This window comes from Perognathus longimembris, chromosome 6 (genome assembly GCF_023159225.1).
Source record: "Perognathus longimembris pacificus isolate PPM17 chromosome 6, ASM2315922v1, whole genome shotgun sequence".
NCBI lineage: Eukaryota > Metazoa > Chordata > Mammalia > Rodentia > Heteromyidae > Perognathus > Perognathus longimembris.
In genome coordinates, this window is record NC_063166.1 from 53,131,242 (window position 1) to 53,272,987 (window position 141,746).

A 141,746-nucleotide genomic window follows, 5' to 3' on the forward strand; every position below is an offset into this window, starting at 1 on the left:
CAAATGTTGTACCAAGTCGCGAAACCTCCACCAAGAAGACCACCGAGACTCAGACATTCCGAAATGCAAAAGCAAGGCAAGGCTTTATTTAAGCGAGCTGCGACTCGGGCCTCGTCCTACCCACCAACACAGCGGAGGTTAGGAGGGACCCCGAGCTGTGATTACACAGGGCTTATAAAGGCCAAGAACAAGGTTACAACAATCAGCTGTTCAAACAAGCAAGATTAGGACACAGGTACAAATCTGATTGGCTCAGGGTTCGATTCTAAAATGGGGTTCATGTGGTAAAATGGGGCTCACGTGGTAAAATGGGGTTCACGTGGTAAAGTGGGGCCTGACTTCAAAGTCTGGCACTTCAGTGCCTTGACCAAAGATGTTCTATGGGCATGTTTATCTCAACAACCAACTTTATAATGAACCCCACTGAAGCCTATGTCCCTGAAAAATTTACATAAGTTGAACTTACCATTAAGAACATCACTAATCACCTACTATGTATCAGGTACTAACTATTTTGCTCCTCACAGTCACCATGATGAGTGACCCTAGTTATTTTGTTTTACTGATGAGGAAATGGAGAAGAAAGTAAATGGAATAAGCACAAGAATACTCTCATAGAAATGTGAGGTGGGGGGGGGGACACACAAAGCATTTCCTCCTACTCTCTCACACCATTCAAAACAACACTTCAGAGCAGAGCAGGGGGTGTTCTCACACACCAGTGCACTTACAAACAGGCACGAGCCGGGTGTCCTCAATTCAACTGACTGCCTGGAGATTGTGTCAGATCCCATAGGCGAGGGCGCAGGCCCAAAGACTGCCCTCACTTTGGATACCAGTTGAAAACAGGTTACCTATAGTTCTGATCCATGGGCTCAGATTGGAATTTGTGGTTCCCACCATTCATTCTAGGTTTGTAACAGCTGCCTCCCATGGCTCGAGGAAACACCTTTAGTTTACTCATTTTATTTATTTATTTATTTTGCCAGTCCTGGGCCTTGGACTCAGGGCCTGAGGACTCTCCCTGGCTTCTTTTTGCTCAAGGCTAGCACTCTGCCACTTGAGCCACAGGGCCACTTCTGGCCATTTTCTGTATATGTAGTGCTGAGGAATCAAACCCAGGGCTTCATGTATAGGAGGCAAGCACTCTTGCCACTAGGCCATATTCCCAGCCCTAGTTTACTCATTTATTAATAAAGGCTTTTACAAAGGAAACAGAAGAGCAGGCAGGTACATGGAGCAGGGCATGTGGGAAGGAGTACAAATTTTCCACACCTCCAGGGGCACTACCCTTCAGGCACCTGAACAAGTGAAGTTCAGCTGTTCAGATGCTTGCTCTTAAAACCTTTCCTTGGGTTTTTACAGGGGCTTCTTCACATAGGCATGATTGATTAAATCACTGTCCTATCACTCACCCTTCAGCTCCCTCTGTTCCCCAGAGATGGGGTGAGAAGGGAGCTGAAAGTCCCCACCAATCAGATGGTTGGTTGCCCTGGCAACCTACCCCCATCATGATGCTACCCAGGAGCCCACCAAGAATCAGCTCTCTAGAACAAAAGCTGCACCTACCACCCAGGAAATTCCGAGGTATTTAGGAGCTCTGGGCTGTTAGGTTTTTAAAGTAGGTAGCCGGTAAAGGAGAACACCATGCGGTATTCAGGCAGGAAAGAAAGTTTATTACTGAACTGCTGGCCTGTGGCCAAGATGATCCATGGCCCCAGAGAAAGGAGAGAGAGAGAGAGAAAGCGACCCGCACCCAGCCCTGCCTTATATCTAGGGCAGGGGCAAGGGGTGTAGCCAGGTGGATTAGGATGTGACCTCAGGGAAAGGGGAGGTAACTGCCTCCAGGTCTGCAGGTTACCCAGGTAACTGGGTGAAGACTTAATGAGGTGGGGGCAGCTACATGGAGCCCTCAGGGAGAGGACCTAACATTCCAGCTTTTTAATAGTTATGAAAAAGGGCGAAGACTCTCTCTGGCTGCTTCCTGCTGGCATGGGGCATCAGCATTAGGGTTAAAAGGCAGAAATGTGGCCCCTCCTGGAGAAGGCGAGCAGCAGGGTCCCTTGGTGGTAGATGCCAGTCCTTGAATGAAGCCTGGAAGAAGTCTCATGAGGCAGGGGCTGGGCAAAAAAAAATATTAAGGCAAAAGGAAGGGCTTAGGGCACAAAATTAAAAATTGGGTGACTTGGCTAGTTCTTATACTCAGGTATGGACATTAGATGGACAGGCTACTATCTCTTGATCCCCAGGCTCTGATTAATTTTGAAAGGGAGAGACAAAGTGACTCCATTTAGGATGTGACATAATTCTCCTCTTACTCCTCTCCAAGATCCTTGTTCCCTGAACTGGCTGAGTCCCAGGGGTCTAAGTGCTTGTTGCTGGGATGGCTTGCCCCCATTGGCATTCACGGGGTTTGAACTCAGGGCCTGGGCACTGTCCCTGAGCACTTCTGCTCGAGGCTAGCACTCTACCACTTGAGCCACAGCTCCACTTCCAGCATTTGGCTGGTAAGAGATCAGTCTCTTCAGCCATGCTTCCAGCCTGGCTCTTTGCTGGTTAGTTGGGAGATGGAGTTTGAGAGAGATTTTCTGCCCTGGCTGGCTTCGAACTGCAATCCAAGGAGTCTTTGCCACAAAAGCCCTTTTTTTTATTTCCAATTAAAACAACAAGGAGACCAAGGGGACTAGAGCTTACCTGTACCTTGTCAAGAACTGACCAAATACTTGCCAGAATTCTGCAATGACAAAACTCAGTAGATGTGATGAGTTTTAGCACAGATATATAGCTAGATGAACATATTAACAAATGACATTTACACAGACATACACACTGTGCACATAGGTTTTACAGCATGCAAAAATGAATTTCAGCAGTAGATTCTTTTGGAATTCCAATAGTAAATGACTTTTTTTTTCTCAATATTTTAGAACCACGTGGTCGGTTAGAAAAACAATTTTGCTAGCAAACAAAAAATTTCAGATTATAAAATGGAGAAACCATACTTTGATAAACTCCAGTGGGATGCCATGTAGAGGGAGTGGCAGGAGGACACAAACACACTAATAGAGAACACGTGGCATGGCATAATGGCACCTGAGCTGGTGCCTGTTAAACCCAATATCCACCACGTGGTCAATGCTAGAGAAAAGAACTTTTAGATATCTTTGCTGACAAAGCACATTGGTGGTCAAGCCTCAGTATCGGAGGTCTGTAAAAAGAGGCAGCTTTGTGAGCAAGGCACATTATCAGGATGGTACGACTTGGGAATTTTATAAAGTAAGCAAGTAAGCAGGAAGATGAGAGAGAGAGGGAGAAAAAGGAAGAGAAAGAGGAAAAGAGAAAGAGAGAGAGCCTGAGTATAAGTGACTTCTAACTATTTACCATTGCAGTGGCAAAAACTGTATCTGAGCGAGTATTTTGAGCAGGCCTCATTGCACTGTCAAGAGGCGTGCTAGTAGTTTCCCGGCTTGGATGTGACTGTGATGCAAAACCTAAAAAGCATGGGAGAGAGGCGCCTGGTGAGTGGATGAGCTTACCGGGCAGAAGCGGCAGGCAGAAGCGGCAGAAGCGGCCAACGGAGCGGCAGAGAACCGGAGCAGCAGCAGTTTTACTCACCAGGGTAGACAAGTGGTGTGGAGGTGGAGGTGGATGTGGAGGCCAGCAATGGTATTAGTGAAAAGTGCCGCATGGCGACTTGCAGCAGTTCGGTTCATGGAAAAAGGGCCGTCAGGACTGGGGATACTCCCAGAAAAAGAAGAAAAATAGATGGGAATTCCGCCTGTCCTGACTCTTACGCCCCATCTAAGTCACGGCACCATATATGTTAGGTTTTTAAAGTAGGTAGCTGGTAAAGGAGAACGCCACGCGGTATTCAGGCAGAAAAGTTTATTACCGAACTGCTGGCCTGTGGCTGAGATGATCCATGGCCTGAGAGAAGGGAGAGAGAGAGAGAGAGAGACCCCCCCACCCAGCCCTGCCTTATATCTAGGGCAGGGGCAAGGGCTGTGGCCAGGTGGATTAGGATGTGACCTCAGGGAAAGGGGAGGTAACTGCCTCCAGGTCTGCAGGTTCCCCAGGTAACTGGGTGGAGACTTAATGAGGTGGGGGCATCTGCATGTAGCCCTCAGGGAGAGGACCTTACAAGGGCCAGATGTTATCACTCAGGAAATTACCAAGGTCTTCAGAGCTAGGTGTCAGAAAGCCAGGGCAAATGCCACAGGTTAGAACAAAAGATTCTCCAATATCCTGTGTACAAAAGGTTTAGGAGCTTTTGGTCAGGACTGGGATGCGAATAGTAGTTATATCACACACTTCCTAACAAAAATGGATATGCTGTCTAGAGGAGGCCAAATCTTCCATATTGGTGCCCCAGGACAAAGCATTCTTCCAAGGAGCCTGAGTGACCCTGCTCAGCAAGAAGTCCTGGACACATACTACTAACTCCCTGTTATGATTCTTTTTCCTACCTTTTCCAGCCAAACTAACAACAAAAACAAAAAAACCCCACAAAACTTCAGACATTAGCCTAGGAAATCCACCCACAGCAGAAGAAACCTTTGCAAGTTAAAGAATATGTATGGGGAGGGGACCTAGATGGTAACTGGGACTGAGTGGGGATTCAAATGCAAGTCTTTACATATAAGGCTTCCATTTTAAACTGCATTGTGTTGTATCCCTGAAAGAAATTAAAGGTAAGAATGAAAATTTAGGGGCTGGGAATATGGGCAAGTGGCAAGAGTGTTTGCCTCCTATACATGAAGCCCTGGGTTCGATTCCTCAGCACCACATATATAGAAAATGGCCAGAAGTGGCGCTGTGGCTCAAGTGGCAGAGTGCTAGCCTTGAGCAAAAAGAAGCCAAGGACAGTGCTCAGGCCCTGAGTTCAAGGCCCAGGACTAGCAAAAAAAAGGAATGAAAACTTAAATTTGAAACTTAAAATTGAATAACCTGGGTATTTAATTTTAATTTGCCTTCAACTTTATCAAGATATAATCAATGATTTATATATGGTATGTACAACATGTTGTCTTCACAGATTTGTATATTGTGAAGTGATTAAATCAAACTAATGAATATATCCATCAACTCACATACTTATTTGTGTGTGGTGAGAATACTGAAGATCTATATTTCAATTTGAAAGTATAAAGCAGATTATTATTCATTATAGTCACTATGCTGTACAATAGATTTCCAGAATTTACTCATCCCAACTAAAGCTTCATACTCTTTGGCCAGTATCTTCCATCCTTCCCCATCCTGTTCATTGCCAGACAATACCATTCTACTCTTTGCTTCTGTGAATCTGGCTTTTTTACATTCCATGTGTGCATGAAATCAAGCAGCATTTGTCTTTATGAGCATAGTAAGCTTTATTTGGGTAGATATATTGCATTGTTATCTTACCTTTTATCTCTCATCATGCCCTCAAGAAAATGTTCTGCCCTATTAGTCCGGATATTGAAGGGAATCTATGGGATAGGTAATATAATTACCTTAATGTTTCTAATTAAGCCTTCTTATAGGCACTCAAAAGTACTAACATAACACAATGAAATCAGTTAACTCTTAATTAACAGCAAGCTAAGGACCAAACAAGTTAGAATTTATTAAGCTTTTTTGTACCTTCACACTAGTCATCTGTTTATTTTATTCAAATTTAGCAAGAATAAAGGAGTATGTAAATACCTGTCAGATGAATAGTCATATTGGAAATTACTCTGTGTATGCAAAGCATTAAGTGAAAAAATGAATAGGTATTATTTATGGTACAGGGAAGAAGAGTATACATAGGACAAAATAGTAGGAAACAGTAATACTGAAGAGTATGATAAGTATATTATATCTGCACTAGAAATAAAAGCGGAATTTTTTTTTATGTACTGACATTTGAATTCAGGGTCTTGCACTTGCTAGAGTAGCATGAAATTGCTGAACCATGAACCATGCCTCCAACCCCATTCTTCATAGATTATTTTTAGAACACGGTCCTAAGTTACCATCCACTTGTGCCGGGCTAACTCTATACCTCCTTCCATGTAGATCCCCGGCCTATTTGCCCCCTCCGTGTGTTCCCCTTTCGCTCTCACGCAAGCCTCTGGCCAGTAGGAAGTAATGTGGGAGCTCCGGCCACGGGCAAGCTCCGGACCGGGTGTGGCCGCGAGAATGCCCTCCCCCCCCATACTCGCCAAGGAGGCCAGGTATGTGTGGGCATCTCGGAGTAAGCTTCAGGAGCTTCTGAAGTTTTATTCAGGGGAGGGGTTTAGAAAATAGTAATGGTGGCAGGAAGAGGAGGGACTAACTGGGTATTAACAATTGGCTGATGAACTGTCCATCACGGTGATGTCACGGAACTTCCCGCAGAGGCAGAGATCACAGTCCCCCCAGGACCGGCCCCCTGGGCTCAGGCCGGCACCATTATGAGACACGTGCTCCAAGACGAGAGGCGGGGCTGGATAGGGCCGACTTTCCAGTTCCGGATTGGGGGGCGGGGGGAAGGTAGGAGTGACTAATAGCCATGCAGTCCCAGGTCTTAAAGGTATAGCCATTCCCGACACACTTGCTCTAGGCTTCCTATGTTTATTATCACAAGCATGTACCACCACATGATATTATTATTGGAAAGTGTACTTAGTTTTAATGTACTCAAAGGCAGAAACCAATGTGTTTTTAAAATAAAATTAGTATAATTAATATGAGAAAAAAATGAAAGAAAATGGAATAACATAAAATGCTCAATTAAAGGCAGAGTTAAGACAAAAAGAGAGAGAGAATAGGGCAATGAATAGAAAATGCTTGCAAATATGGCATGTATTAATCAAGTATGTCCATAATCATTTTAAGTATGACGACACTGCAAGAATTAAACAAAGAATGACAAATGAATTAAAAAAGTAATCCAACTACATGTTCCCTACAAGAAACAAATTAAATGCAAAGGCATATAAAAATTAAAAGTAATGGAGCTCAATGAGAGGTACCACATTAATGTGACCATAATACTATTTTTCATGGAAACCGATTGGTTTCATTTTCCTTTCAACAGTGCACAGGATTCAAATTTCCCTACATACTTATCAACACTTGTCATTTTTCTGGTTTTGATAGTGGGTATAAAAGGATATATCTTTGTAGTTTTCATCTGTATTTCCCAGATTATTGATGCTGAACATCTCTTCATGTGATTATACAATGTTTTTAAATTAGTTACTGACATGAGGAAATCTAGACATCTTCCAGTTGTAAATTCCTGACTGTTCCTGAAGACCTGAGAAGCTGATCTCTTGTCTTCATGAAAGGGACAAGTCTCCTCCTGTCCACCATAGATTGCCACCACTCCCTATTGCCTAAATGGGACACAAATTTGTGATTCCTAGCCAGCATTCAACATTTCATTTGATCTTGTCTGTGTCTACATCTTCAGGCCAATAAAGCACCCTAGACCAGCTCTGCACACTTCTCACACAACCCTGAGGCCTTGTAAAAACTGCCAGAATAAATTGTAAGGACCACATCTCAGTTCTCAACATACTTCTAGTATTCATATCTGCCAAAAAGTATTTGCCAAGCCAATAACAGAAAGGAGCCTTTCCTAATAAGCCTTAATAAATCAGCCAAAAATTTAGGCGTGACCAACAAGAGATGTCTTGAGTCTTCAATTCCAGGAGTGGCTGCCACAGGCCTTTCTGAATGAAAAGCAGCCTAAGTGGGGTGGACTTCATCTAAATTTCTGGCATGATGTTTTTACCCAAAATTGCTCTAGAGTAACATCCAGTGGCATGATGTGGCTTTCCAAGACACCAGAGTCAGGTTACTAAAGAAGTTGCCAGTGTACAACCACTCTGTTACCACATTACGTGAATTTGTGGAAGGCTTTTCTGGTGATACCCTGCCAATGCCCTCTGGAAGCAGCAGAAGGTGTTGCGCTCTCCCACGGTATGCAGCCAGGAACCAGGAGCCTTGGCTGAGCATCAAGACATAGAGAACAGACCTGGGACCTCAAGTGTCTACAAATATGGGCAGTACCACCTCCTTGTCTGAACCCAGGGGATCTCCGTTTTCCACTGTGAAGAACACTGCTGCACAGCATCTAGGGCAGGCTAGGGAACAGGGGAAGAATTCCCATGGGCCACCATCCTGGGCCCTCCCAACCTTACCAATCTTATGTAAAGATAATGTCATTGAAATGTGTCCCTCCCTCCACTTTGAAGCTATATGCCCATTTTTTCTCAGAGCTGGAAAATGGAGCTTTGTGTCACAGTGATACCCTGGGGTTAAACTAGAAAACCATGGAACAGGTAAATATCTATTTGGCTGTATTTGAAATTCCAAGTTCCCAACTAATGCAGTCAGGACCAATAAGGGTTTGGCCAGTAACTCATTATTACAAACATTTCAGCTCTTTGTGACAGTCTGACCATTTTGCAGCTGAATAACTGAGTTGATTGAACACCTGCATTAAGCTCTTGCTATATAGGCCAAGATCTCTTCTAAACCTTGCGCATATATTAACATTTTTGGTGCCTCGCAACTGTAATCCTAGCTTCTAGGGAAGCTGAGACCTGAGGATCAGGGTTCAGTGCCAGCTTGGGCAGGAAAGTCCTTAAGACTCGTTTCTTTTTGTCAGTCCTGGGACTTAAACTCATGGCCTAGGCACTGTCTCCAAGCTTATTTTGCTCAAGGCTAGCACTCTACCACTTATGCCATAGTACCACTTCCAGCTTTTTCTGTTCATGTGGTACTGAAGAAATAGAAGCCAAGGCTTCATGCATGCAAGGAAAGCACTTTGCCACTAAGCCACATTCCCAGCCCTCCTTGAGACTCTTGTCTTTAATAACTGCCCCAAAAGCCAGAAGTGAAGGTGTGGATCAAGTGGTACAGCACTAGCCTTGAGCAAAAACATTCAAGGACAGCACCCAGGCCCTAAATTCAAGCCCCAAGACTGGCACCAAACATCAACAAAAATGATATCAAAGCCTCAGGGTTTTGAGATCATGATGAATCCTGATATGAAGAAAAAGATGAAGTGCAGATAGCTCTTAGAGCCCAGATCTCACCACTAGTATATGTGTTTCTGATAGTCTGTAAATAATAGATCACAAACAAAGTTGCAATTCACAATAAGTAAATGACTTACTGTGAATAACATGTATAACTTTAGGTCACTGACAACCATTGTCAGAAAATTGACAGTGACTTTATCCTCTACTCCTTGCAACAAAACCTTAATATTTTATATTTAAATTTTTATAAAAATACATTACTATTTTAGATCTGGATTCTGTATTTTGAGCAATTTTAGTGGAATTTTCACCCAAATTATTATACTTTATTAAGTACACATTACAAGAAAGCATTATTACAGAGACTTCTGACAATACATGAAAATAGTTCACAGTTGAATGAACATATATTACCCAGGCCCAGCTACCATCAGTGCGGTCAGCCCTATTTCCCAGCACTGCACTAATTGACACCTTCTTATCTAATTCCCAAGAAAATCTCAGATATCATATAATTCCACATCTGATTACATAGGTATATACTAAAAGACAAGATTATTTTTAAACATAGTGCTATTAATACATGTAAAACTATTGATTTTTTGATACCTGGTTGTGCTAAAATTTTCTTTTGTATCACACATTTATACTTCTTTTTTTTTTTTTTTTTAACAGAATCTTCTTTTAAAAAAAAAATCATTCCAGGGGCTGGGAATATGGCCTAATGGCAAGAATGCTTGCCTCATATACATGAAGCCCTGGGTTTGATTTCTCAGCACCACATATATAGAAAACGGCCAGAAGTGGCACTGTGGCTCAAGTGGCAGAGCAAAAAGAAGCCAAGGACAGTGCTCAGGCCAAAAAAAAAAAAAAAAAGATCTTGGAAAAAAAAAATCATTCCAGTAAAAACCTCAGGGCTGATTTTTTTTTTTTTTAATGGCATAGCTCAAGTAGTAGAGCACTTGTCTGGCAAATACAGATTCCTGAGTTCAAACCCTAGTACTGTAAAAAGGAAACAAGGGGCTGGGAATTTGGCCTAGTGGTAAAGTACTCGCCTCGTATACTTCATGAAGCCCTGGGGTCAATTCCTCAGCACCACATATATAGAAAAAAACAGAAGTGGCACTATGGCTAAAGTGACAGTGCTAGCCTTGAGCAAAAAGAAGCCAGAGACAGTGCTCAGGCCCTGAGTTCAAGCCCCAAGACTGGCAAAAAACAAAACAATAAGAAAACAACAAACCCCAAAACTCTCACCCTGTAATTGTAATGTTTTTCCTGTGATACAATTTTCAAATGCCCTACAGATTTGTCTCTTTCATCTATTTTTTGGCCTTGTAATTTACATGTTATAAATTATGTGTGTGGACAGAAAGAAAAATGTATTGTTTTACTTTATAGACAGAATGCAAAGGAAGTTATTGGGCTTCTGCCTGTCTGGAATTAATTTGTAATACTTCAGTTCATGTTCTCTACTAGGATGGGAAACCTTCCACTACATGGTTTTACTGCCTAAAGTCTTATTACTCTTTTTCTGCTTGTTGTCTCTACCCTAGTGGCCTGTCACTTCTCATAGCTGGGGCATGCCTATCGTGGCTCAACAGCTCACCAGACTTGAGGACAGTGTATGAAGCTTTCTTTCCCCCAATATCAAACCATACTGGCTCTACCTGGCCTGTCTCAATTCTCTTGGGTGACATTAGTAACCAGGCTCTGGCTAGGAGAGGTCAGTTTAACAATTAAAACAGCCAATGTGTTTTAATATATTTTGCTCAGAATCTTATTTTGAAGTATTGTACTTCATTTTTTAAGGATATCAATGCAACAGCAGCTGATATTTCTTTTTTTTATTTTTAATTTATTTTATTATTATTATTATTTTTTTGGCCAGTCCTGGGACTTGGACTCTTGAGCACTGTCCCTGGCTTCTTTATGCTCAAGGCTAGCACTCTGCCACATGAGCGACAGCGCCACTTCTGGCCGTTTTCTATATATGTGGTGCTGGGGAATCGAACCCAGGGCTTCACGTATAGGAGGCAAGCACTCTTGCCACTAGGCCATATTCCCAGCCCCCAGCTGATATTTCTTTTTTTTTTCTTTCAAATTTTTATTATCAAACTGATGTACAGAGAGGTTACAGTTTCATACGTTAGGCATTGGATACATTACTTGTACTGTTTGTTACCTTGTCCCTCATACCCCCCCCTCCCAAATTATCTATAATCTAGATCTTTTTTTTTGGCCAGTCCTGGGGCTTGGACTCAGGGCCTGAGCACTGTCCCTGGCTTCTTCCCGCTCAAGGCTAGCACTCTGCCACTTGATTCACAGCGCCACTTTTGGCCATTTTCTGTATATGTGGTGCTGGGGAATCGAACCCAGGGCCTCATGTACTCTAGTGGCACTCTTGCCACTAGGCCATATCCCCAGCCCCCAGCTGATATTTCTTGAGCATTTATGATAGGCCTTATATTAAGCATTTTACATCCAGCCCAGCACAGAGGGTCAATAGGCAGAGAGAAAACATACTGATTGACACAATGATGATGGAGGAGTGTCTTCATACCTTTGTCCATACCAATAGAATGACATATCAAGAATGAACATAGACTATGGACTTAGTGTGTTTTTATTTTTGGTGTTTTTTTTGTGGGGGGGGAGGCAGTATTGGGGCTTAACCTCAGGGCCTCACGTTACCATATGGCTTTTTCACTTGGGGCTAGAGTTCTACTATACCTCCACATTTTGTTGTTAGTTGTGGAGCTTCAACTCAAGACCTGAGCACTGTCCCTGAGCCTCTTTGTGCAGTCTACCACTTGAGCACAGTGCCATTTCCGGTTTTTGAGTAGTTTATTGGAGATAAGAGTCTTACAGGGATTTTTCTGCCTGGGCTGGCTTTGAACCATGATCCTTATATCTCAATGTCCTGAGTAGCTAGGACTATAAGCATGAACTACCAGCAGAGAGCTGTTTTTTTTGTTTTTGTTTTTGCTAGTTAATTGGAGATAAGAGTCTCACAGACTTTCCTGCTCAGGTTGACTTCAAATCATTATGCTCAGATTTCAGTCTCCTCAGTAGCTAGAATTATAGGCATGAGCCACCAGCACCCAACCTATACTTATGGACTTGGGACAATCATAATGTGTTTATACAGACTTGTTAATTGTAAAATGTACCACTCTGGTAAAAGAAATTGATAATGTGCATGTTTGGGGGTAGGAAGGATACAGGAACTGTTCATACTGGACTCTTAGTTTGCTGTGAATATGAAAGTGCTCTAAAAGCTTAATGGTGGCTACAACTCTAATCCCAGTATTCAGGAGTTTGAAGCAGGACCATGAGTTCAAGGCCAGCCTAGATAACATAGTGAGACCCTATCTGAAGAAAGCCAAACAACCATCCCAACAAACAAAAAAATGAAAAATTCAACTGTGTTGCTCACTTACAATTGGTATACTTTTCTATGTGCTTATGTAACTGTAACAGGTCTTATTTAAGAAAGATTTTTTTTTGCCAGTCGTGGGCCTTGGACTCAGGGCCTGAGCACTGTCCCTGGCTTCTTTTTGCTCAAGGCTAGCACTCTGCCACTTGAGCTACAGCGCCACTTCCGGTTATTTTCTATACGTGGTGCTGGGGAATTGAACCCAGGGCTTCATGTAAACGAGGCAAGCACTCTTGCCACTAGGCCATATTCCCAGCCCCTTAAGAAAGATTTAAGGGTTCTATAATGATAAGATATATGAAATAAAAAAAAAATGGATGGGTTGAGAATATGGCTTAGTGGTAGAATGCTTGGCTAGCATGCATGAAGCCCTGGGTTCAATTCCTCAGCACCATGTAAACAGAAAAAGCCAGAAGTGGCGTTGTGGGGCTGGGAATATGGCCTAGTGGCAAGAGTGCTTGCCTCGTATTCATGAAGCCCTGGGTTTGAATGCCCAGCACCACATATACAGAAAATGGCCAGAAGTGGCGCTGTGGCTCAAGTGGCAGAGCGCTAGCCTTGAGCAAAAAGAAGCCAGGGACAGTGCTCAGGCCCTGAGTCCAAGGCCCAGGACTGGCCAAAAAAGGGGAAAAAAAAAGAAAAGAAAAGAAAACAGAATTGGCGTTATGGCTCAAGTGGTAGTGCTAGCCTTTAGCAAAAAGAAGCCATGGGTAGTGCTCAGGCCCTGAGTTCAAGCCCCAGGACTGATTAAAAAAAAAAGTTGAGGGCTGGGGATATAGCCTAGTGGCAAGAGTGCCTGTCTCGGATACACGAGGCCCTAGGTTCGATTCCCCAGCACCACATATACAGAAAACGGCCAGAAGCGGCGCTGTGGCTCAAGTGGCAGAGTGCTAGCCTTGAGTGGGAAGAAGCCAGGGACAGTGCTCAGGCCCTGAGTCCAAGGCCCAGGACTGGCCAAAAAAAAAAAAAAGTTGAATGACTACAAAAGGCCTGGTATATTGGGAAAGAAGCTGAAGAAATTAGGACTATAGCACAGGCACTTCACAATGAAAAAAGTAAAGCTCTCTGGCTAACTCTATAGCAACAGGAGAGGTAGAGACTCCCAAAATCATTTATTCTTGACCCCATACCAACTTCCCAATAAAACTTGTATCTCATTCCTGGAGACCCTGCTTCTGTAGCATTCCTTTTTTTTTTTTTTTTTTGGCCAGTCCTGGGGCTTGGACTCAGGGCCTGAGCACTGTCCCTGGCTTCTTTTTTGCTCAAGGCCAGCACTCTGCCACTTGAGCCACAGCGCCACTTCTGGCCGTTTTCTGTATATGTGGTGCTGGGGAATTGAACCCAGGGCCTCATGTACAAGAGGCAAGCACTCTTGCCACTAGGTCATATCCCCAGCCCTGTAGCATTCCTTAAATCACAAGGAACTAAAACTTTAGAGTTCTAGCTAACAAACATTTTATTTTTTCCAAAAAAGAAATGAAGGCAAGACTGGCTTCTAAATAGGAGGAAGTAATAGTTTTCTATCTGAATTTATCCAAACATTTGTGGGAATCTCAAATTTCAACTTTTTATTAGACAGCTGATTCTGAAGTTTGTATAGAAGGTAAAACACAAGAGAGCCAAGAAAATTCTATAGAAGAAATCTAATAAAATGTACCTCTTCCAAATAATAAATGGTATAAATTACATGTAATTATGGAAGTTTGGAACTGCATGTGAATACACAGCTAGATCAATGGCACATTATATCCATATATCCATATGGAAAAGTGGCATTTCAAAGTAATGAAAAAAAAGGGTGGATTATTCAATAAGTGGCTTTAGGACAGCTGACTACCAGCTGGAAACCATCCCTTACTCCTTAGACCAAAGTCATTTCCAGATGGTAAAGCACTTTAAGAAACATAAAAGGAACCAGAAGAAAACAAGTGTTTTAAAAAATCATCTCCAAATAAAGAACTTTTTATGTAAGACATAAAACCCAGAAGTTATAAAGGAAAAAACTGCTACGTTCTTGCACTTGAAGTTGACTTAGGTGACATACTTCTTTTTAAAGTTTTTACAAATGGAAAAGAAACATTTTCGGGGGCTGGGGATATAGCCTAGTGGCAAGAGTGCCTGCCTCGGATACACGAGGCCCTAGGTTCGATTCCCCAGCACCACATATTCAGAAAACGGCCAGAAGCGGCGCTGTGGCTCAAGTGGCGGAGTGCTAGCCTTGAGCGGGAAGAAGCCAGGGACAGTGCTCAGGCCCTGAGTCCAAGGCCCAGGACTGGCCAAAAAAAAAAAAAAAAAAAAAAAGAAACATTTTCCATTCCTGTGACAAAGATCCAATTTACCTTAATATATAAAGCACTATTATTAAAAATAAGAGGAGCTAGTAAATATTAATAATCCAGTCACCTAAAAGAAAAATGAACAAAAGGCCAGAATGGGTATTTTATACAGAAAAAGTTGCTCAACTGATCCTATAATGAAAGAAATAGAAATTCTAATAGCAAAAAAGATAAAAGTAGAAAAAGATCTAGAACCCAGGCTGTCAGCATGCAGCCTAGAGAAAGAGACATTGGTGACATTCTTCTCTCCTACAGCTATACCCGAGGCAAGACTGGATGAATAGTCAATGACATTTGAACAATTAGCTTATATTAAGTAAATTTATTAGTATCTGTTAAAATGAATGAATATTAGAGCTGGTGGGATGGCCCAAGTGATAGAGTACCTGCCTAGCAAGCTAAGGTCCTAAGTTCCATCCTTACTGACAAAAAGATGTACATTGCTGAAATATTCTAACTGTTTGAGAATAGCATGATGTGAAACAATTCTGGAGGCTTTTCAATAGGAGACTGGCATAGTGTGTTCTATTATATCTTAACTGGACAGATAATACGTATTTTAGGTTTTATGGGCCAAAAGGTAAGATGGAAAGTATTAGGTACTACTCAAAATGCTACAACTTTAAAAGTTAAACACCATTGTCAATGGAGCTAGGAAAAGAAACAATGGGATGGTTTTGATTTGTGAGCTGTAAGAATTCTGACCTCTCTTCTAGAAACTTCACACCATGAAATGCTATCCAGGCAATGATGAGGTATGCTTAAGTATTGACTGCCCCGAAAAATCCAAATCCATACATTTTCAAAAGCAAGGGATAGTGCAGGACTCAAACCCTACATGCAAAAATGAGTTTTTTTCTGTACACTAATGAGTATTTAAAAGAATAGTAGAAAAAAACTCATTTATAGTAACTTCAAAGTAAGTTAGGAACAAAGGAGATAAAAGACTTGTACAATGAGAACTACAACACAGGACTGGGAATATGGCCTAGTGGCAAGAGTGCTTGTATCATATACATGAAGCCCTGGGTTCAATTCCTCAGTACCACATACATAGAAAAGGCCAGAAGTAGCAGTGTGGCTCAAGTGGTAGAATGCTAGCCTTGAGCAAAAAGAAGCCAGGGACAGTGGCAAAAAAAGAGAAAACTATAACACATTGATGGAAAAAAAAAAATAAAGAGGAAGGGTTGGGAATATGGCCTAGTGGCAAGAGTGCTTGCCTTGTATACATGAAGCCCTAGGTTTGATTCCTGAGCACCACATATATATATAGAAAACGGCCAGAAGTGCCGCTGTGGCTCAAGTGGCAAAAAGAAGCCAGGGACGGTGCTCAGACCCTGAGTCCAAGCCCCAGGACTGGCCAAAAAAAAAAAGGAAATAAATAAATAGAAGACAGCCTGGATTCATGGAATCCAAAATTTAATATTGTTCAGATCTGGAATATTCTCCAAACATCCATGTGATAGAGGCTCAGTCAGTCCCTGCTTGTGATGATACTGGAAGCAGTGGAAGCATTATGTGGTGGGGCCTAGTTGGAAGTCTAAAATCACTAGGCAAGTATCCTCTCCAAGGAACAGTGGTCTTCCCCTAGCCATGAGGTGAACAGTTCAGTTCGCTCTACCATGTGTTCTCACAGTCCTAAAGCAAGAGACAACTAGTCAGGAACTGAAAACTCCAAAATTGTGAGCTGAAATAAACTTTTTCTCTTAGTTGTTAATCTCAGCCATTGTGTTATAGTACTGTAATGCTGAGTGACACAGCTGACTTTACCACCAAAGAGATGTACACACTCAATATAGTTCTAATGATTTTTTTTGGTAACTAGGGGAGGGAAAAAAACATATCCTTAGCTGTATATGGAAAAATCAAAAGACATTCACTAGCTAAAGCAATCTTAAAAAAGAACAAAGCTGAAAAACTTACTTCAAAGCTATTGTACTATAAACAATATGGTACTGAAATAAAGAAAGAAATATATAAAGCAAAGGAATAGAGAGAGCCCAGAAAGAATCCTTCCCATGCTTGGTCTGATGTTTTGTTTTTTGTTTTTTTTGTTTTTTTTTGGCCAGTCCTGGGCCTTGGACTCAGGGCCTGAGCACTGTCCCTGGCTTCTTCCCGCTCAAGGCTAGCACTCCGCCACTTGAGCCACAGCGCCGCTTCTGGCCGTTTTCTGTATATGTGGTGCTGGGGAATCGAACCTAGGGCCTCGTGTATCCGAGGCAGGCACTCTTGCCACTAGGCTATATCCCCAGCCCTTTTGTTTTGTTTTGGTGGGGGAGAGGGTCCTGTAGTTTGAATTCAGGACCTAGGTGTTGTCTCTAAGCTTTTGTGCTCAATGCTAGCACTCAACCACTTTACCCACAGCTCCACTTCCAGCTTTTTAGTGGTTAATTGGAGATAAGAATCTCACAGACTTTCTTGCTGAAGCTGGCTTCAAACTGCAATCCTCAGATCACAGGCTCCTGAGTAGCTCCAATTACAGGTGTAAGCCATCAGTGCCCACCTTGTCGTTTTTAAAAAAAATTTGTATAATATTCATTTTATTACTTACATAATATAAAAAATTTACCCTTCACTGTATGAAAGAAAATGTACTCATTACCTGACTCATAATTGTAATCCCTCTGTACATCACCTCTATAATAAAAAAAAAAATACCCTTATAACTGAAATTGGTCTTTGTCTCAGAAGGCCCTAAGAGTTGGGCTAGTATGGGAAAAAAATCTTTTCATTTTCAGCTCCAAGGATTTGGTCTTTCTGGACCTGGTCTGAGGATATTAACATACCAGTGTCAGGTCAGACGTTGTAGAATCAACATGACATCTGATTTCAGGGAAACTACTTTCTTTCTTAGTTTAATATTTAGGGGGAAAGGAGGCAATACTGAGGGGTTTTATTTAGAGAAAAACTTTGTTATTTTTAGAGTAAAGTGTTTAGAAGTCATAACCTCATGTGAAGAAGTGTAATAATTTTTAACAGTAAGATGTAAGTATCCTCCGGTACAAATCTAAAAGCTAAAATCAGCTGGTAATACAGTTAACAAGGAGAATCAGGAACAAAAGACTCATTCACCTTGACATTTGCTTTTATTATTGTTTGGTGCTGATGCTCAGGTTTTATCTTTTTTGAATACACTGAGTCTGTGATAAACAGATTCCATAAAGATAAATATATGCTTCATATACAGAGATCATTCTGGACCTTCCCAAGGCAACTGGGAAGTAAAGAAGGCAGGAATGAGCCACAGACAAGATAAACCCTTCCAAGATACGCTCCAGTGACCTATCTCCTCCAATTAGACCCCATCTCCTAACAGCCCTATTCAATAAGACTAATAAATAGAAGTTAGCAATCTTGGGCTGGAAACGTGGCTTAGTGGTAGAGTGCTTGCCTAGCATGCATGAAGCCCTGAAGATTTGATTCTTTAGTACCACATAAACAGAAAAAGAGCAAGTGGCACCATGGCTCATGTGGTAGAGTGCTAGCCTTGAGCAAAAGAAGCTCAAGGACAGTGCCCAGGCCCTGAGTTCAAGCCCCACGACTGGCAAAAAAAAAAGAAGTTTAGCAATCTCACCATCCATTCATCTCTCAATAGCACCACTGTGGGACCAACCCTTCAACGTAAGTCTTTCTGGGGGAATACTTCATATCCAAATTTTAGTAACACCCTCAGAATAACAGTGCAAATAAAATTATTGTCTAAGAAATCATTAACAGGGGCTGGGAATATGGCCTAGTGGCAAAAGTGCTTGCCTCATATACATGAAGCCCAGGGTTCAATTCCCCAGCACCACATATATAGAAAATTGCCAGAAGTGGCGCTGTGGCTCAAGTTGCAGAGCAAAAAAGAAGCCAGGGACAGTGCTCAGGCCCTGAGTCCAAGGCCCAGGAATGGCAAAAAAAAAAAAAAAAAAAAAGAATATGGGGGAAAAAAAAGACTATTCTTCATCCAATATATCAGAAGAAAAGTAAAGTACTGTTTATATTAAAAAAAAAAGAAATCTTTAACAAAAATGCAGTAACATATATATGAAAGAACCAAAATAATGTACCAGACCTCTCTATATTAGCAACATTTAGAAAGTCTAATTAGCTTACTTGGTTTTTATTTTACTTCTTTGTTCATTTAAGAAACAACTAGAAGAGTGCATGACACATAATAGATGCTCAAAAATATTTGTGCAACAAATAACTACTGTGTGACCAATATTATTTGAGTCTAGTAAATAGTTGAGGTCTAGTATAAATAACTTTCCTGAGAACACATGATCCAGGCTAACATTTTCCTTTCTTAGCCTAAGAAGTATTGTTCATGAGACTAAGTTTCAATTTCTTTTCTTCTTTTAGGATACTAGAAGAAATAGCTGGACCACTACTCTGCTCACCTAGTGTATGAGGCTCAGAGCAGCAATCAGTTCCAAACATAACTGCGGATCCCAGAATGGGAAAGGCTAGCAAAAGTCAGGGAAATAGTCAAAATATCACCTCTGGAGAACCACCAATCCTACTGCCCCAGCCAATGTGTTTCAACGGTGCATTCTCTATTTGGGGGCCATTTTGCTACTGCTTCCTTTGATCTACTTGACTGTTAAATCATGAGGAGAGTGAAACAAGGTGACAAAGCACACAAAGCCAGTTTTTTCTGAATAGTTCAACCCTAGGCAGCCAGCCAAGAAAAACATATGATTCAAGAAACATCACAGCAGTTTGCTTTTTTTGCAGGCAGGGGTGAGGAAGTGAGAGGTGGATGTGGACTCAGTCTGCAAAGGTCTAAGTTTGCAGCTCTGCCTGCCTTTCCTATCAGGGCACAAAAGCTACAGTGATGCCAGTGAGTGCTGAGCACCAACAAGCAAAGCAAAGAAGAAACAGACTGAGAGGCCCTTCCCATGAGTCAGTCTAAGCTGCAAGAGGGTGCAATGCCAAGCTAATGAAGGTGCCACCTGTGGATCCACTGAACAGAATCCCAACAGGAAGTTGCACAGCAAGAACAGGAATTCCTAAGTTCACCCACAAAACAGATATTGCTTTTACAGCCATTAAAAACTACTACAAGGCTGGGAATATGGCCTAGTGGTAGTTTGCCTTGCATGCATGAAGCCCTGGATTCAATTTCCTCAGCACCACATATATAGAAAAAGCCAGAAGTGGCACTGTGGCTCAAATGGTAGAGTGCTAGCCTTAGGCAAAATGAAGTCAGTGACAGTGCTCAGGCCCCAAGAATGGCAAAAAAATAAAAATAAAAAATAAAAAAATAAAAGCTACTGTGTTTCTTTTCTTTTCTTTTCTTTTTTTTTTTGCAAATATATCAGACAAGAGTTCTTACAGCCGCAGCCATTTTTAATTAAAGTGATTGAGTGATGAAGGAAACCCAGCAAGGCCTTGAGGGCAGGCAGAGACCTATTGACTAAGTGTGTATAAAAACAAAGACATCTCGGAAAGCAAAGCTGGGCACGTTTTCTATGGGAAAAGGTGCCACTGGCACACAGTTTTGTCTTTCCAAAGTGCAGCAGTAGTTCTGGAACAACTCAATCCCTAAAAGATGAAGTTCAAGTTCTTTGGTGGCCCAGATGTCAAGCCACTGAAATAGCAAGTAAGTCCTGATAGCTTAAGGATATTTCATGTCACTAGCCCAGAGCATATTAGCGGTAAGAAGAGCACAAGCAGTCAAGCATTCTTCACAGTGAAAAACCATACAATCAGCAAGTGTGTCAAGTGTCAGCCATGAATATGAAGTAGACAAGGCATATCGAAAGATAACTCAACACCTAAGTGCATTACAGTAACTTAACAGGGTCATCAATCTGCTTAATCCTTAAGAACATTTGTAAAGGACAAATAATAACATGAAGTGTCTTATTTAAAACAACAACAAAAAAGCAAGTATGTATGGATGTTGAAAGACAGGATGCTTATAGAATTCTACTGTGTTTCTTTATATCTCTATAATTTGTTGTCAACATTTCTGGGAAACTGGAAATTGAATAAAAAACACGAAACAGTGCTCGCTTCGGCAGCACATATACTAAAATTGGAACGATACAGAGAAGATTAGCATGGCCCCTGCGCAAGGATGACACGCAAATTCGTGAAGCGTTCCATATTTTTATATCACAGTTGTAACTATTTTCAACGTCCCATGTGTATCTGTAGCTTCTATTATTGATGATGTTCTTGTATCACCTTCCTGTGGTTGTACCTACACTAGCTCTGTAATCTTATCTGAGTATATTGGAAACCGTGTATACTAGTATTGGAACTAGGAAATTGAAAGGGAATACCAAAATTGAGAGACACAGGGTAAAAAAAGACAAACAACTACAAAAGCAATACTTGCAAAACTGTTTGGTGTAAGTGAACTGAACACCTCAGGGGGGGAAAGGGTAAGGGGGAGGGGGAAGGGGAGTATGAGGGACAAGGTAACAAACAGTACAAGAAATGTATCCAATGCGAACGTATGAAACTGTAACCTCTCTGTACATCAGTTTGATAATAAAAATTTGAAAAAAAAAAAAAAACACGAAACATTAAAATCACCAAAACTGCAGGCAGATGTTGTGGATTGAGTTGTCTCTTTCTAAAAGATATATTGGAATCCTATGGGGCACCAATGGCTCATGCCTATAATCCTTGCTACTCGGAAGGCTAAAATCCAGAGGGTATAGGTTTGAAGCCAGCCTAAGCAGAAAAGTGCATAAAATTCCACCTCAAAATAAACAATGCGGGGCTGGGGATATGGCTTAGTGGCAAGAGTGCTTGCCTCATATACATGAAGCCCTGGGTTCAAGTCCCCAGCACCCCATATACAGAAAACCGCCAGAAGGGGCGCTGTGGCTCAGGTGGCAGAGTGCTAGCCTTGAGCAAAAAAGAAGCCAGGGACAGTACTCAGGCCCTGAGTCCAAGGCCCAGGACTGGCAAAAAAAAAAAAAAAAAACAACAACAAAAAACAAAACAAAACAAAACAACAGTGCCTTATCTTGCCTTTGCCTTTTCATCCTTGCTTTGCTTGGCAAAGATGTTCTACCTTTTCTATGTTCCTAGCTCTATAATGTTTTTAGAATAAAAAATGCACTAGTGAACTCACAAGTATTAGGTAATTGTATAGTGACCAGAATTAATGACCAGAAAAATGAAGACAATATAACTTCCTCAGTTATTTAGAACTCATGCTGTTAGACAGTAAATTATCCGAGAAGCCACATTTTGAAGGATCAAACCTTGGAGTCTTTGTTGGAGTATTAGCAGTCTGCAGGCAGCCAATTGTTACAAAGGCCTGCAGCCTGCAAATACCCTTAACACTGTCAGGAAACAGGCCAGAAAGAAAACAAAAACAATATCAACAAACCAATTCAGCTCCAATAGAGAGCTGACTTTGGACGCCATGGTGAGTGACTGAGACCAGCCAAGAGACAGGACACAAGCCTCGAAGACAGAGACATGTGGCATGGCATAATGGCTCCTGAGCTGGCCTGACCATAATAGGGTCAGGTCAGGGAGCAGGGATACAGGAAGCTCCCTGTCTCAGGCACTTATCTGACAGGTTCAGTAACCTATAGGCCAAATGCCCACCTGTCTCTAGGGATTCAGGAACACCTATCACCTGGGAATGGGACTTTCTTTCCTCTAGGAATTCAGGCACACCCATCAAGAGAAGGTGCTAGATAGTACAACTCATCATGTGGCCAATGATGGCCCTGGCCAGACCTGACCTCCTTACTACAATGCCACTTGTGGCACAGAAAAAATAACCAAATTATACCCTGCCTCCTTATTTGAAATTTCAAAATAAATTATGATTTCAAATATATAAGAGCATGGTAATTTGAGAATGTTCTTCCAAATCTTTACCTCTTGCATTGTAGAGAATCACTTTAGAGGACTAGTTAAGAAACTAGTTAAGGACTAGTTATTAGAAACTGGACATGGTAGCTCATGCTTATAAACTTAGAACTTGGGAGGCTGAGGTAGAAGGATCACTTGAGTTCAAGGAGTTCAAGGTTAGTCTTCACAACCCTGTCTCAAAAAACAAAAGAAAAAAAATCTGGGTATGGTAGTGTACTCCTACAATCACTCAGAAGATTGAGTCCAGCTTAAGCTGACTCAAGCCAGCTGAGGCTACATGAGACAATCTCAAAAAAACACAAACAGGGGCTGGGGATATGGCCTAGTGGCAAGAGTGCTTGCCTTGTATACATGAGGCGCTGGGTTCGATTCCCCAGCACCACATATACAGAAAATGGCCAGAAGTGGCGCTGTGGCTCAGGTGGCAGAGTGCTAGCCTTGAGTGGGAAGAAGCCAGGGACAGTGCTCAGGCTCTGAGTCCAAGGCCCAGGACTGGCCAAAAAAAAACACAAAAAAAAACAAAACACAAACAGTTCACAAGCATATCTACTTGATGTACACACTTGTCTGCCTTCCAATTGGATGGGAACTTGCACCCTTGTTTTTCTGTCACCTATTTCTATAGTGACAGAAAAAAACAGATGCCCTTCCCAGCTACGGGCAAACACAGCTTCCTAGAACTAGGAGGCTACCTAACTTATACCCCTGCTGGTAGTCCTAAATCCTATCAAGAAAAGTCAGGAATAGGGAAAATTATTCCTGCTCTTGTCTGTGAAGATTTGTTGCTAGGACTTAGACACATAGTGAAGATCCATAAATCTACAGGGACCCCCTAGCTTCTATGGTTTTACAAAATAAAACAGTTTAGATATGGTCAAGCAGGGAAGGAGTGTGTGTGTGGGTGTGTGTGTGTGTGATGCTAAAGAAACATGGTTGTTTTTAACTATACTTTGTATTTTTTCTTTTTTGGGTATTGGGGGTTGAACCCAAGATGTTGCACATGCTAGGCAAGTGCTTTGCAAAATTGTTTTTAAATTAACAGATCAGGGCAAATCCAAGTTAAACATCCACAAATTTAGCCACAAGACCTCTCAACTTGAATAGCAAGCTACCCAAAGAAGGCTCCCATAAGGAGACATCTGGTACTGTTTTGACTGATACCTTTCCTGAGACATCTATCTGGTATAGTAATTTGAGTAACATTTAGTCACTGCTTTTTTAACCTGCTTATTAAGTTTGTTTCTTCTAGATTAGAGTCTATGAAGCTACAAAAGGCCATCAAAAAGGAGCCTGTAATTCTAGTTACTCAGGAGGCTAAGATCTGAGAATCACAGTTTAAAGCCATCCAGGCAGGACAGTCCATGAAACACATCTCCAATAAACTACTCAAAACAAAAGGCCAAAGTGGTGCTATGGCTCAAGTGGTAGGGCTCTTGTCTTGAGCAAACAGAAGCTAAGGGACAGTGCCCAGGCCCAAAGTTCAAGCCGCAGGACAAACCAAAAAAAGTAGACTCATTTGGGAAGGAAAAGAAAACAAACAAACAACAACAAAAGAGATATGAGAGTGTTAGCTTCAAATTATCACCCTAAGGAAAGGAAACCCAAACTGCTACCCTAGATGGCAGAACCACTTGGAGACTGGCTTACTGTAGGAGCTCAACATGATCCTGTGAATATGGGGACTTGCAATCTCCAAGAGTAGCCCCACAGCAGAGGATCTATATAGGGTTCCAAGGGCCTGATGCAAACTTGGGCAATTTTCTAGAGAATTCATTTCTCTTTAGATTCTCAAAGCTATCCATATTCCATAAAATTAAGAGCTACTATTCTCAATTAGGGAAAATTTGAAAGCAAACTGAATGGACTAAAGACTAGGGCTGCTACAAGGAAAGATTTATATTTGAGAATATCGGCTATTTTTTGAAATACTCTTGCTGGATCCAAAAAGTCCTGACTGATGGTCCACCTCCAACACCCGCAAGCAGCTATAGCCATGGCTGGTTTTGCTTGTACCACCCCATACTTCCCCTCCCATCATGCCACCATCATAGCATGCGATCTAAAAGCATTCAGCTCAATGACAAACCATCCACTCAGGCCAGGGGAGAAAGTGATCATTTATTACCAATCCAAGCTTCCTGAAGATCTATCAGGCAGAATAACTAAAGCAACATGTGGACACAGACATGGGGTTTATTTTTTTGGATTGTGACCAAAGTCAGTAACAGACAACTTCAGTGCCCCAGAAGCTCCCCTGAAGTAAATTTCACCCAGCTGGATTACAAAAGAAGTTATGTAATCATCTCATATCTCTCTCCCAGACAGTGCAGTGTGCTGCCTTGCACTGTGCAGACCTTCAGCAGCTCCTGTATCTTCTTGTCCTCTTAATTCAGACAGTCAGACTCTCTCTCACCAAGATTATCAATTTATTCTTTATTCTTACATACTGTCAGTTTTTAGTTAATGGTAGAAGCCACTTCAGAAAGAACAGGACAGTGGCTGTGCCCACTACTCATTCCACTGCCCACTGCTTTGCTCACCCAGCTGAGGGGATTGCAGGAACATTTAATCACAGCAATTAGAGCCCACAGAGTAACTGCCTACCCAATCCATGATGCTGTTCTCTGACAACCAATGGTTCTTTCTGAAAAGCTGAGTTCATGTCAGCGCCGGAGCCTCAGAAAGAAAGCATGTTTACACTCAGTACTGTCCAATGGGTAATACTTATCATAAAAATCTAAAACATACTCTTCAGTCTTGAATCCAAACTTCTGGTACAGCAGCATAGCAGGGTTGCTTGCTGAGACGTGAAGGGTCACATCCTTGCCCATGCAGGTCTGCCAAGAAAGTAGAAAAATATAAGGTAAAACGAAACGGCCTGAGGGAAATTGAGTAGGAGAAGAAACTTTTGTAAGTGCAGGGAATTAGTTATAGAAACAGAAATCAGGGACCAAGGCCGAGGCACTGCAGTAGCTAGCAACAGCTAGAAATCAAAAGGCATTTTCTGCTGATCTAAGCTCTCATAAGATTAAACAAACTGACGTAATGTCAGTGTTTTTTTTGTTTTTGTTTTTTTTTTTTACCCTGAAGCATAGGACCAATTGGGATACTTTACTGTAAGCTTTATTATTTTATTTACAATTAAATTACTTTTAAATAAAATTATAGATCAGTATCAACTTATGACAACCTTAAGTAGGAGAAAATGGTAAATTCTGCCTTTGCAAACGAGATACTTTATATTCACTCCTCCCATAGAAAAACGTATAAGAATTTATTTTCTAGACCCACTAGAAAAGGTGCTAAGTTATATACATATATACAGATATAAAATATTAACAATTATGAAGTCTGAATATCTTGTATAGACCTTCTGAACCTCCCATCCCTCCAAAAGTGACAGATTACTTTCTCTGAACTAACATTTCTGCATTTAACACTAGCCTAACACTAGGGGAAAAGTACTAATCATCCTGTGAATACAAGACAAAATTTTAGATTCTTTATCTAAATGAGGTGCCCCAGGGCTTGGAGCTATCTCAGTGGCAAAGTGCTTGCCTTGCACATGCAATGTCCTAGGTTCAATCCCCAATACCAAAAAAGAAAGGACAAAAAAAAAAAGTTAAAAAAAGATGAGGTACCTCAAAAGTCAAAAAAGCAAACTAGGAGCAAAAAAGCAAACCAGGAGCTTGCTTTTACTGGGAAAGGCACTGAAATGCTGAAGTTGACAGAATCCCTGAGATTTTTTTTTTTTTTTTTGGCCAGTCCTGGGGCTTGGACTCAGGGCCTGAGCACTGTCCCTGGCTTCTCTTTGCTCAAGGCTAGCACTCTGCCACTTGAGCCACAGCGCCACTTCTGGCCATTTTCTGTATATGTGGTGCTGGGGAATTGAACCCAGGGCCTCATGTATACGAGGCAAGCACTCTTGCCACTAGGCCATATTCCCAGCCCCCTCCCTGAGATTTTTATACTGTATGGTTTTCAGAGCCTGTATTAAGAATTCTGTAGGTCACCAGAAAGCTTCCTTCTTTCCTCTGCTTAACTGACAATGTGCATCAAATGCATTTTGGAGACAAGAGAAGAAGCACTACCACAATACCAAAAATAAGAGATTGTTATGGGCAAGCAGAGCAAATTCTACTTACTTGCCCAAATACTACTGGCCCAGCCTTGTGTTTGAGCCCTGGGGCTTATTGTGTGGTTGGGGTACAGGTGCCCAAATTCAAAGATGAGCCTAGCAAACATTCAGCAAAGTCTGTCTCCATGCCAGGACTTAAGTTAGATGCACCAGTAACAATCAAATTATCTTTGTCAGAAGTGGTGCTGTGGTTCAAGTGGGAGAGCGCTAGCTTTGAGCACAAAGAGGCTCAGGAACAGCGCCCAAACCTTGAGTTCAAGCCCCAAGACCAGCAAAAAGAAACAAAACTTGATGGGCGCTGGAGGTTCATGCCTGTAATCCTAGCTACTTAGGGAGGCTGAGATCTGAGGATTGCGGTTTGAAGCAGCACTAAGTTCAAGCCCCATGACCAATAACAACAACAAAAAAATCATCTTTGTCATTGCCATGCCCTTGGGACCTTGATGACAGAAAATCCCAGAAGTACTCTGCTACAACAAGATGACGGACACATAATCAATTCTGTGGATAAAGTGACAGAGAAAGGACACAGCAGAAATAACCCAGCTAGTCCCAGCTGAAACAACACAAGGTGGCACATCTCAACTGCCAGGGAATGATTTACATAGTCTCTGTTTAGAGGAAAGTGATTTCTAGGAAGAGGTTTTTCAAGCTTCTAGCCAAGATCTTGGAATCATTAAGCTAGTTTTATTAAATAACAAAAAAGCAATGGTTTTCTATCACCATCATCTCCTTCATGGTGGTACATCCCCAGAATCCTGCTACTCAGGAGAAAAGTAGAAGGATCACAAATTTGAGGCTAACCTGGGCTATATAGCAAGACTTGGTCACAAAACAAAACCAAAAAATGAATTTTGCCCACACTAAAATTCAAAACCCAGGACTGGGAATGTGGCTTAGTAGTAGAGTGCTTGCCTATCGTGCATGAAGCCCTGGATTTGATTCCTCAGTACCACAAACAGAAAAGGCCAGAGTGGTGCTGTGACTCAGTGGCAGAGCACTTGCCTTGAGCAAAAGCAACTTAGGAACAGTACTCAGATCCTGAGTTCAGGCTAGGACTGGCAAAAAAAAAAAAAATTCAAAATCCTCTATTAGGAAGATTTATTAGAAATCAAATGGTTCCTAAAAATTACCAGAGCCGGGCACTGGTGGCTCACACCTGCAATCCTAGCTACTCAGGAGGCTGCGATCTCATGATCATGGTTCAAAGCCAGCCTGGGCAGGAAAGTCCATGAGACTCTTATCTCCAATTAATCACCAGATAACTGGAAGTGGTGCTATGGCTCAAGTGTGTGGTAGAGCGCTAGCCCTGAGGTGAAGGGCTCAAGGACAGTACCCAGGCCCAGAGTTCAAGCCCCACAAATAAACAAACAAACAAAAAAGTTACTAAAAAAACTCTGTAGTGGAAAATAATCCTTGCTCAAAGGAAGGATTTTTTTTAAATGTTAGAAAACAAATAATGGTATATTTTTCTTGAAACATATATCAAAGGATGAGTTGAATATTAGAATCAAGGCTTAAAAAGATCTCATCAATTTACACAGTGACAGTCAAAAGTAGTCATCCATATCAACACAGTTTTGATAACTACTTAAAACAATATGCACAACTGGGCTGGGAATATGGTCTAGTGACAAGAGTGCTCGCCTTGTATATATGAAGCCCTGGGTTCGATTCCTCAGCACCACACATATAGGAAAAAGCTGGAAGTGGCACTGTGCTCAAGTTGTAGAATGCCAGCCTTGAGCAAAAAGAAGCCAGGGACAGCGCTCAGGCCTTGCGTTCAAGCCCCAAGACTGGCAAAAAAAAAACAAACCAAAACAAAACAAAACAAAAAAACAATATGTACAACTTTACTCCGACTTCTCAGAGTTATGAGGGTTTTCTTCTAGAGCAGGAACCGTTACCAACATGGACAGCACTCATGCTTCATAGTGTCACACTTGTACTTTGTTGCTTTACCTATGACACACCCACAAAGAAACTTGGTGTCAATAGCAATCTTATTTTAGGGGCCAGAGTTTTAATCTGCATGATTTCACAACCTCAGAAGTGGTGACACCTGGTTTCCTTTCACTTGGTCTCTAAGGCACTCTCTGTCATGCTGTACTGGGAGAGCCAGCTCAGCCTTGTGACTCCTTTGGTCTTTCAGAGAGCCTTGGGCAAATCAGATGGATTAGTGTTAATCACAAGCACAGATAACTTACTTGAATCAGGTGATAAATCATGAAAGTTGCAATCCCTGCTCTTCTCCATTCAGGATGGACCAACAGAAATGAAATGTAAGCTTCATTATATTTCACATCAGGAACCATGAAGCCAAAGGCAATAATGACTTTCTTATAAAGGACAACAACACTAAAATCTGGATACTGCAAGCACTCCGACAGGTCAATGCCTAAAGAAAAGAAACAACCAGACATTCAAATTGTGTGCCTTTCAGAATTAATGAATGCCAAGCTGTTTAGTCTGTACTTATACCTACACCTGCATGCTAAAAAAAATTCTAAAATTGAAGGCAAAGATATTACCATAGATACCACACATTCAGATCATAAAAATAAATTTTCGAAAATATCAGAATTAACATAGTCTTTTCTAAGTACATATGCTAAAAGAGTAGAAGCAAGACAGGTGGGGTACTAGAGTGATCAGGTTCATAAATGGACACATAGGGCTTTGACTCAGCCTCCTCTACCAAGTGTGTGACTGGCAAATCTCAAAATGTCTCAGTGTCTTGGTTCCTACAATGTGTGAGATGAGGCACACACCAAGACTGACAGAGCTGGGTAAAGATACCCTGAAAGCATCTATACCATATTCTTTTTTTTTGCCAGTCCTGGGCCTTGGACTCAGGGCCTGAGCACTGTCCCTGGCTTCTCTTTGCTCAAAGCTAGCACTCTGCCACTTGAGCCACAGCGCCACTTCTGGCCATTTTCTATATATGTGGTGCTGGGGAATCGAACGCAGGGCTTCATGTATACGAGTCAAGCACTCTTGCCACTAGGCTATATTCCCAGCCCTATACCATATTCTTTATCCCATTTATATTATGACTGTTAAGCTCTAATGAATGTTTTCTTTCACAATAAAAAAGTAAAATAAAAATGAATTCTGTGCATAACATATGGAAGATAAAGGCAGAAACAAGTGTCTCTAGAACGTTACCTGTGGCCAATACCACTCCCAAAAGATTGAGTACAACTCTGCCACCCACAAACTAGTACATGATTCTGAGACAATAATGGTGGCAAGCTTTAATCTGGATGAAATCTTCTCTGACATTTGGAAGACATGCACTAGTTCCTTTAGTTTTCAAAGCAGAGCAACAGGGCAATTAGAATGTGTCCCTCAAACTGTTTTGTTAAGATGGGCAAAATGAAAAACCATCCTGGATTTACTTTTATTTCCAAAATCTATGATTGGAGCATTTGGCTTAAAAAAAATCTTTTAGCTATACTTGCACACTCTAAGGAAGAGCTAAACAAACAATAAATAAAGAATGATTACTAAGTCAAAACAAGTGTCCAAACATGCTCAAGCTACCAGACTGTGTATCTTTGATAGACATTACCTGGTATCTAAACATAGGTAGAAGCAAAACAGGATGGATCTTTTTATTCTGGAAGCAGAGACAAACAGGGAAGAAAAACAAACAAAAATACTGTTTATTACTTTAATTTCTGGCTCCTTCTTGATCTTAGGAAAGTGAGAGATATTTTGTACTTTATTTATTTGTTAGTAGGCATAAACTCAATGAAATCATATGGGTAAGAGTTTAGGGTCATATGGCATGTACGAATTTTAAAAATTACGAGAGTAGCCAGGTACTGATGGCTCACACCTGTAATCCTAGTCACTCAGGAGATCAAGATCTAAGGATCACAGCTCAAAGCCAGCCTGGAAAGAGAAGTCTGTGAGACTCTTATCTCCAATTAGCCAGAAAAAAAGCCTAAAGTGGAGCTGTGGCTTCAGTGGTAGATCATCAGCCTTGGGAGAAAAACAAACAAACAAATGAGGCCTTGAGTTCAAACTCCAGTACTAGCACCAAAAATAAAGTAAAAATTAGCAGGGCAAACTACACTGAAAATTGATGTGCCTTGTTTGGGAAAGGGAACATACCAGGCCAGAAAAACTCTTGACACATGGAGTTGATTGTTGGGATGTGATTTGGTCGGACATAGCAGTAATCGAGAGGTGCTTCAGGCTCAGGTATCCAGTGAGGATCACTCTTGTGCAAGTGAGAACGAATCTGTGACAGGAGCTGTAGTTTGGGTGGCTTTGTCTCATAATCACGCCTCCAGCACCACAGAAAATAAATAAATTCAAGTCAAGAGAAACACTCAGTATTATTTCTAGCTATATGACTTAGACACACTTCTGATTTGCTTGAAATATAAAACTAAGTTGCAATGCTTTATATACTTGTTTATAGATGTTACAGCTTTTTGGTATGATTTAAAACTCACATTCATCAGGCCAGATTTCTCTATACCCAACAGGGATTGTACTAGGAGCTGATTCAGAGACAACCAGGGAACACAGTGCTGAAATAGAACCAGCATGCAGAGTCACTCCAGGAATCTGTGTGCTGACACAGGGATGTATTGCCTCTCCACATGTTTACCCAGGAACCTAATGCTGAGCAAAGAGGGTAAGGGGAATGACAAAGCTGCAGATCAAGTGTGGTACAGCTGACGACACTGTGCTCTCTTAGTCAGATGCCTCTAGAAAGCTCAACCTCCACTTCACTGCCTGGACAAGTGTCATTACAAACTGTCCCAACATCCAGTTCAGGTACTGGCTCAAAATGGAGACATCTTGCCATTTCTTTCCCCTTCATACACTATTAAATATATACAACTTTAATATTTAAAATAATTATTATGATAATCACCAAGAAACATGACAACTTATAACTTATCCTTGTTGTTTACATTACAAAAAAGGCTAACAGTGGATGTAGAACAACTGTCCTCACCAATAATTGCTTACAGTATTAGGTCTTTAGTCAGTCAACAGAATAGGGTGCAGAAACCAAAAATATCAGCTCACTACACGCTCGACATCACATCTCTTCTGTTTATACCTGATATAAGGCTTCAAGATCCGAGAAGTATAAGGGCTGATAATACTCTGGTCCAAAGCCATATCTTCTGATCCCACCAAACGATATAAAAATTTGGTTGTCTGGTGCCGAAATCCTTTCCTAGATGGTAAGGCAGTCTATGGAAAAGAAACAATGGTTATATAAAAACAAAATTACTCAGAGGATCTGTTCATTTCTATATGTTATGGTCCAGAGTGTCACTAGATAGTCAGGACTGGCCTTAAATCTGAAACCCTTCTGCCTTAGCACCCTCTCTCCCCAGTGCTGTAATTATAGGGGTGTTCTACCCTGCCTGGCTCTGGATTGAACCAGGGCCTAGGGCATGCTAAGTGCATTACTAGTTGGCTCTTCCTTTTGGGACTCAAACTTGGCATTTGACACTTATCACTCATTGGCAAGCATCCTACCTCCTAAGCCACACCTCCAATCCTGTATTACTTATTTGGAAAGTTCAAGTTTCAACATATACTTTGCAGGCATTTTTACCTAAAATTAGCATATAAAAAAACTAACACCATTAGAAGTGTGCCACAGCGAAGATACAAATAAGCAAACAAATACTGATGTTGCCAGCAAACTTGATAGTCTTTAGGGCCCAGCATTGGTTCTGCTCTTGCCACTGACCGGTGCCCAGATGCCTGAGGAATTGTACAACACCTACCAGAGCTAACAAAATGGGAACGTAGACGCATCTGCTTTCATTACGAAAACAACGAACTGTTGGGTACTCAGTATTTTCCTCATGTGAGTGCACACTGTTTGACGTTGGGATTTTATTTCTGTTCTAGCAAGCATTAAATAATTGATAACTTAAAAAAAAACTAACACCAGTTCAAAGTCACCCATTAGTCAAAAGTGACACAAGTTTCAAATTTTAAAAATCTAAATATAATTTTAAAAAATCTTCATATAAGTGAGTGAAATTCAGGGTTGAACACACTTCTCAGCTTCTCTAGGTTTTCTTCTGTCTATATTATGCTTTCAACTTACACATTAACCAGCATTAATATCTAGTAGATAACACACATATAAGCTATATTATATGACCATATTGTTATCCTAAGAGCCACAGGAGCCAAATGTTGCTGTCCTTGTGTATGGACTTTGTAAAACATGTCTCTTTTTCCATTACTAAAGGTTGTTGCCAGCCAGTGGCTTGGGGGGAGAAGTGGAGATGGAGCCTACGAAAGAGACCCAGGCAAGACAGACTCTGGAGACCAGACTCAGAGGTGCAGATCTAGTTTACTGCGCAGTTTCCAAAGCTTATATAAGTGAATCACCCATCTTCTGTTGTAACCAACAACCAATAGGTAACAGACAGCTTTACTTATGGACTCTTCGGGGTAGGGACTTTCCAGAAGGCCTGGGCTTAGGGTGGAGTCAACTCATGCCTTAATGCCCATTGGGTTTGCCCAAGAGCATGTGGTGACTCTACTGTTGGCAGCAGAGTCCTGGGCATATGTGACTCTACACTGATAGCCACTAGCTCCCCTGGGGCATTCCCCACAAAAGGGGGCAATAATGGGAGTGATGCAGCATCCCTAAAGCCTATCTCAACCCTACCAGAGATTTGAGGGCAAGGAGATTCTGGCCCTTCCTCAGAAGGATTTCCTAGAAGAGCTAGTGGAATCCATGTGTTTCTTTTAGAACCTCGACAGCAAAGCCAGGCACTGGTGGCTCACACCTGCAGTCCTCAGGAAACTGAGATCTAAGGATTGCAGTTTTTAGCCAGTCTGGGCAGGAGAGTCCATGAGACTCAACAAAAAAGCCAGAAGTGGAGCTGTTGCTCAAGTGGTAGAGTATTAGCCTTCAGCAAAATTTCAGGGATAGTGCCCAGGCCCTGAGTTCAAGTGCCAGGACAGGCAATAGATAGATAGATAAATAGATAGATAGATAAATCCAAGATAGATGCAATGAGGGATGCTGTTTTTCTTTTTTTGTTTTATTTTGTTTTTTGTTGCCAGTTCTGGGGCTTGGACTCAGGGCCTAAGCACTGTCCCTGGCTTCTTTTTGCTCAAGGCTAGCACCCTACCACTTGAGCCACAGCGCCACTTCTGGCTTTTTTCTATATATGTGGTGCTGAGGAGTCGAACCCAGGGGCTTCATGTATACGAGGCAAGCACTCTACCACTAGGCCATATTCCCAGCCCACGGGATGCTGTTTTTCAATGAAAGCTGCTCCAGGGCCTTCAGTCATGTAGTAACAGAATGTGTGCAATTAGGGTTTTATAGCAAAGAGCTGAGGTAGAAGATTAAAAGGCACATTTATAAAGTGGTGTGCCAAGGGCTAGATGAAGTTTAGAAACCTGAGTTGTTTTTGTACAATCAGTTTGCTCGTAGCCTAGAAAATAACTTTACTGAAAGAAGAGCAAGACTTCTTCCTTTGTAATTGGCTTTCATACTTTCCCAACCTGGACACTAACATTTTCAAAGGCCAACTTTGAAATTCTTCCAAGCTGAAAATAAGTTTCAAAGTAATATTCAAAGCTCAGAAGTTTTTAAACATAGTCACTAACAATTCCTCTCATCCTGAGGGTTTAAGTAGCTCTTCCTAATGAAAGGCAACTGATGCTACCCATGCCTTTAAGCTGGATGGGTCTTGTGAATGGCTTTGACCTATCAGAAAGTGACAGAGGTAACACTATGAGACTTTCAACCTTCAGACAACTGGCAGCTTTCCTTCTTCCCTTTTGGGAGTCTGCTAGCATGTTAATTCACCTAAATGACTGAATAACTACAGGCCACCTGGACACAAGCTCTGGGAGAAGAGAAGTATCCTGGTGATTCTAGTTCCAACACAGCTCCCTGGTGAATGCAATCACAGAAATGACCCCAGCCTTCAACACATGAAGAACCATCAACCTATTGAAGCAGTCAATCAACAAAATCAGACAAAATATTAAGTAATTATTATGCATTACATATGGTAGCTAAATGCCTATAATCTCAGTTACTCAGAAAGTAGAAAGCAGGAGGATCTCAGTTTGACTCTAGTCAGGGCAAAAATAAGTGAGAATTCACATCAGTCAGTACTAGGGATGATATCATATGCCTGGGTTTCCATCCACATCTAGGGCTTGCCCCAGCAAAAGCATGAGAACCTACCTGAAAAATAACTAAAGCAAAAAAGAGCTGTGAGTGTAGTTCAAGCATTAGTAAGGCCTGGAGTTGAATCCTCAGTACTATCAAAAATAAAAATATGACAAATCACTTATATTCTGGGGTAGCCTGAAACCTAACTGAAACAGCAGCTGTTGAACCAGTAGCCTCTCTCCTATTCCAGTAGTCTCAAGGAGAGTCCTAGGATCCTAATGGATTTTAGAGTTTCCTGACTTCTTTCCATCTGCCCTGCTTTCACTATATACCACCTTCCACTCAGCCTAGACCACTACCATAGGCTCCTATTGGTATTTCTGCTGCCACTCCATCCACATCAGCCATTCTCTACAAGAAGCAAATCTCGGGGCTGGGGATATAGCCTAGTGGCAAGAGTGCCTGCCTCGGATACACGAGGCCCTAGGTTCGATTCCCCAGCACCACATATACAGAAAACGGCCAGAAGCGGCGCTGTGGCTCAAGTGGCAGAGTGCTAGCCTTGAGCGGGAAGAAGCCAGGGACAGTGCTCAGGCCCTGAGTCCAAGGCCCAGGACTGGCCAAAAAAAAAAAAAAAGAAGCAAATCTTTTTTTTGTTTTTTTTTTTGCCATCCCTGGGGCTTGGACTCAGGGCCTGGGCACTGTCCCTGGCTTCCTTTTGCTCAAGGCTAGCACTCTACCACTTGAGCCACAGCGCCACTTCTGAACTTTTCTGTTTATGTGGTGCTGAGGAATCGAACCCAGGGCTTCATGCATGCGAGGCAAGCACTCTACCACTAAGCCACATTCTCAACCCCAAGCAAGTCTTTTTTTACAACATAAATTCATTTCCTCTTGTTCTCAAGTCCTATGTGGCTTCCCACTGTATGTTCAGAATCTAATCCAAGCTCCTCTTTTGTGACTTGCAGAATCCTGCAGAATTGGCCCCATTACCCCTATGGGTAATCTCCCACCCATCTGTTCCTCTACCATCATAAAGTTCCAGTCACAGCCACCAGCCTGGGCCTGGCCCTTCCATCCTGAGCCCTTTTCAGTCTGGCTCTTCCTTGTCAATCAGGACTCAAGTAGTTCAAGTATTACTTCCATAGACAGGCTGAACTTAACTTCAGAACAAAGCAGAGCAGTGCTGCTACCCTCCACCACTGCACTCACCTTGGATCAGGAGATCTCTGAGCCAGTCACTGTCATCTCCTTCCAGAGTCTTAACACAGTGAAGTATCCCTAGCTAGACTAGCGCTAGGCACATATTAATTATTCAACTTACATTTGTGAGATGACAGTGATGGAGATTTAAAAAAAACCATTCCAAAGTCAAATAACGGTGGGCAATGTCAAATGTGTTTCTTCAGGTGGCCTGCTGGGTCCCTTCTCAAACCCAGCTTGTCAGAGGCCACAGATGTGAGACAGAAGGCATAACACAGGGTACAGAAAGCCTGGGTAGCCCAAAGATAGACTGGAAACCAATGAGGCAGAAGGCAGGGGGTTGGGACTGATTGGTACATCACCACTCTCCTTAACACTGTTCTAGGTAGGTTACTGACAACCAATTTTACCAGCCAAGCATCTGCTGGAGGAAACTATTAGAGTAGGGCTGGTCTTCCTAGAGTAGAGGTGAGGCATCATTCTACACAGTGGGACTGTGAGGGTCTGGGAGGTAAAGCTGCCTGATTCTGGGAAAAGATGAGAAGCAGAAGTTAATCCAGAGCCTCTCTCTCATCTTACTGAGAGAATCATAAGCTAGGCATTAGGTGTACAATCTTCACACAGGTATGTATGATCAACAAAGAGAACTGTAAAGGTAGAAAGACTAAGAGAATATAAGCTCACATGGAAAATATGAAGACACACAAATGACTGCAAGATCACAGGAGAAGGATAACAAACTAAACAAACCACACTTGAAAAGAAAGAATTCATTTACCAGATAAGAACTTCTTTTTTGAGGAGTGCCAGTCCTAGGGCTTGAACTCAGGACCTACATGTTGTCCCTCAGCTTTTGTCCTCAAGACTACCACTCTACCTCTTGAGACATACCTCCACTTCCAACTTTAAGGTAGTTAACTGGAGATAACCATGGACAGAGTCATGGATTTTCTTACCTGGGCTGTCTTTGAACCATGATCCTCAAATCTCAGCTTCCTAAAGAAGCTAGGTTATAAGCATGAGCACCAGTGCCCAGATTAGACAAGAACTTTTCAGAAAGCACAGTAATCATCAGGGAAATGAAGATTAAAACTATAATGAAGAAAATTGTGTTGGAACATATTTATAGTCACAGCAATTGGGAAAGTGAGAAAAAGGATTATAACTTCAAAGACAGCCTTAGCTATGTAGTAAGTTTGAGTCCTGTCTGGCTGGATCTTGTCTCAAAAAGCAACTCAAAACAAGACAAGACAAAGCAATAAAAGAAACCACAATGAGATACCATTTCACACCCAGAGACAGCTATAATAAACAGGCAGGTAATTGCCAGGCGCTGATAGATCACACTAGCTGCTCAGGAGCCTAAGAGGTAAAGATCACAGTTCAAAGCCAGCCCAGGCAGGAAAGTCTGTGAGACTCTTTCTCCAATTAACCACCAAACTGGAAGCGGTGCTGTGGCTCAAAGTGGTAGAGCAGTATCCTTGAGCAAAAAAGCTCAGGGACAGTGCCCAGGCCTTGAGTTCAGGCCTCACAATGGACCAAAAAATTTAAAAGGCAGATAATAGAAACATGTGGAAAAATCAGTATCTACACATGTTGCTGGAACATACAAATTACACAACTTTGAAAAAGTCTGCCAGCTCTTCAAAAAGATAAACAGAAATAGTGCTGTGGCTCAAAGTGGTAGAGCAGCACCAGTCTTGAGCAAAAAGACTCAGGGACCCAGGCCCTGAGTTCAAGCCCACAACCAACCAAAAAAAAGGGCTGTGGGCTGGGAATATGGCCTAGTGGCAAGAGCGCTTGCCTCATATACATGAAGCCCTGGGTTCGATTCCCCAGCACCACATATATAGAAAATGGCCAGAAGTGGCGCTGTGGCTCAAGTGGCAGAGTGCCAGCCTTGAGCAAAAGGAAGCCAGGGACAGTGCACAGGCCCTGAGTTCAAGGCCCAGGACTGGCCACAAAAAAAAAAAAAAATGTATAGCTATGCTTGCGTGCTGGAAATATGGCCTAGTGTCAAGAGTGCTTGCCTCCTACACATGAAGCTCTTGGTTCAATTCCCCAGCACCACATATATGGAAAACGACCAGAAGAGGCTCTGTGGCTCAGGTGGCAGAGTGCTAGCCTTGAGCGGGAAGAAGCCAGGGACGGTGTTCAGGCCCTGAGTCCAAGGCCCAGGACTGGCCAAAAAAAAAAGGGCTGTGAATGTAGCTTAGTAGTAGGGTACTTGCCTAGCATGCACCAAGCCCTTGGTTCAATTCCTTAGCACCACATAAGCAGAAAAAGCCGGAAGTGGCGCTGTAGCTCAAGTGGTAGAGTGCTAGCCCTGAGCAAAAGAAAGCCAGGGACAGTGCTCAGGCCCTGAGTTCAAGCCCCAGGACTGCCAAAGAAAAAAGAAAAAAAAAGATAAACAGTTACAATTTGCCGCAGAATTACATTCTTAGTTGTAGTCTCAGAGAAATAAAAACATATCCACACAAAAACTTATACACATTCACAACAGTATTATTCACAGTATTAAAAAGGTAGAAAAGGAAGGACCAACGGCTGCGCGGGACACACACACAATCCAGGATCTGTGAGTCCCCCATTACCCCCCCTCCCCCAACGGGAGACCAGCTACCAGAAACCCAAACCCTACAAAGAAGCTAGATCTCCTTCCCTCCCCTTCCCCACCCCGAGGGAACAAAGAACCCCCAAATCAAGCGGGAAGCTCCCATCAGGCGCTGGGAAATCAGTTTAGCAGGGGAAGGACAGAGCAGCCCCAAGGCTGCACAGGATCCTGAACTGGCCGAATTGGCCCTACCCCCTTCCCAACAGGGGCCGGGGGACGGCCGGCAGTGCGAGCCCCATCCGAGGTGCCTGGATCTCGAGGACTTTTACAACTAAAATCACAGGTGCTGGTGGGCAATACCAGCACAGCAGGGACACCTGGACCTGATCACGCCCCCCCCCCCCCCCGGCCGCAGCGGAGGCGCAGTCTGAGGGCACTAACCCACACCCGGAGAGTTGATCCCACTGGGCCCCACACATACCGCCCCCCACAACGGACTTGCGGGAGGGCGCAAACACAACCCAACAACCGTGGGCTCACTCTGGGAGGAGTACCCCGCTAAAGTGGATGGGGCCACAGCGCCAATGCCTGTTGTAGCGGGCGCACAGCGCACAGGTGGGCGGGACCCCGGCGACAGCGCCCGCTCCGGTAGGTGTACCCCGCACAGGTGGGTGGGGCCACAGAGGCAGCACCTGCTCTGGTAGACGCGCCTACACAGGAGGGAGGGCAGAGCTATAAACCAAACCTGAGAAGCCATCCGCAGATCTCCAGATGCACAAATCACAAAGAAACATAACACAGTTCATCAAAGAGCAAGCCAACTGGCCAGCTCCAAAAAGCAGCATGACTGAAGAAGAGATGGAGAATAAAAAAGCAAATGAGGCCATGTTAACAGGAATGATGGAAAGCGTCAGAAATGAAATCAGAAAACAATTCCAGGAGTTTAGAGAGGAAATCTTGAAGGACACCCAGGAAGCCAAGAAAGAAAGGGAAGCAAAAATGGATACAATGCAAGCCTTCTTTAAAGAAATGGAAGCAAAAATGGATACAATGCAAGCCTCCTTTAAAGAAGACCTTAACATCCCAAGAATTGAAATGCATGAAAAAATAGATTTAAAATACAACTCTTTAAAGGAAGAAATTTCCACGATCAGAGCTGATCTGACAACCATAAATAGCTCTCTGACATCCATAAACTCTGCAATTGAATCCACAGCACAAAGAATTGACCATATGGAATCCAGAATCTCTCGCCTGGACGATGAAGCAGCCGACAACAACCAGAAAATGACCACACTCCAAGAAACGGTGAAGCTTCAGGACAGACTAATCCAGGAACTAATGGACAAAGACAAGAGATATAATCTGCGCACAATTGGAATAGAAGAAGGAGCCGAATACCAGAGCAGAGGGCTTAATCATGTTCTCAATAAAGTTATTGCAGAAAACTTCCCCAATCTCACAAGGGACCCCATCCAGGTAACCGAAGCCTATAGGACACCTGGCAGGCCAGACCCCAGAAAAGACACCCCAAGGCACATAATATTCAAGACTTCAGATCTCAAGATTAAAGAGCAAATTCTGAATTCAGCCAAAGTGAAGAAAGAAATTTTCTACAATGGGAAGAGGATCCGAATAACAGCAGACCTCTCCACACAAACTACCAAGCACGAAGTGAGTGGAAGAACACCATCCAAGTACTTCAGGCTAACAATATGCAACCTCGGATCAAATATCCAACGAAATTGGAGTTCACATTCGAAGGGAAAAGCAGATCTTTCCACACCAAAGAGGAGTTAAAGGAGTATGTGAATAAAAAACCAGCCCTACAGCGAATTCTAAGAGGGAAGCCCCACCCAACAGAGATCATACAAGACACACAGACAGAAACAGAAAGAAACTACAATAGCCAAAGCCCAACAGAAAGAATAGCTCACTAAAGACAAGAAAAAAAAAAAAAAGAGGAAAAAACAGCCCAACAAGAAAATGGAAGGAGAAAAAACAACCTTATCCTTGATCTCTTTAAATATAAATGGTTTAAACTCCCCTATAAAGAGGAGCAGACTGGCAGAATGGATTTGCAAACAAAAAGTTGACATCTGCTGTCTACAAGAGACCCACCGTACAGCAAGGGACAAAAACAGGCTTCGAATGAAAGGATGGAGCAAGATCTACCAAGCAAACGCACCTACCAAAACGGCAGGTGTAGCCATCCTGATCTCAGACAAGCTGGACTTCTCATTAAAATCAACTCAAAAAGACAAAGAAGGACACTACATTTTAATACAAGGAAAAATCCAGAATCAAGACATCACGGTGATAAATGTATACTCACCGAACAAAAGAGGCCCTACATATGTCAAGCAAATTCTCACAGAATTACAGAACAAGATAGACGCAAACACAATCATAGTGGGTGACTTTAATACCCCACTCTCTCCAAGAGACAGATCCAACACACAGAGGATCAGCAAGGGAGCTGAGGACTTAAGTAACACCATATCCCAAATAGATCTGACCTATACAGAATGTTCCACCCTACAGAGACCCAATACACCTTCTTCTCAGCACCCCATGGATGATACACCAAAATAGACCACATCATAGCCCACACAAAGAACCTCAGCAAATACAAAAGTATTGACGTCATCCCATGTATTATATCTGATCACAGTGGATTAAAGGTAACCCTCAATAACAAAGGATACCACCAAGGCTATACACACTCTTGGAGGCTAAACCCCATGCTGCTATCCAACACTTGGGCCACAGACCAAATTAAAGATAAAATCAACGAATTCATAAGCCACATGACAATGAAAACACATCACAAAGAAACCTATGGGACACAACTAAGGCAGTACTGAGGGGCAAGATCATTGCCCTCAGCACTCACATTAAAAGAATGGAAGCAGAGCAGGTGAATAACCTCACGATAAAACTAAAACAACTGGAGAAACAAGAAATGACAGAATCTAAAACCACCAGGAGGGGAGAGATCACAAGGATTAAAGAAGAGATAAATCTGATTGAAAATAGAAAGACCATTCAACAAATAAATAAGACTAAAAGCTGGTTCTTTGAGAAAATAAACAAAATTGACAGACCCCTTGCAAGACTTACAAAAAAAAGAAGAGACTCATATACGTAAAATCAAGGACTACACCGGAAAAATTACAAGTACACACGATATTCAAACAATCATAAGGAGCTATTTCCAAAACCTCTACTCAGCAAAAAACAATAATTTTACAGAAATGGATAAATTCTTAGAGAAGTATAAACTGCCCAAACTGAACCAAGAAGAAATAAATCAACTAAATAAACCAATACCTTACAGTGAGATACAGGAGGTAATCAAGAACCTCCCAACAAAGAAAAGCCCAGGCCCAGATGGATTCACCAACGCATTCTACAAAACCTTTAGTGAGGAGCTAATACCAATACTCCTCAAACTCTTCCGTGAAATAGAAACAGAGGGAGAAATCCCAAACTCATTCTACGAAGCTAATATCATACTCATTCCCAAACCAGGCAAAGACCCAACAAAAAAAGAGAACTACAGACCAATATCACTAATGAACACAGACGCAAAGCTCCTTAATAAAATATTAGCTAACAGGATCCAGAAACTGATCAAGAAAATCATACACCATGACCAAGTAGGCTGCATCCCACAGTCACAAGGATGGTTCAACATCCGTAAATCCATCAACATAACTCACCACATAAACAGATCTAAAATTAAGAATTACATTGTTATCTCAGTCGATGCCCAAAAAGCCTTTGACAAAATACAACATTCATACCTATTAAAAGCCTTGGAGAGAACAGGAATAGATGGAACATTCCTCAAAACAATAAAAGCCATATACAACAGACCAACTGCTAATATATTAAATGGAGAGAAACTTAAATCATTCCCCCTAAACTCAGGAACAAGACAAGGATGCCCACTCTCCCCACTTCTTTTCAACATAGTGCTGGAATCCCTAGCCATAACAATAAAGCAAGAGGAGGACATCAAAGGGATCCACATCGGCAAGGAAGAAATCAAGTTATCCCTATTCGCAGATGACATGATCTTATATCTGAAGGACCCAAAAAACTCAGTACCCAAACTCCTACACCTAATACACCAATTTGGCAAAGTAGCAGGATACAAAATCAATCCACAAAAGTCAGCAGCTTTTCTGTACACCAGCAATATACAAACAGAAAAGGAAATTATGGAAACAATTCCTTTTACAGTAGCCAAAAAAAGAATAAAGTACCTAGGGATCAACTTAACCAAGGACGTGACGGCCCTATTTAATGAAAACTATAAAAATCTAATAAGGGAAATCAAAGACACAAGGCGGGGCAGGGGATATGGCCTAGTGGCAAGAGTGCCTGCTTCATATACATGAGGCACTGGGTTCGATTCCCCAGCACCACATATACAGAAAATGGCCAGAAGTGGCGCTGTGGCTCAAGTGGCAGAGTGCTAGCCTTGAGCAAAAAGAAGCCAGGGACAGTGCTCAGGCCCTGAGTCCAAGCCCCAGGTTTGGCCAAAAAAAAAAAAAGAAGAAGACACAAGGAGATGGAAAGACCTCCCATGCTCATGGGTAGGCAGAATCAATATAGTGAAAATGGCCATATTGCCCAAACTGTTATACAAATTCAATGCAATACCTATCAAAATCCCAGCCACATTCTTCACTGAAATAGAGAAACCAATCCATAAATTCATATGGAACAGCAAAAAACCTTGAATAGCCAAAGCAATTCTAGGCAAAAAAAAGCAGTGCAGGAGGTATCACAATACCAGACTTCAAGCTCTACTACAGGGCCATCATAACAAAAACAGCCTGGTATTGGTATAAAAACAGATCAGAAGACCAATGGATTAGAATTGAAGACCCAGAAATAAAACCGCACTCTAACAGCCAACTGATATTCGACAAAGGAGCTAAAGACATACAATGGAATAAACATAGCCTCTTCAACTACTGCTGCTGGGAGAACTGGGCAGCCATATGCAGAAAACTCAAAGTAGACCCAAGCCTATCACCATGCACCAAGATCAACTCAAAATGGATCAAGGACCTCAATATCAGACCTGAATCCTTGAAACTACTGAAGGACAGAGTAGGAAAGTTGCTAGAACTTATAGGCACAGGAAGGAACTTCCTGAATAGAGTCCCAGGGGCACAACAAATAGGGGAGAGACTCGACAAATGGGACTACTACAAATTAAAAAGTTTCTGCACAGCTAAGGACATAGCCACCAAAATAGAAAGACAGCCAACCATATGGGAAAGGATATTTACCAGCACAGCAACAGACAAAGGCCTGATATCTGTCATCTACAGAGAACTCAAAAAACTAAGCACCTCCAAGCCCAATAAACCTATTAGGAAATGGGCAAAGGAGCTAAAGAGAGACTTCACAAGAGAAGATATAAAAATGGCAAAGAAACACATGAGGAAATGTTCAACATCCCTGCTAGTAAAGGAAATGCAAATAAAAACAACCCTGGGATACCACCTCACCCCAGTTAGAATGGCCTATACTCTGAACTCAGGAAACAACAAATGCTGGAGGGGGTGCAGGGAAAGAGGAACCCTTCTCCATTGTTGGTGGGAGTGCAAATTAGTACAACCACTTTGGAGAACAGTATGGAGGTTTCTCAAAAAGCTCAATATAGACCTACCCTATGACCCAGCCATACCACTCCTAGGCATCTATCCTAAACAGCAAAACCCAAGATATCAAAAAGACATTTGTACTTCCATGTTTATCACGGCACAATTCACAATAGCCAAAATATGGAAACAACCCAGATGCCCCTCCACAGACGAATGGATCCAAAAAATATGGTACTTATACACAATGGAATACTACATAGTGATTAGGAATGGTGAAATATTGTTATTCGCAGGGAAATGGTCAGAACTCGAACAAATAATGTTGAGCGAGACAAGCCTAGAACACAGAAAACAAAGGGGCATGATCTCCCTGATATATGACTGTTAACAAAGGGAGACGGAGAGACAGTAGAGACAAAGTCTGTGAAACAAAAACTGCTTGTCAAATAGTATTCCCCACAGGATTGGGGCAGTGACCCAACAGTATGTAACTAAAACCAAACAATTACTCAACATATAAAGGTCAAAAATTGACCTCTCAGGGGAATACAATAGCTCAAAAGCTATGTATGTACGTTCATATAAGACTACTATCGACATATGGTCTTATATTGACATTACATTTAAAGCCCTAGGCGAACTTTCTTGGGCGTGGCCACGTGGCTACTGTCTATGTTCTTGGTACATTGTGTATTGTATATATGTCTACCTGACCTAGAGAAGAGAAAGAAAAACAGGGCGTAAGATATCACAAGAAATGTACACACTGCCCTACTATGTAACTGTACCCTTTTTGCACAACACCTTGTCAAAAAATTTGCGTTCAATTAATAAACAAATAAATTAAAAAAAAAACAGATCAGAAGACCAATGGATTTGAATTGCAGATCCAGAAATAAAACCGCACTCTTACAGTTAGCTGATATTCGACAAAGGAGCTAAAGACATACAATGGAATAAACATAGCCTCTTCAACTACTGGTGCTGGGAGAACTGGGCAGCCATATGCAGAAAACTCAAAGTAGACCCAAGCCTATCACCATGCACCAAGATCAACTCAAAATGGACCAAGACCTCAGTATCAGACCTGAATCCTTGAAACTACTGAAGGACAGAGTAGGAAAGTTGCTAGAACTTATAGGCACATGAAGGAATTTCCTGAATAGAGTCCCAGGGGCACACAAATAGGGGAAAGACTTGACAAATGGGACTACTACAAATTAAAAAGTTTCTGCACAGCTAAGGACATAGCCACCAAAATAGAAAGACAGCCAACCATATGGGAAAGGATATTTACCAGCACAGCAACAGACAAAGGCCTAATATCTGTCATCTACAGAGAACTAAAAAAACTAAGCACCTCCAAGCCCAATAAACCTATTAGGAAATGGGCAAAGGAGCTAAAGAGAGACTTCACAAGAGAAGATATAAAAATGGCAAAGAAACACATGAGGAAATGTTCAACATCCCTGCTAGTAAAGGAAATGCAAATAAAAACAACCCTGGGATACCACCTCACCCCAGTTAGAATGGCCTATACTCTGAACTCAGGAAACAACAAATGCTGGAGGGGGTGCAGGGAAAGAGGAACCCTTCTCCATTGTTGGTGGGAGTGCAAATTAGTACAACCACTTTGGAGAGCAGTATGGAGGTTTCTCAAAAAGCTCAATATAGACCTACCCTATGACCCAGCCATACCACTCCTGGGGATCTATCCTAAACAGCAAACCCCAAGATATCAAAAAGACATTTGTACTTCCATGTTTATTGCGGCACAATTCACAATAGCCAAAATATGGAAACAACCCAGATGCCCCTCCACAGACGAATGGATCCAAAAAATATGGTACTTATACACAATGGAATACTACATAGTGATTAGGAATGGTGAAATATTGTTATTCGCAGGGAAATGGTCAGAACTTGAACAAATAATGTTGAGTGAGGCAAGCCTAGAACACAGAAAACAAAGGGGCATGATCTCCCTGATATATGACTGTTAACAAAGGGAGACAGAGAGACAGTAGAGACCAAGTCTGTGAAACCAAAAACTGCTTGTCAAATAGTATTCCCCACAGGATTGGGGCAGTGACCCAACAATATGTAACTAAAACCAAACAATTACTCAACATATAAAGGTCAAAAATTGACCTCTCAGGGGAATACAATAGCTCAAAAGCTATGTATGTACGTTCGTATAAGACTACTGTTGACATATGGTCTAATATCGACATTACATTTAAAGCCCTAGGCGAACTTTCTTGGGCATGGCCACATGGCTACTGTATATGTTCTTGATATATTGTATATTGTATATATGTCTACCTGACCTAGAGAAGGGATTGAAAAACAGGGCGTAAGATATCACAAGAAATGTACACACTGCCCTACTATGTAACTGTACCCTTTTTGCACAACACCTTGTCAAAAAAAATTGTGTTCAATTAATAAATAAATAATTTAGACATTAAGAACTAGAATAAACTAATCAGTACTCTATTAAATGAATCCACCAATTAAAAAAAAAAAAAAGGTAGAAAAGGCCAGGCACTAGTGGCTCGTGCCTATAATCCTAGCTACTCAGGAGGCTGAGATCTGAAGGCATGAATGAAAGTTAATCCAAGCAGAAAAGTCAGTTGAGACTTTTATCTCCAACTAATCACCAAAAAGCTGAAAGTAGAAGTATGTCTCAAGCGGTAAAGTGCCAACCTTGGGCAAAAAATGCCTAGTAAAAGCAAGAGGGCACTGAGTTCAAGCCCTAGTACCTACACATAAAAAAAGAAAAAGAAAAAAAGAAACAATGCCTTTATGCCTATCAACTAATGAATGGATAAGCAAAATGTGTTTATATACATAGAGGATTAAGCTATGAAAACAAAATCAATATATGCTATGACACAGGTGACTAAAAAAAAAAGCTTGTTTGGTTGTTTTTTGTTGTTGTTGTTTTTTGCTAGTCCCGAGGCTTGAACTCAGGGTCTTGTGTGCTGTCTCTGAGCCTCTCTGTGCTCAAGGCTAGCACACTGCCACTTGAGCCACAGCACTGCCTCTGTCTTTTTCATATTTGTGGTTCTGAGGAATTGAACTCAGGGCTTCATGCATACTAGGCAAGCACTCTACTACTAATCCACCTTCCCAGCATGCTAAGTAAAAGGAGGTCACAAAAGGCTACAATGATATATGATTTTATTTATATGAAATGTCCAGAATAGGTAAATCTATAGAGGCAGAAAGCAGAGTAATCAGGGAAAGGAAACAGTAAAAGCAAAAGGATTCAGGGTGTCTTTTGGAGGGTTATAAAGTGTTCTAAAACTGATTATGATTCAACTATGTGAATACACTAGAAAGTAATAAATTATATATTTTAAGTAGGTTAATTGTTTACAAATTATAGCTCATATGGTTAAAAAATAAATTTTAAGGAGGCTGAGATCTGAGGATCATGGTTTAAAGGCAACACCAGGCAAGAAAAGTCTGTGAAATTCTTTATCTTCAATTAATCATAAGAAGCTGGAAGTGGAACTGTGACTATAGTGGTAGAGCATTAGCCTTGAGCAAAAAAAAAAAGAAAAAAAAGAAAGAAAGAAACAACTCTAGGGTAGCACAGAGGTCCAGAGTTCAAGCCCCAGGACTGGCAAAAAATAAAAATGAATAAAAATAAACCTGAAAAACAAACATTTTAAATTCTAGCATACACAGCATGTAGTTAACTCAGAGAAACTCTCAGACAGTCCCAAGTTATTATTAGTTGTGTTTTGTTTAAATCATTGAGAGGATCTGCTACGTATTTTCTTTCCCTAAATGTGAAAACCTGCCTCCCAAAGATGCCATGGTTTTTTTTGTGACACTTTTTGTCCTTATCAGGGTCATTGTCATTATCACTTGTGCTAAGGGAAGCTACACTGTTGTCTAAGCCATCAACTGAAAACACAGTGAATCAAATTTTGACTGGTACTACCTTGACATGCTTTATTCAAATGCAGTGCCTTTGTATATAAACAAAACCAAAAGAGCAACTAAAAAATATCTGCCTCCCAAAAAGTAAATGGTGCCAAAAAGCAAGGTAAAAGTGAATTTAAGTAATAAAGTGAAAATTACAGATTTGTTGTTGAGAGGCATTACATATTTAAAGGAAGTTAGGTACCATTATGAGAAAAAGAATCAAGCATCCATAGTACAGCACTGGACTTTATGCATCCTGAGAATGCTTTAATTTCCTCAGTAGGGGTCTTCTTGGAACCACAGGTAGCAAGGGACTACTATAGCTGTGAAGCAACTCTTATTCACTACTAGATATTAAAACTATGACCACTGAATTAAAGCACTCAGTGCTTTAATAAAAAATTTTATCAGAAAGCCAAAGAAAAACATAAGTAAAAAAAGTAATGAGGTTGAAAAAATGCAGCAATGATACTCATTGGACACTATGTTGAAAATAAACTACAAAACTTGTAGGTGGGGATGTGAGGGAAAAACTGGGAGATAGTGGGCTGGGAATATGGCCTAGTGGTAGAGTGCTTGCCTCGTATACTTGAAGCCCTGGGTTCGATTCCTCAGTACCACGTTTATAGAAAAAGCCACAAGGGGGGCTGGGAATATGACCTAGTGGCAAGAGTGCTTACCTCATATACATGAAGCCCTTGGTTCGATTCCTCAGCAGCACTTACATAGAAAATGGCTAGAAGGGGCACTGTGGCTCAAGTGGCAGATGCTAGCCTTGAGCAAAAAGAAGCCAGGGAGAGTGCTTAGGCCCTGAGTTCAAGGCCCAGGACTGGCAAAAAAGAAAAGGCCACAAGGGGCGCTGTGGTTCAAGAAGTAGAGTGCTAGCTTTGAGCAAAAAGAAGCCAGGGACAGTGCTCAGGCCCTGACTTTGCCAGTCCTGGGATTGGCAAAAACAAACAAACAAACAAAAACACTGGGAGAGAGCAAGGGAAGGAGTAACATTGTCCACAAAAAAGTATACTCTTTACCTGACTTATATAACAGTAACTCCACTTTTACCAATAACCTTTACAATAACATTCCCCACCCCCACCCCCGGCCCCTGTCATAGAACTTGAACTCTGGTCCTGAGTACTGTCCCTGAGCTCTTCAGCTCAAGGCTAGCACTCTATCACTTGAGCCACAGTGCCACTTCCAGTTTTCTGGTGGTTAATTGGAGATAAAGAGTCTCACGGACTTTCCTACCCAGGCTGGCTTTGAACTGCCAACCTCAGAACTCAGCTGCTTGAGTAGGAATACAGGCATGAGCCACCAGTGCCTGGCTTATAATAACAAAAATTTTTAAAGAATGTAGACAAACAACAACAACAAGTAATGAAGCTGGAGCAGTGACTCAAGTGGTAGAAGGACTGCCTAGCAAGTGTGAAAACCTGAATTCAAATCCTAGTACGGGGGGGGGGGGGTGGGGGGGGCGGGGGGGGAGAAGAAAAGGGTAATGAAATCAACAAACATATTAAAAGTTTGAAAGAGGAGAAAAAAGTAAAGAAATATATTAAAATAAACAATAATGAGGAACTTCCCAGAGTAAAAGAAGCACATACAAGAATTTACAGGTTGTAGTGTAGCATGGTGGAAGTCATTACTAAGTAAAAAGGTAAACAAACTTGAAAAAACAACTCATGTGCCCTAACTACACAGATACAAGGCCTCAGCAAATCTGCCAATCAAAACCATGACATGAACTACCCTGAGACACAGAGCTAGAAGGAAAATTTCTAGGCTATGTCTTGAATATTCAAGGAAAAAGAAAACAGGTATATTCGAGGTATTTATATTAAACAATCTTGGAATCTAAAGCCCAGGAATTTTTGCATTTTTCCTAGAGCTTTTCTCCCCAAATTGCTTTTAAGTATGAATGTCACAGCATTGTGTGCCCACCGCCTGCCCCCATCCTCCCATCCTGTTCCCAGTGGTTACACAGCACACACTCCCATCACCTGGTAGCTCACATCACCTGATATCGGTCCAGGATCCTGAAGTCCTGACAGGTAGTCCTGTAAGTGGCTTGTCCAGATGGAAGCCTGGAAACTCCTCCTTCTCTGGCTCCATAAATCCCATCAACTAACAAAAGGGCAGCATTCACAACTTCATCCAGGTCAAAAAGTGGTAATCCCCTATCTCTTTTCGCTTGCCTGACAATCAGCTTCCGCTTCAGTCTCCGAGCTTCTGGTGTCATGGCCACTGCACTGGGACAAGCTTCCAGCCTCTTGAGAAGCAGCTTTTCCTCATAGATGCTCACAGGAGTATACTTGGGCCCTTTAGGCTTCGTGTCCTTCTCCAGAGGAGGTTTTCTCTTTTCTCGAGCCCTTGTATGCATAGAGGTGTTTGAATCTGTGTCTTCGCTGTCTGCATCCATCCTGTCTGGCTTTTCCTCCTCACTCTCTACCTCCTGCTTTATCTGTTCAGGGGCTCTGACCTTCTTTCTGCCTCCTGCTGGTCCAGAAGCTGCAGACCCAGCTGGGGGTGGGACATACTCAATCCCTGGGTCTATAACACCATCACCTTCCATTTCATCATCATCTGTGCAGATTGCAAAACACTGTCATCAAGACATAGGCAAAGAAATGCAGAGCTGGGCACCAGTGGCTCGTGCCTTTAATCCTAGCTACTCAGGAGGCTGAGGTCTGAGGATCCAGGTTCAAAGCCAGCCCAGGCAGAAAAGTCCCTGTGAGACTCTTATCTCTCAAAAACCAAAAGTCGGGGCTGGGAATATGGCCTAGTGGCAAGAGTGCTTGACTCATCTACATGAAGCCCTGGGTTCGATTTCTCAGCACCACAGGACTGCCCAAGACTGGCAAAAAAAAAAAAAAAAAAAAAAGTGGCTGGCACTGTGGCTCAAGTGGTAGAACACTAGCCTCAAGCACAGCAACAGCACTCAGGCGCTGAATTCAAGGCCCACAACTGACAAAAAGGAAGGAAGGAAAGAAGGAAGGAAGGGAGGGAGGGAGGGAGGGAGGGAGGGAGAGAGAGAGGAAGGGAAGAAGGGAGGAAGGGTAGGCAGAGCATGCAGCCCACAGTGTGAAAACTCACACATTTATATTAGCACCCCTACCCAAGAACAAAAAGTTCAGACATTTTAAGTCTTACCATGAAACAAGGCTTGAGGGGGCATCACATCTGGAATCAGATCTGCTTCTGATAGCAAACTAGGTGTGGCAGAATGAGAGGCTGGTGTCCCAGGGGCAGAGAAATCCAGTGATGGAGAAGGAGAAGGGCTGGTCAGGGGCGTTCGGTCAGAAGAACTCAAGGATGAAAAGTCAATCATTTCTCCTTTCTCAAGAATCACATCTGGTCTACGACCTCGGCTTATGAATTTTACAGGGGTGGAAGATGTGCTCCTGTCAAGAAAGCCTGCTGCTTCCTTCTGGGCTCTTCGAATGTCTTTTGCTTCCTGTGTTCGAGATCTTTTCTCTTTTAACTCCATGGCAGATTCCACAGGATTTCGACTTGCCCGTTTTCTGAGCCCCTCAACAGTAATGATGGGATCCAACATTGGTTTTGAGGCTGCCAGAAAAGGATACACATCAAACTTTTAGGGTAACTATCCAGTTTCAGTTTCTTTCATAATTTATTAATGGGAACCTAGTGCTATGCTTACCATAGATAAATGTCCAATGGATACCCTAAACCAAAAAAAACTTAGGTATCTCTTAAGAAAAAAGTTGTAAACCAAGCCTGGTGACTTGTAATTCCAGCTGCTAAGGCAGAAGGTTTGTTTGGACTTAGGAATTCCAGACCAGCCTACATAACATAGCAAGAATCCTAATGGGAGTCTTTCCCCCAATATCAACAAAAAAGCTGTGATGCAGACTGAAACAAGACTTCCACCTATAGGAATTGCAGAACAATGAAATTTCATAATGTTTAGAAGAGAATGGGGAAATGGGTATCTTCGTGACTTTTTGATAGTACATAAATTTTATTAAAATTTTGAGGATAACTTGACAATGAATAATAGTGGAATGACAATGAGTAATTGCCAAAATGATACTTTTGAATATAACTTATTATCCAGAAACAGTATTCCCAGACGCTTATCACAATTTGCATACATACTCAAATTTGAAAAAGTGTAGCACTATTTTAAAAAAATGGCTTAAAAAAAAAAGGTACCAACTAGGCACCAATGGCTCATACTTAGAAATCTAGCTATTCAGGAAGCCAAAATCTGAGGATTAGAGTTCAAAGCCAGCCTGAGAAGGAAAGTGTCTGATTCTTAGCTCCAATTAACTACTAAAAAGCTGGAAGTGGGGGCTGGGGATATGGCCTAATGGCAAGAGTGCTTGCCTCGTATACATGAGGCCCTGGGTTCGATTCCCCAGCACCACATATACAGAAAATGGCCAGAAGTGGCGCCGTGGCTCAAGTGGCAGAGTGCTAGCCTTGAGCAAGAAGAAGCCAGGGACAGTGCTCAGGCCCTGAGTCCAAGCCCCAGGACTGGCCAAAAAAAAAAAAAAAAGCTGGAAGTAGAGCTGTGTCTCAAGTGATAAAGCACTAGCCTTGAGAAAGCTCAGCGAAAGTACCCAGGCCTTGAATTCAAGACCCAGGACCAGGGGAAAAAACAAAAACAAAAACACGGGGGGAGGGGGGAGGAGCCAGAAACCAAAATGTCCAATAGAGAAATGTTTTTGCTAGATTATCATATAATAGAATCAATTAAATAAAATAGAGCAGATGTACATGTGCTATAATTGAAAGATGTATAAAGCATACTGGAGGAAAATGAAGAATATGGGGGCTGGGGATATGGCCTAGTGGCAAGAGTGCTTGCCTTGTATACATGAGACCCTGGGTTCAATTCCCCAGCACCACATATACAGAAAGCGGCCAGAAGTGGCGCTGTGGCTCGACTGGCAGAGTGCTAGCCTTGAGTGAAAAGAAGCCAAGGACAGTGCTCAGGCCCTGAGTCCAAGCCCCAGGACTGGCAAAAAAAAGAAAAAAAAAAAAAAAGAAAAGAAAATGAAGAATATGTTTTTTTTTTATCTAATAGAATAAAGCATCCAATAAATTTGAGGCCCTAGGTTCAAATCCCAGTACTGGAAAGGGGGAAAAAAGCACACTAAACCTTTAGAATAAAAAGCACTAAAATGTTTTTACATAGTATTTATTTACAGCATACAAAAGTGTCATCATAAAATTTTCGAGCAAAATAGCTGTAGAGACAGATGGCCCAAGACTCATAAAAGCAAACTGTCCCCTGGCTCATGCTTGCCTAGGCCTGGTCTGACTGGCTCCTTTTGTGCTCTTCCCACAACAGTACCTTTTACTTTCAAAGTGGAGGCAGACAACTTCTCTCCTTCAGGTTTCATTGTTGGAGGCTTGTTATGAACAAGTTTCCACCATCCGGGTTCTCCAAATTCCTGAGCACCCGAACGGAAATACATAGGACTTCCCACACTAAGGCAGCCTGCTACTGTGCTCCACCATGTCGAAGTCTTTTTCCTAAAGAGTCCAAGAATTTAAAAACCATTAGTACTTCAATCTCACCATTATATTGAAAATATAGTCCATGCAGACTCTGACTCCTAGCCAGTGACATGCCCCTTATTGGAACAGGTCCATATGCATCAAAAGAGAGGTTCTGGAGTCTGCCTGGCTTCAAATCCTGGCTCTGCAAACTTTTATCTGCCTCAGGTTCATCTGTAAAATTGAAATAATAGAATTACCTCACAAGGTTGCTATGAGGATTGAATGAAATAAAACATTTCTCATGGGCTGAGAATGTGGCTTAGTGGTAAAATGCTTGCCTAGGATGCATGAAGTTCTTGGTTCAATTCCTCACCTCAGTACTTCATAAACAGAAAAGGCCAGAGTGGGGCTGTGGCTCAAGTGGTAGAGTACAAGCCTTGAACACAGAGAGGCTCAGGGAAAGAGCCCAGGCCCTGAATTCAAGCCCCAGGACTGGCAAAAAAAAAAAATCCCAATTACTTCTCACAAGCCAGGCACTGGTGGCTCACATATGTCACCCCAGCTACTTAGGAGGTTGAGATTTGAGGATTATGGTTTGAAGCTAGTCCATGCAGAAAAGTCCATGGGACTCTTATCTCAAGTTAACCACCAGAAAGAAGTGGAGGTATGATACGCTCAAGTGGGAGAATGCTAGTTTTGAGAAGAAAAAAAAAAAAAGCTCAGGGACAGTGCCCCAGAATGGCACAGTTGAAAAACAAAAACTGGGGCTAAGAAAGTGGCATAGTTGGTAGAGTGCTTGCTTAGCATGCATGAAGCCTTGGGTTCGATTTCTCAGTATTACATAAACAGAAAAAGTCGGAAGTGGCAGTGTGGCTCAAGTTGTAGAGTGCTAGTCTTGAGATAGATGAATGCCTAGGCCCTGAGTTCAAGCCCCAGGACTGGCAACACACACACACACACACACCACAAACACTTCCCATATCAGTCATCATGATTCTGGAGTCCTACAAGACAGCTTTTATTAAGCTACTTTTTAATGTAAATTAAGCAGTGTTAAGATTAGGCATTTAGTAATGGCAAAGAAACACATGAAGAAATGCTCAACATCCCTGCTAGTAAAGGAAATGAAAATAAAAACAACCCTGAGATACCACCTCACCCCAGTTAGAATGGCCTATACTCTGAACTCAGGAAACAACAAATGCTGGAGGGGGTGTGGGGAAAGAGGAACCCTTCTCCATTGTTGGTGGGAGTGCAAATTAGTACAACCACTTTGGAGAACAGTATGGAGGTTTCTCAAAAAGCTCAATATAGACCTACCCTATGACCCAGCCATACCACTCCTAGACATTTATCCTAAACAGCAAACCCCAAGATATCAAAAAGACATTTGTACTTCCATGTTTATCGTGGCACAATTCACAATAGCCAAAATATGGAAACAACCCAGATGCCCCTCCACAGACGAAAAGATCAAAAAAATATGGTACTTATACACAATGGAATACTACATAGCGATTAGGAATGGTGAAATATTGTTATTCGCAGGGAAATGGTCAGAACTCGAACAAATAATGTTGAGCGAGACAAGCCTAGAACACAGAAAACAAAGGGGCATGATCTCCCTGATATATGACTGTTAACAAAGGGAGATGGAGAGACAGTAGAGACCAAGTCTGTGAATACTGTATATGTTCTTGATACATTGTATATTGTATATATGTCTACCTGACCTAGAGAAGGGATAGAAAAACAGGACGTAAGATATCACAAGAAATGTACACACTGCCCTACTATGTAACTGTACCCTTTTTGCACAACACCTTGTAAAAAATTTTGTGTTCAATTAAGAAACAAACAAAAAGAAAAACAAATAAAATTTAATTTAATTTAAAAAAGAAGATTAGGCATTTAGTGACCCAAATTAATCTAAACTGTAGTAAGTAATTTCATCCAAAGAGAGGACTGATGCATTTCTCAGACTATTCCAGTTTACCTTGATGCATTGGCATGGTAATATGATTACATGGCAATTCAGTACCAGTAGCTCATGCCTATAATCCTAGCTACTCAGAAGCTGAGATCTGAGAATCCCAGTTCAAAATACAAGTATCTCCTTCAGATCTTGCTTAAAATTCTAAAGTAATACCCAAAAGTAGGATTACCAGATGATTTGGTAATTCTACAATGAATTTGAGGAACTATTAGTGCTCCAAAATGATTGTGTGACTTTACATTCCCTTCAATGGTATACCAATGGTATACAAGGATTCTACTTTTTCCATATTCCCACCTATGATTGGTATTTTCCTTTTTTCCCCTAACTTAATTTGGATCTGGCTACATAGTCTAAGCTGGCCTTGAACTCATGATCCTTCTGTCTCAGCTTCCTGAGTACTGAAACTACAAGTGGGGGCCACCATGTCTGTATTTTTATGTTATCATAGTTGCTATCTCATTTAAGTGGTATCTCACTGCAACTGTAATTTGCATTTTCCTCTCATCAGAAGCGGAGTGATAATAGCACAAATTCCCAACATTTGGAAAGGAGTGTTTTTTTGGCTACCCTGGATCCTAGTGTGTGTAGGCTGCTCTAAAAACAGGCACACAGAGCTTCCTGTCTCAGGACTGGAGGTGGGGAATGAGTAGGTGCAACTGGCTAAGAGCTGAGAATGACCAAAATTAACCACAATTTACTCAAGCCTTCCCCTGGAAGTTGCAAGCCTTTATTAGACTCCCAAGTTCCAAAAAAATTACCTTAAACAGATTCTAAGTGCAATTATGGTCTAGGTGAGGAGACAGATTTCTGGTGCTACCTATTCCACCATCATCTTCCCAGGATCCTCCTTTTTGAAGTGTGATTACTATGAATGTGTTCTATCATATTCATCAAGTCTAACCTCTACTGATTTTAAAATCTATCACTTATGTACAAATAAGAGAGCTGACTACCAATCTGATTATGACCTACCATCAATTACACGATGTATCAAAATGTCAGAAATGTTAGAATGTAAAAAAAAAGTAAATGTGCTTCTTAAAAATTACAGAAATCTAGGGGCTGAGGATATGGCCTAGTGGCAAGAGTGCTTGCCTCGTATACATGAGGCCCTAGGTTCGATTCCCCAGCACCACATATACAGAAAATGGCCAGAAGTGGCACTTTGGCTCAAGTGGCAGAGTGCTAGCCTTGAGCAAAAGGAAGCCAGGGACAGTGCTCAGGCCCTGAGTCCAAGGCCCAGGACTGGCAAAAAAAAAAAAAAAAAAAAAATTACAGAAATCTAGTAATAAAAGAAAGTATTCAAACTATTTTCAGTAATCAAAAGTATACTTTCTCCAGTAATTCAAGGCCAAGATTGTAAAATCAGATAAAATGAGCATATCACAATGACAATTAATCTGTAGTAATTAAACTCTTGCCTATTTTATCTTGTTTCTATAATGGTATAAAATTATTTGGGTTACATCTAAATGAACCTTGATATATTTAAACTTTAATAACATGTTTAAGGGGGATGGGAATATGGCCAAGTGGCAAGAGTGCTTGCCTCGTATACATGAAGCCCTGAGTTTGATTCCCCAGCACCACATATTTAGAAAACAGTCAGAAGGGGCACTGTGGCTCAAGTGGCAGAGTGCTAGCCTTGAGCAAAAAAGAAGTCAGGGGCAGTGCTCAGGCCCTGAGTCCAAGGCCCAGGACTGGAAAATAATAATAACAACAACAACAACATGTTTAAAGCATAAAATAAAAACATCAGGGAGAAAACACAGCCAAATTTGGAGCTTCATTACAGTGTACAATTCTCTGGGACCCTGTGACAAATGATAAATGGTTATCATTTAAAATTTTTTAAAGTATGTCCTCTAGATAAAAGAATTTAGTCTTAAAAGAAAAAGAATTAAAGTCTTTAGTGTCTCTACGAAAGTTTAATTTTAAATATGGTGCTCTATATTGGCTGTTTATCTGGGGAGTTGTGGTCCTAGTAGTTCTTAAACAGTGAATCTACTCTTGGCAACCAGCTGGGATGTTTGACCTCTGGTACTTTTCCAATTACTGATATTTCTCAGAGTGAAAGAACACTATGACAGGAACCCATGGTGATTTCTAATTCTCTTCAACTCTTGTCTGAATCACAGAGAAAAGGTATTCTGACAATTGTGGCCTCCCTGTAGAACCCCAAAACCAGGCCCAGAATTGCATTTACATGCCATAGGACCAAGCAAAAATTTCATAGCATTGACTTATTTTTAGTGTACTGATTTTTATAGTAATATTCTATTTATGGCAAACAATATGGGTTTCCTACTTACTATGATAAGGTGAAGTTTCCTTTTAAAATGATTTCTTTTTTTTGCCTGTCCTGGTGCTTGAACTCAGGGCCCGAACACTGTCCCTGAGCTTCTTTTGCTCAAGGTTAGCATTCTACCACTTGAGCCACAGTGCCACTTCCAGCTTTTTCTGTTTATGTGGTGCTGAGGAATCGAACCCAGGGCTTCACGCATGCTAGGCAAGCACTATATCGCTAAACCACATTCCCAGCCCTAAAAAATCAGTGTATTTTTTAATTCACTTAGAAATATGAAATAAGTCAGGTGAAATAGCAATATAGCTAAAAACCCATTAATTTGACAATCAGATAGAAACTGGAGATGAATGAATACCTTTCACTGGAATGCTAAGAAAAAAAGTATAGCTCAGGGGCTGGGAATATGGCCTGGTGTAGAGTGCTTGCTTCATATACATGAAGTTCTGGGTTCGATTCCTCAGCACCACATATATATAGAAAAAGCCGGAAGGGGTTCTGTGGCTCAAGTGGTTGAGTGCTAGTCTTTAGCAAAACGAAGCCAGTAACAGTTAGGCCCTGAGTTCAAGCCCCAGGACTGGCAAAAACTAACCAAACAAAAAGCCTAGCTCATATCATGCTCTAAAAAACGAAGACAAGTGAACACAGTCTGTTAGAATCTAGCAATATCTTAAAAGCTGACAATTTAAGTCCAACTTTTTTTTCCTGACGATAATACACTAAATGGAATACTATTCAAAGATCATAAAAATAATTCCAAGATCTAATTTTACCAGTTTTTCCTTTTCTGTCACTTATAAATGGGGTATGCCAGATTCCCTAAATAGTGCTAAACCATTAAACTAAAGCAGGTTTTCTATTCTTGCCATAAAGAACCAGTCATAGTGTCAATTCTTTTCTCAGCAACTTAAAAATCTCAACAACTAAAATAGCTCCTTGCAAATTATAGTGACTTTATTCTATTCTTTCTCATGATGAGTCTTCAGAGGGTACCCTTCCTTTTCTGTCCTCTCAAGTAACATGAGCAAAGCTGTAGTCAGCATCTGAGGAAAGAGTCAAGCAAGCACAACTCTTCTCTGACCTATAGTCAATCAGTCTTTGGGGGCTGGGAATATGACCTAGTGGCAAAAGTGCTTGCCTTGTATACATGAAGCACCACATATATAGAAAATGGCCAGAAGTGGCCCTGTGGCTCAAGTGGCAGAGTGCTAGCCTTGAGCAAAAAGAAGCCTAGGGCAGTGCTCTGGCCCTAAGTCCAAGGCCCAGGACTGGCAAAAACAAAACAAAACAAAACAAAAAAAAAAACCTATAATCAGTCCTTGTCATGTCTATACAAACCTAGCAGGATTTGTGGGTCTCACACGAGACACCAGCAACAAACAATCAGAATCATAAACAAAATTCACCTGTGTTGTACAAACTCACTAGACCCTAACAACAAAATTTTTAGATTGGTATGAATTTTAACATATAGCTCAATGTCTGTGCATTCCTAAGTCTGATAGTTCATCTCTAAGTCCACCACCAGAGATGGTTCATCTCTAATACCACCAGAGAAGAGGGTAGAGCAGCAAAACTCAAAGCACAATTAGGAAATAATTAATTTAAAAACCTATGTATGTTAGTATGAATAGACTTGGCTAAGCACCATGACTACCAAAACTTATCTACTTTCCAGAATTGGTAAAGTAGTAATAATAACAGATGTTATTAAGAGCAATCTAAATGGACGCAGTCAATAACTACCTTACTTTTTCTCTTGGACCTGTATAAGTCACTGGCTTTTAAATAAACATAAGAATTCTGTTTCCAGGAGCTGGGAATATGGCCTAGTGGCAAGAGTGCTTGCCTTGTATACATGAAGCCCTGGGTTTGATTCCCCAGCACCACATATATAGAAAATGGCAAGAAGTGGTGCTGTGCCTCAAGTGGCAGAGTACTAGCCTTGAGCAAAAAGAACCGAGGGACAGTGCTTAGGCCCTGACTCCAAGGCCCAGGACTGGCAAAAAAAAACCAAAAACAGAATTCTATTTCCTCAAATTAAATACTCACCCAACCCTTATTTTTGTTTTGTGCTAGTCTTGGGGCTTGAACTCAGTAAAAATGATCAACTCTTTTCCTATGAGAGAATTGAAACCCACAATTTTACAGTATATACTTTTACTCCACATTTTCATAAGCAAGCTTTAACTTTCAAAAAAGTTTCTGGAATTAAAAAGTTCTTTGTACTCGCCATAAGTAAATACTCTAAATCTCACAGTCCAACAAAATGAATACCAGGGAGCTGGAACATGTGTTGGAGATTGTTGTCAAGGGGAAGGGGAACTGATAAATAGAGAGGAAGGTGGACAAAAACAGTCATAATATTCAATGTACATATGTGAAAAAGGAACCAGATAACTTGAAGGAATGGGGAGGACTGGGAGAGACAGGGGAGGACGAGGGGTAACATCAATTAGTTATACTCATAAACTGACATGTTGAGTTGAAACCCCTATTTAAAGATAATTTTTAAAATTCAAAAAATAAATATACAAATTAATAAATACTCCTGGAGAGACAAAGTGTGAACATACACATCGGTAGTACTCACTACATATGTGAAAAATGAACTATATAACTTGTGGGTGGGAACAGGATGCAGAAACAGGGAGAAAGTGAGGGAAGGAATAACATTGTCCAAAAAGAAATAAACACATTATTTGGCTTATGTAACTGTAATCACTCTGTATATCACCTTTATAATAATAAAAAAATTAAAAAGAAAGAACACTCAAATAAATAAACACAATAAACCACTAACAGGCCTACATGAGGCAATCTCAAATAATGTATATTTTGTACTTTACATTTATTTTCAAGTGTACAATTTAAAAATCATGTTACCTATTTCCCAGTAAAAAAGTCCAATGTTTCTCAATAAAAGCACAGATATCCTCTTTCCACCTGAAATAACCTTGACGTCCACTTCCTTCCAGAGACAAGTTGTACATTGCCAACATAACAACCTGAAACAGAAATGAAATGGATTGAGATCAATGTGATCAGTGATGTTTATCTTTTTTTTTTGGTGGGGGGGGGGAAGTGGGAAGATGTCAATCTTAAATCCTGAATAGGAACAGAGGAGACAGGGAAGAAATATTCTGGGTACAGATGTTAATGCTTTTAAAAAAATTATGAGGCATCACTAATCCAAATGGTTATATGCAGTGTTCTTGTTCTAAATATGTTGACAGGTGGCTGAAATGATGGCTACACAGACGACTAGTAACCAGGTATTGTCACAAGCATTCCCTCCACAGGGCAGCCCTAAATAAAGGGCTAAATATTACTGGAGAGACAAAGGGTGAACAAATGCAGCAGTAGTACTCACTAGATATGTGAAAAATAAACTATACAACTTGTGGGTGGGGACAGGATAGAAAAATAGGGAGGGAAGGAATAACATTGTCCAAAAAGAAATGTACCCATTACTTGACTTATATAACTGTAATCACTCTGCATATCACCTTCATAATTAAAAAAATTTAAAAAGAAAACTCAAAAAGAAATACATAAATCACTAATAGCCACTATTTTCTAACTGATGGTGCTATCCTTTATTAATTTTTTTTTTTTTTTTGCCAGTCCTGGGTCTTGGACTCAGGGCCTGAGCACTGTCCCTGGCTTCTTTTTGCGCAAGGCTAGCACTCTGCCACTTGAGCCACAGCGACACTTCTGGCCATTTTCTGTATATGTGGTGCTGGGGAATTGAACCCAGGGCCTCATGTATAAGAGGCAAGCACTCTTGCCACTAGGCCATATCCCCAGCCCCCTTTATTAATATTTTGAAAATCACTTTGGAATATAGTTTCTCAGCTCCTTATAGGATAGAAAAAAGAATTTCAGAGGTGTAAATAACGTTAACGTCCATCAATTTGTGGAATTTTTTTTCAAATGCTCAGCCCATTCACAGAGAAATCTAAGAAATTCCACACTTAGTGTGAGAACTCCTTATCTTTTTTTTTTTTTTGGCCAGTCCTGGGGCTTGAACTCAGGGCCTGACCACTGTTCTTGGCTTTTTGCTCAAGGCTACTCTACCACTTGAGTCACAGCACCACTTCTAGCTTTTTCTATATGTGTGGTGCTGAGGAATAAAACCCAGGGCTTCATGTGTACAAGGCAAGCACTCTACCACTAGGCTATATTCCCAGCCCCTCTTTATCTATTTTTATAGAAGAGGATTCATAGCTCCAATGGGAAGTATTTTCTGGAAACATGAATAACATAAGCTCCCTGTAAAACACTTTAATAACACAGAAGAGCAAAGAAAGGAAGTAAAAATTACTTGAAACCCACCATAAAGAAATAAGCCCTTTTGCCAGGTGCCAGTGGCTCACACTGTAATCCTACCCTCCTAGGAGGCTGAGATATGAGGATCATGGTTTAAAGCCAGGCAGGACATAAAAGTCCATGAGACTTTTATCTCCAATTAACCACCAGAAAACTAGAAGTGGTGCTGTGGCTCAAAGTAGAAGAGCACTATCCTTGAGTTGAAGAGCTCAGGGACAGCACCCACGCTGAGTTCAAACCCTACAAATGACAAAAAAAAAACAACAACAACAAACCTATCTTGCTGGGCCCCAGTGGTTCAGGCCTGTGATCATAGCTACTCAGGAGGCTAAGACCTAAGTAAGACCTAAGGATCATGGTTCAAAGCCAGCCCAGGCAGGAAAGTCTGTAAGACTCTCTCCAATAAACTACTCAAAAAAAGCCAGAAGTAGAGCTGTAGCTCTAATGGTACAGCTCTTGCCTTGAGCAAAAGAAGCTCAAGAACAGTGACCAAAAACTGGGTTCAGGTCCCAGGTCCAGTACAAAATAATAGTAATCATAATAAAGAAATAACCACTTTTAATATTTCTATTTTTTCAGACATTTCTTTGCATAAATCTTTCTGTAAATGTTTTATATATACAATTTTATATAAATGGATAAAACTACAGATTTTCAAAAATCATGTTTTGGGGGCTGGGAATGTGGCTTAGTGGTAGAGTGCTTACCTAGCATGCATGAAGCCCTGGGTTCATTCCTCAGCACCACATATATAAAAAAGGCCAGAAGTGGCGCTGTGGCTCAAGTGGTAGAGTGCTAGCCTTGAGCAAAAAGAAGTCAGGGACAGTGCTCAGGCCCTAAGTTCAAGCCCCAGGACTGGCAAAAAGCAAAACAAAACAAAAATCATGTTTTCCAGGTAATAAAAATCCTAATTTACTTTGGGACAAAGAAACAGAAAACAATAAGAATCTAGAAAATAATTCCAAAATAATCCTTCTTTCCACAAGGAGCTGTTAGGAGTCTGATAAAGTACATTTAATTAATGGCCCAACATCTATCTGTGTTCAGAGTAAATCCCCAGCAATCTTATAAGAAAAGCTATGTGTACTCCACTAAAACAGGCCCAGTAATTGTGATACCTCACTAACATAGTCTCAATTTCCCTCATCCTTCAACTTAAAACACTCTACTCTAATTCCATAAACATTTTTCAAACATCTTCCACTTAGTTTTGCATCTAGTCTAATCAATCAACATATACCTTCCTTTAAACAGGTAACATTCATAGGTATTGTTCAATTGATGTCAAGTTTAAGTTTGGGAAGGATGGTCATAGGGATTCCATGTGAATGTACATAATGCCACTGAAATATATACTGAAAAGTGACAAATGGAATGTATATCTCAACATAATTTAAAGAAAAAGTCATTGTTCGGGCCTGGGAATATGACCTAGTGGCAAGAGTGCTTGCCTCCTACACATGAAGCTCTCGGTTTGATTCCCCAGCACCACATATATGGAAAACGGCCAGAAGGGGCGCTGTGGCTCAGGTGGCAGAGTGCTAGCCTTGAGTGGAAAGAAGCCAGGGCAGGTGCTCAGGCCCTGAGTCCAAGGCCCACCCAGGACTGGCCAAAAAAAACAACAAACAGACTGTCTAAAGAAAAAGTCATTGTTCAATAAGTAGTTATGGGTGAACATTACCTACTAACAACAGAGAATTCAGAAACATGCATTTACTGCTCACTTCAGTAGTACAATATGGGTGTTGTTTATATCCAGTGCTTTTCAGTATATTTAAGATATTTCAAGACACATAAATTAAAATGCAATTACTTATCTACTGGGAAAATCATATCCTAGTACAGAAAAGGCCCAGAAAATTCCTTCTGGAATTTGTGATCTATAAGATGAATTCCAGTTTAATTTCCTGTTCTCTTTCTACCAAACCAGCTCATCAGCAAGAAAACCAGTCTTGTGGACCAATGAATCCCCAGGGGCCTACCTCAGGGCTGGTGCTGCAACAGCAGACTCTCAGAACTATCTGTTGAAAATCAACTAGAAAAATAATGAGCACATCTTTACCAGACTGAGGTTAGAAGCCAGCCAGTGCGGAAAAGTCTGAGATTCTTATCTCTAATTAACCACCAAAAATCCAGAAGTAGAGTTGTGGCTAAAGTAGTAAAGGACTAGCCTTGATTGAAAAAGGATTCAGGCTGGAAGCCAGCCTGGGCTGGAAAGTCTGTGATTCTTATCTCCAACTGACCACCAAAAAGCCAGAAATGGAGCTGCACCTCAAGAGGTAAAGGACTAGCCTTGACTGAAAAAGCTAAGAAGCCTAACCAATGGCTCACTCCAGTAATCCTAGTTACTGAGGAGGCTAATATCTGAAGATCACAGTTCAAAGCCAGCTGGAGCAGGAAAGCCCAAAGACTCTTATCTTCAATTAACCACAAAAAGGTGGAAGTACAGCTGTGGCTCAAGTGATAGAATGCTATCCTTGAACAGTAAAGCTCTGGGATAGGAACCAGGCATTGAGTTCAAGCCCCAGGACTAGCCAGGAAAAAAAAAAAAAAAAGCTAAGGAACAGAGCCCAGGCCTTGAGTTCAAGATGTGGTGCTGGCACCAAAAAAAAAAAAAAAAAAAAAAGTTCAATCATTGCTATCATTCCCAGATATTTAACCAAGTTTCTTCTGTGTATCAGAGTCTCCAAAGAGGAAGAGAGGAGGATATGATATGAACGTTTTGAAAGGAAAATAGAGGAAAAAGTGCTTCCAAACAAACCTCTTAACTATTGGGATTTTGTAATATAATCAAAATCCTGTTTATTACCAGCATTTCTCCTTGCTACTTCAATAAATCAACAAGTACAAAGGTTAAGATTTTTAAAAGACTGCCCAGATTCCAATATTCTAAGTATTTGGAAACAGCAATGAGCCAAAGACCAGCTGACTCTTTCAGGTCTTCTACCAAGAACCAGACCTAAGCTGGGTATGGTGATTGTGTATGCCTATACTATAATCTCAGCTCCCAGAAGGCACAGACAAGATCAAAAGTTTCAAACCCGTCGGGCTGGGAATATGGCCTAGTGGCAAGAGTGCTTGCCTCGTATACATGAGGCTCTGGGTTTGATTCCTCAGCACCACATATACAGAAAATGGCCAGAAGTGGCGCTGTGGCTCAAGTGGCAGAGTGCTAGCCTTGAGCAAAAAGAAGCCAGTGACAGTGCTCAGGCCCTGAGTTCATGGCCCAGGACTGGCCAAAAAAAAAAAAAAAGTTTCAAACCCGAGGGCATTGGTGGTTCACTCCTGTACTCCTAGTTACTCCAGAAGCTGAGATCTGAGGATTGTGGTTCAAAGCCAGACAAGAGAGGAAAGTCTGAGAACTCTTATCTCCAATTAACCACTAGAAACCCAGAAGTAGTACTGTGGTTTAAAGTGGAAATGTGCTAGTTAGTCTTGAGCAAAAGACTTCAGGAGCAGGGCTGGGAATATGACCTAGCGGTGGAGTGTTTGCCAAGCCTACATGAAGCCCTGGGTTTGATTCCTCAGTACAACAGAAAAAAAAAAAAAAAATCCGGACATAGAACTGTGGCTCAAGTGGTAGAGTGCTAGCCTTCAGCAAAAGAATCTCAGGGACAGTGCCCAGGCCCTGAGTGCAAGCCCTGGGACTGACAAAAAGAAAGAAAAAGATCAGGGCTGGGAATGTGGCTTAGAGTGCTTGCCTAGCATGCATGAAGCCCTGGGTTCGATTCCTCAGCACCACATAAACAGAAAAGGTCAGAAGTGGTGCTGTGGCTCAAGAGGTAGAGTGCTAGCCTTGAGCAAAATGAAGCCAGGAAAGGTGCCCAGGCTCTGAGTCAAAGCTCCAGGACTGGCAAGAAAGGAAGGAAGGAAGGAAGGAAGGAAGGGAGGGAGGGAGGGAGGGAGGGAGGGAGGGAGGGAAGGAACAAAAAAAATGTATGTGCAGAACTTAAAATATTAAAAAAAAAAGTTACATGTGTTCCCCTCAATAAACGAGATCTTGCGCTGAAAAAAAAATATTTTTCAAGTGACTAAATATGCAAACATTCTTCTTGGGTAATGGAACCAAAAGTTAGCCTTTCTTCTAAAAGCAACCTCCAGAGAAAATCACCATTCTTTAAAATGACAAATTACCTATACCTGGTTCTCCTATTTTATAAGCTTTTATGAGAAGCTACTTGCAGACCATATAAGATATATCTATCTATATATTTGCAAAACTGTTCATATTAATATGACCATGCCTGCACAGAATATTCCTTCTATACTGAGAAAAACACCTCAATCACAGTGTTCATGAGATTTTTATCTTCAATTCAAACTTCCCTTCATTCTTAACTTTTTTTCCTGGCAAGTCAAAAAAGGCTTCCTAAAATTCACCACTGACTTCATGAAATGTCCTAATAAAGCTTTGATAATTATGGTAACAATCACAGATTGCTACAGCAACTACAATTTACTAGAAATTCAGTTAGAAGTCTAAACATTATCATGTAGAATTCTTCTCATTACTGTTTATTTTCTTCAAAACAAAAAGTACTAAGGGTTACTAACTTGTTGATCTGTTTATGATGTAAATATATGTGGAATGTATGCTGCCTGGGGGTAAGCCCTTATCTGTCTCAAAACCTCTAACATTACAAAAGTGCCTGCTTTACCTCAGGACTCAGGATTTCTTAAATTTATAAAAGAGAAAACAAGAATACACTTCAAACTGAAGGGTTGGGGTTGTAGTTAAATGGCAGAGTGCTTGCTTAGCATTCATAAGGTCTGCGGTTTGAGCCCCAGAATCATAAACAAACAATAAATAAAGTAAAATTCTTGGGGGGGGAGGATGGGATGAGGGGGGATGAGGAAGGAGGTAACAAGTTGGATAAGAAAAATTGTATAGTGTTTTGTGTCCTGATACCTTTGTTACTTTAAGAGTTTCATATATCACTGTCTCCCCTAAATCAGAATTTTTGTTGATAATTATTAGTGTTGTAAGCCATGAGCAGTAGGTCAGATAACACATGTTAACTTGCACTTAATGTGAGCAGTATTACATGGACTCTGACATCCCTCCTAGAAAATCTGCGAATGTGTACAGATAAATGTGGCTAATCATTTAATTTTTAAATATGCCTTCTGATTTGGTATTTTATTTATTTGGAATTCTAAACTTGATTGTAGTACTTATAAGACTAAAAGATTTTGTAAAGGTATTGTCCTTAGAAATAGATGAAAATTAGCAATTAAAAAAAAAAAAGAAATGTACACACTGGGGCTGGGAATATGGCTTAGCAGTAGAGTGCTCACCTTGCATGCATGAAGCCCTGGGTTCGATTGCTGAGCACCCACATAAACAAAAAAGACCGGAAGTGGAGCTGTGGCGCAAATGACAGAGTGCTAGCCTTGAGCAAAAAGAAGCCAGGGACAGTGCTCAGGCCCTGAGTCCAAGCCCCAGTACTGGCAAAAAAAACCCAACAACAACAAAAATGTACGCACTGTCTTACGTATCAAACTGTAACCCCTCTGTACATCACTTTAACAATAAAGAAATGGAAGAAAAAAAGAGTAAAAAAAATAAAAAAGTAAAATTCTCTTTTTTGTTGTTTATACTCAGGCCTGGGCACTGTCCCTGAACTCTTTTGCTTAAGGCTAGCATTCTATCATTTTGAGCCACTGCACCACTTCCGGTTTTCTGGTGGTTAATTGGAAATGAGCCTCTCAGGACTTTTCAGCCCAGGCTGGCTTTGAACTAATATCCTCAGATCTCAGCCTCCTGAGTAGCTAAGGATTATAGGCGTGAGACATCAGCACCCTTATTTTTCTAAATGAATTTTAAAACTGTGAAGCTACTTGAAGGCTGACATCTGAGGATAGTGGTTGGAAGCCAGCGTGAGCAGGAAACTCATGAGACTCTTATCGCCAATAAACCACCAAAACCAGAGCTGTGGCTCATTTGGTAAAGTGCTAGCCTTGAGCAAAAGAAACTCAGGGAGTGCCTAAGCCCTGAGTTCAAGCTGGAGAACTCGCACCAAAAAAAAAAAAAACCCAAAAAACAAATGAAAACGCATATACCTTGATGCCTTATTATATATAAATACATGAATAAAAAGAAAAAAATACAATCCAGATATGGGTAAAAGCTATTATTGCTCAGGCCATAGTTTCCTTAGATTATGAGTATTGGTATTAGAAATAGCTAAAAGTAGACATTAAGAATTCATCAACAATTGTATAAATGCTTATCTGAAGTAGGGAAGGGAAACAAAAATGAGGGAGGGTGTAACAAACATGACTAGAAATCTACTCACTACTTTATGTAACTGTACTCCCTCTGTATATCACCTTGTCAATAAAATGTAATTAAAAAAAAAAAAAGAATTCATCAACAGGCTGGGCACTAGTGGATCATGCCTGTAATCCTAGCCATTAGGAGGCTGAGATCTAAGGATAACAGTTTAAAGCCAGCCAGGGCAGAAAGTCAGTGAGACTCTTATCTATAAAAGATTTTTTAAAATTTAATAAAAAAAGAGAATCTCAAACTTAAGACACATGGGGGGGAGGGAAAGGGGGAGGGGGAGGGGGAGGGGAGGGGGGAATGAGGGACAAGATAACAAACAGTACAAGAAATGTATCCAATGCCTAATGTATGAAACGGTAACCTCTCTGTAATTCAGTTTGATAATAAAAAAAATAAATTTTTAAAAAGACACATAGATAACAAGTGGGGGTTTTTTTGTTTTGTTTTGTATTTTAACCAAGACTCCTCTTTCTAGACATCTGGAAAGCACCCCTTAACTCAAAAGCCCACAAGTTCCTCACTACAGATAACCATTCCACCAAAATTTTCAGAGGACCAACCCAAAGAATTCTACAAGAGTATTTACTTACTTGCTGCCATGTTAGCTTCAGCCGCTCGTACTGCTCCTTGCCATCTGCTGAGCAATCGGAACAAGTAAACCTAAAAAAATTATCACCCTTAAGGTAACTGAGCTGTTCCCTCAGCTGACCTAGGAGGAAAACAAAAAAGTTACAACATAGGCTTATCTTAAAAGCAGCAAATCCACAGCTTTAACTTATCAACCAGATTTCCATTTTCCCATATGAGGGTTTTTCCCCTTTTCTCAATCAATTCACAACTGCAGGATGAGAGGAGAGAAAAAATATTTTCATTCTTCTATGGTAAAGTTCACACTCCCAGACTCTGCAGTTCCTTACTTTAGAGGAGAAAGGTACTGGAAAAGCAGGTATGATTGCTCCAACTGGATTTCCAACTATCACATTCCTGACTTCTTCATGCAGGTCTCTTCATACATTCTTTCTGAGTTACCGCCTACCAAGCACTGGACTAGGAATTGGGTATACAATGTCCAAGGCAGACATGGTACCTGTTCTCAACAGCTTACAAATCTATTGAGAGCTGCATAGCTCACAACTGCACAGTAGCTCTCCATTCTCAGGGTGCATCAGAACCACCCAGAGAACTGTTTTGTTTCCCTAACCATACCTACAGCTACCCCAGACGAAATGAACCAATCTGAGGTGGAACCTAGGCCTGTGCATCCAAGTTCCCAGATGATATTGATGCTCTTCCAACATAAAAGGCACAGGGGCAGAGTGAGAGCCAATTTATATTAGGGAGACAGGAAAGTTAGAAGAGGAATTTACTAGAAGGCCTGAAGAACTAGGAAATGTCGAGGTGAGAGAGGATGGGCTTGAAAAATAAGGAGGTACACATTCTAGAGAGAAACAAAAAATGTGCCAAGTGGATCAGAATTGTTTGTAGACAACAAAACCGTCCCCCTAACCACAAAGTTCTGTTTATATACAGGAACTGAGAGGCTTAAGTTAGCCCAACCTGCCTACAAAGGACACTTTAAATACACCATGAGCTTCCCTCCTATAATCCTAACTACTCAGAAGGCTGAGATCAGGGAGGAAAAGATCCTGAGATGCTTATCTCCAATTAACCACCACCCAAAAGCAGGAAGTGGAGCTGTGGCTCAACCTCGTAGAGCTTGAGCAAAAAAAGCTCAGGGACAATGGCCTGGGGCTCAGAGTTCAAGTCCCTTGATCAACAAAAAGACATAAAATAAAATATACCCTGTGAGGACCAAAAGAAAGCCTCAGATGTTTAGGTAGAACCCTGTGTCAATAAACTCAGTTTGGAAGCAAAAAACAGTTTTGAAGTCCCAGTTTCTAGGTTGGTTTACTATAAAGATGTAACAATATGCATCAAGCTGAACAGCTGAATCCATTTTAGAACTCCCCCCACCCCCTATTGGGCTGGGAATGTGGCTTAGTGGTGGAGTGCTTGCCTAGCATGCATGAAGCCTTGGGTTCGACTCCTCAGTACTACATAAACAGAAAAACCCAGAAGTGGCACTGTGGCTTAAGTGACATGAATGCTAGCCTTAAGCAAAAAGCTCAGGGACGACACCCAGACCCTGAGTTCATCAAGCCCCAGGACTGGCAAAAAAACAAAACAGAACAAATTTTGCACATGCCAGAAAATGACCCACTTCACAATAATTTATTTAAATATATGGGCATATATAAATTTCACTTGGCTTTAAACTCTCACACAAACCATTATTAAAGTACTTTTTTCTTCTAGCCTCCTATTTTGATACAAATTGTATGATAGCGGGCAAGACATTCAAAACTAGGAAATTCTTAAGGTATGTGCATATGACTCTTGCAGGCAGATAAAGGAAGTCCAAAAGTAGGAAATAATACTAGGAAAGGGCATCAACACCTTTTATCTTACTGTAGCAGTTTGTCCATGTGTTAAACCTAACAGTAATTTTTATGCACTTGAACTTCAAGTGGGATTCGAATTTGGTCCCCAACCCATAAAATCTTTTTTTTCTTTTGTGCCAATCTCGAACTCAGGGCCTAGGTGCTGTCCCTGAGCTAATTTTGTTCAAGGCTGGCACTCTCACTAGAGTCAGAACTCCACTTCTGGCTATTTGGTAGTTTATTGGAGATAAGATTCTAACTGATTTTCCTGTCCTGGCTGGCCTTGAACCCTGATCCTCAGATCTCAGCCTCCAGAATAGATAGGATTACAGGTGTGCACCACTGGTACCCAGCTCTTAATAATACAATCTTGGGGGCTGTGAATATGGCCTAGTGGCAAACATGCTTGCCTCATATACATGAAGCCCTAGGTTCGATTCCTCAGAAACACATTTGTAGAAAATGGCCAGAAGTGGCGCTGTGGCTCAAGTGGCAGAGTGCGAGCCTTGAGCAAAAGGAAGCCAGGGACAGTGCTCAGGCCCTGAGTTCAAGGCCCAGGACTGGCAAAAAATATATATAATAATACAATCTTATTAGGTAAACATGCTTAGTACTTTAAATAACTTGGGCTTTCAAAATTTCTAATTTTTTATTAGTTACCATTAAGAATATTAATTTAGGGCAGGCCTGAGTTCAAATCCCAATAAGGCAAAAAAAAGTTAATTTAACAATGGGATGGAAGTTGACAATTTTTATTAGTACAAATGTTTGTATGTTATATAAATTTGTATTTAATCAGCTAAATTAATAATAAATATAATAATTATCCTTTTATTTAGCTCTACTTTACATTCATTTTTCTGTGACAGTCTGGAAACACAAAACTTCACACAGGAACTGGTAAATTAAAGGAATTGAGAAGCTCCTTACTGGCTGGTATCCATTTCTGGCACTTGTCACAGAAGTAGGACAGCTGCTCCTCCATCCATGACACATCTCCTTCATCACTGTTGAGGGAATCCCCACTCTGGTCATGAGATAAGTCCACTGATGCCTGATCCTCTGATTCTACTATCAGGAGAGTCTCTCCTTCCACCTCTCCCTCCTCCAGCCCTTCTGAGGTAGATGTTCTTGTGGCCTCATCATCATGTCGACTTATCAAACTGCTCAGGTGAATATTATTATCCATCCTTTCCTTTTCACAAGTTCAGAAGTGCTTTTTATTAATAACCATAAGCTCAAGACACTGAGTGGGCCAAGGGCTGTTACCAGAATCCTACAGACAGAAAACTCTTCATAAAAGCATCTTCCCCAAATACTTCAAACCTAACAAGTCCTTAAAGAAGCAAATTAGAATATAGGATACACTGTCCTTTCTATCTGATAAGAATTTAGGACAGTGACCAAAAAACAGTTGTTAAAAAAAAAACAAAAACAAAAAAATAACACTAAGCTATTCTCTATAACACAACACACACAACTCAGCACTGTATGTCCTGGTATTTCACATTCATTTAAAGTCATGTTTTTTGAGATCCTTTTTCCAACATCTTCTCTCTTTCTGCTTCAAGTTGTTCAGTCAAAATAATCTGTTCTCCTAAAAGACGAATGTTTTCTTTTTTCCGATTTTGCCTCTCAATGTCTCTGATTACACCATCACGAAGCCTCTAAAAACATTAAGAAACAGATTTTAGTAATACTCTTTACAGGAGGCACTCATATGCTGTTCTTTCAACTCCAAACAACAGTGCTACCAAAATACACTTTAAAAAGTTCAGACTGTAAATATCCAATTACCATTTTAATTTTCTTTTTTTTTTTTTTTTGTGGGTCATAAGGCTTTGAACTCAGGATGTGGGCACTGTCCCTGAGTTTTTTTTTTTTCTTTTTTTTTTTTTTTGGCCAGTCCTGGGCCTTGGACTCAGGGCCTGAGCACTGTCCCTGGCTTCTTCTCGCTCAAGGCTAGCACTCTGCCACGTGAGCCACAGCGCCGCTTCTGGCCGTTTTTTCTGTATATGTGGTGCGGGGGAATCGAACCTAGGGCCTCGTGTATCCGAGGCAGGCACTCTTGCCACTAGGCTATATCCCCAGCCCTGTCCCTGAGTTTTTTTGCTCAAGGCTAGTGCTCTATCACTTTCAGCCACAGCTCCACTTCCAGCTTTCTGATGTTTAACTGGAGATAGAGTCTAACAAAGTTTCCTGCCTTGCTAGCTCGAAACTGCGATGCTTACATTTCAGCCTCCTGAGTAGCTAGGGTTACATGTGTGAGCCACCAGTGATGGGCTCTTTTCACATTTTAAGAAACTGCTGAATACAAAACAAAACAAAAAAACACCCTTAATGAGAAAGAAATAAATAAAAACTGGCATTATTAATTTGAAAGTTTAATTAATATTTGATTCTTCAAACACTTGATAAGGTCGGACGCCAGTGGCTCACACTTGTATCCTAGCTCACTGAGGCTGAGATCTGAGGATAACAGTCTGAAGCCAGCCAGCAGAAAAGCATGAGACTCTAATTTCTAATTAAACACTAAAATCTGGAAGTGGAACTGTGACTCAAGCATTCAAGCCCCAGGACCAACACACTAAAGAAAAAAAAGCTCACAAAATATTCTAGTAAGTTTTTTTCTGTCAGTTGTGGGGCTTGAACTTGGGACCTGGGCACTGTCTCAGAGTTCTTTTTGCTCAAGGTTAGTGCTCTACCACTTTGAGCCATAGCCCAACTTCCAGTTTTCTGGTGGTTAATTGTAGATAAGAGTGTCGTGGGGGCTGGGAATATGGCTTAGTGGCAAGAGTGCTTGCTTCGTATATATGAAGCCCTAGGTTGGATTCCTCAGCACCACATATATAGAAAAGGCCAGAAGTAGCACTGTGGCTCAAGTTGGCAGAGTGCTAGCCTTCAGCAAAAGAAGCCAAAGACCGTGCTCAGGCCCTGAGTTCAAGCCTCAGGACTGGCAAAAGGAAAAAAAAAAAAAAAGTCATGGACTTTCCTGCCTGGGCAGGCTTTGAGCCAGGATCCTCAGATCTCAGCCACCTGAATAGCTATGATTATAGTCATGGGCCACTAGCACCCAGCTATTATATCGATTTTTAAAAACCTCCCTATTATCTGCTAGACTTTTTCTAGGCCAACAGCTTTATTTGCTGTAGGGGAGTTGAACATTTCTGTGAGTCCTGAACTACTAACACAACTTGAAGCTAAACTCAACTTCCTTAAATCTTATAGCCTGGGCAAGATCGCCACTGAGACCCATGGGTCTTTGTGTCACCTTTATCCTTTTACCAGGACTTACCCACATATACATATCACCATAAACTGGGATCATTTCTTCCATACCTGTCCCGACCCTCCTTTCCTGTGTACAATCTCCAACCATCATTTGCTATCCTTTACCAGGTGATTGCTTCACACATCCTTCCAGTGGCTTCCACATACTACCTTACTAACCACCAAAGATGGTTGCCATTTCAACACCTACCTGCAACCTTGGCTTACTTGGGTATTCTTCTTACAAGAAGGCTATGCCCTGATAAGCCTATTGTAAGTTGAAAATACAAAAAGTCAAAAAATGCATTGAGAATTTTAATACTTCTGTTCTTGTTCCTGGCTTCAGGAAAATGAATTGTAAATGTATAAATGTACATCCTCTTCCTAACTTTGTGGGACCTCTAAGTTGTAATGCCATAGTTAGGGTATCTTGTCTAAATTATGAAAGAACTTGGCTTTAGGGTTATCTATTTTGAACTCAGTGCCTTAAAAGATTCTTTTTCTCTGTCAGATATACATTGCTATTTTTTACTTTGATTTCCCTCTACTTCAGCTTTACTATTGCATTATTAAAATGTTTGTGTCTGTTCAGTAATATTAGAAATCTGTGGCATATAAAATGACTTTATATTGATATAAAAGAATGGAAATTACTAGCTGCCTCTCCATTTGTTAGGGAGTGAATAAGTTGTTATTATTATTATTATTATTTTGCCAGTCCTGGGGCTTGAACTCAGGGCCTGAGCACTGTCCCTGGCTTCTTTATGCTCAAGACTAGCACTCTACTACTTGAGCCACAGCGCCACTTCTGGCTTTTTCTGTATGTGTGGTACTGAGGAATTGAAACCAGTGCTTCATGTATACGAGGCAAGCACTCAACCACTAGGCCATCTTCCCAGCCCCAATAGGCTGTTTTTATATGCACTTCTAGATGTATGTTAGTGTACATGTTTGGAAATACATATGGATTCCGCCCCCCCCAAAAAAAATGCATTGAATATACCTAACCAATCACACATTAAAACTCAGTAACAGAGTACTTGCCATTCAGCTATAGAATCAGACTGGCTGACTGGGACCTGCAGCTTGCTCCACTGCCCAGTGTCTCTAGAGAAGATAATCATAACATACCACTAGCCTGGGTGGTTACCAAGAGTCAGAGTTTGAGGTCGTTTCTACCAAATGCAAACCGTATTGCTCTTCCACCAGCATAAACTTGAAAACTTGCCAAATGAACCACTCATACTTGGTCTTTGCTGGGTTACAGTGAGGATTAAGGATGATATATACAGTGTGCCTTCCTGGTATGTGGCAGACACTCAGGAAACAAGCCACTCTAATTTCTTGCTTCCTTGACTCTTCCAACACATTCACCATGCCAATCTGATCCTACTCTTTCTTCCTGCTACAAAGTAGGTCTCTAATGAAGGTTTGGATATAAAATAAGCAGGTTACTTTAGTTGATCTTTTCTCATCACTAACTTCCACATAATGAAGTCTCTCTGTTCTTCCATTCCCCCGCCCCTTTTTTTTTGGCCAGTCCTAGGCCTTGGACTCAGGGCCTGAGCACTGTCCCTGGCTTCTTTTTGCTCAAGGCTAGCACTCTGCCACTTGAGCCACAGCGCCACTTCTGGCCATTTTCTATATATGTGGTGCTGAGGAATCGAACCCAGGGCTTCATGTATACAAGGCAAGCACTCTTGCCACTCGGCCATAATCCCAGCCCTCCATTGTCCTCTTCTTTAAAAGTAATTCTCAGGGGCTGGGGATATATATGGCCTAGTGGCTAGAGTGCCTGCCTTATATACATGAGGCCCTGGGTTCTATTACTCAGCATCACATATATAGAATAAGCCAGAGTGGCACTGTGGCTCAAGTGGCAGAGTGCTAGCCTTGAGCAAAAAGAAGTCAGGGACAGTGCTCAGACCCAGAGTTCAAGCCCTAGAACTGGCACAAAAATTAAAAAATAAAGTAATTCTCAACCCTGGTTATGTATTAAAGTCTTCTGGGTGACTTTTGGAACATACAGAAACTGAATCCCAGGGCTGGGGATATAGCCTAGTGGCAAGAGTGCCTGCCTCGGATACACGAGGCCCTAGGTTCGATTCCCCAGCACCACATATACAGAAAACGGCCAGAAGTGGCGCTGTGGCTCAAGTGGCAGAGTGCTAGCCTTGAGCGGGAAGAAGCCAGGGACAGTGCTCAGGCCCTGAGTCCAAGCCCCAGGACTGGCCAAAAAAAAAAAAAAAAAAAAAGAAAGAAACTGAATCCCTATACACAAAAGTTTAATTACTGTGGAATAAGGGGCTCAGCCCTAATTGTAAAAACTTCCCAGGAACATGTGATGTACATGTATGTGCAGCTAAGGCACCAGATAAATCTCTAACTATCTCTAATCCTTTTTCTTGGAAAATAACTGGCTTCACTGACCTCAGGACTACAGTGGCATCCAGTGTTCTCTACCATCACCATCATTTCCTGTTCTTCCAAGCAGGAAATCTCTTGCCTTTACTCCAAATGCTAACCTGGTGCAATTATACTTTAATTTCAAATATCTAACCTCTTCCTTTCCTTGTCATCATTGATCCTCTCAACCACCTCCAGATTCTTGTGCCATTCACGTGCTTCCAATCCTCTCATTTCCACAGATTGTGAACAGGAGGGACAAACCTCATCTGCCTTCATCTGTGTACACCAAATACATAGCTCAGTCAAAGGCTCTGATCAGGCAAATCAAGACTGTTTACTCTGACTACTTCTTTACATTCACTCTTGGCCGACTAGGCTCAACCCAAATGCCTGTCAAAGTACTGAAAGTTCACCAATGACCTGCTTATAACATTTTAGCACAGCTACAAACTGTTATTCTTTAATAGTCTATAGTGCCGTTGTTCCTTGATCCCTTACCTTTGTACTATATTCCCAAAGTGTCCAGTGCAGTGCCTGGCAGGCAGTGATGAGGTCACTAACTGCCAACTTGAATAAGAAAATGCTACAGAATGGACAGAGGTCAATCATTCATTAGTAAACCACAGATATTTTCTGAGACAAAGCACTAGAAAGAAAAGTGGGGAGGATGGTATCTTTACGGTTCCCAGAATCTAGTTTCCACAGTAATATGTTAACAAGCAAACATACATACACACACACCTCACTAAATTACCTTGGTCAAAGGCGGGGGCTGTGGGGGTGGAGAAAGAGGGTAGCCCAAGCAGGCAAAATTCTTTTGCCAGGCTGGAGATGGAACCCAAGGCCTCGTGCGTGCTAGGCACGCAGCCCACCACCGAGTTGCACCCCAACTCTTCAAATCTTTAGCACTTAAACCTCTCTGGGCTCTAGTGCTAACTCCGGGCCCGACCGAGCGGAGAAGGCTGGTATTTTGCAGAATGCACCCTCCCTACACCCGCCCCCCCAGAGAAATCCCTTCCCGCCTTCCACTTCCAGGCCGCCCGAGTGAGCAGCCCCGGACGCTGCGCGTCACTGAGCACGCGCGGAGCCGGAGTTCCAGGGACCCCCGGCCCGCGCCTCGGGTGTGGGTCAGGCAAACCTGCCGCTGGGGCCGCCAGGGGTGCCGCCGCGAGGCTGAGGCCAGGAGAGGTCAGGCGACGCGGGGAGACCCGACGAAGACTCCGAGAAGCACTCGAGAAGCCCACCGCCAAAAGGCCCGAGCTCCCCGCCGCCCCCCGGAAGGCGCGGTCACGTGACACCGACCTGCCGGTCCTGCCGCTGCTTCAGATGCACGCCGACCACCGTGGCCGCCGTCAGGAGCACCGAGAGGCCCAGTACCGCTTTCGAGCTTCTCGACATCCCCGCGCTGGCCGCCAAGGCCTCCCTCTGCCCCTCGCCCCGAGGCACGGTGGCTGCGGCAGACCGCGTACCCTGCCGGTCCCCGGCCAGGCTCGACCCCTCGAAGGCAGAGCTCTCGAGTTTCGAGCGGTGCTGTCGCCAGGCGCGGGCAATCGAGAGCCGAGCGTCGTTCCCACCCCCACCCTCCCGAGCCGGCTACGCAGAAAGATGGCCTCAATTCAAATTCTAAAGAGCTGTGGTCGAAAGCATCTTGTCAGGTTTGGGATGGGGAGGTTCTATGCCTCAGCAATCTGGGGTGTCCCAGAGGGTCGAGATTCCCGCTGACTTTGGCTGAACCAGATGGTATTATGCTTCCACGCCAAACTCACCTGAGCCCTGCCTCTGGCCGCCTTTCCGGGCTCCCCTAGTGGGGCGGGCTCAGAGGTGCAGAGGATTCTTCATTGGAGTGTTTTAATTATAGACCCATGATGAAACGTGGTACGCCTTCACCCTGGGGAGAGGCAGAGAGGGAGAGAGAGAAAGAGAAAGGGGGGGGAGAGAGGAGGGGGAGGGGGGGAGAGGGGAGGGGGGAGGGAGGGAGGGAGGGATGGGGAGAGGGAGAGAGGGAGAGAATGTTGTGCCAAGTCCCGAAGCCACCACCACCAAGAAGACCACCGAGACTCAGACATTCCGAAATGCAAAAGCAAGGCAAGGCTTTAATTAAGCAAGCTGCAACTCGGGCCTCGTCCTACCCACCGACACAGCTGAGGTTAGGAGGGAGCCCCGAGCTGTGATTACACAGGGCTTATAAAGGCAAAGAACAAAGTTATAACAATCAGGTGTTCAAGCAAGCAAGATTAGGACACAGGTACAAATCTGATTGGCTCAGGGTTCGAGGCATTCTGGGTGGTCAGAGTTAAGCATTCCCAGTGGTTAGGGTTCTAGACCGACTAGGCCCTAATGGGCTTGTCCTGGGTCTGCTCACAGGGCCTGTTTATCTCAGGTTCGTGTGGTAAAATGGGGCCTGACTTCAAAGTCTGGCACTTCATTTCCCCCTTTTTCTTTTTGGTACCTTGGGAGCCAATCATGGCTCCATTCTGTCCATTTCAATGGCTTGCATGTGTAGGGGATGATATAGAGATAAGGCATGGGCCAATAGGGCCCAAAGTAGTAACCAAAGGGCCTGTCACCATTTCTCACAAGTACAGTCTCTGTACCTCTGTTTTGCATGCCTCTAGTTGTCCTGCCTCATCTTCCCAAAAACAACTCTGGTCCCTTGGTGAAGATCATCTTCTGTAACTTCTTCAGGCTGACTCAGGGGCCTTACCTAGCCAGGACCCTATAACCTTAGTCTACTTTACCAAGGGACTGCAGGATTACCACAAACTGAAAATTAACTTTCAGCTATACAGACTTACCATTAGCTGTATAGTGTTTAGTATCCAAATGTAAGCAACAAAATAATACATAAACTTCTCAGCTGTGCTCTAAGGGTCAGGAGGCTATACCCGTATTCCTGAGCAAGCCCAAAACTACCTAAAATAAGGGGGTCACCTCACTTTGGAGTGAGCTGCCAAAATAACATCAATACTAGCCAGGGTAGTAAGGAAAGAAGGCAAAAAGAAAATTATAACAATATTCAGTCTAACTTTCTTTTCTTGAGGTGAAGGTGAAGCGGCTGAGTCGGGTGCTTAGAGACCTCCCATGTTCCACCACGGTAGTCTTCGTCCAGGGCAAAGGGTTCAACTGGCCTGGCATGGAAGCAATGAACCCAAGTGGCGATGCTTTCTAGGGTCCCTTCCACCGTGGTTCTAAGGATTTGGGGTTATGCCTTTGGACGAACACCCAGTCCCCTGGTCTGAACAAATGGGGGGTAGGGACAGAAGCAGAATCATGTAATGCCTTAAGTTGGGGTCACATATTCTTGTGCACGAGCTGCAGTCGAGTTTACACAAAAATTCAGCATCATCCAAATCAGCAAGCAATTAAAGCCAAGCTGATAGGGAGAATTTCTTCCTCTAAGCAGAGCAAAAGGAAGGAGTGACACCCAGTCTGCGCCAGTCTCTAAGGCCTATTTAGTTAAGGTCTCTTTTAGAGTCCGATTCATTCTCTCTACCTGTCCTGAACTCTGGGGTCTAAAGCACAATGCAATTTCCAATCTGTCCCCAGTGCAGCAGCTATTCCCTGACTTACTTTTGAGATGAAGGCCGGTCCGTTGTCCGACCCAATGGTGGATGGGAAGCCATACCTGGGTAGGATTTCTTCCAGGATCTTCTTAGCCACTACATTCGCAGTCTCATGCTTTGTTGGATAGGCTTCAACCCATCCTGAAAAGGTGTCTACAAAAACTAGCAAACATTTGTAATTTCTGTGAAATCTACTTCCCAATACACGCCTGGCCTATTCCCACAGAGGCGAGCTCCTTTAGTAGTCTGTTGATTGGGGCTTTGGCAAGCTGACAGGCCCTGCAATTTTAAACAATATCTTCAATAAGTTGATCTCCTTGTCTAATTTTCACTTTGAAGTGTTGGAGCAAGTCCTGCATTTTTCGGGTTCCCATGTGAGAAGCTCAGTGGATTCTCTTAAGGATCCCCTTACCCAGCCCTTGTGGCAGGTTAAGTTTCCCTTCACAAGTTTTCCACCAGTCATTGTTTCCTTCTCTGTCCAGGGGTTTTGTGGGCCATGGGAGTTTTCTTTATCCACTCCAAGCCTTCTTGGGAATACTGGGGCACAGGAGGCAAAGCTCATGGCCCTGGGTCTACTAAAGTCTGTTCCCAGGAACTCTGACTTGTCTGGCTGATTTAGGCACAGGGATTTTCAGCACAGTCTACGTGCATCTGACAGCCAACGCTTGCTTCCTTTTAATATGAAGCCCAGATGGGTGACTTCAGGTTTACAAATTTGTGCCTTTTAACATTCTAGTTTGTAAACCATTTTCCTGACTGGCTGGGGAACTGATCTCTGTTGACCTAAAAAGTTACCTTTGCAGGCCTTTAACAGATCTCAATAAGGACACAATCTCAGGTCTACAAGCTTTCTTTCCTAAAGAGATGTATCAGCTTAAAATTCTCACTGCCAGTCAGAGCTTTGAGTAAATGCGGGGGCTTGAGATTTTAATTTATCCTATCATTTGACAAACTTACCCTTACTAACCACTATCACAGATGACTGGCAAGTTCCTGCCCAATAGACAGACATGGGCGTTGGAAAGGCATGCTTATGAACTATTCTTCTAGGACTTCCCGGCTTTGATTAACTTTTGAGAGGCCAAACAGGAGTGACTCTAGGACCTGACACCATCTCTGCCATCCAAGCAGCGGCTTACTGCCTCTGGATGCTCCATCACTTTTGTCCCAGGAGGAGTGACTTTCCACTGGACTTGGACTCAGGGCCTGAGCGCTGTCCCCCAGCTCTCCAGCTCAAGAATAGCACCCTACCACTTTGAGCTCCACACAACTCCATTCCCAGCACTCTGCTGGCTGCTTAGAGACAAGTCTCTCACAGGGACCTTTCTCTGCCCGGGCTGGCTTCGAACCGCAGATTTCAGATCAGTGAGTCTTACAAGAGGCCACTTTACTCCAATTAGAAGCAACAAGGTGGTCCACACAGAAGTAGTTTTTAACATGCTCTCTTACCTGGAACTTATTAAGGGCCAGTATTAGATCTTGACAAACTTGAAGGAATCACCTGTGCTTCTCTGTGGGCCTGCTGGAAACTGTTACAAAAAACCTACAAAGAAGCTGGAATGGCAATTAAAATTTTGGTAGCCATAATTCTCCTTTTCTCACTTTGCAATAATTATTTAGGACAATTTTACTTCCAAATTTCTTATCTAGAAATGTATTCTTGATTTCCAAAGCCTTTTTAACACTAACACTTTAGCTTTTATCTGCATTGGAAAAACTGAAGCTCACAGGCATTCTGAAACCAGGTGCCGCCCTTTGCCTACGGGCTGCTTGTTTCAAAAGAGCCTCTTTTTTTTTCTTCAGTCCCAGTTACTGCATGGCATGAAGACCTTTGAATTTTTCCTTAATGCAATAATTACAATTAGAAATACTTATCCATTCAGCTTTCCAATATATTAGTGAGAAACATTGGCCCATTTTGCCATTTCTTCCTACATACATAGAGTTAATGAGAGTTTACTTCTATCCCCATTAGTTTAGTATATATATACATATATATACATATATGTATATGTATATATGTATATATGTATATATATGTATATATATGTATATATATGTATATATATATCCTTTTAAATCCAAATTTCTGAAACTTAGCTCTGATTTTTTTTAAATTTTAATTAACCCTGAGAAATCCTTTTTTTAACTGTAGTTCCTCATTAAAACAATGCAATAATACCTTTAAAGCATTTGGTAATGCCCAAACTTGATGACCCTTTGAATTTAAACTTAAACTTAGTTTTGCATCATACTACAGTCTTGAATATGTTCACACTCACACATGCACACACACATACATTTTCAAAAGACCTTAAAGTGTGCTGAATAAGCATCGGCCGTACATTTTAAGACAAAAACCTTTAACAAATGATTTCAGCATTCTCCAGCCTCATTTTCCAGGGCTTGATAGTTTTAGTAAAACAGTTTTAGTCTTAGTAAAACATTTTAGCACACCAAACAATTTTCTGCTTAAGAAGGCTGGGTGGGGGTCCCCCTAGAGCTCTTTTTTGTGGACACTCTCACTGATTGTGGGCTGTCACCTGTACATCTTTCCAGTGAGCTAAAGTCAAGTCCAGGGGAGTGGAAGGAACATTCCCCATCATCCATTTGTCAGTCAGGCACAGCACAAGAAGGAAACACACAAAAATAATCACAGGCACAAAGACCAGACAACACTTACAGACAGACTTAGGGAGCCGTGGCTTACAGGTTCGACTGTGTCTCTCCTGCCCCTGTGAGGGGGCAGACCACACAGTCTCACTGTGTCTCTCCTGCCCCTGTGAGGGGGCAGACCACACAGTCTTGAGGCTCTCTCTCTCCCATTCCTGTGTAGGAGTGGACCAGACAACCCCGAATATAGAGTGGACTGGACGGGCGCCCATTAGAATGGCCTCCCGGTCCAGTCCTTCAGGTTCAGGGTGGTAGTGGGAAGCCTAAGCCCCCTGTGGAGGGCTTGAGATGTCCCCCCCAAGTCCCCCAGGACTGCCCATACGAGCGTGTCCACTCCGGCTGGTCCTTCACTACCTACAGGTTCAGATTCAAGCGGCTGGCCTAAACAGAAAACAAAACTACAAATCACACAGACACAGACACACAGAATGAACAGCGCTATTTTCTTACCTTCGGGGTCTGGGGTCTCGGGGGTCTCTGGGGCCATCCCGGACAAAACCCCAAATGTTGTGCCAAGTCGCGAGACAACCACCAAGAAGACCACCGAGACTCAGACATCCCGAAATGCAAAAGCAAGGCAAGGCTTTATTTAAGCGAGCTGCAACTCGGGCCTCGTCCTACCCACTGACACAGCTGAGGTTAGGAGGGGGTCCCAATCTGTGATTACACAGGGCTTATAAAGGCAAAGAACAAAGTTACAACAATCAGGTGTTCAAGCAAGCAAGATTAAGACACAGGTACAAATCTGATTGGCTCAGGGTTCGAGGCATTCTAGGGGTGGTCAGAGTTAAGCATTCCAGTGGTTAGAGTTCTAGACCGACTGGGCCCTAATGGGCTTGTCCTGGGTCTGCTCATAGGGCCTGCTTATCTCAGGTTCACGGGGTAAAGTGGGGTTCGCGTGGTAAAATGGGGTTCATGTGGTAAAATGGGGCCTGACTTCAAAGTCTGGCACTTCAAGGAGAGAGAGAGGAAAGAGAGGAGAGGAGAGAGAGAGAGAGAGAGAGAGAGAGAGAGAGAGAGAGAGAGAGAGAGAGAGAGAGAGATTCTTTGGCGGGAGACAGGGGGTTGAGACTGGTCCCCTTGCTTTGCTGCTTAATCTGGTCTCTAACTTGTGATTCTCCTGTCTCTACCTCCAGAGTGCTGGGATCACAGAGCCTCCATTTCTTCTGATGCCTCCTGATAGGAAATACATTGGGTCGGGGGTGGAGAAATTTGGCCCTTCCTCTAGCTTCCTGTATCATGTTTTAGAGATCTCTTACGTACCATTGGAGCTTCGGTTTCCACACGGGTGATGCAGGATTTCTTGGTTCTTTTTAACTGGAAAAATGTATTGGAAACAGAGTAAGCAATGGAGTAGAGTGCCCCTTTCACTTTTTTATTCGTAGAAAGAAGCATGGCCTCCCAGGGACTACCAACCAAGAAAAGTTTATCATGAAATCATTCTTTCCCACTAAAACTCAATAGAAGGAACCTTCTGTGGAGACATTTACAGGGATATTGATAAAGGTCAGATCTTGCTTAACCTCTCCCAAGGATTCTGCAAAAGTCATCTCTGTTCATAATGCTTCATTATTCAAGCTCCAGTTCAGAGACCACAAATGATGAGAAAAGTATTGCTCTTAAGAAATATAAGATCTGGGCAGGGAGTGTGGCCTCGTGGTAGAGTGCTTGCCTAGCACACAGGAAATCCTGGATTCATTTCCTCTGTATCATGTACACAGAAAAAGTGGGACGTGGTGCTGTGGCCCAAGTGGTAAAGTGCTAGCCTTGAGCAAAAGAAGCTTAAGGACAATGCTCAGGCCCTGAGTTCAAGCCCCGGGACTGGCAAAAAAAAAAAAAAAGAAAAAGAAATATAAGATCTGGGCACTAATATAGGCTCATGCCTATAATTCTAGCTACTCAGGAATCTGAGAATCATGGTTCAAAGCCAGCCCAGCAGGAAAGTCCCCATGAGACTCTTATCTCTGATTAATCACAGAAAAGGCTGGAAATTATGCTGTGGTTCAAATGGTAGAGTACTAGCTTTGAGCAAAAGGAGCTCATAGACAAGAACAGGCCCAGAGTTCAAGCCCCACAATTGACAAAAAAAAAAAAAAGAAAGAAATATAATAAGGAGGGAAGGAGTGACATTGTCCTAAAAGAAATGTACTCTTTACCAGACTTACGTAACTGTAACCCCTCTGTACATAACCTTTATAATAACAATTTAAAATGTAAAAAAGAAAAAATGCAATAAGAAGTGACATTGTCCAAAAACAAATGTACTCATTACGTGGCTTATGTAACTATAACACCACTGTACATCTTTATAATAAAAAATGGAAAAAAGAGAAATGTAATAAAATAGTCTGGGAACTGGTGGCTCATGCCTGTAAACAGAGCTACTGAGGAGGCTGAGATCTGAGAATCATGGTTTGATTTGAAACCAGCCCTGGCAGGAAAGTCTGTGCAACTCTATCTCCAATAAACCTGCAAAAAGCCAAAAGCAGAGATGTGGCCTAAGTGGTAGAGCACTACCCTTGACCAGAAAAAGCTAAGGGACAGCACCCATGCCCTGAATTCAAACCCCAGTACCAATACTATCCGTGTTCCCGGGTTCGAGGGAGGAGATTCCACGTCCCTCCAAGAGATCACCACTCAGAGACAGTCTTAAGCAAAAAGATGGATTTATTGGGGAAGCAAAAAGCAAACTGACTGGCCAGGGATGCAGCACAGACTCTGGAGCTGAAGCTGCGAAGTGAAAAGCAGGCTGACCGGCCAGGGACACACTGCAGACTCAGGAACTAACACTGTGACCCCCAAGCATTCCTCAAATTGAAGTTTATAAAGGTAAAAGCATAGCCCAGATGTAGGGGGTTGACGCAGGGGGTAAGCAAGCAACAAACAAGTCAAGCAAGCATGGCATAGATGTAGGAGATTGACGCAGGGGGCAGAGCAAGCAACAAACAAGTTAAGCAAGCCATTTACTGAAGCAGAATTTTGGGGTCAGGGGCTGGGAATATGGCCTAGTGGCAAGAGTGCTTGCCTCCTACACATGAAGCTCTCGGTTCGATTACCGAGCACCACATATATGGAAAACGGCCAGAAGGGGCGCTGTGGTTCAGGTGGCAGGGTGCTAGCCTTGAGCGGGAAGAAGCCAGGGAAGGTGCTCAGGCCCTGAGTCCAAGGCCCAGGACGGCCAAAAAAAAAAAAAAAAAAAAAGAATTTTGGGGTCAGGTTGACCTAATCTACTCCCAACATTTCCTACCATGTTTCCCTAGTCAAGATGGAGTCAGCATGCCTTTTCCAAACATCATTCTATTCACACAAGTTTTTTTGCAGCCTGAAATCCGTTTTTCTTGTGACAACCCTGGGGCTTAAACTCAGGGCCTGGGCCTTGTCCCTGAACTTTGGTGCTCAAGGCTACTGTTCTGCCACTTGAACCACAGTTCCATTCCTGGCTTCTTGGTAGTAAATTGAAGATTACAGTCTCACAGACTTTCCTTCCCAGGCTGGCTTTGAACAGACATGAGACACCTGAAATCAGTACATTTTAAAATGAAGTTTCCGCCCTAATGAACTTTAGGATAAGAAGCAATTTAATTCATGGTATATTTGTATATTTCTCTAATAAAATAACAATTTTACTAGGCAGCTTTTTATTTTTGGTAGACCTCAGATATATTTTCCCTGTAAATCATAAGCCTTCAATAGAGATACTAGTCCTTAGATTATACATCAGATAGTAAGATAGCTTTTCTTGGTTTTTCTTTTTTTTCCTTTTTTTTTTTTTCTGTTCCTGTGGCTTGAACTCTGGGCCTGGACTGTCCCTGAGCTCCTTTTGCTTAAGGATACTGCTCTACGTCTTGAGTCACAGCTCCACTCTTGGCTTTTTCAGTAACAAATTGGAGATAGGAGTCTCACACTTCCCTGCCCAGTCTGGCTTTGAGCCATGATCCTCAGATCTCTGCCTCCTAAGTGGCTACGATTACAGGCATGAGTCACCAACACCTGACTAGTTTTTCACTTTTATTGTTATTAATTTTTCAGTTTTTTGTCTTGAAATGTATTCTCCTTGTTAAAACTCCCTTGTGGGGGCTAAGAAAATGGCCTAGTGGTAGAGTGCTTGCCTCATATACATGAAACCCTGGGTTCTATTCCTCAGCACCACATATACAGAAAAAGGCAGAAGTGGCGCTGTGGCTCTAGTGGTAGAGTGCTAGCCTTGAGCAAAAAGAAGCCAGGGCTCAGGCCCTGAGTTCAAGCCCCAGGACTAGCAAAAACAAAACAGAACACACAAAACAAAAACAGAACTCCTTTGTGTGTTGGGCATGGATAGTTCATGCTGGTAATCCTACCTACTCAGGAGGCTTAGATCTGTGGATCCCAGTTTGAAGCCATGCCATGCTGGAAAGTCTGTGAGACTAAAATTAAGCACCAAAAAAGCTGAAAGTGGAGCTGTGGCTCAAGTGGTAGTGCCCTAAGCTTGAGCAAAATTGCTGAGGAACAGCACCAAGGCCCTTAGTTCAAGCCTCAGGACTGGCAAAAACAAAAATAATAACAAAAACCTGGTATTTGTATTAACTGTGTCAAATAAAAAGGTGGATTGTCTGGATAAATATTTATAAACCTAAGCAGGATGTTGTATATTATTATTGTTCTTAAATTACTAAGTGACTAAGGTACCACTTAGTACTTGACTGGGTACCACCAGACATTGAAGAACATTTTTTCCCCTTTAAAGTAGTTTTATTTAATCTAAGTGAATTGTTTTGTTTTATTTTTTGGCCAGTCCTGGGCCTTGAACTCCGGGCCTGAGCATTGTCCCTGACTTCTTTTTTTTTTGTTTGTTTATATATATATATATATATATATATATATTTTTTTTTTTATTATGAAACTGAATTACCAAGAGGTTACAGTTTCATACATTAGGCATTGCATACATTTTTAGTAGTTTTTTACCTTGTCCCCTCATTCCCCCCTCCCCCCTCCCCATTTCCCTTGCCCCCCCCCTCCATGAGTTGTTCAGTTCATTTATACCAAATAGTTTTGCAAGTATTGCTTTTGTAGTTGTTTGTCTTTTTTCACCCTGTGTCTCTCTATTTTGGTATTCCCTTCCAATTTCCTAGCTCTAATACCAGTATACCCGGTTTCCAATATACTCAGATAAGATACAGAGAAAGTGTAGGTACAACCACAGGAAGGTGATACAAGATCATCAATAATAGAGGCTACAATTACATATGGCACGTTGAAAGTAGTTACAACAATCGTTTCCATAACATGGAGTTCATTTCACTTAGTATCATCTTATGTGTTCGTAAGGGTATAGCTATTGGGCTCCTGTGATCCTCTGCTGTGACTTGCCTAAACCTGTGCTAATTATTCCCTATAAGGGAGACCAAAGAGTCCATGTTTCTTTGGGTCTGGCTCACTTCACTTAATATAACTTTTTCCAGGTCCTTCCATTTCCTTACAAATGGGGCAATGTCATTATTTCTGATAGAGACATAAAATTCCATTGTGTATATGTACCACATTTTCCTGATCCATTCTTCTACTGAGGGGCATCTGGGTTGTTTGCAGATTCTAGCTATGACAAATTGTGCTGTGATGAACATTGTTGTGCTGGTGGCTTTAGTGTGATTATGTTTGTGGTCTTTTGGATAGATACCCAAAAGTGGGGTTGCTGGGTCATAGGGGAGTTCTATGTTTAGCCTTCTGAGGAATCTCCATACCGCTTGCCAGAGTCTTCTTTTTGCTCAAGGCTACCACTCTGCCACTTGAACCACAGTGACACTTCTGGCCATTTTCTATATAAGTGGTGCTGAGGAATTGAACCCAGGGCTTCATGTATATGAGGCAAGCACTCTTGCCACTAGGCCATATTCCCAGACCCTCTAAGTGAATTGTTAAGCATGTGCAGTGAGTTAGAATAAAGGTTTCAGGACAACTTGTAGGGTTTCTCCTGCTGAATATGCTTTCTCTCTTTTCTACTTCCCCTTTACATCAAATTTTTCTGGAGAAAGCCTCATTCACTGATGAACACTTGTATTTTTTTTTCATGTTCAATTAACCTTGTTAAGTCTGGGTTTCATCACATTGCTAAGAAGGCTTATTTCTACAGCCACATCCCACAGAGGAAGGAAACCTATAGGCATCAGTAATGAATTTTCTTTTCTTTGTTTCTCTCTCTCTCTCTCTCTCTCTCTCTCTCTCTCTCTCTCTCTCTCTCTCTCTCTCTCTCTCTCTCTCTTCAGTCTTGGGGCTTAAACTCAGGGCCTGAGCACTGTCCCTGGCTTCTTTTTGCTCAAGGCTAGCACTCTACCACTTGAGCCACAGTGCCACTTCTGGCTTTTTCTATATATGTGGTGCTGAGGAATCGAACCTAGGTCTTCATGTATACTAGGCAAGCACTCTACCACTAGGCTATATTCCCAGCCCCATGAATTTTCTGTTAATCCAGCCGTGATAGAGAGGGAGGGAGGGAGAGGGAGAGGGAGAAAGAGACCACTTAGTTATCATCAGAGATCTATGTTTTTGGAAGGAGATGGTTCCCACAAATTCTGTGCAGTTAGTATGGTAGCAAAGAACACAATTACATTGTGTGTGTGTGTGTGTGTGTGTGTGTGTGTGTGTGTGTGCTGGAGATCAAATCCAGGACCTCTCAAATGCTAGTAGTTTAAAACTCTTTCCTTCCCCCCCGCTGCCCCCGTGCCTCCCAGTCCTGGGGCTTGGACTCAGGGCCTGAGCACTGTCCCTGGCTTCTTTTTGCTCAAGGCTAGCACTCTACTACTTGAGCCACAGCGCCACTTCTGGCTTTTTCTGTTAATGTGGTTCTGAGGAATCAAACCCAGGGCTTCATGCATGCAAGACAAGCAATCTACCCCTAATCCACCTTCCCAGCCTTAGTTTAAAACTCTTGATCAGCTTTATTGGACAAATTGGGCAGTTCTTAATTCTATAAATGAAAGGGGTTGGTGGGAGAAAAAGGCATGGACTCTAGAGAAACATGCTCTTTCAGATCTTCCAGGTGCTGCAGCCTTCCGCTGAGATGTTCACATGAATTGGTCTCTACGAGCAAGCCACCTCTGCAGCAAGAAAGTAGTTGGGAAATATGGCTAGTCACTTGGTGCATAAATTGGGAGACAGGTTATGAAAGGATATGTCCCGGCCATCCCAGAGGACCATGTGGAGATAATCACAGACAGGAGAAGAAGGTTCATAATTAGGAATGTGGCTTAGTAGTAGAGTGCTTGCCTAGCATCCATGAAACCCTGGGTTCGATTCCTCAGTACTGCATAAACAGAGAAGGCCAGAAGTAGCGCTGTGGCTCAAATGGTAGAGTGCTAGCCTTGAGCAAAGGACTCTCGGGGACAATGCCCAGGCCCTGAGTTCAAGCCCCAGGACTGGCAACAAAACAAAAAATAAAACAAATTGGGAGACAATCTCTTGCTTTGCTAGGCCTCCCTTTCCCTGACTGCCTACAGTGAAAATAACGTTTCATATTTAGAGTGCTACCTGAGATGACTAATTACTGGTATGACTAGATGGCAGGCATGTGACAGTCACACATGAGGAGTATCACGACGAGGGAGCCTCCAGTGCTCACCTGATAGTCAGAAGACCTGGGGAAGGAGGGAAGAGCCAGGGAAGGCTCCTGTCACTACTGCTGCAGGCAGTGGCTCTGGATGCTTATCTTCACATATTTTGTTTGTGGTTATGGAAGCCTTTGGTGACATCCTAGCTGGCAATAGAGTACTTCTTTTAACAGAATTTGCCTAAGCTATGAATTAGAGAGCCCTTGTTTCAAAATAGAGATGTTCCTTGATTTGCAATGGGCTTAGTTACCACTATAAGTACATGGAATGCACTTCACCTACCAAACCTAATTTAGCACCACAGCACACTGTAGCATGTCAGTTGATTGTAATCATGTGACTCACAGGGAGCTATAGCTTGCAGTGCTGCCCAGTGGGAGAAGTTCCCATGAAACATAGCCCAGAAGAGGATCACAATTCAGGGATAGGAGTATAGCTCAGTGGTAGCATGTGGAAGATTATGGGCTTAGTCCCGAATGCATGCACATACATGTACACTTAAATTCAAGTTGAAATACACTTCCTACTGAATGGATATCATTTTTTTGTACTACCGTAAAACCTGACAGGGCTAGGAATTTGGCTTAGTGGTAGAATGCTTGCCTAGCATGCATAAAGCCCTGGGTTTGATTCTTCAGTACTGCATAAACAGAAAAAGCCAAAAGTGGATCTATGGCTCAAGTGCTAGAGTGCTAGCCTTGCACAAATGGAGCTCAGGTGAGGTGCCAGACTTTGAAGTCAGGCCCCACCACGTGAACCCCATTTTAGAATCGAACCCTGAGCCAATCAGATTTGTACCTGTGTTCTAATCTCGCTTGCACAGCTGATTGTTGTAACCTTGTTCTTTGCCTTTATAAGCCCTGTGTAATCACAGCTCGGGGCTTCCTCCTAACCTCCGCTGTGTCGGTGGGTAGGACGAGGCCCGAGTTGGCAGCTCGTTAAATAAAGCCTTGCCTTGCTTTTGCATTTCGGAGTGTCTGAATCTTGGTGGTCTTCTTGGGGGTGGTCTTGCAACTTGGCACAACATTTGGGGTTTCGTCCGGGATAGCCCCAGAGACCCTGAGATCCCAGACTCCGAAGGTAAGAAAACAGCGCTGTTCATTTGTCTTGTCCTGTAATTTGTCTGTCTGTTTTGCTTTTGCTTATACTTGTAGGGCGCGAGTCAGTTTGGTTTTTGGCCAGAACTGACCAGGAGGGCCTCCTAAACGAGACTCAACCCGCCCACCTTGTACTTGGGTCTGCTCCTTCTGCTTATCTGGCAGGAGGTTGTGGGCCAACTTGGGTCCACTCCTCCTGTACCCTGGCAGGAGGTTGTGGGCCAACTTGGGAGATCTCCAACTCGTAACTCGGGTCCACTCCTTCTGCACCCTTGCAGGAGGTTGTGGGCCAACTCGGGTCCACTCCTTCTGCACCCTTGCAGGAGGTTGTGGGCCAACTCAGGTCCACTCCTTCTTACAGGAGGTTGTGGGCCAACTCGGGTCCATTCCTTCTGCACCCTTGTAGGAGGTTGTGGCCCAGCTTGGGAGATCTCCAACTCGTAACTTTTCTTAGGCCTGTGTGTTTTCCTCCTTTTGTATTAATTGTTTTGTTTTTGTAGCCTTTTGGAAGAAATTTGGAAGTAAAATTGTCCTAAATAATTATTGCAAAGTGAGAAAAGGAGAATTATGGCTACCAAAATGTTTAATTGCCATTCCAGCTTCTTTGTAGGTTTTTTTGTAACAGTTTCCAGCAGGCCCACAGAGAAGCACAGGTGATTCCTACAAGTTTGTCAAGATCTAATACTGACCCTTAATAAGTTCCAGGTAAGAGAGCATGCTTAAAAACTACTTCTGTGTGGACCACCTTGTTGCTTATAATTGGAGTAAAGTGGCCCCTTATAAGACTCATTGATCTGAATCTGCGGTTCGAAGCCAGCCCGGGCAAAGAAAGGTCCCTGTGAGAGGCTTGTCTCTAATCAGCCAGCAGAGTGCTGGGAATGGAGTAGTGTGGAGCTCAAAAGTGGTACGGTGCTAGTCTTGAGCTGGAGAGCTGAGGGACAGCACTCAGGCCCTGAGTCCAAGTCGAAAGTCACTCCTCCTGGGACAAAAGTGATGGAGCATCCAGAGGCAGTAAGCCACTGCTTGGATGGCAGAGATGGTGTCAGATCCTAGAGTCACTACTGTTGGCCTTTCAAAAGTTAAAGCCGGGAAGTCCTAGAAGAATAGTTCATAAGCATGCCTTTCCAATGCCCATGTCTGTCTACTGGGCAGGAATTTGCCAGTCATCTGTGATAGTGGTTAGTAAGGGTAAGTTTGTCAAATGAGATAGATTAAAATCTTACCCCCCACATTTACTCAAAGCCCTGACTGGCAGTAAGAATTTTAAGCTGATACATCTGTTTAGGAAAGAAAGCTTGTAGACCTGAGATTGTGTTGTGTCCTTATTGAGATCTGTTAAAGGCCTGTCAGCTTGCCAATGCCCTCAATCAACAGATTAACCACGGTGGAAGGGACCCTAGACGGCATCGCCACTTGGGTTCATTGCTTCCACGCCAGGCCAGCTGACCCCTTTGCCCTGGATGACAACTACCGTGATGGAACATGGGAGGTCTCCAAGCACCCAACTCAGCCGCTTTGCCTTTGCCTCAAGAAAAGAAAGTTAGACTGAGACTAAGGTTATAGGTTCCTGGCTAGGTAAGGTCTACGCCCCTGAGTCAGCCTGAAGAAGTTACAGAAGATGGATGATCTTCATCCATCAGCCCCCCTTTAAAACCGAGGGACCAGAGTTATTTTCGGATACTACTTTTGGCCCTACTGGCCCATGCCTTACCTCTATATCATCCCCTAGACATGCAAGCCATTGAAATGGACAGAATGGAGCCATGATTGGCTCCCAAGGTACCAAAAAGAAAAAGGGGGAAATGAGGTGCCAGACTTTGAAGTCAGGCCCCACCACGTGAACCCCATTTTAGAATCGAACCCTGAGCCAATCAGATTTGTACCTGTGTTCTAATCTCGCTTGCACAGCTGATTGTTGTAACCTTGTTCTTTGCCTTTATAAGCCCTGTGTAATCACAGCTCGGGGCTTCCTCCTAACCTCCGCTGTGTCGGTGGGTAGGACGAGGCCCGAGTTGGCAGCTCGTTAAATAAAGCCTTGCCTTGCTTTTGCATTTCGGAGTGTCTGAATCTTGGTGGTCTTCTTGGGGGTGGTCTTGCAACTTGGCACAACACAGGCACAGTGCCCAAGCCTGAGTTCAAGCCCCAGGACCAGCAAAAAACAAACAAACAAAAAGACTCTGACAATTCTAAGTGGTCTCATCCTAACTCAGGGACCATGTGTACTTGGAGTGACTAAGTTACTTTGGATTACCTACTCATAGTATCAAGGGAAAATGTCAATATTACCATTGTTAATGAGAGAACAAAGTTGTTAGAAGTTTTTGATAGAATTTACATTTATGAGTCATTGTTTAAAAATAATGGCTTTGGGGGATGGGAATGTGGCCTAATGGTAGAGTGCTTGCCTCATATACATGAAGCCCTGGGTTCAATTCCTCAGCACCACATAAACAGAAAAAGCCAGAAGTGGCACTGTGGCTCAAGTGGTAGAGTGCTAGCCTTAAGCAAAAAGAAGCCAGGGACAATGCTCAGGCCCAAGACTGGCCAGTAAAATAAAATAATAATAATAATGGCTTTGTTGGCTGCCAGTGGCTCACGCCTATAATCTTAGTAACTCAGGAGACTAGTATCTGAAAATTTTGGTTCAAAACCAGCCAAGGGGCTGGGAATGTGGCTTAGTGGTACAGTGCTTACCTAACACGCATGAAGCCCTGGGTTCAATTCCTCAGTAACATATAAACAGAAAAAGCTCGAAGTGGTGCTGTGGCTCAAGAGGTAGAGTGCTAGCCTTGAGCAAAAAGAAGCCAGAAATAAGCAACTTGTAAGGTTTAAACTGTGCAGCATTCTTTCTTTCTTTCTTTATTTTTTATTTTTTTGGCCAGTCCTGGGCCTTGGACTCAGGGCCTGAGCACTGTCCCTGGCTTCTTCTTGCTCAAGGCTAGCACTCTGCCACTTGAGCCACAGCGCCACTTCTGGGCATTTTCTGTGTATGTGGTGCTGGGGAATCGAACCCAGAGCCTCATGTATACGAGGCAAGCACTCTTGCCACTAGGCCATATCCCCAGCCCAACTGTGCAGCATTCTGAGCAGTGTATATAATCTTGTATTGTCTTGTTTTGTCCTGTGCTGATATGTCATCCCTTTAGCTAGTGTATCTACTCAGTATATGCTACCTATTTGTATATCAAATTGCAACACTATTGTAGTACTTTTGCTTAAGTAACTCTTATTTTACTTAATATGTCCCAAAACAAGTCATGATATAGACATTTGACATATGTCAAAGAGAAGCTGCAAAGTGTTTCAAGTAAAAAGATGAAAAATATCAACTTAATGAGAAAGAAAATGCTAATATTGCTAAGATCTATCTATAGTTAGAATGAATCTATCTTTGAAAGTGTGAAGTAAGAAAAAGAAATTCAGAGCTGAGATGTAGCTCAGTGGCAAAGTGGGTTCAATTCCCAGGACCAAAAAGGAAAAAAAAAAAAAAAATATATATATATATATATATATATATATATATATATACTTTGCTTTCATGCTTCAGACTGCCAAAGTAATGCCACAGTGTATGACAGTCCTAAATTTGTGTATGGGTATATATGGGGAGGGGGCGGGAATCACATAAACCGAGTACAGGTGGTTCAAACCTATGATCCTAGCTACTCAGGAGGCTGAGATCTGAGGATCGAGGTTCAAAGCCAGCCTGGGCAGGACTCTTATCTCCAACTGACCAGAAAACAGAGAGTGGCACTGTGGCTCAAAGTGATAGGGCACTAGCCTTGAATGAAAAGAGCTCAGGGACAGTGCCCAGGCCCTGAGTTCAAGCCCCATGATTGACAAAAAAAAAAAGTATTATAGTCTTTAATATTATCCACAATTCTAGGCATCCACTGGTGACTTTGAAACTTACACATAAGGAGATTACTATTGGTCAGAAAATCAAATCTACATGAAGAAAACCTGAAGAAAGTAAGTGAAAGAAAAATACACTTTTATTTATAATTGACCTAACAGAATACTGCTCAAGATATAATAATACTATATTAGATTATGTATGTTTGTTGGGAGGAATGAGGATTATTATTATTATTATTTTTTTTTTTTTGCCAGTCCTAGGCCTTGGACTCAGGGCCTGACCACTGTCCTGGCTTCTCTTTGCTCAAGGCTAGCACTCTGCCACTTGAGCCACAGCACCACTTCTGGCCATTTTCTATATATGCAGTGCTGAGGAATCAAACCCAGGGCTTCATGTATACGAGTCAAGCACTCTTGCCACTAGGCCATATTCCCAGCCCCAAGATTATCTTTTATTATAAGGTATTTAAACTGTGAATGACAGTGAAGTGCCAGTGTCTCAAGCCTGTAATCCATAGCTACTCAGGAAGCTGAGATCTGAGGATTGCTGTTCAAAGCAAGCCCAGGCAAGAAAGTCCTGAGACTCTTATCTCCATTAACCACCAGAAAATGGGAAGTGGTGCTATGGCCCAAGTGGTAGAGCCTAGCCTGAACTAAAGATGAAGAGCTCAGGGACAGCACCCAGGCTGAGAGTTCAATCCCCATGACTAACCAAAAAAACTAAAAATATGAGAGCTGGGAATGTGACTTAGTGGTAGAGTAGCATACATGAAGCCCTGGGTTCGATTCCTCAGTACCACATAAACAGAAAAGGCCAGAAGTAGTACTGTGCCTCAAATGGTGCTAGCCTTGAGCAAAAAGAAGCTCAGGGACAGTGCCCAGGCCCTGAGTTCAAGCCCCAGGAGTGGCAAAAAAAAAAAAAAAAAACACAACAAAAACTAAGTATGAGACCAGGTGCTGGTGGCTCAAGCCTGTAATCCTAGCTATTCAGGAGCCTGAGATGTAAGAATTATGGTTTAAAGTCAGCCAAGGCAAGACAGGAAAATCCCTAAGATTCTTATCTCCAATTAGTTACCAAAAGAGCTGGAAGTAGGGATATGGCTCAAGTGGTAGAGCACTAAGCAAAAAGAGCACAGGGCTGTGTTCAAGCCTCAGGACTGGCACCAAAATTTAAAGTATGAGTATACATGAGGTGCAGTACAGTTCAAGTAGTAAAACACTTGTCTTTCAAGAATGAAGCACTGAGTTAAATCTCCAATACCACCAAAACAAAATTTCTTTTAATAAAAAAGCTAGGTGGGGACTGTGGACATGTCATAGTGGTAGAGTGCTTGCCTTACATGCATGAAGCCCTGGGTTCAATTCCTCAGCACCACATAAACAGAAAAAGCTGGAAGTGGCGCTGTGGCTCAAGAGGTAGAATAGCTAGCCTTGAGCAAAAAGAAGCCAAGGACAGTGCACAGGGCCTGAGTCCATGCCCCAGGACTGGCAAAAAAAAAAAAAGCTAGTTGGGTGGCTCGCATCTGCAACCCTAGCTATTCAGGAGGCTGAGGTCTGGAGATCACAATTAGATACCAGAGTGGGCAGAAAAGTCCCTGACTCTTATCTCTAGTCAACCAACAAAATGCTGCAGCTGAAGGCACCACCAAAAAGCCAAAAAGTTAAAAAACTACAAGAAGAAGAAGAAATGGTCAGATTCAGCAAGCAGAAAATGAGTAAGAGCATAGTTGCTAAATTTGGGAGCCACTAAAACATTGTTCAGTTAGGTTAATAACTGGAGGAAGAAAGTCCAGGATAGTCTTTGACATAACAATTAAAGACAAGTTATTCTGATAAGTAATGGCTGGGAAATTTCCATATTGTTTAGAAAAACCTGTTCAACACTGAGGAAATATACCCTGGTATCAAATGTTCTTTTCTGATAAAGGAAGCAACTACAGAAAGTTTTTATTTGTAGCCAGCATATCAAACTTAATTTTCATTAGTTTTTTTAATTTTATGTATTTTATTTATGTGGTACTAAAGGAATCAAACCCAGGGCCTCATGCATGCTAGGCCAACACTCTACCACGTAAGCCACATTCCCAGACCAATTTTCATTAGAATATAATTCTTGTTCACACAATTAATTCAAAACCCATGACTCAGATTTTATATGTATACATAAGTATATATTTCAAAATTAATGCTTCATCATCTAAATCCAAGTTAGATTTTTTTCATAAAAAGCAATTACAACTTGAGGACACTTAACATATGCCTCTTTCGCCAGCACCAGGTCATTCTTATTTGAATTTTTCCATTTTATGACAAACATCAGCTCTCCAAAAATGTTGGTGGCACCGAGTATTTGTTCAGCCTTCAGGCCCCGGGCAAAACCATTTGCATCTCTTTTCTTCTTGGATTTCCTAGCATCAGATTTACTTTCTGATACAGATTTCCTTTTTGCACCATTCTTTCCTTCACCAGCTTTTTGAGAATCAAAAAATGCTTTCACTAATTTTGGACAATGTAAATTTTCTTCAGGTTCCCACGAATTGTCAGCATCTGAGTATCCTTTCCACTTCAGCAGATACTTCACCTTCCCGTTCTCTACTCGTCGATCTAATACTTTTTTCACCTCATATTCTTCAGGATCTTCCTCTTCAACTTTTATGCTCTTTCCATTCCATTTCTTTTCCATTTTTTTTCCAATGTGATTTTCTTGGAAGGTAGTTTTAATTGCAAACCTGGATTCTGCAGTGCTTCTCAATGCACTTTCAGCACCTGCAATGAATACACATTACTCTCGTGTTGTGTTGACCATCAGGGAGCCTATGGTTGTATCATGACTGGAGGTTTATGGACCTTGGGAAATTGTTCAGGGGTTCTAGCACAGATATGCAGCTATGAGTATACCCTTGATGGAAGAACGATCTTCCCATTGGGGAAGGTTGTCCTCCTCTTTGGAGAAAAGTGTCCTCTTTGACTAAGTGTGCAGCTTTGGGATGAACCTGTGGGGGAAAAGGGGACACCTACCTAGCCAGCCAGAGAAGCAACCCTGACAAATGTCACATGCAGTAAGGTCACCATCAAATCCTAGATTTATGGATATTTCTGTACCTTTGTCTCAATTATCTGCTTAATTAATAGTACTTTTTATTATTTTTTTAAAGGTAGACATCATGACTCTAGTGGGATCATTGTTCAAAAACAACCTGGGGGGCTGGGGATATAGCCTAGTGGCAAGAGTGCCTGCCTCATATACACGAGGCCCTAGGTTCGATTCCCCAGCACCACATATACAGAAAACGGCCAGAAGCGGCGCTGTGGCTCAAGTGGCAGAGTGCTAGCCTTGAGCGGGAAGAAGCCAGGGACAGTGCTCAGGCCCTGAGTCCAAGGCCCAGGACTGTCCAAAAAAACAAAAACAAAAACAAAAACAAAAAACAACCTGGGGGGGCTGGGAATGTGGCTTAGTGGTCGAGTGCTTGCCTAGTATGCATGAAGCCCTGGGTTTGATTCCTCAGCACCACATAAACAGAAAAAGCCAGAGTGGAGCCGTGGCTCAAGTGGTAGAGTGCTAGCCTTGAGCAAAAGAAAGCTCAGGGACAGTGCCGAGGCCCTGAGTTCAAGCCCCAGGACTGGCAAAAAACAAAAACAAAAACAGTCTGGGCAAGGTAATTGGTGAACTCTTACCTTCAATTAATTACTAAAAAGCCTAAAGTAGAGTGGTGGCTCAAGTAGCAGAGTGTTATCCTTGTGTTTTTTACTCAAGGGAAAGAGCAAGCTAAGGGACAGTGCTCAGGCTTCAAGTTCAAGCCCTCCCCCCTAAAAAAAAGATGGCTGCTGGACCTCTGGGCACCCCACTCTGTGGGGTGGTGGCTGACTGGTAGGAGTCCCTTTCGTGGGATTGTCCAGGAACTGTTTCATTGGACAACTTGAATGCTTATATTTGTTTTGTTCGGTTTTGTTTTTGTTGTCAGTCCTGGAGCTTGAACTCAGGGCCTGAGCACTGGTCCCTGGCTTCTTTTTGCTCAAGGCTAGCACTCTGCCACTTGAGCCACAGCACCTCTTCTGGCCTTTTCTTTTTTTTTTTTTTTTGGCCAGTCCTGGGCCTTGGACTCAGGGCCTGAGCACTGTCCCTGGCTTCTTCCCGCTCAAGGCTAGCACTCTGCCTGTTGAGCCACAGCGCCGCTTCTGGCCGTTTTTTCTGTATATGTGGTGCTGGGGAATCGAACCTAGGGCCTCGTGTATCCGAGGCAGGCACTCTTGCCACTAGGCTATATCCCCAGCCCTGGCCTTTTCTATATATGTGGTGCGGAGGAATCGAACCCAGGGCTTCATGTATACAAGGCAAGCACTCTACCACTAGGCCACATTCCCAGCCCGAATGCTTATATTTGTATATCTTATGTCTTATGCTGATAATTTCTTCAGAAAGGAATCCTCTAATTTCCTGGCTTCATAGTCAGAGATCTGCCAGACAGCATCCTTAGCAGGAAGACACTAGAAATCTCCTCATTGGGTAGATTGCCTCAGCTGACTCTAGCTCAGTTCCTAGCTTCTGGTAAGGCATGCCCTCTCTCCCTGGCATCCCTTAGTGGAGTTTCTGGATTAGGTTCTTCATTCCTGAAACTCACTAGAAGGAGGTGACAGTTAGACTAGACAGAGAAGAGGCCTTAGGGTGCTAACCATTCCTTTTTCATATGGCAATTTTTCACCCTGAAGGAAATTTTGTTTTACAAAATAGCCACAATTATGTATATCTTACCTTGTGAACACTTCTTACAAACTATTTTCACACTCTGCCCTTGAGGTGGACATCCATGTTCCTCCTTTTGAGCTTGGTTGGAACTTTATAGTCATAACCAAAAGAACATAGCAACAGAATGGAACTCACAAGCTAGGTCATAGAAGGCTTCCTTTTATCCCCTTCTCCCTTGAGATACTTGCCAACGGAAGTCAGCCGTGAGGAAGCCTAGATCTTTGCACTGAAGCCTAGATCTTTGCGTGAAAGGAAGCCTATATCTTTGTGTGAAAGTGTTGCAGTTCCCCTCACCCCCCTAAAGTTCTAGTTTACAGCATCATTGACTAGCAGATTCATGAATGGATAAACCAAATGACCCCAGCCCCCCTCTTTGAGACTTTTGGTTGAGCTCCAGATCCTATGAAACAGTGACTAAACAAGATCCTCTGTATATTCCTGTCCCACAGAAACCAGGACAGAGTAAAACCAATTTTATCCTTTAACCCACAAAGTTTGGAGGTCAATTGTTGCTCAACAAGAGATGATTAATATACTCTACTACAACAATCACTTCAGCCTCTGCCTTGTGAACTTTTTCAGCTAGCTGCTGCAAAAATCAGTTTTCTTCGTTTTTATCCTTTTGTCCTCTAGTGTAGCATGTGAATTCAACTTTCTCTGATCTGATAAATGAACCCCACTACCTGCCCACTTTTCATCTTCCAAAACAGTATTGATGTATCTTACCTGTGTCACTATTCCTGCTTTCTGTGACCTAATAAACTTTAGTTATTTTTTACATTTTATATAATAATTTATTTTATTTTGTGCTTGAACTCAGGGTCTCATGCTCTTGCTTGGCTTTTTTTCTTTCTTTCAAGGCTGGCACTCTACCACTTGAGTCATACCTCTACTTGCAGCTTTAAAATTAGAGATAAGAGTATCATGGGGCTGGGAATATGGCCTAGTGGTAGAGTGTTTGCCTTGTATACATGAAGCCCTGGGTTCTATTCCTCAGCACCACATATATAGAAAAGGCCAGAAGTGGCGCTGTGGCTCAAGTGATAGAGAGCTAACCTTGAGCAAAAAGCAACCAGGGACAGTGCTCAGGCCCTGAGTTCAAGCTCCAGGACTGGCCAAAAAAAAAAAAAAAAGAGAGTCTCATGGTCTCCTGCCTGCGGTGGCTTTGAAATGAACTGAAGTCCTTACATCTCAGCCTCCTGAGTAGCCGGGATTATAGATATGAGCCATCAGCACCTGCCCTACATGATTATTTTTGTAGACTCAAGGATGAATGGAAATAAAAACATATTAAATCACACATGTCGCTCTGTGGCTCAACTGGTAGAGTGCTAGCCTTGAGCAAAGGAAGCTCAGGGACAGTACCCAGGCCCCAAGTTCAAGCACCAGGACTAGCCAAAAAACAAACAAACAAACAAATACACGTTTAATCATTTCTTTTCTCTAATCAAGTTAAACTTGAGGTGATTTAATTCTTTTCTGAATTCTTACAACACTGTGTGACAGTTTCATGGCAAAAACTAAAACTGATCTCCAGCTAGTTAATGAACCCACAAAGAGGATGCATTTTGTGGTTTTCAAATAAAGGAACTATGAATAACAAAGACATTGGGGAGGGAAAAAATAGGTAGAAAATATTCACTGAACACTTCAAATTCTATTGTCTATAGCAGAGCTCTGTTTTAGATTTTCAAGAAGCCTCACACAAGAAAAGAAAGCAGGGTATGATATACCTATAATCCCAGCACTTAGGAAGCTGAGGCAGGAGGATAGAAAGTTCAAAGCCAGACTAAGCTACATAATGAACTGTTTAAAGAAAGGAAAGGGGGTGGGAATATGGTAAAGTGCTCATCTCATATACATGAAACCCTGGGTTTGATTCCTCAGCACCACATATATATAGAAAAAGCCGGAAGTGGCACTGTGGCTCAAGTGGCAGAGTGCTAGCCTTGAGCAAAAAGAAGCCAGGCACTGTGCTCAGGCCCTGAGTCCCAGGACTGACAAATATGTGTGTGTGTGTGTGTGTGTGTGTGTGTGTGTGTGTATGTAATTAGTTTTTATATGTTTTATTTGATGCAATATATACAAACAGATATAATCAATAGTAATGTGTAGGGCTGCGTGCCAGTGGCTCATGTCTATAATCCTAGCTACTCAGGAGACTGAAATCTGAAGATCACAGTTTGAAGCCAGCCCTGACAGGAAAGTCTGTAAGATCTTACCTCCAATTAACAGCCAGAAAACTGAAAATGGCACTGTAGCTTAAAGTGTTAGAGCACTAGCCTTGAGCAAAAGACCTCGGGAACAGCACCTAGACCCTGAGTTCAAGACCCATGACTGACAGAAAAAAGTAATATGTATTAATAAAATACTTTACAGCTTTCTTTGGCACTAGCTTTCAAAATGGAGTGCAGTTATACTTTTGTCATATATCAATGCATACTTATTACATTTCTTTTTTTTCATTTTTCTTTTTTATTTTTTTTCAAATTTTTATTATCAAACTGATGTACAGAGAGGTTACAGTTTCATACGTTAGGCATTGGATACATTTCTTGTACTGTTTGTTACCTTGTCCCTCATGCCCCCCTTCCTCCCCCCCCTTTCCCTCCCCCCCTTTCCCTCCCCCCCTACTTATTACATTTCAAGCACTCAGTACTCATACGTTATCAGCATCAAATCAGTGTCAGCTTTTCAGAAGAGATCTCATTGGTCCTGAAAATCTGAGCACCAGGGACCACCTTGGATAGCTGAGAAGGTAAAGCTGTAAGGCACCCACCCCTGTGGGTCACACACACTCTTTCATTAATATTTATTTCACATGCAATATTGTATTCATCACATTCTTTATTTTCTATATTTCCTAATAAAGGCTTTGGTTTTTGTTGGGTTTTTTTTGTATTTTTTTATTGGTTGTGGGGCTTGAACTCTGGGCCTGGGTGCTATCCCTGAGCTCTTCAGCTCAAGGCTAGGGCTCTACCACTTGAGCCACAGCATCACTTCCGGTTTTCTGGTGGGTAATTGGAGATAAGAGTTTCATAGACTTTCCTGCCTGGGCTGGTTTTGAACCTTAATCCTCATATCTCAGCCTCCTGAATAACTAGGATTACAGGTGTGAGCCAGCAGCTTTGACATTTAAAAAATTGTTATTATAAATGTGATGTACATCATCTTATATGATCATATATACATTGTCATTGAGCTGTTGTGATCCTCTGCTAGGACTATCCTAGACATATACTAATTATTACCAATGAGGGAAAACAGAGTCTGTGTTTCTTTGGGTCTGGCTCACTTCATTTAGTATGATTTTTTTCCAAGTCTTTCCGTATAAGATGAAGCTAAGTGAAATGAACTCCAATATTAATTATACCTATGCATGAACTTGGAAGGTCTTTCCATTTCCTGGTATCCTCTTTGATTTCTTTCTTTCAATTTTTTTTTAGAGTAGGTTTTTGTTTTTGGGTTTTTTTTTTGCAAGTCCTGGGGCTTGGACTCAAGGCCTGAGCACTATCCCTGGCTTCTTTTTGCTCAAGGCTAGCACTCTGCCACTTGAGCCACAGCTCCACTTCTGGCCATTTTCCACATATGTGGTGCTGAGGAATTGAGCCCAGGGTTTCATATGTATGAGGCGAGCACTCTCCACTAGGCCATATTCCCAGCCCTCTTTCTTTCATTTTTTTTTTTTTTGTAATTTTTACTATGAAGACCTTTTACATCTTTGGGCACGTTTATTCCTGGTTGTTTTGTTTTTCTTTCTGTTTTTGTTTGTTTTGCCTCTTCTTTTTGCTCACAGCTAGCACTCTGAGCCACAGTGCCACTTCTGGCCATTTTCTATATATGTGGTGCTGGGGAATCGAACCCTGGGCTTCACGTATATGAGGCAAGCACTCTTGCCACTAGGCCATATTCCCAGCCCCTCCTGGTTGTTTTGTTTTGAGGCTATTACAAATGGAGTTCTTTTTTTTTTTTTTTTTTTTTTTTGGCCAGTCCTGGGGCTTGGACTCAGGGCCTGAGCACTGTCCCTGGCTTCTTTTTGCTCAAGGCTAGCACTCTGCCACTTGAGCCACAGCGCCACTTCTGGCCGTTTTCTAGATATGTGGTGCTGGAGAATCGAACCCAGGGCTTCATGTATAGGAGGCGAGCTCTCTTGCCACTAGGACATATTCCCAGCCCCAACAAATGGAGTTTTTTTCCTGACTTCCCTCTCTTCTTGTACATTGTTGGCATACAGAAAGAATAGTGATGTTTGTGGGTTTATTTTGTACCCTGCTACTTTGCCAAAATGGTTGATCAGTTCTAGGAGCTTGGGGGTGGAGTCTTTTGGACCCTTTAGGTATAATGTCATGTCATCCACAAATAGAGATAGTTTGACTTCTTCTTTCCCTATGCGAACCCCTTTTATGTCCTTTTCTTACCTTATTGCTCTGGCTAGGAATTCCAGAACTATATTGAACAGGAGTGGAGAGAGTGGACATCCTTACCTTTTCCCTGATTTTTTAGGGGAATTTTTAGGTTTTTGCCATTCAGTATGATATTGGCGGTCAATTGTCATATATAGCCTTTATTATCTTAAGGAATGTGCCTTCTATTCTTAGCTTCTCCAAAGCTTTTTTTGTTTTTCTTTCAAGCAAAGATGTATTTATTGGGGAAGTAAAAAGTGAACTGACCAGCCAGAGACGCAGCACAGACTAGACTAGGGAGCTGACACTGTAACCCCTAACAGTCCTCAAGCTGGGGTTTATAAAGATAAAACCATAGCACAGATGTAGGGAGTTGACACAGTGGGTAGAGCTAGCAAACAAATGAGTTAAGCAAGCCATTTACAGAAGCAGAATTTTGCAGTCAGGTTGACCTAATATTTAACTTCATTTTAACAATTGCTACCATGCTTCCCTAATCAAGATGGAGTCAGCTCTACTCCCTACAACAGTAAGAATAAAGGCTTCTGACAGACAGGTAGAAACATTTAAAGGGGGAAAAATGAGTAATCCCTAGTAAGACTATATAAAAGGGATATGTAATTAAAAGATCTTTAGAGGAGCGCAGAATCCATATAGCGGGAGACCCCACGGACACAAGGCAGGGTGCGGAGCAAGACACACACCTGCAGCGACGAGAAGTTCGGGTCCACACCGGATTTGGACAAGAGAACCCAGTGCGGCAGAAAGAGGGAACGGGGGAAGCCACCACAACACTTCGCCAACCCCTGAAGTGCCAACGGCTGCGCGGGACACACACACAAAGCAGCAAAAGTGAGTCCCCCATAATCCCTTCCCCCAACGGGAGACCCAAGCCCGACAAAGAAGATATATCTCCCTCCCTCCCCCTCCCCACTCCCGTGGGAACAAAGAACTCCCCAAATCAGGCGGGAAGCTCCCATCAGGCGCTGGGAAGCCAGTCTAGCGGGGGAAGGGCGGAACAGCCCCAAGCCCCCAAAGGTTCCTGAACTGGCAGAACCGGCCCCGTCCCCTTCCCAACAGGGGCCGGGGGACGGCCGGCAGGGCAAGCCCCACCCGAGGCGCCTGGACCTTGCGGACTCTTACAACTAAAATCACAGGCGCTGGTGGGCAATACCAGCCCAGCAGGGTCACCTGAGCCTGATCACGTCCCCCCCCCTCGCAGCAGAGGCGAGGTCTGAGGGTGCCAAGCCACACCCGGACAGTCGATCCCACTGGGCCCCACACATACTGCCTCCCCCCCCCCCAACGGACTCGCGGGGGGGCGCAAGCACAACCCAACAACCCAGGGCTCGCTCTGGGAGGCAGACCCCGCTAAAGTGCCTGTTGTAGGGGTCTCACAGTGCACAGGAGGGCGGGGCCCCGGCGAAAGCGCCCGCTCTGGTAGGCGTGCCCTACACCGGTGGGCGGGGCCACAGCGACAGCACCTGCTGACATAGACACGCATACACAGAAGGGAAGGAAGACCTACACACACCTCCAGATGCGCAAATCACAAAGAAACATAACTCAGTTCATCAAAGGACAAGCCACCTCGCCAGCTCCAAAAAGCAGCTCGACTGAAGAGGAGATGGAGAATAAAAAAGCAAATGAGGCCATGTTAACAGGAATGATCGAAAGCGTCAGAAATGAAATCAGAAAACAATTCCAGGAGTTTAGAGCGGAAATCTGGAAGGACACCCAGGAAGCTAAGAAAGAAATGGAAGCAAAACTGGATACAATGCAAGCCTCGTTTAAAGAAATGGAAGCAAAAATGGATACAATGCAAGCTGCCTTTAAAGAAAATCTCCACACCCTGAGAATTGAAATGCATGAAAAAATAGATTTAAAATACAACTCTTTAAAGGAAGAAATTTCCACGATCAGAGCTGATATGACAACCATGAATAGCTCTCTGACATCCATAAACTCCGCAATTGAAACCATAACACAAAGAGTTGACCATATGGAATCCAGAATCTCTCGCCTGGACGATGAAGCAGCTGACAACAACCAGAAAATGACCACACTCCAAGAAAAGGTGAAGCTTCAGGGAAGATTAATCCAGGAACTAATGGACAAAGACAAGAGATATAATCTGCGCATAATTGGAATAGAAGAAGGAGCCGAATATCAGAGCAGAGGGCTTAACCATGTCCTCAATAAAGTTATTGCAGAAAACTTCCCCAATCTCACAGGGGACCCCATCCAGGTAACCGAAGCCTATAGGACACCTGGCAGGCCAGACCCCAGGAAAACCACCCCAAGGCACATAATATTCAAGACTACAGACCTCAAGATTAAAGAGCAAATTCTGAATTCAGCCAAAGCGAAGAAGGAAACTTTTTTCAATGGGAAGAGGATTCGAATAACATCCGACTTATCCACACAAACTTACCAAGCTCGAAGTGAGTGGAAGAACACTATCCAAGTACTTCAGAATAACAACTTACAACCTCGGATCAAATATCCAGCGAAACTGGAGTTCACATTCGAAGGGAGAACCAGATCTTTCCACACCAAAGAGGAGCTAAAGGAGTATGTGAATAAAAAACCAGCCCTACAGCGAATATTAAGAGGGGAAGCCCACCCAACAGAGATCGTAAAAGACACACAGACAGAATCAGAAAGAAACTTCAATAGCCAAAGCCCAGCAGAAAGACCAGCTCACTAAAGACAAGAAGAAAAAAAAAAAAAAAAAAAAACAGGAAAAAACAGCCCAACAAGAAAATGGAAGGAGAAAAAACACCCTTATCCTTGATCTCTTTAAATATAAATGGCTTAAACTCCCCGATTAAGAGGAGCAGACTGGCAGAATGGATCCGCAAACAAAAAGTTGACATCTGCTGTCTACAAGAGACCCACCTTACAGCAAGGGACAAAAACAGGCTTCGAATGAAAGGATGGACCAAGATCTACCAAGCAAATGCACCCACCAAAACGGCAGGTGTAGCCATTCTGATCTCAGACAAGCTGGACTTCTCTTTAAAGTCCACTCAAAAAGACAAAGAAGGACACTACATATTAATACAAGGAAAAATCCAGAATCAAGACATCACGGTGATAAATGTATACTCACCGAACAAAAGAGGCCCGATATATGTCAAGCAAATTCTCACAGAATTACAGAGCAAGATAGATGCAAACACAATCATAGTGGGTGACTTTAATACTCCTCTCTCTCCAAGAGACAGATCCAACACCCAGAGGATTAGTAAGGGAGCTGAGGACCTAAATAACACCATTTCCCAAATGGATCTAACAGACCTATATAGAACCTTCCACCCTACAGAGACCCAATACACCTTCTTTTCAGCAGCCCATGGATCATATTCCAAAATAGACCACGTCATAGCCCACACAAAGAACCTCAGCAAATACAAAAGTATTGACATCATCCCATGTATTATATCTGATCACAGTGGATTAAAGGTAACCCTCAACAACAAAGGATACCACAGAGCCTATACACACTCTTGGAGGCTAAACCCCACGCTGCTATCCAACACTTGGGCCACAGATCAAATTAAAGATGAAATCAAGGAATTCATAAGCCACAATGACAAAGAAAACACATCACAAAGAAACCTATGGGACACAGCTAAGGCAGTACTGAGGGGCAAGATCATTGCCCTCAGCACCCACATTAAAAGAATGGAAGCAGAGCAGGTGAATACCCTCACGATGAAACTAAAACAACTGGAGAAACAAGAAATGACAGAATCTAAAACGACTAGGAGGGGAGAGATCACAAAGATTAAAGAAGAGATAAATCTGATTGAAAAATAGAAAGACCATTCAACAAATAAATAAGACTAAAAGCTGGTTCTTTGAGAAAATAAACAAAATTGACAGACCCCTTGCAAGACTTACAAAAAAAAGAAGAGAAGAGACTCATATTCGTAAAATCAGGGACTCCACAGGAAAAATTACAACAAGTACACACGATATTCAAACAATCATAAGGAGCTATTTCCAAAACCTCTACTCAGCAAAAAACAATAATTCTACAGAAATGGATCAATTCTTAGAGAAGTACAAACTGCCCAAACTGAACCAAGAAGAAATAAATCAGCTAAATAAACCAATAACTTACGGTGAGATACAGGAGGTAATCAAGAACCTCCCTACTAAGAAAAGCCCAGGCCCAGATGGATTCACCAACGAATTCTACAAAACCTTTAGTGAGGAGCTAATTCCAATACTCCTCAAACTCTTCCGCGAAATAGAAATGGAGGGAGAAATCCCAAACTCGTTCTATGAAGCTAATATCATACTAATTCCCAAACCAGGCAAAGACCCAACAAAAAAAGAGAACTACAGACCAATATCACTAATGAACACAGATGCAAAGCTCCTCAATAAAATATTAGCTAATAGGATCCAGAAAGTGATTAAGAATATCATACATCATGACCAAGTAGGCTTCATCCCTCAGTCACAAGGATGGTTCAACATCCGTAAATCAATCAACGTAATTCACCACATAAACAGAACTAAAATCAAGAATCACATTGTTATCTCAGTCGATGCCCAAAAAGCCTTTGACAAAATACAACATCCATACCTATTAAAAGCTTTGGAGAGAACAGGAATAGATGGAACATTCCTCAAAACAATAAAAGCCATATACAACAGACCAACTGCTAATATCATATTAAATGGAGAGAAACTTAAGTCATTCCCCCTAAAATCAGGAACAAGACAAGGATGCCCACTCTCCCCACTTCTGTTCAACATAGTGCTGGAATCCCTAGCCATAGCAATAAGGCAAGAGGAGGACATCAAAGGGATCCACATCGGCAAGGAAGAAATCAAGTTATCCCTATTCGCAGACGACATGATCTTGTATCTGAAGGACCCAAAAACCTCAGTACCCAAACTCCTACACCTAATAAACCAATTTGGCAAAGTAGCAGGATACAAAATCAACCCACAAAAGTAAGCAGCTTTTCTGTACACCAGCAATAGACAAACAGAAAAGGAAATTATGGAAACAATTCCATTTACAGTAGCCAAAAAAAGAATAAAGTACCTAGGGATCAACTTAACCAAGGACGTGACGGACCTATTCAATGAAAACTACAAAAATCTAATAAGGGAAATCAAAGAAGACACAAGGAGATGGAAAGACCTCCCATGCTCATGGGTAGGCAGAATCAATATAGTGAAAATGGCCATATTGCCCAAAATGTTATACAAATTCAATGCAATACCTATCAAAATCCCAGCCACATTCTTCACTGAAATAGAGAAACCAATCCATAAATTCATATGGAACAGCAAAAAACCTAGAATAGCCAAAGCAATTCTAGGCAAAAAAAGCAATGCAGGAGGTATCACAATACCTGACTTCAAGATCTACTACAAGGCCATCATAACAAAAACAGCATGGTATTGGTATAAAAACAGATCGGAAGACCAATGGATTAGAACTGAAGACCCAGAAATAAAACCGCACTCTTACAGCCAACTGATATTCGACAAAGGAGCTAAAGACATACAATGGAATAAACATAGCCTCTTCAACTACTGGTGCTGGGAGAACTGGGCAGCCATATGCAGAAAACTCAAAGTAGACCCAAGCCTATCACCATGCACCAAGATCAACTCAAAATGGATCAAGGACCTCAACATCAGACCTGAATCCTTGAAACTACTGAAGGACAGAGTAGGAAAGACACTAGAACTTATAGGCACAGGAAGGAACTTCCTGAATAGAGTCCCAGGGGCACAACAAATAGGAGAAAGACTCGACAAATGGGACTACTACAAATTAAAAAGTTTCTGCACAGCTAAGGACATAGCCACCAAAATAGAAAGACAGCCAACGATATGGGAAAGGATATTTACCAGCACAGCAACAGACAAAGGCCTGATATCGGTCATCTACAGAGAACTCAAAAAACTAAGCCCCTCCAAGCCCAATAAACCTATTAGGAAATGGGCAAAAGAGCTAAAGAGAGACTTCACAAGAGAAGATATAAAAATGGCAAAGAAACATATGAGGAAATGCTCAACATCCCTGCTAGTAAAGGAAATGCAAATAAAAACAACCCTGAGATACCACCTCACCCCAGTTAGAATGGCCTATACTCTGAACTCAGGAAACAACAAATGCTGGAGGGGCTGTGGGGAAAGAGGAACCCTTCTCCATTGTTGGTGGGAGTGCAAATTAGTACAACCACTTTGGAGAACAGTATGGAGGTTTCTCAAAAAGCTCAATATAGACCTACCCTATGACCCAGCCATACCACTCCTAGGCATCTATCCTAAACAGCAAAATCCAAGATATCAAAAAGGCATTTGTACTACCATGTTTATCGCGGCACAATTCACAATAGCTAAAATATGGAAACAACCCAGATGCCCCTCCACAGACGAATGGATCCAAAAAATATGGTACTTATACACAATGGAATACTACATAGCGATTAGGAATGGTGAAATATTGTTATTTGCAGGGAAATGGTCGGAACTCGAACAAATAATGTTGAGTGAGACAAGCCTAGAACACAGAAAACAAAGGGGCATGATCTCCCTGATATATGACTGTTAACAAAGGGAGACGGAGAGACAGTAGAGACCAAGTCTGTGAATACTGTATATGTTCTTGATACATTGTATATTGCATATATGTCAACCTGACCTAGACAAGGGATAGAAAAACAGGTTGTAAGATATCATAAGAAATGTACACACTGCCCTACTATGTAACTGCACCCTCTTTGCACAACACCTTGTAAAAAAATTTATGTCCAATTAATAAAAAAAATTTAAAAAATTAAAAAAAAGATCTTTAGTTGTTGTTTTTTTGTGTGTGTGGGCGGGGGCGGGTGGGTCATAGAGCTTGAACTAAGTGCCTGGACGTTTTTTCCCTGAGCTTTTTCACTTAAGACTAGCTGTCTACCACTTTGAGCCACAGCACCACTTCCTGTTTTCTAGTGGTTAATTGGAGTCTTGATGCCTCTCCTGCCCAGGCTGGCTTTCACTGCGGCCCTCAGATCTCAGCCTCCTGAGTACCAGAATTACAGACATGAGCCCCTAGCACCTAGCTCAACTTTGTTTTCTAAAGGTGTTGTACCAATTTATACTGTTTCCAGCAATGGGAAAGAGCTCTTGTTCTTCCATATCTTACCTAACACTGGTATTGTTTAAATTTCTTCCTTCCTTCCTTCAGCTTTTTAAACTCAAGGCCTGGGCACTGTCCCTGAACATTTTCTTTCTTTTTTTTTTTTGGGGGGGGGGTCAGTCCTGGGGCTTGAACTTTGGGCCTGGGCACTGTCCCTGAGCTTTTCTTTCTTTTTTTTCTTTTTTTGCCATTCCTGGGCCTTGGACTCAGGGCCTGAGCACTGTCCCTGGCTTCTTTTTGCTCAAGTCTAGCACTCTGCCACTTGAGTCACAGCGCCACTTCTGGCCATTTTCTGTATATGTGGTACTGGGGAATCGAACCCAGGGCTTCATGTATATGAGGCAAGTACTCTTGCCACTAGGCTATATCCCCAGCCCTCAGCCCTCCCTGAGCTTTTCAGCTCAGGCTACTTACTGCCTTACCACTTGAGCCACAGTACCACTTCTGGTTTTCTGGTGGTTAAATTCTCCAAAGCTTTTAACAGGAATGGATGTTGGATTTTATGAAAGGTTTTTTTCTGCATCTTTGAGATGATCATGTGGTTATTGTCTTTGTTGATGTGGTATATTTATTGATTTACATGGTAAGCCAAGGATTTTCACATTTTATTTATTTATTTATTTTCAGTTATGGGGCTTGAACTCAGGGCCTGTCCCTGAGCTCTTCTGCTCAATGCTATCGCTGTACCACTTTGAGCCACAGCTCCACTTCTAGCTTTCGAGTAGTTAATTGGAGATAAGAGTCTCACAGACGTTCCCGCCCATGCTGTCTTTGAACCATGATCCTCAGATCTCAGCCTCCTAAGTAGCTAGGATTACAGGTATGAGCTACCAATACCCAGCTGGCTTTGATATTATAAATGCCTTGGGGACCTAGAGAAATTGCCCAGGCTGGGGCTAGTCAATTCCTAAAAGTGGTAAAGGTCTTCCCAAGCAGTGTGCCTTTGAAATGCAAACCATTCAATCTAAAATCAAAGCTCTATTTGACTTTCTCATCCTGCCTATTATATCACTGCCCTATCCTCCCTCAGGGACCAGGTACCTAGAAACTAAAGACAGTCTCTATGTCCCAGAGTCATTGGAAATAGGTCACACCTGCTGGCATTATAGCTCAGGTCCCATCCCTAAGGAACCACAATCACAACCTAGTTTTGCTTGCTCCTGACTGACCCTATAGCTTTTCTGTGTGTCCCTACATAGTGTTCTGGTCATACCATGAGCATGATGGGTATAATAAACTTCTTTCATGATAGGCATACCTGATTAAAACAAATCCTAGGGGAGAAACTAAAAGCATTTCCCCTAAAATCAGGAACAAGACAAGGATACCCACTCTCCCTCCTTCTATTCAATATTGTGCTGGAATCCCTAGCCATAGCAATAAGACAAGAAGAGGGCATTAAAGGGATCCACATTGGAAAAGAAGAAATCAAACTATCCCTATTTGTAGATGACATACCTGAAGGACCCAAAAAACTCAGCCCCCAAACTCCTAGAACTAATAAACCATTTTGGCAAAGTAGCAGGTTACAAAATCAATCCACAAAAATCAGCAGGTTTTCTGTATACCCGCGATGTACAAGCAGAAAAGGAAATTATGGAAACAATACTATTTGCAATAGCTTAAAAAAAAGAATAAAATACTTAGGGATTAACTTAACCAAAGATGCGAATGACCTATTTAATGAGAACTATAAAAATCTAAAAAGAGAAATCAAAGAGGGCACCAGGAGATGGAAAGACCTCCCATGCTCATGGGTAGGCAGAATCAATATAGTGAAAAAATCTGGGAATACGGCCTAGTGGCAAGAGTGCTTGCCTCATATACATGAAGCCCTGGGTCCAATTCCCCAGCACCACATATATAGAAAACAGCCAGAAGTAGCGCTGTGGCTCAAGTGGCTTAGTGCTAGCCTTGAGCAAAAAAAGAAGCCAGGGACAGTGCTCAGGCCCTGAGTTCAAGGCCCAGGACTGGCAAAAAACAAAAAAACAAAAACAAAACAAAAAATAACAACTATATATACAGTGAAAATGGCCATGTTGCCTAAAATGTTATACAGATTCAACACAATCTCCATCAAAGTCCCAGCTACATTCTTCACTGAAATAGAGAAAAGAACCCATAAATTCATGTGAAGCAACAAAAGACCTAGAATAGCCAAAGCAATTATAGGCAAAAGAAGCAGTGTAGGAAGTATCACAATACCAGACTTCAGGCTTTATTATAGAGCCATCATAAGAAAACAGCATGGTACTGGCATAAAAACAGACCTGAAGATCAATGGAATAGGATGGAAGACCTGGATATAAATCTGCATACTTACAGTCAGCTGATATTTGACAAAGGAGCTAAAGACATACAATGGAAAAAACAGCCTCTTCAACATGTAGAAAACTCAAAAGTGGACGCTAGCCTATCACCATGAACCAAGATCAACTCAAAATGGATTAAAGACCTCAACATCAGATCTGGAACCCGAAAACTACTGAATGACACAGTAAGAGACACTAGAACTTATAGGCATAGTCAGGAACTTCCTAAACAGAGTCCCAGGGGCACAACAGATAGGGGAGACTTGACAAATGGGACTACTACAAAATAAGTTTCTGCACAGCTAAAGACATAGCCACTAAACTAGAAAAACACCCAACCATATGGGAAAAGATCTTCACCAGCACAGCAACAGACAAAGGCCTAATATCCATCATCTACAGAGAACTCAAGAAACTAACCCCCTCCAATCCCAGAAAACCAATTATTAAATGGGCAAAGGAGCTAAAGACAGACTTCACAGGAGAAGAAATAAAAGTGGCAAAGAAACATATGAAGAAATGTTCAACATCCCTGGCAGTAAAGGAAATGCAAATAAAAACAACCCTGAGATACCACCTCACTCCAGTTTGAATGGCTTATACTCTGAACTCAGACAACAACAAATGCTGGCAGGGATGCGGAGAAAGGGGAACCCTTCTCCCCTGTTGGTGGAAGTGTAAACTAGTACAACCACTCTAGGGAACAGTATGGAAGTTCCTCAAAAAACTCAAGATAGACATATCCTATGACCCAGCCATACCACTCCTAGGCAGATATCCTGAACAACAAGATCCAAGATACCATAAAGATACCTGCACATCCATGTTTATTGTGGCACAATTCAGAATAGCCAAAATATGGAAACAACCCAGATGCTCCACTACAGATGAATGGATCCAAACAATGTGGTACCTGTACACAATGGAATACCACATAGTGATTAGAAATGATAAAATAATGGCATTCACAGGGAAATGGTCAGATCTTGAACAAATAATGTTGAGCAAGACAAGCCTAGAACACAGAGAACAAAGTTGCATGGTCTCCCTGATATGTGGGGCGGGAGGAAGAACAGTAGAGATCATGTCTGTAAAACAACAAACTTCTTTTCAAATGGTATTTTCATATATTTTGGTCAGTGACTTTACATTATGTCTGTAAAACCAATTACTGAATAAGCATAAAAAAGTCTAGGATAAACCTATCAGAGGCTCACAAGAGCTCAACAGCTACGTACATATCATTATATAAGATGAAGCTAAACAAAATGAACTCTAAGAGATGGAAATAGGAGGATTTTATCGTTGTCATTAGGTTTTATGTGCTAAGTAAATTTCCTTTGGTGTACCCCCTGTGGTCACTGTATATGATTTTGGTACACTAGATATTGTATATATGCTTATCTGAACTAGGGAAGGGAAAGAAAATGAGGGAAGGTGTAAGAAATATGATAACTAATGTACTCACTCTCTTATTATGTGATTGTACCCCCCCTGTATATCACCTTGTCAATAAAATTTAATTTGAAAAATCCTAAGTATTAAAGGATTATCATACATTTTAGGTTTTCTAAGTATAAGATGGTTCTCCATGGGCTGGGGAATATGGCCTAGTGGCAAGAGTGCTTGCCTCATATACATGAAGCCCTGGGTTCGATTCCTCAGCACCACGTATATAGAAAAGGCCAGAAGAGGCACTGTGGCTCAAGTGGCAGAGTACTAACCTTGAGCAAAAAGAAGCCAGGGACAGTGCTCAGGTCTTGAGTCCAAGTGCCAGGACTGGCAAAAATAAATAAATTAATTAAATTAAAATAAAAATTTATAAAAAGATGGCTCACCTTGAAAATACTCCTCTCATTAGTTCATCTCCATATTGCATGGCTAGGATCTGGCTTAATTTTTTTATGGATTTTTCCAGACATTTAAACAACAACAACAACAAAGAACAACACTAAATACACATCAACACTTTTCCCTCTACCAAAATTTGTCATAATATACCCACTGAAATATCTTTTTATCACCTCATTTCTAATGATATCACTTCCATCCTTAGTGTCCTTGTAGAATTAAAACTAAATCTTACATAATTATGTGTAATATATTTAACTGTTTTTTGTCAGTTCTGAGGTTTGAACTCAAGGCCTGGATATTGTCCCTGAGCTTTTTTATACTCTAGGCTAGCACGCTACCATTTGGAGCCAGAGTTCCACTTCCAGTTTTTAAGTGGTTAATTGGAGTGGTTAATTGGCCTTTCCTGCCAGAGCTGGCTCTGAGCCATAATCCTCAGATTTCAGCCTCCTAAATAGCTAGGATTATAGGCATGAGCCATCATCACCCAGCTATTGTCTCCAATTAACCATTAAAAAGCCAGAAGTGAAACTGTGGTTCTAGTGGTAGATTGCTAGCCTTGAGCAAAATAGAGCAGATAGCACCCAGGTTCTGGGTTCTAGCTACAGGACAGGCAATAATAATAATAATAATAATAACAGGCTAGATATGGTGATGCAAATCTGTAATCCCCACACCTAGGAGGCTGAGTAAAAGGGTTGTGAATTCAAAGCCAGCTTGGGCTACATAGCAAGATTCTTTCCTCTCTCTTTCTATCTCATTTTTCTTTCTTATCACATACACTCACAAATCCAAAAACATAAAGACGAAAGTTATCTCAATTTCCTTATGTTTAGAAGCTTTGCATTTTATTTGTCTTTTTTTTCTTTTTTGTTACTGAGGACTGAACCCAGAACATTGCACTTGCTAGGCAAGCACTTTGCCACTGAGCTACATCCCAGCCCAAGATTTTCCATTTTAATGATGAGCAGATTGTGCCCCCTAGGAGCTTGGAAAAAGATAATTGTCAAAAAACCAAATCAGAGGGCTGGGGATGTGGCTTAGTGATAGACTGCTTGCCTAGCATGCATGAAGCCCTGGGGTCAATTCCTCAGTACCACATAAACAGAAAAGGCTGGAAGTGGATCTGTGGCTCAAGTGGTCAAGTGGTAGAGTGCTGGCCTTGAGCAAAATAAGCTCAGGGATAATCCCTAGACGGGAGTTCAAGCCCCAGGACTGGAAAAAACAAAAACAAAAAGCAGGGCTGGGGATATGGCCTAGGGGCAAGAGCGCTTGCCTCCTATACATGAAGCCCTGGGTTTGATTCCCCAGCATCACATATACAGAAAATGGCCAGAAGTGGTGCTATGGTGAAGTGCCAGACTTTGAAGTCAGGCCCCATTTTACCACGTGAACCCCACTTTACCACGCGAATCTGAGATAAGCAGGCCCTGTGAGCAAACCCAGGACAAGCCCATTAGGGCCCAGTCGGTCTAGAACTCTAACCGCTGGGAATGCTTAACTCTGACCACCCCTAGAATGCCTCGAACCCTGAGCCAATCAGATTTGTACCTGTGTCCTAATCTTGCTTGCTTGAACACCTGATTGTTGTAACTTTGTTTTTTGCCTTTATAAGCCCTGTGTAATCACAGCTCGGGGCTCCCTCCTAACCTCCGCTGTGTCAGTGGATAGGACGAGGCCCGAGTTGCAGCTCACTTGAATAAGGCCTTGCCTTGCTTTTGCATTTTGGAATGTCTGAGTCTTGGTGGCCTTCTTGGTGGTGGTCTCGCGACTTGGCACAACATGGCTCAAGTGGCAGAGCAAAAAAGAAGCCAGGGACAGTGCTCAGGCCCTGAGTCCAAGTCCCAGGACTGGCCAAAAAAAGAAGCAGAAAAACAAATCAGGGCTCAGGATGTGGCTTAGTGGTAGAGTGTTTGCCTAGCATACACGAAGCCCTGGGTTTTATTCCTCAGTAACATATATATGGAAGAAACTGCAAGTGGAGCTGTGGCTCAAGTGGTAGAGTGCTAGTCTTGAGCAAAAAGAAGCTCAAGAACAGTGCTCAGGCCCTGAGTTCAAGCTCTAAAGCCAGCAATTTAAAAAAAAAAAAAGAAGAAGCAAACAAGAAAACAAAAAAAAAAAAAAAAAACAAATCAGGCTGGAGCTGGTGGCTCACATCTGCAATCCTAGCTACTCAAGAGGCTGAGATTTAAGGATCCCAGTTCAAAGCCAGCTCTATCAGGAAAGGCTGATGTTAGGTTTTTAAAGTAGGTAGTCAGTAAAGGAGAACGCCATGCAGTATTCAGGTAGGAGAGAAAGTTTATTACCGAACTGCTGGCCTGTGGTTGAGATAATGCTTGGCTGGAGAGAAGGGTGACCCCAATGGCCCTGCCTTATCTGGGGGAGGGGGACAGGAGGGTGTGGCCAAGTGGATTAGGATGAGATCTCAGGGAAAGGGGAGGTAACTGCCGCCAGGTATGCTGGTTACCCAGGTAACTGGGTAGAGATATTACCAAGTGGGGGTATTTGCATGGAGACCTTCCAGGAGTCACCTGACAGCTGTGAGCCTCTTATCTCCAATTAAACACCTATAAATTGGAAGTGGAGCTGTGGCTCAATGTGGTAGAGTTCTACCACAAAAACAAAACAAAACAAAAAACAAAATGAACTCAGGGATAGTACCCAGGCCCTGAGTTCAAGCTCCATGACTGAAAATAAAAAGATTCAGAACTTTACTCAAATCTAACATATGTAAATTTTCTTGTCAAGTAAAGGAGTTAAGGTTTAGTTCATAAAAATGGACTTCAGAGCTGGGCACTGGTGGCTCACACCTGTAATCCTAGTTAATCAGGAAGCTGAGATCTGAAGATCACGGTTAGAAGCCTAGATCATTTGTGGGGCTTTAACTCAGGACCTGGGCTGGGAATATGGCCTAGTGGCAAGAGTGCTTGCCTCATATACATGAAGCCCTGGGTTTGATTCCTCAGCACCACATATATAGAAAAGGCCAGCAGGAGCACTGTGGCTCAAGTGGTAGAGTGCTAGCCTTGAGCGAAAAGAAGCCAGAGATAGTGCTCAGGCCCTGAGTCTAAGCCCCAGGACTGGCAAAAAACAAAACAAAACAAACTCAGGACCTGGGCACCACTGTCCTTGAGCTTTTTTGCTAGTGTTCTACCACTTTGAGCCACAGTTCTACTTCCAGTTTTCTGGTGGTTAATTGGAGATAAGAGTCTCACAGATTTTTCTTGCCTGGACTGGCTTTGAACCATGATCCCCAGACCTCAGCGTCCTGAGTAGCTAGGATTACAGGCATGAGCCAGTAGCTTCCCGCTTACAATGCGACCATTTACTTCAGCACTGGCCATGAGATCAGGATGTGACTTCACCCAAAGTCACATCCACTTTCAGATTTACCTTCTAGCCCATCCTTCCCCACTCCCTCTCTCACAAGACCTTCCTGTGAGCATTCGCCCCAATATAGCATTTGCTCATGTCTCTATTTTCTACTTGGTTTCTAGGAACCTGACCCAAGACGTGTTTGCAGCATCTATTTCACCATCCTTCTTCCCTGAAGGCCCTGCTTTCTGTCATTTTAGAAGAAGACTGTTGTCATCGGAGAAGAAGAAGAAGAAGAAGAAGAAGAAGAAGAAGAAGAAGAAGAAGAAGAAGAAGAAGAAGAAGAAGAAGAAGAAAGACTTCAAGAAATAGAAAACCTATCCATCTTCTACTTTGAATCAGTAACTTAAACTAACCGGCATTCATTTTTTTCCTCAAGAAGTTTAGGTCTCAACAGGACAAAGTGCCAATTCATGTGCAGGTTTCCATTCAGAAGCATGAGTTAAATGAAATCTCCCTCCCTACACTAAGGACCCTGAACATGTGTGCTTCCTCCTATCGCCCCCTGCACCCAGGGCCAAGGATCTCTGGTTCTGGCTTCAAACCATGATCCCAGAGCTCAGCCTTCTGAGTAGCTAGGATTACAGGCGTGAGCCACTGGTACCTGGCAATGTTTTTTGTTTTGTTTTGTTTTGTTTTGTGTGTGTGTGTGTGTGTGTGTGTGTGTGTGTGTATTATGTATTTTTTCTCATCCTGGTGTTTGAACTCTGGGCCTCAGCCCTGTCTCTGAGCTCCTTTTTATTTATTTATTTATTTGCTAGTCCTGGGGCTTGGACTCAGGGCCTGAGCACTGTCCCTGGTGGCTGCTTCTTCTTCTTCTTCTTCTTCTTCTTCTTCTTCTTCTTCTTCTTCTTCTGGTGTGTGTGTGTGTGTGTGTGTGTGTGTGTGTGTGTGTGTGTGTGTGTGTGGTGTGTGTGTGTGTATTTTTTCTGATCCTGGTGTTTGAACTCTGGGCCTCAGCCCTGTCTCTGAGCTCCTTTTTTTTTTTTTTTTTGCCAGTCCTGGGCCTTGAACTCAGGGCCTGAGCACTGTCCCTGGCTTCCTTTTGCTCAAGGCTAGCACTCTGCCGCTTGAGCTACAGTGCCCCTTCTGGCCACTTTCTATATATGTGGTGCTGAGGAATCAAACCTAGGGCTTCATGTATACAAGGCGAGCACTCTACCACTAAGGCCATATTCCCAGCCCTCTGAACTCCTTTTGCTCGAAGCTAGTACTCTTCTACCACTTGAACCATAGTGTCACTTCCAGCTTTTTCTGTTATTAATTGGAGATAAGAGTCTCTCAGGAACTTTCCTGCCAGGGCTAGTTTTTCTCAGATGTCAGCCTCCTGAGTAGTTAGGATTACAGATGTGAGCCACCAGCACCCAGTGTATGCTATATATTTTTTCTTTTTTTTTAAATTAAACTTTATTGACAAGGTGTTGTGCAAAGGGGGTACAGTTACATAATAAAGCAGTGAATACATTTCTTGTGATATCTTACACCCTCATTTTTCTTTCCCTTCCCTAGATCAGGTAGGCATATATACAATATCTAGTGTACCATTAATTTTGTTTTTCTAATCACCAGGGTCTGAACTCAGGGCCTCATGCTTGTTCAGCTGCCACTCTACCATTTGGGGCACACACCTTTATCCTAGACCTTTGGGATTTTTTTTTTTTTTTTTTTTTTTGGCCAGTCCTGGGCCTTGGACTCAAGGCCTGAGCACTGTCCCTGGCTTCTTCCCGCTCAAGGCTAGCACTCTGCCACTTGAGCCACAGTGCCACTTCTGGCCGTTTTCTGTATATGTGGTGCTGGGGAATCGAACCTAGGGCCTCGTGTATCCGAGGCAGGCACTCTTGCCACTAGGCTATATCCCCAGCCCGGGATTTTTTTTAATCTTGAGTATTTTTCTGCAAGGGCTGGCTTCAAACCACAATCATTAAGGAAACACCAGCACCCCGCTTGTTTGTTTGTTTGGAATTTTGTTATTGATGAGGTATTTATTGTTATTGTTGTTGCCCTTTTTTTGTTTTTAAGACAGTCGCCCTGTGTAGTTCCAGAATTTTAGAATTAAATTATAACCTAAGCACAGAAATACTTAACAAAGTATGAAACACTACTCAAAAGTGAAAAGTAATTGTGGTATCACACTATATTCATGTAACCTTGAGTTAATACAAGTATCAATTCAGGAAATCCATGCCAGATTAAAGGTTTGAGGGAATGAGGAGATTTACAAATGGCTTAAAGCTTCAGTTAGGCAAAATAAGTTCTGGAGATCTATCTTATAGAATGGTGATTACAGTTAATTGCTAATGGAGATTACAGAAAATATGTATTTCTGGTGATGAGTACATTAGTTTCACATATTTTTTTTTTTTGCCAGTTCTGGGGCTTGAACTCAAGGCCTGGGCTCTGTTCCTGAGCCTCTCTGTGCTCAAGGCTAATGCTCTACCACTTGAGCCACAGAACCACTCCCAACTATTTATGTTTATATGGTATTGAGGAATTGAACCCAGGGCTTCATGCATGCTAGGCAATCACTCTAACACTAAGCCACATTCCCAGCCCTCAATTATTTTTACAGTGTACATATATATCAAGACATCATGTTGTACACCATAAATGCATACAAAATTTTTTTTTTACTGGTCCTGGGGCTTGAGCTCAGGACCTGGGTGCTATCCCTGAGCTCTGTGCTCAAGGCAAGTGCTCTACCACTTGAGCTACAGCACTACCTCTGACTTTTTCTGAGTAGTTTATTAGAGATAAGAGTCTCACGGAGAGACAGTAGAGACAAAGTCTGTGAACACTGTATATGTTCTTGATACATTGTATATTGCATATGTGTCTACCTGACCTAGACAAGGGATGGAAAAACAGGTCGTAAGATATCACAAGAAATGTACACACTGCCCTACTATGTAACTGCACCCTCTTTGCACAACACCTTGTAAAAAACTTTATGTTCAATTAATAAAAAAATAAATTAATTAAAAAAGCAGAATAATGTAAACATATGTATTTTACATATGACATAATATTTTAGATATTTATTTTACAATAAAGATACATGGGTGTGATTATTTTCAATAAAAGGTACTGCATTCAACAGTTAAAAAAAAAAAAAAAGAGTCTCAAGGACTTTGCTGCCTGGGCTGGCTTGGAACCTCATTCCTCAGATTTCAGACTGCTGAGTAGCTAGGATTACAGACATGAGCCACCGGCATCCAGAGAAATGCACACCATTTTAATCAATAAATGGCAAACCTTTGTGGCATGGATGCAAAGAAAAACAAATTCTCATATACTGTTGAGGGGAATGTAAACTGGTATAGCCAAGATAGAAAACAGCACAGAGATTCTTCCAAAAACTAGACATACAAGCTGGAAGTATTACACAAGTGGTACAGCATTTCCCTAGCAAGCACAAGATCCTGGTTCAAACCCCAGTACCATTTTTTAAAAATCTGGAAACTGTACTGTTAAATGATCCGATAATCTCACTACTGGGTATATATTCAAAGGAAATGAAATCAGAGGCTGAAGACATATCGGGATATATATATATATAAATATATATATATGTTTTCTATACATCCTAGATCAACTTTCTTAAAACATGCTGTGATCATATTCCTTAAAACCTCTGAGGACTTCCCATTACCTTCTCCATCAAGCTCAAACGTCTAAACTCAGTAGTTTCTGTGTAGTCCTAACTACTACTTCACCTTTATTTATCTCTAACTGTTCTTCCAAACAAATCCATCCTTAGACTAGTCTATTTAATTCCTTCAGATATGCCTTAAACTTTCTGTCTCTAAGTCTTATTGGATACATTCTCTTGTTTCCTAGCTCCAATCTTGGCATATATACAGAAATTCTACTCATCCTTAAAGAACTAGCTTGAAAACCACCTAAAATATAATTTTCCTTGATCACTAAAGAGGAAAAAAAAAGGAAAGTGTTGTGCCAAGTCGCAAGACCACCACCAAGAAGACCACCGTGACTCAGACATTCCGAAATGGAAAAGCAAGGCAAGGCTTTATTTAAGCGAGCTGCAACTCGGGCCTTGTCCTACCCACTGACACAGCGGAGGTTAGGAGGGAGCCCCGAGCTGCGATTACACAGGGCTTATAAAGGCAAAAACAAAGTTACAACAATCAGGTGTTCAAGCAAGCAAGATTAGGACACAGGTACAAATCTGATTGGCTCAGGGCTCAAGGCACTCTGGGGACAGTCAGAGTTAAGCATTCCCAGCGGTAGGAGTTCTTGACCAGCTGGGCCCTAATGGGCTTGTCCTGGGTTTGCTCACAGGGCCTGCTTATCTCAGGTTCACGTGGTAAAGTGGGGTTCACGTGGTAAAATGGGGCCTGACTTCAAAGTCTGGCACTTCATTTCCCCCTTTTTCTTTTTGGTACCTTGGGAGCCAATCATGGCTCCATTCTGTCCATTTCAATGGCTTGCATGTCTAGGGGATGATATAGAGATAAGGCATGGGCCAATAGGGCCCAAAGTAGTAACCAAAGGGCTGTCACAATTTCTTACAAGTACAGTCTCTGTACCTCTGTTTTTCATGCCTCTAGTTTATCCTGCCTCACCTTCCCAAAAACAACTCTGGTCCCTCGGTTTTAAAGGGGGGCTGATGGGTGAAGATCATCCATCTTCTGTAACTTCTTCAGGCTGACTCAGGGGTGTTGACCTTACCTAGCCAGGAACCTATAACCTTAGTCTACTTTACCAAGGGACTGCAGGATTACTACAAACTGAAAATTACATAAACTTCTCAGCTGTGATCTAAGGGTCAGGTGGCTATACCCGTATTCCTGAGCAAGCCCAAAACTACCTAAAATAAGGGGGTCATCTCACTTTGGAGTGAGCTGCCAAAATAACAATAACACTAGCCAGGGTAGTAAGGAAAGAAGACAAAAAGAAAATTATAACAATATTCAGTCTAACTTTCTTTTCTTGAGGCGAAGGCGAAGCGGCTGAGTTGGGTGCTTGGAGACCTCCCATGTTCCACCACGGTAGTTGTCATCCAGGGCAAAGGGGTCAGCTGGCATGGCGTGCAAGCAATGAACCCAAGTGGCGATGCTGTCTAGGGTTCCTTCCACCGTGGTTCTAAGGATTTCAGTCCCCTGGTCTGAATAAATGGAGGGTAAGGACAGAAGCAGAATCATATAATGCCTTAAGTTGGGGTCACATTCTTGTGCACGAGCTGCAGTCGAGTTTACACAAAAATTCAGCATCATCCAAATCAGCAAGCAATTCAGTCTGAAGGCTAGAGATAATGGGCGGGGGGTACCCATACATTATTTCAAAAGGAGTAAAGCCAAGCTGATAGGGAGAATTTCTTACTCTAAGCAGAGCAAAAGGAAGGAGTGACACCCAGTCTGCGCCAGTCTCTAAGGCCAGTTTAGTTAAGGTTTCTTTTAGAGTCCAATTCATTTTCTCTACTTGTCCTGAACTCTGGGGTCTATAAGCACAATGCAATTTCCAATCCGTCCCCAGTGCTGCAGCTATTCCCTGACTTACTTTTGAGATGAAAGCCTGTCCGTTGTCTGACCCAATGGTGGATGGGAAGCCATACCTGGGTAGGATTTCTTCCAGGATCTTCTTAGCCACTACATTCGCAGTCTCATGCTTTGTTGGATAGGCTTCAACCCATCCTGAAAAGGTGTCTACAAAAACTAGCAAATATTTGTAATTTCTGTGACATCTACTTACCAATACACGCCTGGCCTATTCCGACAGAGGCGAGCTCCTTTAGTAATCTGTTGATTGGGGGCATTGGCAAGCTGACAGGTCTTGCAATTTTTAACAATAAACCTTTGCAGGCCTTTAACAGATCTCAATAAGGACACAATCTCAGGTCTACAAGCTTTCTTTACTAAACAGATGTATCAGCTTAAAATTCTCACTGCCAGTCAGAGCTTTGAGTAAATGCGGGGGGTGAGATTTTAATCTATCCTCTCATTTTACAAACTTACCCTTACTAACCACTATCACAGATGACTGGCAAATTCCTGCCCAGTAGACAGACATGGGCATTGGAAAGGCATGCTTATGAACGATTCTTCTAGGACTTCCCAGCTTTGATTAACTTTTGAAAGGCCAAACAGGAGTGACTCTAGGATCTGACACCATCTCTGCCATCCAGGCAGTGGCTTACTGCCTCTGGATGCTCCATCACTTTTGTCCCAGGAGGAGTGACTTTCCACTGGACTTGGACTCAGGGCCTGAGTGCTGTCCCTCAGCTCTCCAGCTCAAGACTAGCACCATACCACTTTTGAGCTCCACACCACTCCGTTCCCAGCACTCTGCTGGCTGATTAGAGACAAGTCTCTCACAGGGACATTTCTTTGCCCGGGCTGGCTTCGAACCGCAGATTCAGATCAGTGAGTCTTATAAGGGGCCACTTTACTCCAATTATAAGCAACAAGGTGGTCCACACAGAAGTAGTTTTTAAGCATGCTCTCTTACCTGGAACTTATTAAGGGTCAGTATTAGATTTTGACAAACTTGAAGGAATCACCTGTGCTTCTCTGTGGGCCTGCTGAAAACGGTTACAAAAAACCTACAAAGAAGCTGGAATGGCAATTAAACATTTTGGTAGCCATAATTCTCTTTTTCTCACTTTGCAATAATTATTTAGGACAATTTTACTTCCAAATTTCTTATCTAGAAATGTATTCTTGATTTCCAAAGCCTTTTTAACACTAACACAACACTTTAGCTTTTATCTGCATCGGAAAAGCTGAAGCAAGCTCACAGGCATTCTGAAACCAGGTGCTGCCCTTTGTCTATGGGCTGCTTGTTTCAAAAGAGCCTCTTTTTTTTCCCCTCAGTCCCAGTTACTGCATGGCATGAAGACCTTTGAATTTTTCCTTAATGCAATAATTATAATTAGAAATACTTATCCATTCAGAAACATTGGCCCATTTTGCCAATTCTTCCTACATACATAATGAGAGTTTACTTCTATCCCCATTAGTTTAATATATATATATATATATATATATATATATATATATATATCCTTTTAAATCCAAATTTCTGAAACTTAGCTCTGATTTTTTTTAATTTTTTTTTTTTTTTTTTTGGCCAGTCCTGGGCCTTGGACTCAGGGCCTGAGCACTGTCCCTGGCTTCTTCCCGCTCAAGGCTAGCACTCTGCCACTTGAGCCACAGCGCCGCTTCTGGCCGTTTTCTGTATATGTGGTGCTGGGGAATCGAACCTAGGGCCTCGTGTATCTGAGGCAGGCACTCTTGCCACTAGGCTATATCCCCAGCCCGATTTTTTTTTTAATTTTAATTAAAGAACCCTGAGAAATCCTTTAAAGCATTTGGTAATGCCCAAATTTGATGACCCTTTGACTTTAAACTTAAACTTAGTTTTGCATCATACTGCAGTCTTGAACATGTTCACACTCACACATGCACACACACATACATTTTCAAAAGATCTTAAAGCGCCCTGCATAAGCATTGGCCGTACATTTTAAGACAAAAACCTTTAACAAATGATTTTAGCATCCTCCAGCCTCATTTTCCAGAGCTTGATAGTTTTAGTAAAACATTTTAGCACACCAAACAATTTTCTGCTTAAGAAGGCTGGGTGGGGGTCCCCCTAGAGTTCTTTTTTGTAGACACTCTCACTGATTGACTGATTGTGGGCTGTCACCTGTACATCTTTCCAGTGAGCTAAAGTCAAGTCCTGGGTAGTGGAAGGAACATTCCCCATCATCCGTTTGTCAGTCAGGCACAGAGCAAGGAAGAAACACCCAAAAATAATCACAGGCACAAACACCAGACAACACTTACAGACAGACTTAGGGAGCCGCGGCTTACAGGTTCGACTGTGTCTCTCCTGCCCCTGTGAGGGGGCAGACCACACAGTCTCACTGTGTCTCTCCTGCCCCTGTGAGGGGGCAGACCACACAATCTTGAGGCTCTCTCTCTCCCATTCCTGTGTAGGAGCGGACCAGACAACCCCGAATATAGAGTGGACTAGACAGGCGCCCGTTAGAAGGGCCTCCCGGTCCAGTCCTTCAGGTCCAGGGTGGTAGTGGGAAGCCTGAGCCCCCTGTGGAGGGCTTGAGGTGTCCCCCAAGTCCCCATACGAGCCCATACGAGCGTGTCCACTCCGGCTGGTCCTTCACTACCTACAGATTCAGATTCAAGCGGCTGGCCTAAACAGAAAACAAAACTACAAATCACACAGACACAGACACACAGAATGAACTGCCCTATTTTCTTACCTTCGGAGTCTGGGGTCTCGGGGGTCTCTGGGGCCATCCCGGACGAGCCCCCAAATGCTGTGCCAAGTCGCAAGACCACCACCAAGAAGACCACCGAGACTCAGACATTCCGAAATGCAAAAGCAAGGCAAGACTTTATTCAAGCGAGCTGCAACTCGGGCCTCGTCCTACCCACCGACACAGCAGAGGTTAGGAGGGAGCCTCGAGCTGCGATTACACAGGGCTTATAAAGGCAAAAACAAAGTTACAACAATCAGGTGTTCAAGCAAGCAAGATTAGGACACAGGTACAAATCTGATTGGCTCAGGGCTCAAGGCACTCTGGGGGCAGTCAGAGTTAAGCATTCCCAGCGGTTGGAGTTCTTGACCAGCTAGGCCCTAATGGGCTTGTCCTGGGTTTGCTCACAGGGCCTGCTTATCTCAGGTTTGCATGGTAAAGTGGGGTTCATGTGGTAAAATGGGGCCTGACTTCAAAGTCTGGCACTTCAGAAAGATCCTAAGGTTAGATGCATCTGAGATTGAATGACAACTCTAATCATTTGCTAGGCCCAATGACGTCATAGAGCATATTCCTTAAAAGCTCCTTGCCTCATTGGCCTCATTACGATGAAAATAACAGGAGCTGGGGATATGGCCTCGTGGCAAGATTGCTTGCCTTGTATACATGAGGCCCTGGGTTCGAGTTCCCAGCACCACATATACAGAAAACGGCCAGAAGTGGCGCTGTGGCTCAAGTGGCAGAGTGCTAGACTTGAGCAAAAAGAAGCCAGGGACAGTGCTCAGGCCCTGAGTCCAAGCCCCAGGACTGGCCAAAAAAAAAAAAAAAAAAAAAAAAAACGATGAAAATTACAGCAACTTCTCTTAAGGGTATGATGAGTTAATCCATGAATATTAAGCACTAAGCATGATGCCTGGCATAGATGAAGACATAAGAGACATCAGAATGGCTATTATTCTTATTACCACTGGTATTGGTAACTTTTATAATAATCTAACTTCAAACAGTACTTATGACCTTTACAAACTGGTTTTCATGTACATAGTGTGTCATTCCCTCAATTCTCCACCTCACGCTTGTTATCTGCTCTACTGGCACCCAGATAACTCCATCCTAACAGGTAAATGTCATATAGATCTCAGTATCTACAAGTCATTCACACTTAGTAAGTGATCAGAAGTTTGTTTTAAACAATACCGAAGAGCTAACAGTAGTAAATTGTCCCAATGCTTAGAGTGATTAATTTAAAAGCTAAATTTCCAGCCTCCCTGACTTATGTAACTATAACCCTTGTGTATATCACCTTTACGAGAAAAAAAATGTTTTGTTTCCAGTCTCACAAAATCAAACCTCTCATATGATTCTCTAGATTTCTTTTGCATACTCCTTTTTAAAACCAACAACCTATTCATACAGCAAGAGATACAACACTAGAATATGTGCAAATCAGACAGCAGCCAAACCAAATACTGGAGCATAAGGACCACAAGATAACTCAGCTGAGCACTGAAGTCAAATAGGAAGACAATTTAAAGGGAACGATAACTGGCATATCAGTCCTATTAACAATGCTGATTGTTTTACACACAAACACACACACACACACACAGCAGTGCCAATATTCCTTTGCCAAGTAAAACAACTCAAAAAATTATGCTAGTAGAAGTAGAAATAGCAATCATTCAAGCTTAACAACTGAGTTTGCCACATGATCTATTTAATTACCTATGCAAGATTCTAAAATAACCCAAGTTTGGTTAATGAAGTCACATCAAGTAGAAATGGCTAATTAGCAATTATTTAGTTAAAGAAAATATGAGTGGTAGCAGTAAGCATATTGTTACAGCATTTTAAAATGCCCAGGGAGGGCTGGGGATATAGCCTAGTGGCAAGAGTGCCTGCCTCGGATACATGAGGCCCTAGGTTTGGTTCCCCAGCACCACATATACAGAAAACGGCCAGAAGCGGCGCTGTGGCTCAAGTGGCAGAGTGCTAGCCTTGAGCAGGAAGAAGCCAGGGACAGTGCTCAGGCCCTGAGTCCAAGGCCCAGGACTGGCCAAAAAAAATAAAATAAAATAAAATAAAATGCCCAGGGAAAATTATAGTACTGGTTTCTAGTTTATGTTGATGTATCTACTGATGTTCGATTGCTTTCTCAGCCAAAAGTCAGCCCGAGGCGCAGGGGCTGAACCGTGACCAAAGCCATCTAGGTGCTGGCTGGGTTGTTCGGTTTCTGAGGTAGAGTCAAGGCTGTGAGCCTTGGAGGCCCAGTGAGCTGGGCTTCCCAGTTGTAATGCCAGTGTATGCTATATTTTAATGCAAACTTCTAAAAAGTGGAACTTGGTGAGATTTTTATCTTCAATTAACCACTGAAAAGCTGGAAGTGGAGCTGTGGCTCAAGTGGTAGAGTGCTAGTTTTGTGCAATAAAGCTCAGGAACAGCACCCACATCCTGAGTTCAAGCCCAGCAACCAGAAAGGGAGGAGGACGAGGGGGAGGGGGAGGAGGAGGGGGAGGGGGAGGAGGAGGGGGAGGGGGAGGAGGAGGAGGAGGAGGGGGAGGAGGGGGGGGGAGGAGGAGGGGGGGAGGAGGGGGAGGAGGAGGAGGGGGAAGGGGAGGAGGGGGAGGAGGGGGAGGAGGAGGAGGGGGAGGAGGAGGAGGGGGAGGAGGGGGAGGAGGAGGAGGAGGAGGACTTAGGAACTGCACAATGGAAAAAAAAAACAAAAACAGGCCTTTGAATGACCAAGGACTCAAAATTATCTTATCTTGATAGCCTACACCAATGTGTAGCATTGAAATGAAAGTAGATCTTTGTTTTTCTTTTCTTTTCTTTTTGTCAGTCATGGGACTTGAATTCTGGGCCTGGGCACTGTCCCGGAGCTCTTCAGCTCAAAGCTAGCACTCTACCACTTGAGCCACAGCGCTACATCCAGTTTTCTGGTGGTTAATTGGAGGTAAGAGCCTCACGGAGTTTCCTGCCCAGGCTGGCTTTGAACCACAATCCTCAGATCTCAGCCTCCTGTGTAGATAGGATTACAGGTGTGAGCCACCTGCGCCTGGCATAGATCTTTCTTTTTTTTTTTTTTTTGCCAGTCCTGGGCCTTGGACTCAGGGCCTGAGCACTGTCCCTGGCTTCTTTTTGCTCAAGGCTAGCACTCTGCCACTTGAGCCACAGCGCCGCTTCTGGCCGTTTTCTGTATATGTGGTGCTGGGGAATCGAACCTAGGGCCTCGTGTATCCGAGGCAGGCACTCTTGCCACTAGGCTATATCCCCAGCCCTCATTTTTTTTTTTTTGCAAGTTCAAATTATGGGTGTTCTGACCTACTGTATACAGTGTAATTGAATTTGAGTAGTTTTTGAGTCCTGAACCTTACGTATTCTAAGAATTCCTGGTTGTATCACAGTGAAGGTTGTTGCATAGATCTTTCTTATATAAGCTATTGTACTTGATAAAGGCTTTCTATTACAACAGTCACTCGTTCCCAGACATATTGCAATTCAGCTTCCATCATACAGACATCCTCAACTCTCATGGAGTTGAAACTGGAGTTTGTGTCTTGGAATTGCTTAAGAAGTCGAAATTAGGCAGAATTCTCACTCAATGTATGGTCTTAGCAGCCAGGACTGAAAATTTAGAGCCTGGAAAGAAAGGGTATTGCCTTAATGCTGATCTCTTGTCAGGCATGTCACATGCTGTGATCCTAGCACTTGAAGGCTGAGGCCAGTCTTGAAAGACAAGCCAGGGATACATAACAAGACCCTGTCTAAAAAGAAAGAAAAATAAAAAAAAAATAAATTGTAAAATCATAAGTTTGGTACCATGTTTCTCAAAGTGTCTATCTTTGAAACAGCAGCAGAATTAAAGTTTAAGAACCACTAGCTTAAAGGAATCAGCAAATTTTTTCTATAAAGCACCACATAGCCAATATTTTAGACTTTGTGGCCTATGCAGTCTCCATGGCTTTGAAGTGGTAGCACAAAGTAGCCAGAAACAAATGAATGAGCATGATCAGATTTCGTCTAATGTGGGCCTTAGAGAATCAGGTATTGCTTAGAATGTAAGGGAGGTGCCAGACAAAAGAAATTCCTTATTTTTGAGAAAGAAAATGTTCCCTGCCTTTTCTCTCTTATCAGCCTTGTTAAATAAGAATTCCAGGGGGCCATTGTTTTGGACAAACCTTTTACAGTACTCCCAACATACCAAGCTTAAAAAAAAAAAAAAATCAAAGTGTAATGAGTCACTCACATTACAAGTCCGCTTTACTAGTCTCAAATCAAATGGCTAATCTAAATTTCCCAGAAATCAGGATTAGGGAGATAACAGACAAGTTTTCCCCAAAGTGCCAGCTCCCATTGTTATAATAATGAAGTTGACTTGGCCTTAATCCATAGACAAAAAGATAAACCTCAAGTAGTTAGATGTTAACTAGTCCTTGTTTTCCTTTTCTCGTGTTCAGACCCTTGCCTTACAATGAAGAAAACGGTTTTGTGTGTGTGTGTGTGTGTGTGTGTGTGTGTGTGTGTGTGTGTGTGTGTGTGTGTTTTCCAGTCCTGGGGCTTAAACTCTGAGCACTGTCCCTAACTTCTTTTTACAGAAGGCTAGCACTCTGCCGACTTGCGCCACAGCGCCACTTGTGGCCTTTTTTATTTATATATGTGGTGCTGAGGAATCAAACCTAGGGCTTCATGTATTTGAGGCAAGCACTCTTGCCACTAGGTCATATTCCTAGCCCTGAAGAGAACTTTGAAATGACCAATCTGCTTTTTATGTTTCATTTCCGCTTTCTTCAGTACTTTTCTTTCTATAAAACTGCCTGGGGCTGGGAGTATAGCCTAGTGGTAGAAAAAGCCAGAAAGCAGTGCTGTGGCTCAAGTGGTAGAGTGCTAGCCTTGAGCAAAAAAGAAGCCAGGAACAGTGCTCAGGCCCTGAGATCAAGCCCCAGGAATGGCAAAAAAAAAAAAAAAAAACTAACTTCCTAGCCGGTGCCAGTGGCTTATGCTTGTAATCCTAGCTACTCAAGAGGCTGAGAGCTGAGGATCACAGTTCAAAGCTAGGCCAGGCAGGAAAGACCAAGAGACTCTTATCTCCAATTAACCACCCAAAAACCAGTGGCACTGTGACTCAAGTGGTAGAGCACTAGCCTTGAGCTGAAGAGCTTAGGGACAGCACTCAGGCCAGAGTTCAAGCCCCATGACTGACAAACTAAACTAATGTCCTCTGCCCAGTCAGTCCACTGGGAAATACAATCTATTTTATGGAATGAAGTGTCGCTCAATTCCTGAAAATAAAACCAGTTAAGATCTTTAGACTGAGTTGTGCTTTGTCTTCTGGTGATCTTTTAAAAAAAAAATCATTGTGAAGATGGTGTTACAGTTACATGACTCAGGTAAAAAGTGTTTTGTTTTGTTTTTTGACAATGTCACTTTCCCTTGCTGTCTTCCACCTTAAAAGCTGTTGGAGGTACAGTGGAGATCCCAGCTTGGAATCTTTCAGCTCTGTGGACAAGTCCCTTCCTCCATACCTCCTTTTTTTGATATGCTATAACAAACCTCCCTGATTCAGATGTTACAAATCTGCTAACAGTGATAACTCTAGCACAGTCTTTTCCATTTTAACTTAGGTGGGAAGAGTATTAGGAACCAATTTTCATGGCCATTGGTAGGTAGGAGTTTGTAGAGTGGGGTAAGTATTTCAGTTTCCCTGAAGCTACCTTCAAGGAGGCAGAATCTGCTTCGTATAAATCCCAAGTCATCATTAGAGCTCAGATTTTCCCAGAACAGTGATCTGTTGCACTTTTATTCTACCTGGGTTTGTACTGAGTTTATATCAGGGACCTTTGGGAGTTTACTCTGTTTCAGCTTGGCACTGCTGAACATACACTGGCTCTCCTTCCTTCTCCCCTGGTTCTTAGCTCCTCAGGCACAAAAGCAGACCCAAGTGGGTTTTCTTCCTATGTAAGCAATTGCAGCATGTCTCTGCATGCACCTGCTCTGGCCCAGAACCAAGGCAGGCAACCTTTTTCTGTTCTGTTCCTGAGGGCTTGGAACTCAAGGCTAGCACAGAACCACTTCTGGCTTTTTCTGTTTATGTAGTGCTGAGGAATTGAACCCAGAGCTTCATGCATGCTAGGCAAGCACTCTACCACTAAGCCATATTCCCAGCCCCACGCAACCTTTTTCTTTCCTTCTAAGGAAGGGAGTCCTGGGCCACAGACTAACACTTTCAGAACTGCCGGCTATTTGGGGTCAATTTCACTCAAACATGTAGAGCAGGGTTGGAGTAAGATAGCAATTGCAGCTGTTATGGAAGCCGAGGAGATGGAAGCTGCTATGCTCTGAATCCCCCACAGACACTGGCTTAACACAAATATGAATGAGTTGTACCTGTCTATGAATGGTTGTCTTCACTGTTCTACTTTTCTTCATTCCTAACTTCCTCTATTGCCTTTGTAACTTTAAACAGAAGGTGGGTTAACTTTTGTGTGTGTGTGTGTGTGTGTGTGTGTGTGTATTACTGGGGTTTGAACTAAAGGTCTTATCCTTTGAACTATAACTCTAGCCTTTTTGCTTGTAGTTATTTGTTTTTATATTTATTTTTACCAGTCCTGGGACTTGAATTCAGGGCCTGGGCACTGTCCCTGAGCTTCTTATTTTATTTTTTGCCAGTCCTGGGGCTTGGACTCAGGGCCTGAGCACTGTCCCTGGCTTCCTTTTTCTTGAGCCACAGTGCCACTTCTGGCTTTTTCTGTTTTATGTGGTTCTGAGGAATCGAACTCAGGGCTTCATGCATACAATGCGAGCACTCTACCACTAAGCTATATTCCCAGCCCAGAGCTTCTTTTGCTCTGGACTAGCACTTTACCACTTGAGCCACAGCACCACTTCTGGCGGTTTTTTGTGTGTATGTGTGTGTATATAGTACTGAGGAATTGAACCCAGGGCTCCATGCGTGCTAAAGCACTTTACCACTGAGCAACATTCCCAACTGTTTTTAGTTATTTTCTAAGTAGGTTCATATGGTTTTTGTTGGTATAAGGGTCACTGTAGTAGAAAATATACGGTTCCTGGCTCATAATGTTTTTGGGTTTCTTTTGAATAGAAGAGTTGCCTTGCCCAGCACCAGTGGCTCACACCTGTATCCTAGCTACTCAGGAGGCTGAGATCTGAGGATTGAAGTTCAAAGCCAGCCCAGCCAGGAAGGTCTTTGAAACTCTTATCTCCAATTATTTACCAGAAAACTGGAAGTGGCACTGTGGCTCAAGTGGTAGAGCACTAACTTTGAGCTGAAGAGCTCAGGGACAGCACCCATGCCCAGAGTTCAAGCCCCATGACCAACTAAAAAATTTAAAAAAAAAATAATGTTATCCAATTCTAGCCAGAACCTATTGCTTACCTGCCAAAAGAATCAAAGTCTGATGTTACTTGTTTATGAACAGGAATTTAGCTGATATAGAAAGATGTTAAGACCAATTGTCACCAAGGGAAGACTTTTGCCTGAATCTAATCAGAAAGATCAAAGAAGAATAACTTTCTCACTTCTTGCTTCCCTGTTAATAGTTACCACAGTCCAGTAAAATATTCTGAAACAGGAACAGATGACAAACAATGACAAACATTGTAGTAAGAAAATTGAGACAGTAATTTGTGTTTTCTTCTAGTAATAATTCTTTCTCTTTATGATCAATGAGGTAGCCCTACTTTTCTGCTCTCTTGTCTTTGAAGAGGGCTAGGTTGAGAGATCAAGCTCTTTCGAATCTACCTCTAGTGCAGTCTTTAAAGAAAGATAAGATTATGAATGGGGAAGAGGTACAGACACAGGTTCGAGGAGGGAGAGAAAGGCTGAAGCTAGGGAGAAAGGCAGAGACTGGATATCTAGCTGTAGTAATGAGTAGTGAGAACCTTTATGCCTATCCCTGGAGACATGATCTGGTGAGGCAAGGGGAAGGGACTTGACAAACCCACTACGTAGGACAAGACTCAAGTCAGATTAAAGAAAATAAAATCATATGCCATCATCTGCACATCTGAGTTTATGAATCTGGATTCACATTCACTTTATAAGCATCTTAAGAACATTTAACAATTCTTCTATGGATAACTGAATCAATCCCGAGCCATTCAGAAACAAGAGAGAAAGTGTAGTTGATGAGTTCTTGGGCAACTCGGGCTACATAGTAGGATCTTGAGATCTTTCCTTACAGAAAGAGAGGGTGGAAGGAGAGAATTTAGTTGATCATTTCAAGGGTAAAGGGGGAGATTTTGCTTCATGCACAGCTGGCCCTAGTACTATATGGAGGATTCAGTCTTGCTGTATCTCTTAGCTTTACTTTCCTCGGTTGGTATCTTTCTCAGGTGGCAGAAGTGGTTGCCCATCCCCAGACTTGATAACATCCCTTCCCTCCTCTCAGAAGAATGAATTTCAATCATTGCTAATCCACAGAGTCCATTCTGTTTGGGTCTCATGTCTGCCCTAGAAGCAATCACTGTGGCCACATTGACAGAAGGCTCTAATTAGAACCCCAGGAAGGGTGGAGTTAGCCTGTCTAGATCCGCACAGGCTGAGAATGGGGAAACAAAACTTCCCTATGGAAGTGAGACTGCAATTACTGGACCATGATGGAAGGGATCTGGAGAGCAGGTGGAAACACTGGATGTTTCCTTACATAGAATTGAAGCTGGGGGGGGGCTGGGAATACGGCCTAGTAGCAAGAGTGCTTGCCTTGCATACATGAAGCCCTGGGTTTGATTCCTCAGCCTCACATATATAGAAAATGGCCAGAAGTGCTAGCCTTGAGCAAAAAGAAGCCAGGGACAGTGCTCAGGCCCTGAGTCCAAGACCCAGGACTGGCAAAAAAAAAAAAAAAGAATTGAAGCTGGTAGATCTTCTTTTCTAGTACTGCTCTAGAAGCAAATATGCCTTGACAATGGGGAGGAAACAAAAGACCTTCTTTTCTAAGTTCTTTTACTCAGTTCTACCAGACTGTGTAAATCTCAGGAGATGATATCCTTAACATAGGACCTCTCACTGGTGGGACAAGGGGTTGCTGGCCCCTGTGGAGAACAGGATGCATGTTGTTTGCATACTAGCATACACTTAACAAAGGGCTAAAGAGCATCTATGCCACACCATTTAATTTCTATTGCTATTTGACCTATTGAGTCCACATGCTTTGTCCTTCTGTATTTTTTGTTTGTTTGTTTGCCAGTCCTGGGGCTTGAACTCAGGGCCTGAGCACTGTCCCTGGCTTCTTCTTGCTCAAAGCTAGCACTCTACCACTTGAGCCACAGTGCCACTTCTGGCTTTTTCTTTTTATGTGGTTCTGAGGAATCGAACCCAGGGCTTCATTCATGCTAGGCAAGCACTCTACCACTAAGCCATATTCCCAGCCCAAGTTGGGAATTTAAAATTTGTGATTCTGAAATCTTCCAAGTCTGTCATATGGTAAATCTTCCCACTGATTAGTTAATCTTCTTAACGGCTTCCAATAAAAGTTTTCTAAGCTAATTCACTATGAGCTTGCATGATATTTTCAAAAATTCATTTCAAGAGCTGGGCACCAGTGGCTCATGCCTGTAATCCTAGCTTCTCAGGAGGTTGAGATCTGAGGATCCAGGTTCAAAGCCAGCCCAGGTAGGAAAGTCTGTGAGACTCTTATCTCCAATTAACCACTAGGAAACTGGGAACGGTGTGGCTCAAGTGGTAGAGAGCTAGCCTTGAGGTGAAGAGCTCAGGGACAGTGCCCAGGCTCATAGTTCAAACCTCATGACTGACAAAAAGAAAAAAAGAAAGAAAGAAAGAAAGAAAGAAAAGAAAAAATTCATTTCGAGATGCTTTTCATTTTGTTGTTATTATAAGTCATTTTTCTTTATTGTTGCAGACATTTAGAAATGCAATTGGGATACAGCATACTTATACAGATTGGGGGTGAGGGTGGCAGTCCTAGGACTTGGACTCAGAGCCTGAGCACTGGCTTCTTTTTGCTCAAGGGTAGCACTGTACCACTTCAGCCACAACATCACTTCCAGTTTTTTCTGTTTATGTGGTGCTGAGGAATCGAACCCAGGGCTTCATGCATACTAGGCAAGCACTCTACCCTTAAGCCACATTCCCAGCCCTTAATACAGATTTTCTATGCAATGACCTCATAGTTTCCCTTATTGATTCTAAATACTCTTAGATTCTTCTGAGTTTTTCATAAACAATTGTTTTGCTTACAAATGACAACTTTATCTTTTTCCTTAAGAAATGTATAACGTGGACCTGGGAATATGGCCTAGTGGCAAGAGTGCTTGCCTTGTATACATGAAGCCCTGGGTTTGATTCCTCAGCCTCACATATATAGAAAATGGCCAGAAGTGGCGCTGTGGCTCAAGTGGCAGAGTGCTAGCCTTGAGCAAAAAGAAGCCAGGGACAGTGGTCAGGCCCTGAGTCCAAGACCCAGGACTGGCAAAAAAAAAAAAAAAGTATAATGTATGTTAATTTAAAAATCATATAAAGATGCCAGGCAGTGGTGGCTCATGCCTGTAATCCTAGCCACTCAGGAGGCTGGGATCTAAGGATCGTGGTTCAAAGCCAGCCCAGGCATGAAAGTCCCTGAGACTTTTATTTCCAATTAACCACCAGAAAAGTGGAAGTGTAGTTGTGGGTCAAAGTGGTAGAGCTGGGCTGGGGATATGGCCTAGTGGCAAGAGCACTTGCCTCTTATACATGAAGCCCTGGGTTCGATTCCCCAGCACCACATATATAGAAAATGGCCAGAAGTGGCACTGTAACCCAAGTGGCAGAGTGCTAGCCTTGAGCAAAAAGAAGCCAGGGACAGTGCTCAGGCCCTGAATCCAAGGCCCAGGACTGGTAAAAAAAAAAAAAAAAAAAAAAAAAGTGGTAGAACTTGAGCTTGAGCAAAAGAGCTCAGTGCCCAAGCCCCTTGTTCAAGCCCATGACCTACAATAAAAAAAGAAAAAAAAAGAGATATAAAGAATCTTTGTACCATTATTTCTTCCATTTTTCTTTCAGTACTTGTTTTTCTTTTCTTTTCTTTTCTTTTTTTTGCCAGTCCTGGGGCTTGAACTCGGGGCCTGAGCACTGTCCCAGGCTTCTTTTTGCTCAAGGCTAGCATTCTGCTGCTTGAGCCACAGCACCCCTTCTGGCTGTTTTCTATATATGTGGTGCTGAGGAATCCAACTCAGAGCTTCATGTATAGGAGGTGAGCGCTTTACCGCTGGGCCATATTCCCAGCCCCTTCTTTCAGTACTTGTAAGAATGTTGATCTAGTGTTTAGTGGAGTGGTGAGAACTGGCAGGCTTGTTTTGTTCTTGGGCTCTGCTTCCACAGATGGATCAGTTTGTAACATATATCTAGCCAGGCACAGTGTCCAGCCTGTAATCCAGCATTTGGAGGCTGAAAAAGAAGGCTCTCAAGTTCCAGATCAGTCTGGGCTGCATAAGGTGATCCCATCAACAAACAAACAAACAAACAAACAAACAAAAAGTCAAGAACAAAAGAACAATCTAAAAAAAAAACCCTAAATGAATCATGCCACAGAACAAGTTTGTATCTGCCTATTTTCTACTTGCTGTACATTACTGGAGAAAATAAGTCATTTTTTAAGCTGAGGCAGGACTGAGAGTTTGAAATCAGCCTGGAAACCAAGGCCAAACTCTCAACAGAACAAACAAAACTGCCACAGAATGCTGCTGCCACCATGAACTTGAAGAACTATCAAAGGAAGACTTGAAGGAAGAGGGGGCATCTGTGGAAGGGGAGTCAGAGATGGTCTAGCTGCTCCTAGGATAGGAGAGGCAATATGAATGGACAAGGAAGATTTTAGTAACACAGAAAAAAACATGATAGCATCAGTGTTCTCTGATGATAGAATGATCACATGAGTATCTCAATAGATTGCTATTTGAGATAATGAGCTCTGAGCACTGGAAGTATTCAGGCAATGTGCAGATACATTCTAAGGATGCCATACAGGACCCTCATCCCCAATGTTAGCTTCTGACTATTCCAACTTTAAGCAGAGTTTTTCAGAAGGACTGGGCTAATATCCTACTTTTCAGGCTACAGCGGAGGCAAAAGCTGTCCTTTTACATATGCTAATAATTTTCATAAACACCTATCAGGTCTGATTGGAAAGAGAATGAAAAAACCTATTGGACAGGGAGTGAAGGAAGGGGTGACATTGTCCAAAAAGAAATGTATTCATTACCTGACTTATGTAACTGTAACCCCTCTGTACTTCCCCTTTATAATAACAATTAAAAAAGAAAATATAAAATGAAAAAAACACATGACAATTCATTTCTTCTGAATGAACACCTAGCAAATATAGTTATGCATTCCACAGTCATAGACTAGAATGTAATTATCTGTTATTCTCCATTCCCAGATTTCTAGGCATATAACCTATACTTTTATAATATTTTCAGAAATGGACCAAGTGGTTCAGGCACTCATCAATTTGAAATCCAGTTTTTCTTAAAAATGAAAATACATTTCATTAATGGAATTAACTGCTTCTTGGATAAAGTAAGGCATTTTGAAAAAAAAAACAAATTTTGAATGAAGTTTTAAGGATTCCTAAAGATGGGGTATAATTCTGTGATTTCATAATTTTACTTTTTTTTTTTTTTTTTTTTTTTTACTCTTTCATTCAACCAAGCTCTTTCTCTCTAGCAAACCTCGTTTGTTGGCAGATAAAAATACATCTACAGAGTCTCCCAGAAACTGCGCCACCAGCCTGGTGGCCAAGAACCGCGCCTGGTTTCCTCGTGCAGCAGTAAGACACGTCTTCCTCCATCAGTTCATCGGGATCAAAGTCCTTGTTTATTTTGAAATGGTGTTTCCCGGAGAAAATCTGGAATTCAGAGTTGAATCCAGACTTGGGGGCAGATGTGGAGCGACGACGAATCGTGTCTATTTCACAGCCCCAACAGAACTGCCTGCCCCCCTCCCCTCCGTGCGCCTTGAGAATACTCCAGCCAGCCAAGAAATCCGTTACCAGGCTGCTGTGTCCCCAAGGCGGAAGAAGGCAGAGGGGAAAAAACCGCTGTGTTGATTCCAAGGCCTCTTAGACTAGGTGCGCCGCCCCAGGTTACAGGCAGGTGAGGCGGCCGGTTTTGTGAGCTGCGGACGCCGGGACACCTCTGGCCAGACGCGCCCCGGAGCACCCGAGAGAGCCCGGCAGCTGGCACACTTCTGACCAGCCCACGAGTGGCGGGCGCCCACGGAGATCCCGCTATGCGAGCGGCCGGGAACGCACAGCAACAGGGCCGTGGGAGGGGCTGCGAGGCTCCCAGCCCGAGTACAGATCCCCTTGGAAACTTAGCACCCTTCTTTTTTTCCAACTCTATTCCCCTCTTCCTCTCCCTCTCCTTTCCAGAATAAAGATAAGAGGGGAAACAAAAACAAAACCAAAGGTTTCCATTCATCTCCCGGGTTGAGCTGATGAGAGGGCGTACCCATCTTCAATTATTGGCTTCCTGGAAAGAAAGGTATTTCCCAGCCCCAGAATTTGGGGCTCGGGTGGATACAGACGGCAATAACGGGAAAGGACGAGAACTGCAGACCTGCTTTGAAGCTATGTTTGCATAACCTACACCTGGCTTTTGTTTCCATTGTGTGTTTATTTGGGGGGTGAGGGGGCTCTTGGGGTGCAAGGTCTTAACGGTGAGGAAGCTGCTTTGGAAGAGCAAGCCGTTTTTCTTAGCCTTTGTGGCACAAATCGGTAACAATGTGTTGCTGAAGATGCTGGCTTTTAAAGTGCATGATGATTGTATTTGTGAAGGGCTTTGTTGTAGATGATGGTCAATTTAAAAACCGAAGTTCCCCTTACCGGTAAGCGTCTCCCTCCGCCTCCCACTTCCGACCCCCGAGATTTCAGCAAGCCCTGTATACGATCCACAAAGTCGAGAAACCGAGCCAATTTTTGGTTTGTTTTATCAGAGACAAATTCACTGCTGTGTGTTGGGGAGGGGGGGGGGCGACGACAACTTGTGGGAGGCCCCAATTCATGAGAGGGGTGCCCGGGAAAGCGGATCTGGGTTTTTTTTTTACTTCAAAGAGTTCGTTTTGAGGTGCGCGTTATGGGGAAAGGAGGCAGGGGCTTTGATTTTTTTTTTTAGTTTTTTTTTTCTTTTG

General features: G+C 42.4%; 3 protein-coding genes and 1 non-coding gene across 5 annotated transcripts; 1 reads left to right on the forward strand and 3 right to left on the reverse strand.

Annotated features, from left to right (window-relative positions):
- Nucleotides 1-20,772: 20,772 nt before the first annotated feature.
- Nucleotides 20,773-20,879, forward strand: LOC125354052. The gene has a single exon (XR_007211436.1). It is a non-coding gene; the product is annotated as a U6 spliceosomal RNA (small nuclear RNA).
- Nucleotides 20,880-24,714: 3,835 nt separating this feature from the next.
- Nucleotides 24,715-72,255, reverse strand: Kat14 (lysine acetyltransferase 14). Of its 2 annotated transcripts, none has more exons than XM_048348745.1 (10): nucleotides 71,989-72,255; nucleotides 69,208-69,326; nucleotides 60,883-61,004; nucleotides 53,544-53,725; nucleotides 51,371-51,787; nucleotides 50,238-50,803; nucleotides 31,841-31,977; nucleotides 30,874-31,049; nucleotides 28,959-29,149; nucleotides 24,715-25,450 (listed from the first exon to the last, which is right to left on the reverse strand). In XM_048348745.1, the coding sequence occupies exons 1-10, from the start codon at nucleotides 72,245-72,247 to the stop codon at nucleotides 25,277-25,279; spliced, it is 2,343 nt and encodes a 780-aa protein (XP_048204702.1). In that variant the 5' UTR covers nucleotides 72,248-72,255; the 3' UTR covers nucleotides 24,715-25,276. The 2 variants fall into 2 exon arrangements, with proteins under 2 accessions (XP_048204702.1, XP_048204703.1); XM_048348746.1 differs by lacking the exon at nucleotides 24,715-25,450 and adding an exon at nucleotides 30,326-30,373 and having other exon boundaries at nucleotides 29,055-29,149.
- A 315-nt stretch (nucleotides 72,256-72,570) lies between these two features.
- LOC125353224 (protein PET117 homolog, mitochondrial) lies at nucleotides 72,571-78,244 on the reverse strand. Its single transcript, XM_048348747.1, has 2 exons — nucleotides 78,040-78,244; nucleotides 72,571-72,725 (listed from the first exon to the last, which is right to left on the reverse strand). The coding sequence occupies exons 1-2, from the start codon at nucleotides 78,133-78,135 to the stop codon at nucleotides 72,579-72,581; spliced, it is 243 nt and encodes an 80-aa protein (XP_048204704.1). The 5' UTR covers nucleotides 78,136-78,244; the 3' UTR covers nucleotides 72,571-72,578.
- A 19,464-nt stretch (nucleotides 78,245-97,708) lies between these two features.
- Nucleotides 97,709-98,267, reverse strand: LOC125353707 (chromobox protein homolog 3-like). The gene has a single exon (XM_048349364.1). The coding sequence runs from the start codon at nucleotides 98,192-98,194 to the stop codon at nucleotides 97,709-97,711; it is 486 nt and encodes a 161-aa protein (XP_048205321.1). The 5' UTR covers nucleotides 98,195-98,267.
- Nucleotides 98,268-141,746: the final 43,479 nt, after the last annotated feature.

What these genes read in the sequence shown, in the direction of transcription:
- LOC125353707 (XM_048349364.1), bottom strand. Translation starts at nt 98,194, where the DNA reads ATGGAAAAGAAATGGAATGGAAAGAGCATAAAAGTTGAAGAGGAAGAT.
- LOC125353224 (XM_048348747.1), bottom strand. Translation starts at nt 78,135, where the DNA reads ATGTCGAGAAGCTCGAAAGCGGTACTGGGCCTCTCGGTGCTCCTGACG. An exon ending in AGCAGCGGCAGGACCGGCAG is followed by an intron (nt 72,726 to 78,039) that starts GTCGGTGTCACG and finishes TAATGTTTTTAG; the next exon opens with AGGCTTCGTGATGGTGTAAT.
- Kat14 (XM_048348745.1), bottom strand. Translation starts at nt 72,247, where the DNA reads ATGGATAATAATATTCACCTGAGCAGTTTGATAAGTCGACATGATGAT. An exon ending in CCAGAAATGGATACCAGCCA is followed by an intron (nt 69,327 to 71,988) that starts GTAAGGAGCTTC and finishes TTTTCCTCCTAG; the next exon opens with GTCAGCTGAGGGAACAGCTC. An exon ending in TCAAGAGTTTTTCTGGCCTG is followed by an intron (nt 29,150 to 30,873) that starts GTATGTTCCCTT and finishes TCTTTTCTTTAG; the next exon opens with GCATTGACCTGTCGGAGTGC.